Raw genomic sequence first — 121,896 nt, forward strand, 5'->3', positions numbered from 1 at the left:
TGGACTAAGCGCTTGGGAAGTCCAAGTTGGCAACATATAGAGACGGTCCCTACCCAACAACAGGCTTACAGTCTAGAAGTCTACAGTCAAGGCCCTGCTGAGAGCTCACCTCCTCCAGGAGGCCTTCCCAGACTGAGCCCCTCCCTTCCTCTCCCCCTCTCCATCCCCCCCATCTTACCTCCTTCCCTTCCCCACAGCACCTGTATATATGTATATATGTTTGTACATATTTTTTACTCTATTTATTTATTTATTTATTTATTTTATTTGTACATATCTATTCTATTTATTTTATTTTGTTAGTATGTTTGGTTTTGTTCTCTGTCTCCCCCTTTTAGACTGTGAGCCCACTGTTGGGTAGGGACTGTCTCTATATGTTGCCAATTTGTACTTCCCAAGCGCTTAGTACAGTGCTCTGCACATAGTAAGCGCTCAATAAATATGAAAAAAAAAAAGGGGGGGGGGACAACAAACAAAACGTGGACAGGTGTCAAAATCATAGACCAGGAAACAGCTATCCTGGACCAGGAGGACAGGCAAGAAATAGATTCTTCAGTCAGGATTTGAGTTAGGAGGGAGCCTGGAAAGACTGGAGAGGCAGAGATTTCCCAGCCCTGACTAAATTGATCTGTGCCCCCATTGTAAATGGATCAGCATCGCCTGGAAACAGAGGAAACAACTAATTTTCAGCGTTACTGGAAGACGCACTATTGGAAAAAAATTCATATGCCCCCTCGGAAAAAGGTTCACTTCTCATTGGGAAAGCAACACATAATACTGTGGAGACACAACCAGCTAGCAGTGGACAATGGAAACACAACGAACAACAGAAGGATTTGTAATTTGAGATGTGCCATGGCCTAGAGGAAGGACCCTGGGGCTGGAAGTCAGAGGACAGTGTTTCGCACACCTGCTGTATGACTTTGGGCAAGTCACTTAACTTCTCTGTGCCTCAGTTACCTCAACTGCAAAATGGGGATTCATTGTTCTCCTTCCTACTTAGCTGGCGAGCCCAATGTGGGACCTGATTATGTTGTATGTACCCCAATGCTTAACAATGCTTGGCACATAGTAAGCACTTAACCAATACCACAATTATTATTATTTATTATGAAATCCAACAAGCCAGGAATAATAATAATTCAAGCCACTGGGATCCCAGCTACCAACCCAAATTGACTGACATCTGCTGCATTCATCTAGGAGCTGTTACTTTCCAATAAAGCAGAAGGACTGAAGCCTGGGAAGGCTTTATAACAATAATAATAATAATAATGACATTTATTAAGTACTTACTATGTGCAAAGCACAGTTCTAAGCGCTGGGGAGGTTACAAGGTGATCAGGTTGTCCCACGGGGGGCTCACAGTCTTAATCCCCATTTTACAGATAAGGGAACTGAGGCCTAGAGAAGTTAACTGACTTGCCCAAAGCTGACAATTGGCGGAGCTGGGATTTGAACCCATGACCTCTGACTCCAAAGCCCATGCTCTTTCCATTGAGCCACAATGCTTCTCTCTTTATGCTGCCTTGAGCAGGTGTTCATAGAAGGCACTCTCCTTTGGAAAAGGCAAATGTGTGCATGAGTTAGAACTTTAATTATTTAAGAGATTACAAAAAAATCCTGTTTTCCCCACCTCTCTCACAAGGTAGCCAAAGAGAGTGCTATCCAGCCCACCTCCTGTGAACTCCTGCAAAGCGATAGGATTACTATGGTGATGGCAGCGTTACTACGGGTTACAAGCAGCTTAAAAAAGGATAGGCATAGAAGAGCATTATGGAATATCACACCAGGGCGAGGAAGATCGTTGAACGAGGAAACTAAAGCCTCTTATATTTTAGGCTAACCTTTCCTTTCCCAACAGAGTCAGAGAGCTCTATTAAAAAGTCACAGATTTTCAATATTGGGAGGGATTCACATTTTTTAAAATGTGGGAAACATAAATGGACCGTTCCTGATTGTTGACAAACATTATTTAAAAACAACTTTTAAAGCTAAAAGAAATAAACATTATAGTCTGACCCTAAAAAAGTCAATATCCAAATTCACTGAGAACAGCCCCTGACCCTTCTTGACTTCCAATTGGGATTTTTGGGATTGAGGAAATTAACAGATGCTATAAATTAACTCTTCTTCAAACTTCTTTAGTCGTTCCCATTTTTATAGCGTTGGACTGCCTTCCTATACCATTTAAAATAATTAAAGGAGGAAAGTAGCTCCTAAAATCTCTGGTTGCCACTTAAAAGAAAGTAAATTCTTGTAAGCACTAATAAAAGGTTAGAGAGGACCCAGAGAGCTCATGGAGGGGTGGGGCTCAATTTAAAATCCGGGTCCCTCGGGAGTGCTGGTTTAAGACTTTGGTGGAGCCTGAGGAGTGGACATTTCGCCTTCAATTTATCCTCCTGCTTCACACAGCCTGCCCTGGAGCTAATTTGAGGCCAACGAAGCAGAGTTAAAAGCCTGGTGAGTTGCTATTCGTTCTGCTATACTGGTATTTGTTAAGCACTTATTCTGTGCCAGACAATAAGCGCTGGGGTGGAGACAAGCAAATTGGGTTGGACACAGTCCTTGTCCCATGTGGGGCTCACAGTCTCAATCCGTATTTTATAGATGAGGTAACTGAGGCCCCGAGAAGTGAAGTGACTTGTCCAAGATCACAAAAAGCAGCCAGTGGTGGAGCTGGAATTAGAATCCATGACCTTCCGACTCCCAGTCCCGTGCTCTATCGGCTTCGCCAATGCTGCTTCTATGCATGAGCTCCCTCCACGGCTGCACCAACATGAAGCCAGTGGTTCTAGGGAAATGCTCCATTTTTCCAACAATTTCAAAAAAAAAAGACCTTCTCTGAGCATGCTGTAAGAGGATCCTCCCACGAACTGAGAAGCAGCATGGCCTAATGGACAGAGCACAGGCTTGGGAGTCAGAAGGATCTGGGTTCTAATCCCAGCTCCCCCGCTGTCTGCTGTGTGACCTTGGGCAAGTTGCTTCACTTCTCTGGGCCTCTGTTACCTCATCTGAAAAATGGGAACAGTAAGCCCCATGTGGGGCAGGGCCTGTGTCCAACCCGATTTGCTTGTATCCATCCCAGTGCTTAGAACAGTGCTCAGCACATAATAAGCACTTAACAAGTCCCATAGTTATTTTTATAAGCTTGCATCTACCCAGTGCAGGGCACGGAGCATAGTAGGTCCTTAACAAATACTATTAAAAAAAAATGGCCATAGGGAAGAGAAATGAAGCAATGCCAAGAATGAATTCTGTCACTATACCAGTCTCCCCTTCCCTGACCGTTCTGGGTTTCAGCATCCTACGGTAAGTGCCTGAAAGAAAGAGACATGTACAAAACCATCAAATGCGCATGGGGCAGTAGAGAAATGAAAATGCTACTGGAGGACTGTTGTCTTTGAGTCTCTTCATTCTACTCCCCACACCGAACTCTTAACTACATAAATTTATCAATTTATGTCTGCTGTCTCACCCATTAGATTGTAAACTTCTTGAAGGCAGAGATTGGAGAAGCATCATGGCTTAGTGGATAGAGCATAGGCCTGCGAGTCAAAAGGACCTGGGTTCCAATTCCAGCTCTGCCACATGTCTGCCGTTTGACCTTGGGGAACTCACTTCACTACTCTGGGCCTCAGTTACCTCATTTGTAAAATGGCAATTCAGAGCGTGAGCCCCATGTGGGACAAGGACTCTTGGTCCAACCAGATTAACTTGTATCTCCCCCAGCACTTAAAACAGTGCTTGGCACAGAGAAAGTGCTTAATAAGTACCATACCTATTATTATCTAATAAAAATAAGAATGGTATTTGTTAAGTGTTTACTATGTGCAGAGCACTGTTTTAAGCACTGGGGAGGTTACAAGGTGATCAGGTTGTCCCACGGGGGGCTCACAGTCTTAATCCCCATTTTACAGGTTACTGAGGCACAGAGAAGTTAAGTGACTTGCCCAAAGTCATACAGCTGACAACTGGCGGAACTGGGATTTGAACCCATGACCTCTGACTCCAAAGCCCGTGCTCTTTCCACTGAGCCATGCTGCTTCTCCAATGCTAACCCTAACCCTACTGTACCACACTATGCCCTGGTGTCCTAAATGAAAAAAAAAAATTACAATACTACTAATGTTATTAATGGGCCAAGCACTATTTTAAAGGCTGGAGTAGATACCGAGTTAATCAGGTTAAATACAGTCCTTCCCTCACATGGGGCTTACAGTCTAAGTAGGAGGGACAGCAGATACTGAATCCCTATTTTCAGATGAGAAAACTGAGGTACAGAAAAGTCAAGTGGCAAATGACAGAACCAGGATTAGAATCCAGGTCCTTTGACACCCAAACCCAGACTCCTTCCACTAGGCCACACTGCTTCTCATGAGAACCAAACCCTCAGAGATATATACTGGAGATTTGAAAAAAGAGTTCTGGGAGCAAAAGGCGGCCGCATCACTCCCTAAGTGGAGGGTGGCAGAACCTGTTCTATCAGGGGTGTGACAGAAGTAAGAATTCAGATGCCTGGCTAGAAAATGGATATCTTGCTTATTCTCTCAGCGTGTTCTCAGCCTACAAACCTAGGGCAACTTTAGCGGGAATAAGAACCAGAGGTATATCTCGAAGATTCCTTCTAGGATACAGAGAGTTCATTTTCTAATCTTCCAGACTCCAGAAGGAGTCAATCTACCAATTGACCAGCAGATGTCTCCGCATTTCCTAAAATAATAATAATAATAATATTAATGGCATTTATTAAGCGCTTACTATGTACAAAGCACTGTTCTAAGCACTGGGGAGGTTACAAGGTGATCAGGTTGTCCCACGGGGGGCTCACAGTCTTAATCCTCATTTTACAGATGAGGTAACTGAGGCACAGAGGAGTTAAGTGACTAGCCCAAAGTCACCCAGCTGACAATTGGCAGGGCCGGGATTTGAACCCCTGACCTCTGACTCCAAAGCCCGTGCTCTTTCCACTAAGAATGGCACGGTTTGCAGCCACACTGGGACAGTGCTTCCAAACCAAAATCTCCTTCGGTCCTTCCAAACGTAGACATGGTCTCTCACCTCTCCCTTCCTTCCCTTCACAATACCCCCACCACAGAAACCAATTTATGGAGCGATATTGGAGGCCAGGTGATTTTTGGCTACTGAAATCCTGATGAACCACATTTTACTCTAAATCCAGACACCGAGTAATACAAATTAACCCGCTCTTCCCTCTGCAGTAGGCCGTAGTGGGTGCTTTAACACGCTTAGTTTATGAGTATTACCACTGGTAATGCATGTAGGATATATTCACCTCTTGATCTACATTGGCTGTTTACTTCTGGGCAGCAAACATGTCTACCAACTCTGTTACACTGTATTCATTCAATCATATTTACTGGGCACTTACTGTGTGCTGAGCACTGTACTAAGCATTTGGTACAGTATAATACAACAACAGACAGTCCCTGCCCACAACACGCTTGCAGTCTACAGTTCTCTCCCAAGCAATTAGTATAGTGTTCTGCACACAGTAAGTGCTCAATAAATACGATTGATTCCTGCCAGGACCCTTCTCTTGAAGATTCAGCTAGAGATAGGGATGAACTAGGAACCTGCCACGTGTTGGGAAATCTCCTAGCCACTGAAGGTTGTTTCCAGTTCCTGTCTTCTCTGCATCTCTGTGTCCGACCTGATGAACTTGCATCTAACCCAGCGTTTAGAACAGTGCTTGACACCTAGTAAGCGCTAAACAGATTTTTTTTATTATCATCTCTCTCCTACAGGAGATTCCATCAGCCCCCTGCAACTCAACTGAAAGGAGGGATAATAAACAATAAGGAGGAAGACAGGAAATACAAGCCCCATGCAAGTCTCTGACGGTCAAGTTGGCCAATGCCAAAGCAACAGACTTTTTCCATCCTGATGAACAAGCAAAGACTTTTTGACATCTTTCCTATTAAAGGAAGAATTGCTTTCCTGAATAAAATCTCTAGCCACAGAAATAAGGGGAATGGGAATTTTAAAAATTCAAGGATCTTGATGTTCCTTGGGGGAATTTTAATTCAGTAGAATTTCATCAGCTACATGGAGGAAAAATTAAACACAGAAAAATTAAGACCAGTCACCCAGTTTTTCTACTGACCAGGAAGACTCTTTTTCCTTTGGAAAGGGGAGCAGAAGACTTTCATTCCTTACCTTTCCAGTGGGTGGAAAAAGGTGTCTTCCTTTGATGCCGCACTGAGACAATTATCCCATGTTATGAGTTACTAGGCTGCACTATTCGTTGTATGTAATTTTCTTTTGCAGTCACCCAGGACGCTGCCGATGGCGTTATTTCCCCTTGACACTAATGAGGCTGAGCGCTTAGAACAGTGCATTGCACATAGTAAGTGCTTAACAAATGCCATCATTATTATTATTATTATGACAAGATTAAGTGACCAGCAATCTCTACCATGTTGGGGGCAAGTCGAGCGGGTGCTTGGGTAGTCCTTAATGCTGCAAAGGTGGCAGGGGGAAGATAACACTCAGCTGGTATCTCGCCTCCAATGACATCTTGCTATAACCTCCCCCTTTTTTTGGTATTTTTAGCTGGAACTTGACAGGTGAATGCCATCCATCTACTTCAAGTGATGCTTCCTGTCTTAAAGCTTTTATGTGATTTTAGTTTAGCAGAAGGTGCTTGAGGGTGAGGCGATCCACCCACTTAATTAACCATATATGGTAGAATTGCCAGAGAAATTAGAGGCGAGGCAATGGAAACCGAATGGCTCCTCATCTGCAGATGGGATGCTCGGAACACGTAATCTAGTCCTTTTTTCCTCTCTTGAAAAAAGGAACGGTGCTTTCTCCAGGGTCTGAAAAGGCAGACAGAGAAAGTCTGGAGGCCGTTCTGTCTTCCAGAAACTCCCAGATGCTCTCTGGGAGCTATTGTTCCACCCTGTAATGGAGTAATTCACCTCATTGAGATCCTAAGAGCCCCCTTCCACCTCTCCAGGACCTCCCCCTACCCCACAGCTTCTGAGCTGTCTCTTGGAGTGTGACGGGATTCGGGGGTGGAAGGGGTCTGTTGTTAATCAGAACGATTGCCTTTGCTAATCATTCTTTTAGGGAAAGAAACCAGAGAGACCCTGAGAAAGGGAAGCTGGGAAGAGAGGCTCCTTTCAAATCTGGAAGGTGAGGAGCGAGACAGTGAATGAATTTACAGGATCACAGAGTTGAAAGGAGTGTCGGAAAGTCCTTCAGTCTATCCAGCTGTCTACAGGTTGGTGAGCAATTAAACAATCCCAGGGGTTTTGTGGCGGGCAAGGGATGTCTACCCACTAGCGTGGCTCAGTGGAAAAGAGCCCGAGCTTTGGAGTCAGAGGTCATGGGTTCAAATCCCAGCTCTGCCGATTGTCAGCTGTGTGACTTTGGGCAAGTTACTTCACTTCTCTGGGCCTCACTTCCCTCATCTTTAAAATGGGATGAAGACTGTGAGCCTCCCGTGGGACAACCTGATCACCTTGTAACCTCCCCAGCACTTAGAACAGTGCTTTGCACATAGTAAGTGCTTAATAAATGCCATTATTATTATTATTATTTATTATTAGAGAAGCAGACTGGCTTAGTGGAAAGAGCACGAACTTGGGAGTCAGAGGCCGTGGGTCCCAATCCCGGCTCCGCCACTTGTCTGCTGTGTGATCTAGGGCAAGCTACTTAACTCCTCTGTGCCTCTGTGACCTCATCTGTAAAAACGGGGATTAAGACTGTGAGCCCCACGTGGGACAACCTGATCACCTTGTATCTTCCCCAGTGCTTAGAACAGTTCTTGGCACATAGTAAGTACTTAACAAATACCATCATCATTATTATTATGATTAAAGTGACTGAAACTGGAAATGGGACTCAAGTAATGATGCAGAGGAGCAGGGTGGCCTAGTGGAAAGAGCACAGGCCTGGGAGTTAGAAGACCAGGGTTCTAATCCCAGCTCCATTGCTTATCTGCTCTGTAACCTTGGGCAAGTCACTTAACTTCTCTGTGCCTCAGTTCCCTCATCTGCAAAATGAGAATTCAATACCTGTTCTCTCTCTTATTTAGACAGCGAGCCCCAAGTGGGATCTGATCATCTTATATTTACTCCAGCACTTAGTTCAGTCCTTGGCAAATAGTAAGAGCTTAAAAAGATGATTATTATTATAGGCCTAGTGTGGACTGGAGCAGAAGGTTTGTTTCTCCATTATTCTAGGTCATACTCCTGTTGAGAGACATCCCAGGACCACAGGGTCTTTTATAATAGCAGAATTTCCTTGCTGATTCATCATCTGGTTAACGATGCACTATGGACCATTTTGTGCTTAAAAACTAATTTTGCCTACGATGCAGGAGTTGTGTTCTTGCAGATCCCTACATTGAGGACACTTGATTTGTAATACTCTGTGTCTAGCACTGATTGCATGCATGCAATGATTTCTCCTGTATCCGTACAGATCAGCATTATTGGAAGAATGTGCCTTAATTCTGCCATCTAATTCATTCATTCAATCGTATTTATTGAGCACTTACTGTGTGTGTGCAGAGCACTATGCTAAGTGCTTGGAAAGTACAATTCGTCACCAGATAGAGATAATCCCTACTCAAAAATGGGTTCACAATCTAGAAGGGGGAGATAGACAACAAAACAAAACAAGTAGACTGGCATCAATAGCATCAAAATAAATAGAATCATAGATATAACCTTCTAGACTGTGAGCCCACTGTTGGGTAGGGACCGTCTCTATGTGTTGCCAACTTGTACTTCCCAAGCACTTAGTACAGTGCTCTGCACACAGTAAGCACTCAATAAATACGACTGAATGAATATAGACAGATCATTAATAAAATAAATAGAATAGTAAGTATGTACAAATGTACGCAAGTGCTGTAGGGTGGGGAAAGCACCTAGTACAAGCATGCATTAGGACATAACTTTCAAGCATGTGTGCCTAGTCTTTTCCAAGTCTGCATTTATGGTCCTTTTTCCACTTTCAAGCATACTAACTATGCTTCTTTAGGCTACTTTTTAATTTGCCCAAGTCACTCTATTCGTGCCTTCGAAAGCATTAGTAATTCCATCCAATTTAGTGTCATTTGAAAACCTGATGAGCCAAGAGCCAACTTGGCAAGAGCAGAGAGAGAAAATGGTCCATGACGATGATGGTGGCAATGGCAGCCACTGAGCAACAGGAAGGCAGAGGCTGCCCAGTGTCTTCTTTGTCCTCTTATTCAGTGGAAGAAGGAAACGAGTCATCAAGTAATAATAATAATAGTGATGATGGCATTCGTTGAACACTTTCTACGTACCAAGTACTGTACAAATCAATCAATCAATCATATTTATTGAGCACTTACTGTGTGCAGAGCACTGTACTAAGCGCTTGGGAAGTACAAGTTGGCAACATATAGAGATGGTCCCTACCCAACAGTGGGTACAAAGCTCTGAGTTAGATAAAGATAATCAGGTCAGACACAGTTCCTGTCCCATATAGGGCTCACAGTCTAAGGGGAGTTGGGGGCGGGGGGGGGGACAGGTATTGAATCCCCATTTTACAGGTAAGGAAACTGAGGAACAGAGAAGTTAAATGACACTCATCAGGCAAGGAACAGAGCTAGATTAGAACCCAGATCTTATGACTCCCAGGCTCAGTCCTGAGGGCCCCCAGAATAGCTTGGGAAAAGTTGTTCTGAGGGGACCACCAAATGTAGCAGCCCCCAGGAAACTAGGCTTATCCAGACCTTCTTTTTGGAAGGATTAATTCTGCTCAGTAGGGAAGGAGGGGAAGTTCTTTGCTTGCACTCAGTCACTCAATAAATGCCACTGATTGTTTCCCCTTCTTTCCTCTTCTGCCTCTTCTATTTTACTTTCTCCCTCTCCCTCTCCCTCTCCCTCTTCCTCTCCCTCCCTCCCTCTCCACCCCCTCCCACCCTCACTTTTTCCTTTTGGCCTCAATTATTCCTGAAAAACACATCCTCTTTCTGTCCTAGGCCCTAGAGAAATCTGAGCACTTCAACCAAGTCATTGACATTGAATTCTTTGGATTCAACCCTCAAGTGAGCTCTTGTCTTATGCTGTCAAGTCATTTCCGACGCATAGCGACACCAAGGACATATCTCTCCCAGGACACCCTGCTCTCCATCCGCAGTCGTTCTGGTAGTGTATCCATAGAGTTTTCTTGGTAAAAATACAGAAGTGGTTTACCACTGCCTCCTTCTGTGCAGCAAACTTGAGTCATCACCCTCCACTCTCTCCCATGCCTCTGCTGCCCAGTACAACTGAGTTTTGACTTGTAGCAGAATGTCTTCCGCTCGCTAGGCACTGCCCAAGCTAGGAATGGAATGGGTATGCCCCTGCTTGACTCTCCCTTCCATAGCCAAGACTGGTAAAGTACTAGGAATTCTCCAGATGTGACCCTGAGAGACAAGTGAGCTCTGCAGACCCGCAAACAGTGGTTTGGTGAAGATCCTACTTACCTGGATGGAGGCCAGTAGGAAGCTCGTCTTCTAGACTGTAAGCTCATTGTGGGCAGGAAATCTGTTTATTTTTATATTGTACTCTCCCAAGCATTTAGTACAATGCTCTGCACCAGCTTGAAAAATATGCTTGACTGACTGACTCGAGTTTAGGAGTCTGATCTCTTTCCCTTGCCTCTGTGGCCCGTCATTCTACCAGAAAAAAAGATTGGATGAAATTTGCCCTCATCAAACAATTGTAATTACTTCCTAATGTTCTAGGTACCTCTTCTGGGTGATGGCAAATTGTTTGATATTTCCGAATAGTATCTAATATCTTCCCAACAATTGATGTTAACTTGACCAGTCTGTAATGACTGCAATCTTCCTTTTTCTTTCCCTTTAAAAGGTGGACACAATGCTTTCATTTTTCTTCTTTTTTTAAGGTACTTGTTAAGAACTTTGTACTAAGCACTCTACTGAGCACTGGGATAGATACAAGATAATCAGTTTACGTCAGAGACAGCGGTCCAAGTCAATCATCATCAATCATATTTATTGAGTGCTTACTGTGTGCAGAGCACTGTACTAAGCACTTGGGAAGTACAAATTGGCAACATATAGAGACAGTCCCTACCCAACAATGGGCTCGCAGTCTAAAAGGGGGAGACAGAGAACAAAACCAAACATACTAACAAAATAAAATAAATAGAATAGATATGTACAAGTAAAATAAATAGAGTAATAAATATGTACAAACATATATACATATATACAGGTGCTGTGGGGAAGGGAAGGAGGTAAGATGGGGGGGATGGAGAGGGGTACGAGGGGGAGAGGAAGGAAGGGGCTCAGTCTGGGAAGGCCTCCTGGAGGAGGTGAGCTCTTGCTTATTGAGCAATCAATTGCATTCCAAGCAGTCAACTAATCAATCATATTTATTGAGTGCTTACTGTGTGCAGAGCACTGTACTAAGTGCTTGGGAGAGTACAATATATTCCCTTCCCACAGCTACTTTACAGTCTAGAGATCTTAAACAAATTCTAGGCAATGGCTCTGCAGTATCTATCGGTGTGCCCTAAGGAATGTCAGATTCCTTTGATTTAAAGACCTCCGGTGTGTAACAACAGCTTTTAATTGTCTCTTCCCTTATTCTACTTTAACTTTCCAAGTTTTCATCCCAAGAGCAGCTTGCCCTGATCACCTCTTCACTCATGACTTTTTTGGTAAAGGCAAAGAGTGAAAAATCAAAGTCTCTTCTTTTTTCACAGGCAAAACATTTTTCCCTGTCCTCCTCTCTGGCTTACTTTAATTGAACCATTTTTTTTAGCTATCATTTTTGTCTTGTGCTAGCTGAAGCTCCTATCTAGCTTTGATGTTTCTTTGTCCCTACTGGATTGTGCTATTTCTTTAGTTATGTGATCCAATTTCCACTCTTTGGAACCTTTTTTTTTTTTTCATTTGCTCCTAACGTGTCTCAAGAGCTCCTGGTTTAGCCAACTTGACATATTGTTCTGCCTTTCCTCTGCACTGGCATAATTTGTTCTTATGCCTATTTTTTTTTTTGAAGAACAAACAGCTTTCTTGGACTACTTTATCTTCTAGACTTTCACTCTATCACTCCTTGGTAGTGCCCCAGTCCCATTAAAAATTGTGTTTCTTTTATATATATATATATAATTTTTTTTCAAGTCAGTCCCCCTCTCTAGACTGTAAATTCCTTGCGGGCAGGGAACATGTGTACCCTATAATATTGTACTTATTGTAATAATGTGTACCTGTAATATTGTACTTTCCCAAGCAATTAGTACACAGTAATAGGATTCTGTTGGCGGCAGGGATTGTGGAAGTTGGCCAACCAGAGCACAAAAGAAAAGCAACTTGGCCTCGCGGAAAGAGCACGGGCCTCGTAGTCAGAAGATCTGGGTTCTAATCCCAGCTCTGCTGATTGCTTGCTGCGTGATCTTGGAGTGGAGTAGAAATCTCAAACCAGGCAAGATGTCCTAACTCCATTGCCTGGGACAGCCATTTCATACTAAAGAGCATCTAGCATTCAGGCCTCTATGACGGTCATTTTGAGGACCACCTCCAGGTCTCTTTTTTTGTTTAATGGTGTTTGTTAAGCACTTACTATGTGCCAGTCACTGCTCTAAACACTGTGGCAGATACAAGATCATCAGGTTAAACACGTCCCTGTCCCACGTGGAGCTCACAGTCTTCGTCCCCCATTTTGCGATTGAGATGACTAAGGCCCAGAGAAGTGAAGTATCTTGTCCAAGGTCACAGATCAGACAATGGTGGAGGCAGGATTAGAACACAGGTCCTTCTGACTCCTAGGCCCAAACTCTTTCCACTGGGTCATGCTACTTCTTGGGTTGTATTTGATTGGATGATTCATTTCCAAGTAAAAATATTGTTTCTGCTAATTTGAAAATTCATTCCCCACTTTTCTTCTCTATTCCTATTCTTCTCTATTCTCTGTTCTTCTCTATTTCCTCTCTCCCACAACTGCTGCCCCAGATTCCCACCCCCAGAACTACATGGCAGCTCCATGAATCCATGGGAAACACTGAAAGGAGAGGAGTCGGGACAGCAAAAACCAACAGATACTTTGGCTGGCCAGTAAGGGCTTCTGACCCACAGCTAGAAGAATGGTGGAAAAAAGAAATAAAGCAAGGTCTTACAATAAATTAGGAAGCAAAAGTCTGAGGAGAGAAGAGATCTGTGCTTTGGGGGCTAGTTGGAGTCAAGTAGATAGCTTAATACCCAGTTATTCAGAGAAAATGACTGGGTCTAGATATCGTGGCTCAATGGAAAGAGCCCGGGCTTGGGAGTCAGAGGTCATGGGTTCAAATCCCAGCTCCACCAATTGTCAGCTGTGTGACCTTGGGCAAGACACTTAACTTCTCTGCGCCTCAGTTACCTCATCTGTAAAATGGGGATGAAGACTGTGAGCCCCACCTGGGACAACCTGATCACCTTGTATCCCCCTCCAGCGCTTAGAACAGTGCTTTGCACATAGTAAGTGCTTAACAAATGCCATTATTATTATTATTATTATATAGCATTTGCTTTCTCCAAGTTGCTCAGATGTTCTGTAGAGGACTTCATTTAGGGTGAGCTCATCCCTAGATGATGGGGCAGGAGCAGGTAGGAATGACTCTTCTTTATAGAAAAGCAAACTGTAATGGGCTGACAGAGGGAGAAGGGACTTGCCCCTGTGAGGTCACTCAAGGACTCAGTCACTGAGATGAAACAAAGGCCCCACCTCTGCCTCACTGCCCAGCTTGTATAGCTCGAAACTCGTGCGTTTCAACCTGTTTTCTGAGAGGGGGCCTGTAGTACCACTGAAACACACCCTCGTCTTTCCAGCCCTCTCCCTCTCAGCTAAGAGACCTTCCTCAGTCAAGAGCAGAACACTGTATTCTCTCAGGGTTAGGAGGAGCAAAAAGTGCCTAGGCCCAAAATAGACAAGTAAAACAACAGTACAGGGATACCTCCTTCCCTTCCCCACAGCACCTGTATATATGTATATATGTTTGTACATATTTATTACTCTATTTATTTATTTATTTTACTTGTACATATCTATTCTATTTATTTTATTTTGTTAGTATGTTTGGTTTTGTTCTCTGTCTCCCCCTTTTAGACTGTGAGCCCACTGTTGGGTAGGGACTGTCTCTATATGTTGCCAATTTGTACTTCCCAAGCACTTAGTACAGTGCTCTGCACATAGTAAGCGCTCAATAAATACAATTGATGATGATGATGTTGATAAGGCAAACTTTTAAGAGACCAAAAAGCGCACAAGAAGATTTTCCTTGCCCTGTCCTAGTAAATCAAACAGTGCTTTTCCAAAAGGGATTGGGTGGAATACCACTCGGGAAGCAGCATGGCGTAGAGGGTAGAGCACGGGGCTGGGAGTCAGAAGGTCATGGGTTCTAATCCTGGCTCCGCCACTTGTCTGCTGTGTGGCTCTGGGCAAGTCACTTCACTTTTCTGTGCCTCAGTTACCTCATCTGTAAAATGGGGTTGGAGATGGTGAGCCAGGCTCATAGTAAGTACTGAACAAATACCACCGGTTGGGCTGGGAGCTGGGACAGCAATTTCTGGGAAGCTCTCTGCTCATCATTTTTCCTTCCCATTGACATCGTAGCAAACTGAGGAGCAATGTCCCTATCCTTCTGAAGCAGGTCCCTCCCAACCAGGTACTTCTAAGGCCAGGAAAAGAGGAAAATGCAAAGGGACAAAGTAATGCCAAGCAAGGCAATCATCACATGCTATTCCAAGCTCCTGCTGTAATGCTGGGATTAATCCACAGTTCTGCTCATGGTGGGCCACCAGTCAGACCCAGTAGCAGACGTCTTGATTGATGTTCCTAAGACTAATAAGCAGAGCTCACTATTTTCCATCTTGAGTAGGCAACATTTATTTTCCAAAGCCCCAGAGCAGATCAGGAATTACAATTTAGCACTTTGCCCCGTGACCTAAATATTGCCCCGTACTTAGCCATTAACTTTCTTTAATTGGCTCCTTTCCTACAGCTCTGCTGTGGGGCTTTGAGTTTCCGCATTTTTTTTCAATTTTATCCATATAGCAAAAATAAACCTGTAAAAAAACAGTGGAAGGGCATCGCTTCCTGCACAGTCCAGAGCTTTAAAGACTCATAAGTAGCATGTTTTAAAGCTGCAGGAGAGCACATTTATCAGTTGAGAAACCATTTATGTCGGAGGTTCGTCCCCAGTCTCTCTGTTTCTTCCTCTTCCAAATGGGCACCATCTATCTTGTTAAGAGTCTCCATTAATGTACTGATAAATGAACTCCGAGGGATCCAGCCCCTCATTTAGCTAATGGTGGAAGCCATTCCCAGCGTCAACTGCAGACATTTACTACCTGGGGTTTTAGGAAGAAGTCTTGATTTTCATGTCTGGGATGCTTTTGGTCTTATGAAATGAAGGTTGATTTGGCTCTGATTGGAACCACTGAGTTCCCATTCGGAAGCCCTGAGCACAGTGTGATGCACTCTGTGGCTATCCCAGGAAAGTGCAATGTGCCCACCCATGATGAAGATAACCCAATCTGACCGACACATGCCCCGCTTACCCTGCTTTTTTGGACACTAAAAACGTGGATCTGAATTAGGGGGGGCCCTTGGGGAGCAAGCAGAGATTGCCACAGAACAGACAGTCAATCAGTCAATCTTATTTATTGAGCATTTACTGTGTGCAGAGCACTGTTCTAACAACTTGGGCGAGTGCAATAGAACAATAGAAAGACATATTCCCTGCCCACAACCTAACTTACAGTCTAGAGGGGGAGACAGACATAAATAAATTGCAGATATTTCCATACGTGCTGAGGGGCTGGGTCGGGGGGATGAATAAAGGGAGCAAGTCAGGGTGACGCAGAAGGGAGTGGGAGAAGAGGGCTTAGTCAGGGAAGGTCTCTAGGAGGAGATGGGCCTTCAGTAAGGCTTCAAATGGGGGGAGAGGAATTGTCTGACGGATATGGGGGCGGGCAGAGGCAAGTGTGCGGACTCATTTGGAGTAGGAGAGTAACAAGGTGAGGTAGGAGGGGGCAAGATGATAGAGGATTTTAAAGCCGATGGTGAGAAGTTTCTGTTGATGAGAAGGTAGATGGGCACTGTTTTGGGACTGCAGGGGTGAAGTGCACACCTCTGGATCAGCCCACCCCCACTACCACAGACATCATCCTTCCCTTCCCCACAGCACCTATATATATGTATATATGTTTGTACATATTTATTACTCTATTTATTTATTTTACTTGTACATATCTATTCTATTTATTTTATTTTGTTAGTATGTTTGGTTTAGTTCTCTGTCTCCCCCTTCTAGACTGTGAGCCCACTGTTGGGTAGGGACTGTCTCTATATGTTGCCAACTTATACTTCCCAAGTGCTTAGTACAGTGCTCTGCACACAGTAAGTGCTCAATAAATACGATTGATTGATTGATTGATTGATTGATTCATCAGAGACAAATCCCACCCAAAGATGGTGAATTACCGTTCTTCCAGTCCCAAAAGGAACAAAATAAGGTAGGCCTTTTTTCTGCCCCTCCACCTCCCCACTGGTCCTATGTCTTACATTTACAATCAATCAGTCGTATTTACTGAGTGCTGTACTAAGCACTTGGGAGAGTATAATGTAACATTCATTCATTCAATTGTATTTATTGAGCACTTACTGTGTGCAAAGCAACGTGGCTCAGTGGAAAGAGCACAGGCTTGGGAGTCAGAGGTCAAGTGCTAGGCACACAGTAAGCGCTCAGTAAATACAAGTGAATGAATAAATGGGTTCTAATCCCTGCTCTGCCACTTGCCTGCTGTGTGACTTTGGACAAGTCACTTAACTTCTCTGGGCCTCAGTTACCTCATCTGCAAAATGGGGATTAAGACTGTGAGCCCCATGTGGGACAACCTGATTACCTTGTATCCCCCCAGCCCTTCAAACAGTGCTTGGCACATAGTAAACACTTAACAAATGCCATCATCATCATCACTGTACTACTACTACTGAAAACTTACCTCCTCCAGGAGGCCTTCCCAGACTAAGCCCCCTTTTCCTCCCTCCCCCCCGACAGCACTTATAAATATGTGCATATTTATAATTATAATTCCATGTGTTTTTATTAATGATGTGTATATATCTACAATTCTATTTATTTATAATGATGCTACTGATGCCTGTTTACTTGTTTTGATGTCTGTCTCCCTCCCCTCTTCAAGATTGTGAGCCCTTTGTGGGCAGGGATTGTCTCTGTTGCTGAATTAAACTTCCCAAGCGTTTAGTATGGTGCTTTGCACACAGTAAGTGCTCAATAAATAAGAATGAATGAATGAATGAATGAATACTAAGTGTTTGGGATAGTACATTACAGCAGCAAACAGACACATTCCCTGCCCACAACAAGCTCACAGTCTAGAGAGAGATGGAGGAAAACAGTTGGGTACAGGTGATGTGTGCCTGGATTATAGTCATCCTCCCTCATCTAGCAAGGTGTTCTACAATGAATCAATCAATCATATTTATTGAGCACTTACTGCATGCAGAGCATTCTACAGAATTGGGCTCTAGGGGAAAAGATGAGTGGAAAAGAATGCTTTGTACATTGCTTTGCCTACGGTAAGCATTCAATAAATATGATTGAATGAATGAGTGAAAGAGAAGTTTATTTGGAAGCGAAGGTCTAGAAGGATTGGGAGATTGAAAAGGAATTGAATTTGAGAATGACTGTCCATACACTACCTTCATTTCCCCTTTTCCCAAATTAAGAAAAAAATTGAGAAATCTATGATGGCTCTATCACCAGGATTTCATATGCTATAACTAGGTAACAAAGCAAAAACCCAACAAGATATTTTCCTTTTCCCAAACTGTTCTACATCTATGGAAGGATGGTAATAGTGATAATAATAATAATGACAGTATGTGCCAAACACTGTACTAAGCACCAGGATAGATACAAGATAATCAGTTCCCACATGGGGCTCACAGTCCAAGTAGGAGGGAGGACAGGTGTTGAGTCCCCGTTTTGCAGATGAGGAAAATGAGGCACAGAAACGTTAAGTGATTTGCCCAAAATCACAAAGCAGATGAGTGGCAGAGCCAAGACTGGATCCCAGGTCCTCGGCCCCCAAGGCCCGTGCTCTTTCCACTAGACCACACAGCTTCCCCTGCGGTGTGATTGAACATCAACTTTCCGAATCATGTTGCCGAATCACATCCCCATAAACCAAATTTCCTCTTTTTCCAGCCCTCTTCCCTGCTGGGACCCTTTGGTTAGAGTCTGTCCTAAATCTGAAACTGTTTCAACGATGCAAAGTCATCGGACTCCATTAGCGAGCATATTCCTTCTGCCAAAGCTGGCCCAAGAGCTTAATTAACAATAATAATAATGGCATTTATTAAGCGCTTACTATGTGCAAAGCACTGTTCTAGGCGCTGGGGAGGTTACAAGGTGATCAGGTTGTCCTACGTGGGGCTCACAGTCTTAATCCCCATTTTACAGATGAGGCAACTGAGGCACAGAGAAGTTAAGTGACTTGCCCAAAGTCACACAGCTGACGATTGGTGGAGTCAGGATTCGAACCCATGACCTCTGACTTCAAAGCCCGGGCTCTTTCCACTGAGCCACGCTGCTTCCAGTTTCACTTCATGAAAGTAATTTTTCATCTTTCTCCAGACCAAGGAAAGTGTGGTGAAGGTACAATATCAGGAGGGCAGGAGAGTTTATTGCGGATAAAGCTCCCCACACAGGCAGCGAGACAGGAACTCAACAGGAGTCTAGCCATTTAAAGGCACAAACTGTATCAGAGGCAGCCCGGCGTATTGGATAGAGCCTGGGTCTTAGAGTCAGAAGGTCATGGGTTCTAATCCTGGCTCCGCTGGGTGACCTGGGGTAAGTCACTTCACTTCTCTGTGCCTCAGCTACCTCGTCTGTTAAATGGGAATTTAGACTGTGAGCCCCACGGAGGATAGATACTGTGTCCAACCCCATTTGCTTGTATTCACCCCAGTGCTTAGCACAGTGCCTGGCACATACTAAGCACTTAACAAATGCCATAATAATATTATTATTCTATAAGTAGTGAAAAATCCATTAGGATAGCCAAAGGGCTTGTCAAAGCTTTATGAGGTGGTGGGGAGAGGTGGCAATTCAAACATCAGCCTCACACTGATTTATTTAAAAAAAAAGCTCATTTTATTTCATTCTGTTGTCGTTATGAATAAGAAGCTAGAATGTACATTTTCAGCATGAAGCTATTTTGAATGCCTGCCTGCGTTCTGACAACACATGGCTTTTTCCCCCTACAGTGGATTCAGGAAGGAACATCAGAACTGGCTAAAACAAAATCATAAAGGGAATCACCTTTTTTCTCTCTTTTAAATGGCATTTGTTAAGCACTTAATAAGTGCCGGGCACTGTACTAAGCATTGGGGTAGACACAAGCTGATCAGGTTGGACACAGTCCCTGTCCTACGTGGGGCTCACAGTTTTAATCCCCATTTTGTAGATGAGGTAACTGAGGCACAGGGAAGTTGCGATTTGCCCAAGGACAAACAGCAGACAAGTGATTCTATCCACCAGTCAGTCAGTCTATTGTATTTATTGAGAGCTTACTGTGTGCAGAGCGCTGTACGAAGCACTTGGGAGAGTATAATATAGCAAAGTAACAGACACATTCCCTGCCCACAATGAGCTTACAAGTGTCTCACACAATTATCTTGTCTCCTGTGTCTGATGAAGCTAAAGAATGATATTCCTCCTGAGAGTGGTCTGATTATGGTTGCCCATAATAAAAATTAGGGTATTAAGTGCTCTCTTTGTGCCAAGCACTGTGCCAACTTCGGGGGTAGGTACAGCAGGCCTGGCAGTCGGCGGACCCCAGTCTTAATCCTGGCTCGGCCATTTGCCTGTGGTGTGCCCTTAGGCAAGTCACTTTGTCTTAGTTTCCTTATCTGTAAAATCACCATCATCAATCGTATTTATTGAGCACTTACTATGTGCAGAGCACTGTACTAAGCGTTTGGGAAGTACAAATTGGCAACATATAGAGACAGTCCCTACCCAACAGTGGGCTCATGGGGATCAAATACTTGTTCTCCCTCCTGTCTAGACCGTGAGCCCTGTGTGGAACAGGCACTGTTTCTGACTTGGTTACCTCTGTGTGTAGAACAGTGTTAGGCACTAGTAAGTGCTTAACAAATGCTATTATTATTATTATTATTACTAATAATAATATCCAGCAAAGAGCCTATCCCATGTGAGGCTCACACTCTTTTAAATTCATGGTGTTTAGTAGTAGTAATAATAATAATGATGGTACTCGTTAAGTGCTTACTATGTGCCAAACACTGTTCTAAGCACTGGAGTAGACAATAATAATAATAGCACTTGTTAAGTGCTTACTATGTGCCAAGCACTGTTCTAAGCACTGGAGTAGATCATAATACTTTTAGACTGTGAGCCCACTGTTGGGTAGGGACTGTCTCTATATGTTGCCAACTTGTACTTCCCAAGCGCTTAGTACAGTGCTCTGCACACAGTAAGCGCTCAATAAATATGATTGATGATGATGATGATGATAATAATAATGGTATTTGTTAAGCCCTTACTATGTGCCAGGCACTGTACTAAGCGCTGGGTGGATACAAGCAAATTGGGTTGGACACAGTCCCTGTTCCAAGTGGGGCTCACAGTCTCAATCCCCGTTTTACAGACGAGGTAACTGAGGCACAGAGAGGTGAAGTGACTTGCCCAAGGTCACGCAGCAGACAAGTGGTGGAGCCGAGATTAGAACCCGCGACCTTCCAACTCCTCGGCCCGTGTTCTTTTCCACTAGACCATGCTGCTTCCTCGGTGGTCAGCTGCTGAGAATGTTTATGCACACATTATGAAAAAAGTAGTGCCCTTCTAACGTCTTTACTGACATGATTTTACATAATATAAGCTGAAAATTGGGCAGTAGTTTTGAAAATTGGGCAGCAGTTTTGGCATCTCCGTGATCCATACCTAGGTGATACCAAATTTCCAATCCAGGCCCGGAGGGTATGGGAAGCTGGGAGTAAATAGAAATTGTCTGGAAATGACAACTTCCCTCTCCCTTCCTCCCTGTCTGCCACTGAGCTCTCCAGCATCAGTCTCTTAGCCAAACCCGCCCATGGGCGGAAAAAAAAGGTACTAAGGAGAGTGGGGAAGGGAAGAGGGGTGATAGGAAGGAGGAGGAAAGAGGAATGGGGTGGAGAAGAAGGGTGACAGGAAGGAGGAAGAAAGAGGAGTGGGGTGGGGAAGAGAGGTGACAGGAAGGAGAAGGAAAGAGGAGTGGGGCAGGGGGAAGGGGAAAAGGACGCATAGAGGAAGGTAAGGAGAAAGTGTAAAAGATCTGCCTCATGTCCTTCCCTCTCTCCCCTCTCCCATTTTCCCTCCTCCCCCTGGCCCTGAAGGGGACAGGTGCACAGCCTCAGGGAAAACATCTGCCACAGCTTTTAGGTTGCAGAGTAGATGCCCTACGCAGCAGGAGCCCAGTGCATTTTAGGATGCCTGTGCCTTCCCCTCACTTGGCTCAAGGCCTTGGGCAGCAGCTTTAAAAGCCTCACCTTCCTTCCCTGACTTAAGAGCCCTATTTGGTTTCAAGAAGGGGTAGATTAGGTTGCAATCCCCTGATCTGAAGAAACGCTGGCGAAAGCAAAAAGTCTTCTGACTCTGACTCTCTCTCTCTCCTTTCTAGTCAAATTAGAAAACTTTTTGGAGTGGGCGGGAGAAGCTTTCATGGGAAGACAATATTAGCTCACTTCGTGGCCTGCTGCGGCCGTGAAAATCTGTGGTGATCAGGGGTCACTCTCAGGCTGCTGGGTGGAAAGAGGGAACTCTCAGCAGGCACAGGAAGAGCAGAGGGGAGTCTAAAAGTGTCCTCTGTGAAAAATTGCCCCACAGGCAGCTCTTGCTGAGTATGGAAATGCCTAGAAGAGCCAAGCACTCCTGGCTGCCACAGAATCTGACTGATTCTAGGCACTCTGCTCTAGCAAACTGATGATCATCATCATCAATCGTATTTATTGAGCGCTTACTATGTGCAGAGCACTGTACTAAGCGCTTGGGAAGTACAAATTGGCAACATATAGAGACAGTCCCTACCCAACAGTGGGCTCACAGTCTAAAAGGGGGGAGACAGAGAACAAAATCAAACATACTAACAAAATAAAATAAATAGAATAGATATGTACAAGTAAAATAAATAAATAAATAGAGTAATAAATATGTACAAACATATATACATATATACAGGTGCTGTGGGGAAGGGAAGAAGGTAAGATGGGGGGATGGAGAGGGGGACGAGGGGGAGAGGAAGGGAGGGGCTCAGTCTCCCAAGCATTAAATATACCGATGATGGTATCGGTTAAGCACTTACTATGTGTCAAGCGCTGTTCTGAGCACCAGCGTAGATACAGGTTAATCAGGTTGGACACAGTTCCAGTCCCACATGGGGCTCACACTCTTAATCCCCATTTTACCTATGAAGTAACCGAGGCACAGAGAAGTGAGAAGCAGCTTAGCTCAGTGAAAAGAGCACGGGCTTGGGAGTCAGAGGTCATGGGCTTTAATCCCTGCTCCGCCACATGTCCGCTGTGTGACCTTGGGCAAGTCACTTAACTTCTCTGAGCCTCAGTTCCCTCATCTGTAAAATGGGGAGTAAGACTGTGAGCCCCACGTGGGACAACCTGGTCACCTTGTAACCCCCCCAGCACTTAGAACAGTGCTTCGCACATAGTAAGCACTTAACAAATGCCATCATTATTAAATGAAGTGACTTCCCCAAGGTCACCCAGCAAACTGTGGCAGAGCCGGGATTAGAACCCAGGTCCTTCTGACTCCCCAGGCTTGTGCTCTATCCACTAGGCCATGCTGCTTCTAAAGCAAACGGCCAAGACAACGGTGGCCACAAGCCCACGACTCTCAGACTTGGCATCTGTTCCTGATAATGCTGGAGCAGCCCAGAGAGGCTTCAGAATTTCTCCCCAGAGTCTGGACGGGTCCTATCTGGACCCACTTGGCTCCTGCCATTTCCTCTGACACAACTCAGAGCCAGTTCAGCTATATCCAGTGGTTGCCCTTCCACCTCCACATCCAACAAAAACTCCTCACCATTGGCTTTCAAGCAGTCAATCACCTTGCCCCCTATGACCTCACCTCATTACTGTCCTACTATAGCCCAGTATGCGCACGTCATTCCTCTAATGCCAACCTTCTCACTGGGCCTTGCTCTCATCTCGCGGCCGACCCCTAACCCATGTCCTGCCTCTGGCCTGGAACCCCCTCCTTCCTCAAATCCGACAGACAATTACTCTCCGGTCCTTCAAAGCCTAATAATTGAAAGTACATCTCCTCCAAGAGGCCTTCCCTGACTAAGCCCCCCTTTCCTCTTCTCCCCCTCCCTTCTGCATCTCCCTGGCTTGCTCCCTTTATTTTTCCTCCCTCCAGCCCCACAGCATTTACATACAAATCTGTAATTTAATAATAATAATAATAATAATAATAATGATGGCATTTGTTCAGCGCTTACTTTGTCCAAAGCACTGTTCTAAGCACTGGAATAATTGCATTTATTAAGTGTTTACTATGTGCAAAGCACTGTTCTAAGCACCGGGGAGGTTACAAGGTGATCAGGTTGTGCCACATGGGGCTCACAGTCTTAACCCCCATTTTACAGATGAGGTAATTGAGGCCCAGAGAAGTGAAGTGACTTGCCCAAAGTCACACAGCTGACAATTGGCAGAGCCGGGATTTGAACCCACGAACTCTGACTCCAAAGCCCGGGCTCTTTCCACTGAGCCACGCTGCTTTTCCCACCCATTAATGACTATCTCTCCCCCCCACCCCAAGACTGTAAGTTCATTGTGGACAGGAAATGTGTCAGTTTGTCATATTGTACTCTCCCAAGCATTTAATATAGTGTTCTGCATACAGTAAGGGCTCAATAAATATGATTAAATAAAAGAGTTAGTGAATGAATGAATAGTTGTTCTTTTCCTCTTCTGGGAAGGGAGGACAGACGGCTTTGGGGCTGAAGAGTGGATCTGAGACTGTAACAGGTGGGATGGAACAAGTGGGCAGTTGGGAATGCTTTTGTCATCTGAAAGTGCCCACCCCCACCCCCCCGCCACAGCACCTGTATATATGTTTGTACAGATTTATTACTCTATTTATTTTACTTGTACATATTTACTATTCCATTGATTTTGTTAATGATGTGCATTTAGCTTTTGTGACTTTGGGACTTCTCTGTGCCTCAGTTACCTCATCTGTAAAATGGGGATGAAGTCTGTGAACCCCCCTTGGGACAACCTGATCACCCTGTAACCTCCCCAGTGCTTAGAACAGTGCTTTGCACATAGTAAGCACTTAATAAATGCCATCATTATTATTATTATTAGTTAGCTTTGTTCTGATGACTTGACACCTGTCCACATGGTTTGTTTTGTTGTCTGGCTCCCCCTTCTAGACTGTGAGCCCATTGTTGGGTAGGGACTGTCTCTGTATGTTGCCAACATGTACTTCCCAAGTGCTTAGTACAGTGCTCTGCACACAGTAAGCGCTCAATAGATAGGATTAAATGAATGAATGAATTCCCGGGCCTGGAATGCCCTCCCTCTGCCCATCCGCCAAGCTAGCTCTCTTCCTCCCTTCAAGGCCCTGCTGAGAGCTCACCTCCTCCAGGAGGCCTTCCCAGACTGAGCCCCTTCTTTCCTCTCCCCCTCGTCCCCCTCTCCATCCCCCCGTCTTACCTCCTTCCCTTCCCCACAGCACCTGTATATATGTATATATGGTTGTACATATTTATTACTCTATTTATTTATTTATTTATTTATTTTACTTGTACATTTCTATCCTACTTATTTTATTTTGTTGGTATGTTTGGTTCTGTTCTCTGTCTCCCCCTTTTAGACTGTGAGCCCACTGTTGGGTAGGGACTGTCTCTATGTGATGCCAATTTGTACTTCCCAAGCGCTTAGTACAGTGCTCTGCACATAGTAAGCGCTCAATAAATACGATTGATTGATTGATTGATTGATTGAATGAATGAAAGGATCTGGAATCCAGGACTTACCAGTTCGTGTCAGTCAGTCAATCATATTTATTGAGCGCTTTCTGTGTGCAGAGCACTGTACTGAGCACTTGGGAGAGTACGATATGCCAATAAACAGACACATTCCCTACCCTCAGTGACAGTGCTCTGGGGGGAATCCGGGAAGCCACCACCAGATAGGGAGGCAACACAATCCTGACCTCTTGGTTTCACATAGGTGGTAGCTCTTCTCCAAGGGTTGAGTTGCAGTTTTTCCTGTTTTTCTGGTCTTGTTGTTTTGTTTTGTCTTGATGTGTCACACAAACCAGTGGGCTGGAGATTAGGTGACCCAAGGCTTAGGGTGTAGTTTTCACGGTAATAATAATCACTGTAGTACTTGCTAAGTGCAAACTATGTTCCAAGCACTGTACTAAGCACTGGGCTAGATTCCAGTTAATCAAATTGGACACGGTCCCTGTCCCACATGAGGCTCAGAGTCTACGTAGGTGGGAGAACAGGTATTGGGACACAACAGGATGGGGACAGAAAGAGAGAGGGAGGGGAGGGAGAGGATGGGGGTGAAGGAGAGTGAAGGGGGGTGAAAAATACTCTATTTATTTATTTATTTATTTATTTTACTTGTACATTTCTAGCCTACTTATTTTATTTTGTTGGTATGTTTGGTTCTGTTCTCTGTCTCCCCCTTTTAGACTGTGAGCCCACTGTTGGGCAGGGACTGTCTCTATGTGATGCCAATTTGTACTTCCCAAGCGCTTAGTACAGTGCTCTGCACATAGTAAGCGCTCAATAAATACGATTGATTGATTGATTGATTGAGAGAGGAGCGAAAGAGAGGGACAGGGAGGAGGAAATAGACTTACCAAGCCTTACTTGAAAAGTTACAAGAAGCAGCATGACCTTGTGGATCAAGCGCAACCCTGGGAATCAGACGACCTGGGTTCTAATCCCGACTCTGTCGCTTATCATCATCATCATCATCATCAATAGTATTTATTGAGCACTTACTATGTGCAGAGCACTGTACTAAGCGCTTGGGAAGTACAAATTGGCAACATAACATAATTGGCAACATTATCTGCAGTGTAACCTCGGGGAAGTCACTTCACTTCTCTGCGCCTCAGTCATCTCATCTGTAAAATGATGATTGAACCCTACTCCCTCCTTTTTAGACTGTGAGCCCCATGTGGGAAAGGGACTGTGACCAAACTGATTTGCTTCTATCTACCCCATCGCTAAGTACAGTGCTTGGCACATAACAAATACCATTAACAAAAAATAAAGGACAGATATTGAGCCCCCATTTTACCCCAATTTTCTCCACTAAGCCATGCTGCTTCTCTAGACTATTACCTCATGTTTAGATCATTCCAAATTCTGTCACCAAGGAGGCCTGATTCCTGATAGGAAACCCTACAAGTGGCTGATGTTCAAGATTTACGCAGGGAGTTGTAAACTGAACTCTTTTGATATTCTCTGCTAGACCTTCAGCTCCTCGAAGACAGGGATTATTTCTGCCATCTGTATTGTACTCTCCCAAGTGCCTAGTACAGCACAGAGTAAGAGCTCAAAAAGCACCACTGACTGATTGCTTGATTGGTTCTGCAAAACAGCACTGGAGAAGAGTCCACAACAAACCACCGGCTAATTCTCCATCTCCTTAAAACCCCTGGCAACGGGATAAAGGTCGCAGAAGACCTGATAGATACCACATCTGCCTGAATGCCTGGATCCTTTCTGCTGAAGTCAACAGGTCTGGCACCCTGTCAGGCCTCAGACCACTTCATATGCCCTGTCACAGACGAATCCACAGAAGCATCTCCCCCTTCTAGACTGTGAGCCCGTTGTTGGGTAGGGATTGTCTCTATCTGTTGCCTAATTGGACTTTCTAAACGCTTAGTACAGTGCTCTGCACACAGTAAGCGCTTAATAAATATGATTGAATGAATGAATGAAACCCCATTAGAAATCTGCTGAATGAGGTTGACGTGTTTGCCTGGGCAAGTAAGCCTTGCAATCCCTCTTGGCGAACCTTGGTTAAATCAATGAGGATGGTTCAGACAATTTGAGCTCCTTTTAATGTTCGCACTGCAGTGGTCTTGCAACACAATCACATCAATAATTCATTTTTACTTACAGAATAGCTTATTTTGCTCTCCCGCCCGGCAATGTCAGTGCATCTCGGAGTAGCAACAATTGGACTTACGTCTTCTCTGCAGTGAACAAAGGGACCTCTGATCTTGAGTAGGGGATATCTGGCACCACATTTATTATAGTGATGATAATAATAATAATAATAATGGTATACGTTAAGCCCTTACTATGAGCCAAGCACTATTTTAAGCACTGGGGTAGAGACTCGTTAATCAGGTTGGACAAAGTCCCTGTCCCACATGGGGCTCACACACTTAATCCCCCTTTTACAGATGAAGTAACTGACGCTCAGAGAAGTGAAATGATTTGCCCGAGGTCATGCAGCAGATATGTGGCAGAGCCTGGATTAGAACTCGGGTCATTCCGACTCCCAAGCCTGTATCCTGACCACTAATAATAATAATAATGGCATTTGTTAAGCGCTTGCTATGTGCAAAGCACTGTTCTAAGCACTGGGGGGATACAAGGTGATCAAGTTGTCCCACGTGGGGCTCACAGTTTCAATCCCCATTTCACAGATGAGGGAACTGAGGCCCAGAGAAGCTAAGTGACCCACCCAAGATCACACAGCAGACATGTGGCAGAGGTGGGATTTGAACCCATGACCTCTGACTCCAAAGCCCGTGCTCTCTCCACTGAACCACGCTGCTTCTCTAGTAGAGAAGCAGCATCACACTGGGCACTACACAGTCAGTGAACCCGATCACATTTTGATCCTTTCTGCTGGTGTCAACAGGTCTGGCACCCTGTCAGGCCTCAGACCACTTCGTATGCCCTGTCACTGACGAATCCATGGAAACATCAAGTAATGACTTCATACACAGCTGTGGGGCCATCTGGCCTAGGTGTGTTTCCGGCTTTCATCATCCCACCTACTTTCTCAGTCTTTCACTGGGTGGGTGCCCGGCACATCTTTAAACGGGTTGCTTCATCGCTGATATTTACCGCTGGTGAGTTATGGACAGCTTATTCAAAGTCGGCCCTCCGTCTTTACAAGATAATGTCTTTGTTATGGAATCAGTTTCCCCTCAGAACACTTCTGTGGGGATTGCATTAGCATGTGATAGCATGCCCTGACTATAAATCTGTCTGAAGAACATTATAAAAGTGAGGTGTGGCATTCATTTTGCTTCTGTCAAAATCTCATCCCTGGTTTTTTCCCACCCATTAGCCTTCATGGCCCAGACTTTTAGATTCAGGGTAATACACAATAAGGAGTTGGGCTGACTGTTTCACCCTTAAAGAACTAAATGGAAAGTAACACCGGCAGATTTAGTACAGTACTCTGCACATAGTAAGCACTCAATAAATACGATTGATTGACTGATTGATTTACAAAGGATTTTGATCCAAAGGATCACAGAGGGTAAAGAGCACAACCGATCCTCGAAAACCTGCACTGCGTCCGGGTTGCACCAGAGGAATTCTGCCACACTCTACCTCATCCCACCCCTACAGCACTTTCTGCTTGTATTTCATTTTAAGACATTTCAAGTCACAACAACAAACGGCATTCGCGATTCTTAGTTTACACCCACCCTGTTTCAGCTTCACACAACATCGGTTTTCACTTTATAGCTCCAGGCCCATTTGAGGGGGGAAAGGGGATGTTGAGTGACACATGCAACCATGGAGAAAGGGGGAAATAATTTTTAAAGTCTCGATGGTGGGAAAAAGGGAATAAGGGTGAAGTTTAAAGAGGGAGGATGAGGGTTGGTTGGGAAAGGTCAGGGTGTGAGGGGAGAGGCTGCCCAAACACCAGGCAGAAGCTCAGGGAGGGTGGACAGTCAATTTGACACCCAACAATTATGGTGTTTATTAATCAATCAATCAATCAATTAATCAATTGTATTTATTGAGTGCTTACTGTGTGTGGTAAATAAGCAGATAGACCCAGTCCAGTCCCACAGGCAGCTCACAGTCTAAGGGGGAGGAGGAGCAAGTATCTTATCTCCATTTTACAGAGGAGGAAACTGAAGCACAGAGAGGTTAATAATAATAATAATAATAATGGTATTTGTTAAGCACTTACAATGTGCAAAGCACTGTTCTAAGCGCTGGGGGGGATGCAAGGTGATCAGATTGTCCCACATGGGGCTCACAGTCTTCATCCCCATTTTACAGATGAGGGAACTGAGGCCCAGAGAAGTTAAGTGACTTGCCCAAAGTCACACAGCTGACACTTGGTGGATCTGGGATTTGAACTCATGATCTCTGACTCCAAAGCCCGTGTTCTTTCCACTGAGCCACGCTTGCCCCTGGTCATGCAGCAAGCCAGGCAAAACTCGTCCTAACTGTCCTGATTCCAAGTCCCAAGCTCTTTCCACCTTTCAATCGGCTACCCTGTTGTGAAACGTCTCTGACACAATATAAATAGATTAACTCAGCTGTGTTGCTCATCTCTACATAGTCTTGGGTAATTTTGGTTAAAATAGAGCAGCCAATAACTCAGGAACCAATCCCCCATTCATAATGTTCCTGTGAGAAAATTGGTTCTGGCTTCAAACGTTTCAACTAGACACGGTTTTTGGGAACCAATTTTGTGATAGTGTAAGCTCTGTCTGTGTCAACCAGAGCTCTTCAAGATTGAAACCAGTTTCTAATAATAACAATAATGAATAATTATGGTATCTGCTAAGTGCATACTATGTATCGAGCACATTTCTAAGCCCTGGGATAGAGACAAATTAATCAGGTTCGACACAGTCCCTGTCCCACACGGGGCTCGCAGTCTAAACAGTTCTAGAAGAAGACGCTAACCAAAGTCAGACTTGTGGTTGACGTCAAACAAAACGTCCTGTCAGTTCAGAAAAATCCTGTCCTCTGTCTCCTTTCTCCCATTTCTACTGGCCAACACACTCCTTCTCTTTGCACCTTTGCAATCCTGAAGAACTGAGGTGTGAGAAAAAACTTCCACTGCTTCCAAATCCTGGCATGGGACAAAAGGGCTAGGCAAGTTCAAGGTGGATCATATAATAATTGTGGTTTTTGTGGTATCTGTTAAGCTCTTACTATGTGCCAAGCACTGTGCTAAGTACTGAGGTAGAGACAAGATTATCAATTAGGAGACAGTCCCTGTCTCACGTGGGATTCACAGTCTAAGTAGGAGGGAGAACTGTAGTAGTAGTAGTAGTACAGTGCTTTGCACATAGTAAGCGCTTAACAAATGCCAATTATTATTATAAGAGTATTTATTAAGTGACACCCTATTAGCACTGGGAAAGACTATTCTGTTGGAGAAGTAGTGTAGCCTAGTGGATAGAGCACAGGCCTAGAAGTCAGAAGGACCTGGGTTCTAATCCTGCCTCCGCCACTTGTCTGCTATGTGACCCTGGGCAAGTCACTTTACTTCTCTGTGCCTCAGTTACCTTGTCTGTAAAATGGGGATTAAGACAGTGAGTCCCAGGTGGGACAGGGAGAGCGTCCAACCTGATTAACTTGTATCAACCCCAGCACTTAGTACAGTGCTGGCACATAGTAGGCACTCAACAAATACCATTTAAAACAAATGAATTAGACACAGGGGCACACAATCTGTGAATGGGTATTGAATCACCATTTTACAGGTGAGGAAACTGAGTCATAAAGAAGTTAAGAAACTTGCCCACCATCAAACAGCAGGCAAGAGAAGCAGCACGGCATAATGGATAGGCCACGGGGCTGGGAGTCAGAAGGTCATGGGTTCTAATTCCGGTTCCTTCACTTGTCTGTTTCTTGACCTAAGGTAAGTCACTTCACTTCTCTGTGCCTAAGTTACCTCATCTGTATAATGGGGAATAAAGCCGTGAGCGCTAGGCGGGAAGGGACCGTATCCAACCCTATTTGCTTGTTTCCACCCCAGTACTTAGTACAGTGTCCGGCACATAGTAAGTGCTTAACAAATACTATTATTTATCATTATTATTATTATTATTAAGTGGCAGAGCCAAGATGAGAACCTCTGGGTCCTCTGAATCCCAGGCCTGGGCTCTTTCCACAAGGCTGCAACTGCTTTTCCATAGTTCTGCTTCAGTTCTTAATGGGCCTCAAGTTAGGGGAGTTACTGAACTGTCTACCAGCACTGTGGCTAGGGCTGTGTTATAGACTAGTGACGTTAAGTCAGCTGAATTGGTGCCAACCTTCCCAAAAGACATTGTCATTTAGGGATGACAAACACATCTGTGGAGGATGAACTGGGTTGGAAACAGACTTTGACACAACTTCATTTTTGAGTGACACACATCATCCACAATGGGTTTTTTTTTTATCCAGTTTCAGTAAGGATGTGATGAGTTTGCATAGGGTGCAGGTTGTTTGAAAATGTTCATTCTGTGAGTGAAGGACAGGACAATTCAAGAGCCTTTTGATGAATTGTGAGAGAACCTTATCAGTTGTGTCTGGGTGACAACCTGACATGGAATGAAAAATCCATCTTTTGGCTGCATGAAGCAGTCATACAGGGCTTTCAGGGACAAGGACAGATGGCAATGCAAGGAGGGGACCTAGCCTGGCTTTATTTCAACAAATATGGACCCTTTAGTAGAAAAACGTTCCACATTTTGATACTCTCTAACTCAGCTTGGCACCCCTGCCGGTTGAGTTCAAATTTAGTAGCGCTGGAAAACTGTAAATGCCACTGCATTTAAAGAGAAAAAGTGAGACTCTTTGCCAGCTGGAAATGGAAATATCATTGAGGGAAACGTTTAGGGCTTCGTGAGTCCTGTCAAATGAGATGTCTTGAAAGTCACTCTTAAGAAAATATGAAGGAACGAAATGGAAAATAGTTGTCCAAAAAGCATTTTCATGTAGCAGTTCACTCTGCCTCCTTCAGGGAAAAGTCAGGCCATTGCAAGAAAACACCCATGTCATTTGAATCTTCCTATTCAAATGATCCAAAAATATATATTCTCTAAAGCTCCCTAGAACTAATCAATAAGCAATAAACGAGCAAGTCTGCCAGCTTTGACTAGCAAAACCACCTCCCCACTCCCTAAAATCTGCTAGACCACAGTTCTCCACAACTTCAAAGCCCTCCTAAAATCTCAACTCCTCTGGGAAGCCTTCCCCGATTGATTCACCCATATCCTCTCCTGGTTCTCCTCTTACCTTTCTGGCCATTGATTCTCAGTCTCCTTTGCGGGCTCCTCCTCTGCCTCCCATCCCCTAACTGTGGGAGTCCCTCGAGGTTCAGATCTGGGTCCTCTTCTATATTCTCCATCTACACCCACTCTCTCGGAGAACTCATTCACTCCCATGGCTTCAATTACCACCTCTATGCAGGTGATGCCCAAATCTACAGCTCCAGCCCTGATCTCTCTCCCTCTCTGCAGTCTTGCATTTCCCCTTGCCTTCAAAACATCTCTACTTGGATGTCCTCCTGTCACCTCGACTTAACCATATCCGAAACAAAGCTCCTTATCTTCCCACCCAAACCCTGTCCTCCCCCAGGATAATAATAATGTTGGCATTTGTTAAGCGCTTACTATGTGCCGAGCACTGTTCTAAGCGCCGGGGTAGATATAGGGTAATCAGGCTGTCCCACTTGGGGCTCACAGTCTTAATTCCCATTTTACAGATGAGGTAACTGAGGCACCGAGAAGTGACTTGCCCAAAGTCACACAACTGAGAAATGGCGAAGGGGGGATTAGAACCCTTGACCTCTGACTCCTAAGCCTGTGCTCTTTCCACTGTCATGCTGCTTCTGTAGACAGCACCAAAATAATTTCCATCTCACAAGCCCACAACCCTGGCGTTATCCTTAATAATAATAATAACAATGGCATTTATTAAGCGCTTACTATGTGCAAAGTACTTGACTCCGCTCTCTCATTCAACCCATATATTCAATCCGTCACTAAATCCCATTGGTCGCACCTTCCCAACATCTCTAAAATCTGTCCTTTCCTCTCCATCCAAACCGCTTCCACGTCAATACTCAATGCTCATCCTGTCCCACCTGGATTACTGCCTCAGCCTCCTTGCTGACCTCCCAGCCTCCCGTCTCTCCCTACAGCAGTCCATACTTCACTCTGCTGCCCAGATCATTTTTCTTTAAAAACATTCAGGACATGTCACCTCACTCTTCAAAAGACTCCAGTGGTTGCCCATTCACCTCTGCAACAAATATATCTCCTCACCATTGGCTTTAAAGCACTCCATCACCTCGCCCCCTCCTACCTCACCTCACTACTCTTCCCTCTACAACCCAGTTCACACACGTCGCTCCTCTAACGCTAACCTTCTCACTGTGCCTCGATCTCATCTATCTCGCCTCCGACACCTCGCCCACATCCTGCCTCTGGCCTGGAACACCCTTCCTCCTCAAACCTGACAGACAACTACTCTTCCCCCCGCTCAAAGCCTTATTGAAAGCACATCTTCCCCATGAGACCTTCCCTGACTAAGCCCCCCTTTCCTCTTCTCCCACTTCCTTGTGCGTTGCCCTAAACTTGCTCCCTAACTCCCTTCTGGATTGCCCTGACTTGCTATTCCCCCATCCCGACGCCGCAGCACTTAAGTACAGATCTGTAATTTATTTAAAATTAATGTTCATTCAGTCGTATTTATTGAGCACTTACTGTGTGCAGAGCACTGTACTAAGCGCTTGGGAAGTACAAGTTGGCAACATATAGAGACGGTCTCTACCCAACAACAGGTTCACAGTCTAGAGGGGGGAGACAGACAACAAAACATGTGGACAGGTGTCAAATCATCAAAATAGAAAGAAAGCCAGGCGCACATCATAAATAAAACAGTAAATATGTACAATATTAATGTCTGTCTCACCCTCTAGACTGGAAAGCTCACTGTGGGCAGGGAATGCGTCTGTTCATTGTTGCATCGTACTCTTCCCAAGTGCTTAGTACAGTGCTCTGCACAGAATAAGCACTCAAAAAATGCATTTGAATGAATGAATGAAATACCACTGATTGATCTGAGGGAGGTAGAACAAGGAAAACAGCAAGGAAAAGTAGGACTCAGACATTAGAATAGCTAGTGGTGCAAAGAAGTTAAAGAAATATTACAGTTACTGTACACAAATGGGCTCAAAACTCGAAATGATTAAACAAATGAGGAAATTCAGGGAACAAGTTAATTGCCAGTTAAAGTCATAAGATCCATCTACTGTTTCATTAAATGATGGTAGCTTTATTGGCAGAAAAACAGCTTTTTCTTGCAGCAAAAGAGCCTAACAGCCCATGAGAGGAATTTGACTCACTACACTCCAGCTCACACGCTTCGTTTCTCTCAAGCCAAGCTACTCACTGTGCCGTACTCTGTCCTTCAACTCTTAGTCATGCTCTTCTCTTCTGCCTGGAACTCTCTCCCCCCTTTATAATAATAATAATGATACTTAGTAAACGCTCATAATGAGAAACAGCACGGTGTAGTAGAAAGAACATGGGCTTGGCAGTCGGAAGATCACGGGTTCTAATCCAGCTCCGCCGCTTGTCTGCTGTGTGACCTTGGGCAAGTCGTTTCACTTCTCTGGGCCTCAGTTTCCTCCTCTTCAAAATGGGGATTGAGAATGTGAGCCCCTCGTGGGACAGGGAGTGTGCCCAACCTCATTTGCTTGTATGTAACAGATATATTCAAGGCGGCATGGTTTAGTGGAAAGAGAACGAGTTTCATTCATTCATTCATTCAATCGTATTTATTGAGTGCTTACTGTGTGCAGAGCACTGTACTAAGCGCTTGGGAAGTACAAATTGGCAACATATAGAGACGGTCCCTACCCAACAGTGGGCTCACAGTCTAGAAGAGTGGGCTTACAGTCTGGAAGAGCTTGGGAGTCAGAGGACATGGGCTCTAATCTAACCACCGTCACTTGCCTTCTGCCTTCTAGACTGTGAGCCCGTTGTTGGGTAGGGGCCGTCTCTATATGTTGCCAACTTGTACTTCCCAAGCGCTTAGTACAGTGCTCTGCACACAGTAAGCGCTCAATAAATATGATTGGATGAATGAATGAATGCTGTGTGACCTTGGGCAAGCTGCTTAACTTCTCTGTGCCTCAGTGACCTCATCTGTCAAATGGGGATGAAGACTGTGGGCCAACCTGATGACCATGTATCTACCCCAGCGCTTAGAACGGTACTTGGCACATAGTAAGCGCTTAACAAATACCACTATTATTAAATATATACATAAGTGCTGTGGAGTTAATAGCAGTAATGGTATAGTTAAGTGCTTACGATAATAATAATGGCATTTATTAAGCGCTTGCTATGTGCAAAGCACTGTTCTAAGCGCTGGGGAGGTTACAAGGTGATCAGGTTGTCCCACGGGGTGCTCACAGTCTCAATCCCCATTTGACAGATGAGGGAACTGAGGCCCAGAGAAGTGAAGTGACTTGCCCAAAGTCACACAGATGACAATTGGTGGAGCCAGGATTTGAACCCATGACCTCTGACTCCAAAGCCCGGGCTCTTTCCACTGAGCCACGCTGCTTCTCTGTACTTGTTAAGCTGTCACTTGTTAAGCACTCACTCACCTCCTCCAGGAGGCCTTCCCAGACTGAGCCCCCTCCTTCCTCTCCCCCTCCCCCTCCATCCCCCCCACCTTACCTCCTTCCCCTCCCCACAGCACCTGTATATATGTATATATGTTTGGACGGATTTATTACTCTATTTATTTTACTTGTCCATGTTTATTCTATTTATTTTATTTTGTTAATATGTTCTGTTTTGTTCTCTGTCTCCCCCTTCTAGACTGTGAGCCCACTGTTGGGTAGGGATCGTCTCTATAGTACTTCCCAAGTGCTTAGTCCAGTGCTCTGCACACAGTAAGCACTCAATAAATACGATTGAATGAATGAATAAGCCACCCTCTCCTCTAGGCCACGTCCATAGAAGAAATGACACCACCCTGCCCCACATCTAAGTCACGCCTATATAAAACAGTGCCCCGCATCTAAATCACGCCACACCCTTCCTCTAAACCATGCCATCCTCCAATAATAATAATAATGTTAGTATTTGTTAAGCGCGTACTATGTGCAAAGCACTGTTCTAAGCGCTGGGGTAGATACAAGGTAATCAGGTTGTCCCACGGGGGGCTCACAGTCTCAATCCCCATTTTACGGATGAGGGAACTGAGGCCCAGAGAAGTTAAGTGACTTGCCCAAAGTCACCCAGCTGACAAGTGACGGAGTCGGGATTGGGGCGTGGCCTATCAGGAGGCGGGGAGGGTGGGAGTGGCCTATCAGGGGCGGAGTCGGGGTGGGGGCGTGGCCTGAACTGTGATACTGTGTCGGGGTTGGGGCGTGGCCAATCAGGAGGCGGGGCGGGTGGGAGTGGCCTATCAGGAGGCGGAGTCGGGTGGGGGCGTGGCGCGACCTGCGATACTGTGTCGGGGGTTGGGGCGTGGCCTATCAGGAGGCGGGGCGGGTGGGAGGGGCCTATCAGGAGCCGGGGCGGGTGGGAGCAGCCTATCAGGAGGCGGGGCGGGTGGGAGTGGCCTATCAGGGGAGGAGTCGGGGTTGGGGGCGTGGCCTGGCCTGCGATCATGTGTCGGGAGTTGGGGCGTGGTCTGTCAGGAGGCGGGGCGGGTGGGAGTGGCCTATCGGGGCGGAGTCGGGGTGGGGGCGTGGCCTGACCTGTGATGCTGTGTCGGGGGTTGGGGTGTGGCCTATCAGGAGGCGGGGCGGGTGGGTTGGCCTTTCAGGGGCGGAGTCGGGGTGGGTGCGTGGCCTAGCCTGCGATCATGTGTAGGGGGTTGGGGCGTAGCCTGGCAGGAGGCGGGGCGGGTGGGAGCTGCCTATCGGGGCGGAGTCGGGGTGGGGGCGTGGCCTGACCTGTGATGCTGTGCCAGGGTTGGGGCGTGGCCTATCGGGAGGCGGGGCGGGTGGGAGTGGCCTATAAGGAGGCGGGGCGGGTGGGAGTGGCCTATCAGGGGAGGAGTCGGGGTTGGGGGCGTGGCCTGGCCTGCGATCATGTGTCGGGAGTTGGGGCGTGGTCTGTCAGGAGGCGGGGCGGGTGGGAGTGGCCTATCGGGGCGGAGTCGGGGTGGGGGCGTGGCCTCACCTGTGATGCTGTGTCGGGGGTTGGGGTGTGGCCTATCAGGAGGCGGGGCGGGTGGGTTGGCCTATCAGGAGGCAGGGCGGGTGGGAGTGGCCTATCAGGGGCGGAGTCGGGGTGGGGCGTGACCTAACCTGTGATACCGTGCCGGGGGTTGGGGCGTGGCCTATCAGGAGGAGGGGCGGGTGGGAGTGGCCTATCAGGAGGAGGGGAGGGTGGGAGTGGCCTATTAGGGGCGGGGCGGGTGGGAGTGACCTATCAGGAGGCGGGACGGGTGGAAGTGGCCTATCAGGGACGGAGTCGGGGTGGGGGCGTGGCCTGACCTGCGATGCTGTGTCGGGGTTGGGGCGTGGCCAATCAGGAGGCGGGGCGGGTGGGAGTGGCCTATCAGGAGGCGGAGTCGGGTGGGGGCGTGGCGCGACCTGCGATACTGTGTCGGGGGTTGGGGAGTGGCCTATCAGGAGGCGGGGCGGGTGGGAGCGGCCTATCAGGAGGCGGGGCGGGTGGGAGTGGCCTATCAGGGGCGGAGTCGGGGTGGGGGCGTGGCCTGACCTGTGATGCTGGGTCGGGGGTTGGGGTGTGGCCTATCAGGAGGCGGGGCGGGTGGGAGTGGCCTATCAGGGGCGGAGTCGGGGTGGGGCGTGACCTGACCTGTGATACTGTGCCGGGGTTTGGGGCGTGGCCTATCAGGAGGCGGAGCGGATGGGAGTGGCCTATCAGGGGGAGGGGAGGGTGGGAGTGGCCTATCAGGGGCGGGGCGGGTGGGAGTGGCCTATCAGGGGCGGAGTCGGGTGGGGGCGTGGCCTGACCAGTGATACTGTGCCGGGGGTTGGGGAGTGGCCCATCAGGAGGCGGGGCGGGTTGGAGTGGCCTATCAGGGGCGGAGTCGGGGTGGGGGCGTGGCCTGACCTGCAATACTGTGTCGGGGGTTGGGGCGTGGCCTATCAGGAGGCGGGGAGGGTGGGAGTGGCCTATCAGGGGCGGGGCCGGTGTAGGGCGGGGCCTATCAGGGGGAGGGCTGTGTCGAGGCGGCGGCCTATCAGGGGGCGTGCCCGGGGCTGGGCGGGAGCCGGCTGCTCGGTGCTCGGTGCTCGGGCCCTCCGGGGAGCGGCGGCGGTGGCTTTCTCTCTCTCTCTCTCTCTTTCTTTCTCTGTCTTTCGGGGCCGGGACCGGGGCGGGGGATGAAGCCGGCCCAGCGGCGGGGCGAGGGCCCGCCGGGCGGGGCCGGGGCCGTTTGGGTCCTGCTGAGCGTGGCGGGTGTGTGCTCGGCGCTGGCCCCGGGCCCGGGCCCCGGCCTCCCCCTGGCCCCGTCCCTGCCGCCGTCCGAGGCCTGGGCGGTCCGGGGGCTGGGCCCCGGCTGGCCCCGGCCGGCCGCCAAGGGCCGGCCCGGCTGGGAGCGGCGGCTGCTGCGGGAGGTGCGTGCGCTGGGCGACCCGTTCGTCCCCCGCACCCGGGTGGACGCCTGGCTGCTGCTGCACGGGGCGGCGGCGGCGGCCGAGGGGCGGCGGCGCCCCGGACACCGGGACGAGGCCGGACACGGAGGCGCTAGCCACGGCAGCAGCAGCAGTAGCCACTGCCCTCCTAGTGGCAGCGGCAGCATCAGAAGCCATAGCAGCAGCAGCAGTCGCCAAGTCCCTCCTAGTGGCAGCGGCAGTAGCCCCAGCAGCAGCGGCAGTAGCCACGGCCCTCCAAGCGGCAACGGCATCAGTAGCCCCAGCAGCAGCGGCGGTAGCCACGGCCTTCCTAGTGGCAGCAGCAATAGCTCCAGCAGCAGTGGCAGTAGCCACAACAGCAGCGGCAGGAGCCACGGCCTTCCTAGTGGCAGCAGCAGTAGCCACAACAGCAGCGGCAGGAGCCACGGCCTTCCTAGTGGCAGCAGCAGTAGCCACAACAGCAGCGGCAGGAGCCACGGCCTTCCTAATGGCACCAGCAATAGCCTCAACAGCAGCGGCAGGAGCCACGGCCTTCCTACTGGCAGCAGCAGTAGCCACAACAGCAGCGGCAGGAGCCACGGCCTTCCTAATGGCACCAGCAATAGCCACAACAGCAGCGGCAGGAGCCACGGCCTTCCTACTGGCAGCAGCAGTAGCCACAACAGCAGCGGCAGGAGCCACGGCCTTCCTACTGGCAGCAGCAATAGCCACAACAGCAGCGGCAGGAGCCACGGCCTTCCTACTGGCAGCAGCAATAGCCACAACAGCAGCGGCAGTAGCCACGGCCTTCCTAGTGGCAGCAGCAATAGCCACAACAGCAGCGGCAGTAGCCACGGCCTTCCTAGTGGCAGCAGCAACAATAGCCACAACAGCAGCGGCAGGAGCCACGGCCTTCCTACTGGCAGCAGCAGTAGCCACAACAGCAGCGGCAGGAGCCACGGCCTTCCTACTGGCAGCAGCAATAGCCACAACAGCAGCGGCAGGAGCCACGGCCTTCCTAGTGGCAGCAGCAATAGCCACAACAGCAGCGGCAGGAGCCACGGCCTTCCTAGTGGCAGCAGCAGTAGCCACAACAGCAGTGGCAGTAGCCACGGCCCTCCCAACGGCAGCAGCAGTAGCCACAACAGCAGTGGCAGTAGCCACAACAGCAGTGGCAGTAGCCACGGCCCTCCCAACGGCAGCAGCAGTAGCCACAGCAGCAGCAGTAGTAGCCACGGCCCTCCCAGCGGCGGCAGCAGTGGCCGCAGCAGCAGTAGCCACAGCAGCAGCAGTAGTAGCCACGGCTCTCCCAGCGGCAGCAGCAGTAGCCACAGTAGCAGCAGCAGTGGCCACAGCAGCAGCAGTAGTAGCCACGGCCCTCCCAGCGACAGCAGCAGTAGCCACAGTAGCAGCAGCAGTGGCCACAGTAGCAGCAGTAGTAGCCACGACCCTCCCAGCAGCAGCAGCAGCAGTGGCAGTGGCAGCAGCAGTAGCCACAGCAGCAGCAGTAGTAGCCACGGCCCCCCCAGCAGCAGCAGCAGCAGCAGTAGCCAAAGCAACAGCAGCAGTAGCCACGGCCCCCCCCAGCGGCAGCAGCAGTAGCCACCAAGGCGGCGGCCTGGCCAGTGGCTGGGGCCTCGAGGTAAGGCGGGGGCCACATGGGACCGGAGAGGGGGATGCCCCGCTTCCATCATCCGCATCCCCGGACTAGGGTCCCAGTGGCCCACAGGGAGGAAGGGCGCAGGACCTGCAAACACAAAGCATCTCCCACCGGGCCACTCCTCTGCCGGGCACAGAACCTGCCAAAGGGGTCGGAAGTCACTCGTGGGCAGGGAACACAATCTACCAGAGAAGCAGCGTGGCTTAGTGACAAGAGCCCCAGCTTGGGAGTCTGGGGTCGTGGGATTAGCTGGGTGACTTTGGGCAAGTCATTCGCTTCTCTGTTACCTCACCTGTAAAATGGGGATTATTAATAACAATGATAGTTTTTGTTAGGCGCTTACTATGGACCAAGCACTGCCCTAGGCACTGGGGTAGAAATCAAGGTAACCAGGTTGTCCCACAGGGGAGCTCCCAGTCTTAATCCCCAGTTTTACAGATGAGGTAACTGAGGCACAGAGAAGTTAAGTGGCTTGCCCAAGGTCACACAGCAGACAAGTGGGAGAGCCGGGATTAGAACCCACATCCTCTGACTCCAAAGTCCGTGCTGTTTCCTCTAAACCACGCTGCTTCTTGATTAAGACTGTGAGCCCCACGTGAGACAACCCGTTTGCCTTGTATCTACTCCAACTCTTAAAATAGTGCTTGGCACATTGTAAACACTTAAATACCATCATTATTATTATTATTACCAACTGTTATAATGTACTCTCCTAAGCACTTAGTACAGTGCACTGCACCGTTAGCGCTCAACTAATACGATCGATGAATTGACTTCCCCGTCAGCCGCACTGGTTCTCCGGGAGTTCGGGGGGTTGGTCGGCTCATGTAACTCGGAGTTCTCTGCTGCTTCACTTGGAGCAATCGATTGTATTTATTGAGTGCTTAAGTGTGTGCAGAGCACTTTAATAATAATATTCATAATAATTGTGGTATTTGTTAAGCGCTTACTCTGGGCCAGGCACTGGACTAAGCACTGGGGTGGTTACAAGCAACTCGAGCTGCTGTCCCTGTCCCGCGTGAGGCTCGCAGTCTCAATCCCCATTTTGCAGGTGAGCTAACCGAACTACAGAGAAGTGAAGTGACTTGGCCAAGGTCACCCAGCAGACGAGTGGCGGAGCCGGGATTAGAACCCAGGTCCTCCTGGGTCCCAGACCCATGCTCTCTCCACTGCGCCGTGCCGCTTCTCAATAAATACCATCGATTGATTGACTTCCCCCTCCGCTGCACAGGTTCACGGGGGGGTGGTTCTGGTCCAGCAGCTCATGCAGCTCGAAGTCGTAGTATCTGCTGCTCCGCTTTGACCAATCGATAGTATTTCTTGAGCGCTTATTGTGTGCAGAGCACTGTACTAAGCGCTTGGGAGAGCTTTCATTCATTCAGTCATATTTATTGAGCATTGTACTAAGCACTTGGGAGGGTACACTAAAACAACAGACCTAGACATAGTGTTGTACAATAGAACAACAGACATATTCCTGCCCCTAACTCTCACAGTGTGGAGGGGGAGAACACTTATAAGAGAGTTGGTGGACATGTTCCCTGCCCACAGCGAGCTAGTTTACTGAATGAAGCCCCTTCCCTCTGGGAAGCCTTAGAGGAGAAGGGTGAAGAATTCAGTCATCCAGGGAGGTCTTTAACCTCACACCCCTCTCCCAGTCCCACTTGGGAGTAACAAAACGCTTGGCTTCTGATGCAGAACTCCAAGCTCTCACTGCGCCTTGCAGTGCTGCTGTTCACGCCCTACACCGGGATGCTCAGATTAGTAAATCTGTCCAAAAGGCTTGGGAGCAAACGAGGGGAAAGAAGCAGCACGTAATGGGCAGCTCAAGTTGTTTAAAGCGGGCTGAGTCTAAGGGCAGTTATAGATCAGCCTTGATTTTAGCATATTGCCTTATTTAATACAATTGATTCCGCCCCTTTCACATCAGCAAAGCAACAGTTGAGGTCGGTGTCGGTAGGATCCAGACTGGCTCGCTTGAAACTGCCTGGTTGTTCCACTGAGGTTGAAAGGCCTCAGACAGAAGCCTAGTAAAATGCTTCAGCTGCCCGGAGGTGTTGTAACTTCTCAGTGGCATAAGCAGAATAAGGGCGCATACAGCCAGAGAGAGTTAAACAGGTTTTTTTTCTGGGTTGCTAGTGCAGTCGTTACTGCAATTAGCTCCACTTCAAAATAAAGCTGTTTCAAAACGCCTCTTTAGACGGGTCTCTGGAATTATTTCCAAAACTAGGTATCACCGGAAGAACTGTTTGAAGAATAGAAATTCTGCCTTATTCCCCGAGTACTTAAAATGAGAATAAACCTAGAAGAGTAGGTTACCGTCCCTAGTGTCGCAGCTTAGCCTTTGTAGTCCTTGCAAAGAAAACTTGAACCTAATTACCCCGATCGGCCAACAGATATCGTTTTTGTTGAATGCAGTCTCTCTCGTCTGACTGTTCCCATTTTGCACAAGTTCTGGGCTGGTTTACCTCTGTGCTGTATTGCTCTGTGTAGGCAGTTGCAAGACAGGCTTCTCCACCCTAACCTAAAGCGTGCGCTGCGTGAAGTGGGTGATGATTCATTGTTATGCATTAATCTAGCCCCAACCCGCTCCGGAGCGACTCGATTACGGTCAAGTATGTACAGACCAAGATGAAACCACCAAGTACAACACTGAAAGGCCAGAAAGCGAGTTCTGGAAGAATGGAAACATTAGCCCCCGCGTTTCCTCATAGATCTCCAATTATGCTGCAGGTTGGGGTCAGTACTGTCCATCTTGATGGCTAGGGTGGATACAGAATGGTCTTGTTAAGAGGATATGGGGAAGCAGCGTGGCTCAGTGGCAAGAGCCCGGGCTTTGGAGTCAGAGGTCATGGGTTCAAATCCTGGCTCCGCCAGTAGTCAGCTGTGTGACCTTGGGCAAATCACTTAACTTCTCTGGGCCCCAGTTCCCTCATCTGTAAAATGGGGGTGAAGACTGTGAGCCCCACGTGGGACAATCTGACTACCTTGTATCTACCCCAGCGCTTAGAACAGTGCTTGGCACATAGTAAGCGCTTAACAAATACCAACATTATTATTATTATTATTATTATATGTTCCAGAGGACGATGATTTGCCCATCCCCATGGCCTCGTTGTCCCTGGGCCAATTCAGCGTAGGCGCAAAATTGCCCCTAAGGGAAATAGAGATGCCAACTGGGTTTTGAAGTGAAGTCCCCTATGCAGATGTGGCTTTTCAGAATACCATCTGTCACAGGTCATGGCCTGGCGAATGGTGTCCAGCTTTCCGTAACCCACCCCAGCGCCACATTATATGGACTGCCGAAGTAGGGTGCTGCTTCAGCCAGAATAATAATCAGTAAATCGATTTATTGAAAGCTTACTGTGTGCAGAGCGCTGTGCTAAGCTCTTGGGGAAAGTACACTGTAACAACAAAAAGACACATTCCCCGCCCACAAAGAGCTTACAGAGGATGGTGGTATTTATTAAGCACTTACTATAGAGTAGAAATTGTGGTATTTGTTAAGCGCTTACTATGTGCCAGACACCATACTAAACACCGGGGTAGGTCCAAGGTAATCAGGTAGGACACAGTCCCCGTCGCACACTGGGCTCACAGTCTTAATCTCCATTTTACAGATGAGATCACCGAGGCCTAGAGAAGTGAAGTGACTTGCCCAGGGTCACCCAGCAGGCAAGAGGCGGAGTCAGGATTAGAACCCGTGACCTTCTGATTCCCGGGCCCGTGCTCTACCCGTTAAGCCATGCTGCTGCTTGTAAGTGCTGCTTATAAGTGCTGCTTAGTACAGTGCTCAAGCACTTAGTACAGTGCTCTGCACACAGTAAGCGCTCAATAAATATGGTTGATGATGATGATAAGTGCTAGGCGCTGGGATAGATTGAAGATAATCAGTTCAGTTGCAGCCTCTGGCTCGCTCAGGACCCACAGAAGAGGGAGAGCAGAAACGGGGTCCAGAGAAGTGAAGTGGCTTGCCCCAGGTAGAGCTGTGGGCAGTGGCCAAGCCGGTCCTAAGTTCTTTTTCTCCCAGAGCATGGTTTATGTTATTTGTTTTAAGCATTTACTATGTGCCAAGCACTGTACTAAGCGCTGGAGTACCTACAGGATAATCAATCAATCAATCAATCATATTTATTGAGTGCTTACTGTGTGCAGAGCACTGTACTGAGAGCTTGGGAAGTACAGGGTCCCAACCCAACAGTGGGCTCACAGTCTAGAAGGGGGAGACAGAGAACAAAACCAAACATATTCACAAAATAAATAGAATAGATATGTACAAGTAAAATAAATAGAGTAATAAATATGTACAAACATATATACAAGTGAAATGTACTACAGATCAATCAATCGTATTTATTGAGCGCTTACTGTGTGCAGAGCACTGTACTAAGCGCTTGGGAAGTACAAGTTGGCAATATATAGAGACAGTCCCTACCCAACAGTGGGCTCACAGTCTAGAAGGGGGAGACAGAAAACAAAACATATTAACAAAATAAAATAAATAGAATAGATATGTACAAGTAAAATGAATAGAGTAATAAATATGTACAAACATATATACAGGTGCTGTGGGGAAGGGAAGGAGGCAAGATGGGGTGAGCCCCATGGGGGGCAGGGACCGTATCCAGCCTGATAAACCTATAGATTTGTGGGTGGAGGAAAGGCTGGAAGGTGAGAAGACTAATGCAGTCATCCAACTGCGGCAAGGTCAGAGCCTGTTCCAGGGTATTACTAGGCTGGAGAGGAAGGGCTTTGATCTGGAGTGTGGAAGCTTCTGGTGAATCTCCCTGCCCACCGCAGACAATGCTCTCGCCGAAATTCTTCTGATCAGGCTGCTGGGGAGCAGAATCAACTGCATTTCTGAAGTATAAAATGGCTTTCGCATCCTGGGCCCCTGTGGATTGTCAGCAACGAGTTCAACTGAAGCGTGTTGCCGGCTCCCAATTTCCTAGCTGGATAATCAGATTGGACACCATCCCTGTCCCACGTGGGGCTCCCAGTCTTAATTCCCATTTAACAGATGAGGCTCAGAGAAGTGATTTGCCCAGGGTCACACAGGAGACAAGTGGCAGAGTCGGCATTAGAACCCAGATCCTTCGGACTCCTAGGCCCGGGCTCTATCCACTAGGCCATGCTGCTTTTCTGCCCCGTTTGGGAGTCTCAGATTCTGTCGGAGAGTCGGAGGGAGGCTGGGAGCCTCACCCAAAAACCCATGGTGAAAACGTTGACTTTGCCCCACAGCTAGCTAGTTGGTGGCCGTGTTCAGAGACAAGAGGATGGCGTGCAATTGGCTTCATCTGGGCAGGAGGGCCCACTTCTAGAAAACCATAGTTTTTACTGAATCCGCAATGGTGGTAATATAATAGTTGTGATGTTTACGTGCTTACTGTATGCCAAGCATTGTGGTGAGCGTTGGGGTGGATGCAAGATAATCAGGTCAGACACAGTTCCTGTCCCACGTGAAACTCCCAGTCTCAGGGCGGGCGGGAACAGCTATTCCATCCTTATTTTACAAATGAAGGAACTGTGGCCCGGAGAAGTGAAGTGACTTCCCCCAAGGTCACACAGCAGGCATGTGGCAGAGGCGTGATTAGAACCCAGGTCCCCTGACTCCCAAGCCGGTTCACTCTCTACAAGGCCGTACCGCTGTTCTTGTGCCAGGGAGCTGTTTCTCCAGAGATCGTCAATCAGTAGCGTTTATTGAGCACCATCAACCCTTGAGAAAGTGCCCAGTGTTAGTAGACGGGATCCCCGTCCTCAGGGAGCGTGGAGTGGAGTGACCGACCACACCAGTGGCCCAGGCCTTTCTGGACATTTTCCCCCGGGGACCCTGTATATATGTTTGTACATATTTATTACTCTATTTATTTTACTTGTACCTATCTATTCTATTTATTTTATTTTGTTAGTATGTTTGGTTTTGTTCTCTGTCTCCCCCTTCTAGACTGTGAGCCCACTTGGGTAGGGACTGTCTCTATATGTTGCTAGCTTGTACTTCCCAAGTGCTTAGTACAGTGCTCTGCACACAGTAAGCGCTCAATAAATACGATTGATTGATTGATAACTGCTGTCTTTCCAACCTAGCAGCAGCCACAATGACTATTCCAGGATCGTGACTTCCTCTGGCAAGCCACGCCATTGTCCTTCCTTCTCTTCCCCACCCCCTTGTCCACTCTCCCCTCCTGCTCCCCGTCTGCCCCTCGGCTCCAGGCAGCTTGGCAGGACAACCGTGTTTAATAGTAGCTCCTTAGAGTGGGGGATTTTTCCAAGTCTTGAAAGGAGTTGAGCTTAGTTCTGCTTTTTCTTCAGTATGTAATGTATTTGATGACCAGGAATTCCCCAGAGGGACATGCTTCAGATCAATGACCATAAAAGCACAGCTGATGAGGCACAGAAGGGATGCTTTTAGTGGTACCCCTTCAAAGTCCTCTCTAAGGGCCGAAAGTGAGCTGGTTAACAATACTGCAAGTGAATGCATGAATAAAGTTACATTAAAGTCTGTCAGCAAACTTGATCTACGGCCGTACGGCTAGTTGGGCAGAGCAAATCTATGGCCTTGAATGAATTTATAGATGAGAAAACCCTTAGAAGCCACGTTAGTGGGAATCAACCTGGCATGTTTGAGAAAGTACTTAGACTTCAGATGAAAGGTGTAATAATTACTAATGGTTCATGCTTATTTTGGAAAACCATTCTATAATCCTTTCCTGTCTGGCTTAGCCGAAAACTGCAGTTTCCACAATCCCTCAGGAATTTGGGGCCTTCTGGGCGGGCTAGTCAAGTTCTGGGTTTTTCCATTTAAACAATCAGAGAGTGGGAAAAGTTAGCTAAGGGAGGTTGAGCCCGCTGTTGGGTAGGGACCATCTCTATATGTTGCCAACTTGTACCTCCCAAGCGCTTAGTACAGTGCTCTGCACACAGTAAGCGCTCAATAAATGCGATTGAATGAATGAAAGAGAAACAGGAAGAACTCTCTGGATGCAGAAACTTGGCCCAGATCACGCCCTGAGACCATACTGGGTTTGGGGGCTGGATTGCTGTCCTTTGGATAACTTAACGAATCAATCCAGGGGCCATAATACTAAGTGGAAGCAGGGGTTTTGTGCAAAAGATTGTTAATTGCCCAATTGAAATCAGAGCCCTGGGAAGATTTTTAACTCTCTAATTTTATTTATCTGGTGGAGTCATATAGGGTCACCCAGCTGGTTGGTGCAGAGCTGGGATTCGAACCCAAGTTTCCGAGCTCCCAATCCCATGGTCTCTGCATGCTGCCTTTCCGGGAAACCCCTGCTGTATAGGTCTGAACTGTAAGGAAAAAATTAATATTAATACAGTGCATTCACATTTTTAGGTGAGAACACAAGTTTCACCTTACTCCTCTTCCATTGCTAATGATTACCTAACTTTTCCAGAAGATTTTAGACAAATAGAGTTCTCTTCTGTGACCCAACTTCTTGCCTAAGCATGTGATGCCCTGATGGCAGTCTGATTAGATCTGTTTGCTAAATAATAATAATAATAATAGTAATAGTGGTATTTGTTATGCAGTTAGAATGTCAGTCACCCTACTAAGCCCTGGGGTAGATTCATTAATTCATTCAATCGTATTTATTGAGTGCTTACTGTGTGCAGAGCACTGTACTAAGCGCTTGGGAAAGTACAAGTTGGCAATATATAGAGATGGTCCCTACCCAATAGCGGGCTCAAGCTAGAGTCCCAGTCAATCAATCAATCGATCAATCAATCAATCGTATTGAGCGCTTACTGTGTGCAGCGCTGGTGTAGATCATAAAGCTAAACAGGTTGGACAGAGCCCCTGTCCCACGTGGAGCTCCAAGTAGTAACAGTAATAATAGTGTTGTGTTTACTGTGTAATAATAATGATGATGGTATTTGTTAAGCCCTTTCTGTATGTCAAGCATTGTTCTAAGCACTGAGATCATCAGGTTGGACACAGTCCTGGTCCCACGTGAGGCTCACAGTCTCAATGTCCATTTTACAGGTGAGCTAACCAAAGCACAGAGAAGTGAAGTGATTTGCCCAAGGTCACCCAGCAGACAAGTGGTGGAGCTGGGATTAGAACCCAGGTCCTTCTGATTCCCAGGCTTGTGCTGTATCCATTAGGCCATGCTGCTTCCCACTTGGCCCTACTGCTTTAGTACAGAACATGGTACTAAATCCTGCGGAAGAGTACACAAATGAGAATTAGGTCCGGATTCTGTGTCTTGAGGGCTCACAATCTGTGAATGTAGGGGGAGGAGAGGACCGGAGACAGACAGATTGGAAGCACATACGAGTACTGGATTACGGTAGGCTGAAGGAGAAAATTAAAATGGGTTTAAAACAATCAGTTGTGTTTATTGAGCACTTACTGTGTGCAGAGCACTATACTAAGCACTTGGGAGAGTACAGTATAACAGAGTTGGTTCCATGCTCACATGAGCTTACAGTCGAGGGGGGGAAGACAGAAATTAATATAAGCAAATGACGGATATGTACATAAGTGCTGTGAGGCTGAGGGAGGGGCATTGCAGAAGGGAGTGGGAGAAGAGGAAATAGGATCTTAGAAAAGTGTTGCTTCCTGTATAGAGACCTAATTTTAAGAAGATATTCCCTGTGTTCTTCGAGATCTCAGCCTAAACCTCCACTGACACAAACGAGAAGAACTGTGAGATAACCTGAAGCAACCCAACAGCCGGAGACAAACCCATAAATAAACACATCTTTACATTACGACAGAATAGAATCTCTCTCGCTTGAGCTATTCTGATTATTTTGTTAGCCTCCACCTCTTCCTGGAGCCTTTCCATACCAAAGAGGTGTTTACCCGTGTAAAATTGATAGTCCAACACTATCCAGTTGCTCTTTCCTGCTTTTGGACAGATATAGTGGGAAGCCAGGAATACATGTACACATACACACACACACGTTTATTTTTCTGACTGCCCACGTCTTTTTGCCTTTTATTATTAAGTGCCGTCGAGTAGTTTCCGATTCATAGCGACTCCATGGATGTACTTTCTCCAGAACGTCCTATCGTCTGCCTTAATCCGCAACCTTTCTAATGGTTCTTCCGTTATCATTGTTATGGTCTCTATCCATCTAGTTGCTGATCTGCCTCTTCCACGTCTTCCCAGGACTTTTCCTAGCATTAGCATCTTCTCCAGAGAATTAGTCCTCCTGATTATGTGCCCCAAATGTGCTAATCTAAGTCGAGTCATTTGGCCTTCCCAAGACCACTTTGGTTTAATTTGCTCCAAATCCATTTGTTTGTTTTTCGGGCAGTCGCAAAAGCCTTCTCCAACACCACATTTCAAAAGAACCGATGTTCTTTCTGTCCTGTTTTTTCACTGTCCAGCTTTAGTAGTGTGCAAAGTTTTTCGGGTAGTAGCAAAAGCCTTCTCCAACACCACATTTCAAAAGAACCGATGTTCTTTCTATCCTGTTTCTTCACTGTCCAGCTTTAGTAGTGTGCAAAGTTCTAAGTGATGATGGGCGGCAGCATATCCTAATGGAAAGAGCAGCAGAACTAGGATTCAGAAGACCTGGGTTCTATTACCGGCTCTGTCACTTGCCTATTACTGTGGACTGGGGCAAATCACATAACCTATTTATTACTCTATTTATTTATTTTACTTGTACATATCTATTCTATTTATTTTATTTTGTTAATATGTTTTGTTTTGTTCTCTGTCTCCCCATTCTAGACTGTGAGCCCACTGTTGGGTAGGAACCATCTCTGTTGCCAACTTGTGCTTCCCAAGCGCTTAGTACAGTGCTCTGCACACAGAAAGCGCTCAATAAATACGATTGATTGATTGATAACCTTTTCACCTCTTGTTTTCTCATATGTAAAAAGGGGATAGAATTCCTGCTCTCCCTTCATCTTAGATGGTGAGCCCCATGCAGGGCAGGGATTGTATCCCATCTGATTATCTTGGTATCTAGCGCTTAGCACAGTGCTTGGGACATCATCAGTGGTAGTTATTGAGCACTTCCTTCATGCAGAGCTCTTTACTAAGAGCTTGGGAGAGTACAGTATAACAGAATTAGTTGGTAGACATGTTCCCTGCCCACAGTGAGCTTACAGTCTAGAGGGATGTATAGATATCATCATTAGGTAACTGAGTCTCTCAGATTGAGCTGGGAAAGAGGCTCCTGGCTAGGTCCCTCTGACTGGTCCACTGTTGCAGGAATTTCAATATAACTATTAAGCCGGTGACCAAAAAAGGTCACCATGAATACCCAGGTGTCTTGGAGCCTTTTTAGCTAATAACAGTCCATGGGTGCAGAGGAACAGGGTTTCATCTAGTTCCTTTTATACAGGGCCCTTTATTTTCAGTTTCAGTCTTCCCCAGGAGTTTGTCCCAATGTGTATATGTATATATATATATATAGGTGTATGAAATGACAGTCTAGAAAGAAGTTCTGATAAATGGTATCCTGTGTAGTTCTCCATACAGACCAAAATAGAATGCTACTGCTGAAAGCAATCCATTTCCATCCCAAAGAAAAACTCTGTAGTTGATTATCCAGCTTTCTGCTTGAGGCTTGGGGTTATTAATTCAAATTCAGTATTTGCATTTAAGAAATGAAGTTAGTATTTTAAAATATTCGGCTCCCATTCCAACTTAAAAGCCTCTGCATTTGCCAAATACACTCTTTCACCCTCACTTTTTTTTAGCTTTAGATTATATCCTTGTTATCGGAAACAGTGAATTAGAAACCATTTTTTCCTTGCTGTTTGGCTTGATTTTTAAAGCCAGGAGCTACAGCTACTCAAACATTTTATGGTGCCGTGGGCTCTACACACAGTAAATGCTTAATAAATACTAGTACAACTAGTACTACTCTGTAGACTAGCCCAAGCTTCAGCATGTGACATCAAAGCGCAGTCTGCCTCAGATTTTTTGCCTAATTTTTTTTGGCCTAATTAGCTCACACAGTTGAGCTGTAGGCCAGGAAGAACGAGTCAGAATTGAGCTGGGCTCAATGCTCCTGCAGTTCTGTAGAATAGCTCAACCTGTTAGTGATCGGAGTAGTGGTATTTATTAAATGCTTACTCTGTGCAGAGCACTGTATGAATGCTGGGAGGGAAGGTGCAGGTGGGAATCATTCATGGCCCCTGTCCCTCAGGAGACTCACAGTTTAAGAGTATAAGGAGAAGGGACTAGAGACAGATAAATCAGAGATGATGAAACAATAAAACACAAACCCAGATTGGTATTGGCATTTATTATTAGTAAGTGTCGTCGAGTCGCTTCCCATTCATAACGACTCCATGGATATGCTTTCTACAGAACGTCCTGTCCTCGTTCATAATCCACAACCTTTCTAATGGTTCTTCCGTTATCGGTGTAATGGTCTCTATCAATCTAGCTGCTGGTCTGCCTCTTCCACGTTTTCCCTGGACTTTTCCTAGAATTAGTGCCTTCTCCAGAGAATTAACCCTCCTTATTATGTGCCCAAAATATGCTAATCCAAGTCGAGTCCGGCGGTGACGGGCTGGGCGCGCGAACATGCCTCTCGCCAAAGACCTCCTGCATCCCTCTCCCGAGGAGGAGAAGCGGAAACACAAGAAGAAGCGGCTGGTACAGAGCCGCAACTCCTACTTCATGGACGTCAAGTGTCCAGGTCCGACCCCCGGCCCCTCAGGGACTCCACTGTCTGCCGTGTGACCTTAGGCAAATCGTTTCAATCAATCAATCAATCAATCAATCGTATTTATTGAGCGCTTACTATGTGCAGAGCACTGTACTAAGCGCTTGGGAAGTACAAATTGGCATCACATAGAGACAGTCCCTACCCAACAGTGGGCTCACAGTCTAAAAGGGGGAGACAGAGAACAGAACCAAACATACCAACAAAATAAAATAAGTAGGATAGAAATGTACTAGTAAAATAAATAAATAAATAAATAGAGTAATAAATATGTACAACCATATATACATATATACAGGTGCTGTGGGGAAGGGAAGGAGGTAAGACGGGGGGATGGAGAGGGGGACGAGGGGGAGAGGAAAGAAGGGGCTCAGTCTGGGAAGGCCTCCTGGAGGAGGTGAGCTCTCAGCAGGGCCTTGAAGGGAGGAAGAGAGCTAGCTTGGCGGATGGGCAGAGGGAGGGCATTCCAGGCCCGGGGGATGACGTGGGCCGGGGGTCGATGGCGGGACAGGCGAGAACGAGGTACGGTGAGGAGATTAGCGGTGGAGGAGCGGAGGGTGCGGGCTGGGCTGGAGAAGGAGAGAAGGAGGAGAGAAGAGGAGGAGAGAAGGAGGGGGCGAGGTGATGGAGAGCCTTGAAGCCCAGGGTGAGGAGTTTCTGCTTGATGCGCAGATTGATCGGTAGCCATTGGAGGTTTTTGAGGAGGGGAGTAATATGTCCAGAGCGTTTCTGGACAAAGATAATCCGGGCAGCAGCATGAAGTATGGATTGAAGTGGAGAGAGACACGAGGATGGGAGATAAGAGAGAAGGCTAGTGCAGTAGTCCAGACGGGATAGGATGAGAGCTTGAATTAGCAGGGTAGCGGTTTGGATGGAGAGGAAAGGGCGGATCTTGGCAATGTTGCGGAGCTGAGACCGGCAGGTTTTGGTGACGGCTTGGATGTGAGGAGTGAATGAGAGAGCGGAGTCGAGGATGACACCAAGGTTTCACTTCTCTGTGCCTCGGTTACCTCATCTGTAAAATGGGGATTGAGGCCTTAAGCCCCATATGGGATGGGGGGTTTGTGCCCAACCTGATTTGCTTGTCTTCACCTCAGTGCTTAGAACAGTGCCTGGTACACACAGTAGCCACCCCCGATTATATATGTTTGTACATATTTATTACTCTATTTACTTTACTTGTACATATCTATTCTATTCTATTTATTTTATTCTGTTAGTATGTTTGGTTTTGTTCTCTGTCTCCCCCTTTTAGACTGTGAGCCCACTGTTGGGTAGGGACTGTCTCTATATGTTGCCAACTTGTACTTCCCAAGCGCTTAGTACAGTGCTCTGCACACAGTAAGCACTCAATAAATACGATTGATTAATTGATTGAGTAATTTGGCCTTCCCAAGACCACTTTGGTTTAATTTGCTCCAAAATCCATTTGTTTGATTTTCGGGCAGTTCATGCTATTCACAAAAGCCCCCTCCAACGCCACATTTCAAAACAATTGATGTTCTTTCTATCCTGTTTTTTCACTCCAGCTTTCAGATCCGTACATTCTAACTGGAAATACCATAGAGTTGACAATTTGTATTTTTACTTCATCAAAATCAGTCAATGACTAATAGTACACTTGCAACCATCCACTTTTATACTAGAATAAACTTGACTAAACAGTTTTTTAAACTGTATTACTGCTTTAAAAGGTTGTATTTTTGGAAAGCTGACAAGCTTAAGGGCAGGCATCATGTCTAGTAACTTGTAACAAGTTGACTAGTTCTAGTAATGAGAAGCAGCGTGGTGTAGTGGATAGAGCAGTCCTGAGAGTCAGAAGGTCATGGGTTCTAATCCTAACTCTGCCGCTTGTCTTCTGTTTAACCTTGGGCCAGTCACTTCACTTCTCTGTGCCTCAGTACCTCATCTGTAAAATGGGGATCGAGACTGGAGCCCCATGTTGAACGGGGACTGTGTCCAACCCGATTAGCTTGTATCCACCCCAGCGCTTAGTTGGGTGCCTGGCACACAGTAAGCACTTCACAAATACCATGATTATTATTAATACTTTTAGTAAGTCTGTTGGACCCATACGGAAGTTTAATACCGTTCCATAGAGAAAGCGCTCAATAAATGTCATTAATTGATTCACTGTTGTTAGAAGTAGCATGGCTTAGTGGAAAGAGCATGGGCTTGGGAGCCAGAGGTCGTGGGTTCTAATCCTGGCTCCGCCACTTGTGTGCTGTGTGACCTTGGGCAAGTGACTTCACTTCTCTGTGCCTCAGCTCATCTGTAAAATGGGGATTAAGACTGTGAGCCCCAAGTGGGACAACCTGATTACCTTGTATCTACTCCAGAGCTTGGAACAGTGCTTGGCACATAGTAAGTGCTTAACAAATACCATAATTATTATTATTATTGAGAATAGTTCCTGCCCTGCCCACACAAACGTGGATTTCTGGTCATGTGGCTCAGTATTGAAAAAACTTGGAAATATCCCTGTTTTAGAGCCTGTGTATACAAGAATAATAATAATAACTGTGGTACTTGTTAATGATACTATCAAGCGCTTACTATGTGCCAAGCACTGTTCTAAGCACATGGGTAGATGCAAGTCAGTCAGGTTGGACACAGTCCCTGTTCCACATGGGGTTTACACTCTTAATCCCCAATTTATAAATGAGGTAACTGAGACCCAGAGGGGTGAAGCAACTTGCCCAAAGTCACACAGCAAAGTTGGTGGAGCCAGGATTAGAACCCAGGTCCTTTTGATTCTCAGGCCCATGCTCTTACTATGTGTCAAGTACTGTACTGAGGTAGATGCAGTCTCTGTCCCTCACGGGGGCTCACAGTCTAAGTAGGAGGGCAAACCGATATTTATTCCTCATTTTGCAGGTGAGGAAACAGAGGCACGGAGAAGTTGTGACTTGCCCAAGCTCACATAGCAGGCGAGTGGCAGAACCAGGATTAGAACCCAGGTCCTCTGACCCCGAGGCCTATGCGCTAAACCCACTGCTTCTCATGTGACATCTCCTTCCGAGGCCCCTTTGGTATGAGATGAAGCTTAAGAGCTTGGGACTCAGCAGAAGGAGCCTGGCAGAGGGCAGGCCAGGTGTTTCTTTAAAAAAATACCAAATATAAAGGTATCAAATGCCCTATGATGATGATGGTATTTAAGTGCTTACTATCTGCCAAGCACTGTTCTAAGCGCTGATCTGTACCAGACAGGGCATAGACCAGCTGGAAACGGGATGAAGGGCCACCCGAAGTAGAACTCGGGGTCTAATTCCAGTTCTGCCATTTGTCTGCCAAGCTGTGTGAGCTTGGGCAAGTCACTTAACTTCTCTGGGTCTCAGTTACCTGATCTGTAAAATGGGGATTGAGGCTATGGAGCCCAATATGGAACAGGGACTGTGTCCAACCTGATTAGCTTGTATCTACCCCAGAGCTTAATATGGTGCCTGGCACATAGAAAGTGTTTAACAAATATCATTAAAAAAAAAACAACTCAGGACAGTCAATATTGTTCCCTCCCAGCAGACCCAATAAAAATGGAAGCAAGGTGGTGCCAAACCAATAATTAGGATTCTCTGAGATAATAATAATGGCATTTATTAAGCGCTTACTATGTGCAAAGCACTGTTCTAAGCGCTGGGGAGGTTAAGCCAGCTGCTCCGTAGTGTATTTATAAAGCGTCTTTCTCCCAAAAAACTGAAACCTCTCACTATCTCCCACTCTTATCAGTCAATCAGTGGTATTTATTGAGCACTTACTATGTTCAGAGCACTGTACTCCGCACTTGGGAAAGTACCATACAACAGAATTAACAGAAACATGTTCCAAGGCTATTATGTGTACGCTGCTTTCCCTTTACAGGGTGATATTTTGCCAGTTTTTCACCAGCCCTATGTAATGTCATACTGTTAGCAAGCTACTTCGTGTATTACAAGTAACATAATATGGAGAACTGAATGTGACAGGTAATTTGAGAGCTGAGGAATACTTGACCTTTTGGTGGCTTTCGGAGCTAGTTAACAAGTCTAAAGGCAATTGATTAGGAGCTAGACTCTACAGATGAAAATAAATTGATGGAAAGGAGCCGAGGATGGGGGTAAGGAATCATTTGAAAGAGCAACGCAAGGACTTAATGCCACATTTGGCTCTCGTTTGCATTTCAAGATATAATAATAATAATAACGGCATTTGTTAAGTGCTTACTATGTGCCAAGCACAAAATATCTGATTGTTGTGCTATCAAAGTCCCCCTGAAGGGAATTGTAGTTTAATCCAAATGTTGTTTAAATCCCTCTTAAATATTAGGTCTTTTGAACTGTACCAGAGTTTTGCCTATTGGGTAAATGTATTTAAAAGGACTAACTATTGGCACCCAACACACTAATTCACTGTTTCCTAAAGATGGATTTCCTCTGGACTGTAAGCTCCAAAAAGGCAAGGAACATATCTACCAACTCTGTTATGGTCTCCCCAGCACTAAATACAGTGCTCTGTACACAGTAAGTACTCAATAAGTACCATTGATTGATTGATAATGGCTATGCTTTTTTTTAAATCTTAAAATGGGTAATCCTACAGAGCTGTCCATCCACAGTAAGCGCTCAATAAATACGATTGAATGAATGAATGAAAGTGGTTGGGAAGGAAGTTTTCCCTAAGGCACTGTACTAAGTGCCTGGGAGAGTACAGTAGACACATTCCCTGCCTACAATGAGCTTACATTCTAGGGGGGAGATGGAAATGAATATAAATAGGTGATTTAAAATACATGATTTTGAGATCTATGCATAAGTACTGTGGGGTTGAGGGCTGGGGTGGATAACAAATGCTCAAAGGTTACAGATTCAAGTGGATAGGTGACAATGCAGAAGGGAGAGCCAGGGAAAAGAGAAGAGGACTTAATCACTGCCTCTCCTTAGGGTGTTTTGAGGAGAAAATGAAAACAGTTGAAGGAGACGTGACCTTAGTAAGGCTTCAAAGGTGGGGAAAGGGGTGGTCTGGCATATATGGAGGGAGAGGAAATTCCAGCCTAGGGGAAATCAATCATATTAACTGAGCGCTTACTGTGTGCAGAGCACTGTACTAAGCGCTTGGGAAGTACAAGTTGGCAACATATAGAGACAGTCCCTACCCAACAGTGGGCTCACAGTCTAAAAGGGGGAGACAGAGAACAAAACCAAACATACTAATAAAATAAATAGAATAGATATGTACAAGTAAAATAAATAAATAGAGTAATAAATATGTACAAACATATATACATATATACAGGTGCTGTGGGGAAGGGAGGGAGGTAAGATGGGGGAATGGAGAGGGGGACGAGGGGGAGAGGAAGGAAGGGGCTCAGTCTGGGAAGGCCTCCTGGAGGAGGTGAGCTCTCAGTAGGGCCTTGAAGGGAGGAAGAGAGCTAGCTTGGCAGATGAGCAGAGGGAGGGCATTCTTGGTGATGAGATTGGGGTCCAGTAAGCAAGCTGTAGTGTGTGTGCCAGTCTGTAGAATAGGAGATCAGTGAGGTGAGGTAGGAGTGGGGGGACTAGCAGACTGAGAGCTTTAAAATAGAGATATGGAGGTAGATGTATTCATTCAGTCTTCCTCCTCCCCCCCCATCACCACCCGCCCTCTGCCCTCCCCCCTTCCCCTCCCCACAGCACTTGTGTATATTTGTACTTATGTATCACTCTTTTATTAATGATGTGTATATAGCTATAATTCTATTTATTCTGATTCATTCATTCAATCGTATTTATTGAGCGCTTACTGTGTGCAGAGCACTGTACAAAGCGCTTGGGAAGTACAAGTTGGCAACATATAGAGACGGTCCCTACCCAACAGCGGGCTCACAAATGCCATAAAATATATTTTTAAAATCAAGATCTATGGGTATGGAGGTTCATAGGGAAACCCTTATTTTGACATCTGAGCCTGTCAAAATAACTTTCATTCCCACCAACTAGATAGGGTTTTTCCATTTGTTTAATCTGAAGATTGGAGAAGATCAGTCTTAAAGTGAAACAAAGACCTGAGAATCTCTCAGATTGCTTGCCGAGGGCAAGAATGAGTTTGGAATCAACCCAACATTATCCATGACCTCTTTTTTTCCCCACCAGTAAATTGTCAATATGCAGAATCATTAATAGAACTTCTTTAGAAGGAGGCTAAAGTGGTCTGGCTCCTTGTCTTAAACACTGAACAGCCTTTATTTGAAATGGCTTTTTTTAAACCCCCCACCCCAAACACACACCCACATAATTGCACATTAAGGTGACATTAGCAGTTAAAGCAAGCTGTTTGTCATTACAGTTAGAATTACAATCAGAAGCTACATTATAGCTAAAAGCAGCCTTTGGGAAAGTTGGCTATTTGATATTCGCCCCACCCTCCACCCCACAGCACTTATGTTCATATCTTTAAATTATTTATTATAAATTACTTATATTCATGTCAATCTCCAACTCTTGACCATAAGCTCTTGGGCAGGGAACATGTCTGCTAACTCTGTTGTATTAATAATAATAATTATGGTATTTGTTAAGAGCTTACTATGTGCTAAGCACTGCTCTAAGCGTTGGGGTAGATACAAGGTTGTCCCATGTGGGGCTCGCAGTCCTAATCCTTATTTTACAGATGAAGTAACTGAGGCACAAAGAAGTTAAGTGACTTGCCCAAAGTCACAGAGCTGACAAGTGGTGGAGCCGGGATTAGAACCCACAACCTCTGACTCCCAAGCCCAGACTCTTTCCACTAAGCCATGCTGCTTCTCTCCCAAGTGTTCAGTGCACGTAGTGCTCAATAAATGCCACTCACTGATTGATTTAAGGGTTATGTCTCGGCATATTAATAGTTATAATAATAAACGGTGGTATTTTAAGAGCTTCCTATGTGCCAAGCACTGCGCTGTGCCCTGGAAGAGATAACAGTACACTAAGATCAAACACAGTCCCTGACCCACATGAGGCGCCCAGGCTAAGGAGGAGGGAAAAGAGGCAATGAATCCCCATTTTACAGATGAGGAAGGTCAGGCAGGGAAAGAGATTGTGACTCATCCACGGTCTTGTACCTGGCTGCTGGCCGAGCTGGAATTAGAACCCAGATCTCCTGACTCCCAGTCCTGTTCTCCTTCTGCTAGGACAATGCTGATTCTTGTTGCATGTGGAAAGGGGTGAGGGGAAGGTTATTGAAGACACGAGGCACCTGCCAGTGAGCAACAGACTTCTAATCGACAAACTGACATTAGGAAATCAATGAAGACCAATGATCCAAAACCAAATTGGCCCTTCAGATTTCATGCTGAGATTAGAGAGATTTTTGAAGAGTTTGGGTTTTAGATATTAATGTGTCCTTTAGTGCTTTTTTAAAAAAAAAATATAGCAAATACATTACCCCTTACCTCCAGGAATGATCCTACACTGGCCAACAGTGTGGCTTAGTGGAAAGAGCACGGGGCTGGGAGTCAGGAGACCTGAGTTCTAATCCTAGCTTCACTGCTGTGTGACCCTGGACAGGTCTCTTCTCTGTCCCTCAGTTTCCTCCTCTGTAAAGTGGGGATGAAAAGACCTGTCCTCCCTCCCGCTTAGACCACGAGCCCCATGTGGGACAGGGACTGTGTTTGATCTGATTGTCTTTTATCTACTCCAGTGATTAGTATAGTAGTTGGCACATAATCACTTCATTATTATTATTGCTATTATTATTTATTACCATTTGAAATAGATTAATTTATGGTATTTGTTAAGCCCTTACTATGTGCGAGGCACTGTACTCAGCCCTGAAATTACTGTGTGCCAAGTATCGTTCCAAGCGCTGGGGGAGATACAAGCTAATCAGGTTCTCCCACGTGGGGCTCAAAGTCTTCATCCCCATTTTACAGATGAGGTAACTGAGGCACAGAGCAGTTAAGTGACTTGCCCAAAGTCACACAGCTGACAAGTTATGAAGCCGGGATTGGAACCCACGACCTCTGACTCCCAAGCCCATGCTGTTTCCACTGAGCCACGCTGCTTCTCTTCTGAAATAGATGTTCAGTCTTCATCATCATCATCATCATTAATCATATTTATTGAGCGCTTACTGTGTGCAGAGCACTGTACTAAGCGCTTGGGAAATACAAGTTGGCAACATATAGAGACAGTCCCTACCCAACAGTGGGTTCACAGTCTAAAAGGGGGAGACAGAGAACAAAACCAAACATACTAACAAAATAATATAAATAGAATAGATATGTACAAGTAAAATAAATAAATAGAGTAATAAATATGTACAAACATATATACATATATACAGGTGCTGTGGGGAAGGGAAGGAGGTAAGACGGGGGGATGGAGAGGGGGGCGAGGGGGAGAGGAAGGAAGGGGCTCAGTCTGGGAAGGCCTCCTAGCGGAGGTGAGCTCTCAGCAGGGCCTTGAAGGGAGGAAGAGAGCTAGCTTGGCGGAGGGGCAGAGGGAGGGCATTCCAGGCCAGGGGGAGGACGTGGACTGGGGGTCGACGGCGGGACAGGCGAGAACGAGGTACGGTGAGGAGATTAGCGGCAGAGGAGCGGAGGATGCGGGCTGGGCTGGAGAAGGAGAGAAGGGCAGTGAGGTAGGAGGGGGTGAGGGGATGGACAGCCTTGAAGCCCAGGGTGAGGAGTTTCTGCCTGATGCGCAGATTGATTGGTAGCTACTGGAGATTTTGAGGAGGGGAGTAATATGCCCAGAGCGTTTCTGGACAAAGATAACCCGGCAGCAGCATGAAGTATGGATTGAAGTGGGGAGGGACACGAGGATGGGAGATCAGAGAGAAGGCTGATGCAGTAGTCCAAACGGGATAGGATGAGAGCTTGAACGAGAAGGGTAGCGGTGTGGATGGAGAGGAAAGGGTGGATCTTGGCAATGTTGCGGAGCTGAGACCGGCAGGTTTTGGTGACAGCTTGGATGTGAGGGTGAACGAGAGAGCGGAGTCGAGGATGACACCAAGTTTGCGGGCTTGTGGGACGGGAAGGATGGTAGTGCCGTCAACAGAGATGGGAAAGTCAGGGAGAGGGCAGGGTTTGGGAGGGAAAACAAGGAGTTCAGTCTTGGACATGTTGAGTTTTAGGTGGAGGGCAGACATCCAGATGGAGATGTCCTGAAGGCAGGAGGAGATGCGAGCCTGGAGAGAGGGGGAGAGAGCAGGGGCAGAGATGTAGATCTGGGTGTCATCAGCGTAGGGATGATAGTTGAAGCCGTGGGAGCGAATGAGGTCACCAAGGGAGTGTGTGTAGATCGAGAACAGAAGGGGACAAGCACTGAACCTTGGGGAACCCCCACAGTAAGAGGATGGGAGGGGAAGGAGGAGCCTGCAAAAGAGACTGAGAATGAACAACCGGAGAGATAAGAGGAGAACCAGGAGAGGACGGAGTCTGTGAAGCTAAGGTCAGATAACGTGTTGAGGAGAAGGGGGTGGTCCACAGTGTCGAAGGCAGCTGAGAGGTCGAGGAGGATTAGGACAGAGTATGAGCCGTTGGATTTGGCAAGCAGGAGGTCATTGGTGACCTTTGAGAGGGCAGTTTCCGTGGAATGTAGGGGACGGAAGCCAGACTGGAGGGTATCGAGGAGAGAGTTGTTGTTGAGGAATTCTAGGCAGTGCATGTAGACAACTCATTCAAGGAGTTTGGAAAGGAATGGTAGGAGGGATATGGGGCGATAACTAGAAGGTGAGGTGGGGTCAAGAGAGGGTTTTTTAAGAATGGGAGAGACATGGGCATGTTTGAAGGCATAGGGGAAGGAACCAGTGGAAAGTGAACGGTTGAAGATGGAAGTTAAGGAGGGGAGAAGGGATGGAGCGAGAGATTTCATGAGATGAGAGGGAATGGGGTCAGAAGCACAGGTGGCCGGAGTAGCACTTGAGAGGAGGGAGGAGAGCTCCTCTGAGGAGCTGGGGAGGATGAGAGAGTAGCGGAGAGCGTTGAGAGCCGGGGGGTTGGAGAAGCGGGCGGAGTGACTTTGGGGAGGTCAGACCTGATGGATTGAATTTTGTTAATGAAGTAGGAGGCCAGATCGTTGGGGGTGAGGGAAGGAGGAGGGGGAGGAACCGGGGGCCTGAGAAGGGAGTTGAATGTACGGAAGAGCTGGCGGGGGTGATGGGCATGGGTGTCAGTAAGGGAGGAGAAATAGTTTTGTCTGGCAGAAGAGAGGGCTGAGTTAAGGCAGGAAAGGATAAACTTGAAGTGAACGAGGTTGGCATGGTGTTTAGACTTTCACCAGCAGCGTTCGGCAGCTCGAGCATAAGAGCGAAGGAGGCGGACAGTGGCAGTGATCCAGGGCTGTGGGTTAGTGATGCGAGAGCGGCAAAGGGAAAGGGGAGCAAGTGAGTCTAGCTGAGTAGAGAGGGTAGAGTTGAGAGCAGTAATCTGATCATCAAGACTGGGTAGAGAGGAGAGGGCAGCGAGGTGGGGTGTGAGGCGCTCCGAAAGATGGGTGGGGTCAAGAGAGCGGAGATCTCTGTGAGGGAGTAATATGGATTTACAGGGGAAAGGAGTGTGAGTGAGGAGGCAGGTGAGAAGATTATGATCAGAGAGAGGGATTTCAGAGTTGGTGAGGGTGGACACAGTGTAGCGATAGGAGATGATGAAGTCGAGGGTATGACCAAGTTGGTGAGTGGGTGAGGTGGGGTGGAGGAAGAGGTTGGCAGCGTCAAGGAGAGAAAGAAGGCGGGCGGCAGAGAAGTCGTCAGGGATATCCATGTGGATGTTGAAGTCTCCGAGGATCAGAGTGGGCATGGAGAAGGAGAGAAGGAAGGTGAGGAAGGGGTCAAAGTCGTTAAAGAAGTTGGAAGTCTTCCCTGCTTTCAGAGGCAGCTTCCTGTTGTTGAATAACTGTAGTTGTGCCAACTTCTCATGATGAAAGAAACGGCATTCCAAGGCCAGTTCCAACTGGTGAGGTGGTGAGAAGATGAACTGAGGAGCTGTTTCCCTTCTCCGCAGCTTGGGACCGAGCAATGGAGGGAACCTGTAGCCAAACCCCATCTTGGCGGCTTGGTTTCCTTGGGGGTGAAGAATTGATTGCCCCTCTGTCAGGAGAGTAATAAATTTCCCACCTCAGTAAAAACTGTGCCTCGACTACCCTCAAAGAACCCTGGTCTGAGGGGATTTAAAAGCAATGTATGCAGGCAGGTGCATAGCAGCCATAGGATGTGTTGGTTCTGACCTCTTTTGGAAGTTGGCTTCGAAGAATCCCCTGCAGAGGATGTCCCTGTGACTCAGCTAATAATGGCCTTGGGAAGGAATCAATCAATCAATTGTATTTATTGAGCGCTTACTGTGTGCAGAGCACTGTACTAAGCACTTGGGAAGTACAAGTTGGCAACATATAGAGACAGTCCCTACCCAACAGTGGGCTCACGTGAAGACATCCAGCCCCTTTTTCAGGAGCTAGGGAATTCAATGCACGTGTCCTATCGGAAAGCGCATGAGCCTAGGAGTCAAAGGACCTGGGTTCTAATCCCAGCTCTGCCACTTGTCTGCTCTGAGACCTTGGGTAAGCCACTAAACTCTGTGCCTCAGTCACCCCATCTGTAAAATAGGGATTAAGACTGTGAGCCCCACGTGGAACATGGACTGTGTCCAACCCGATTAGCTTGTATCTTCCCCAGTGCTTAGTAGTGTCTGCTGCTTAGGAAGTGCTTAATAATACTATTTAAAAAAAATGAAAATAAAATCCCCAAACTTTTCTTCATGAAGGTGAGGGAGCACTGTGGCCTTTCTCCTTTTGCTCTTCTTCTTCAGCACCAGGGCAGTTGCTTCAGGTTCACTGTTTAGCATGGCTGGTTATTTTCTGCTCCTTGAACTATTCAGGTCCGGAAGCATTAGGGTGGAAGTCAAAGAGGGCGGCCACCACGCAAAAGTGTCCAGTTGCCACAATCAGAAACAGCTCATTGTATTGGTCGGGTCAGTGGCCCAACCCAGGATTATCGCCGCTAACGTTCATCTGAGCCCCTCACAAAAATCCGTTTGAAGATTTTTCCCTTAGTCGCTGCTCACATTAAACAGATTCATTTTGTGATTTTTGTTTAGCTAGTGACTTAGAAACAAACCAAAAAGGCCCGCAACCTCAAGAAGAATTTCTCACAAGTAGCTGAGGACTGTAAAAATCCTTGGGAAGCAAGGGGCTAATTGAGTCTGGAAAAAAGTCAGTTTCCTGGGTACATACCTTATTGATTCATTCATTCATTCAATCGTATTTATTGAGCGCTTACTGTGTGCAGAGCACTGTACTAAGCGCTTGGGAAGTACAAGTTGGCAACATGTAGAGACGGTCCCTACCCAACAGCGGGCTCACAGTCTAGAAGGGGGAGACAGACAAAACAAAACATGTGAACAGGTGTCAAGTCGTCAGAACAAAAGCAGTCAGAAGTAGTCTCCTCCGCCCATATTGATTCCCATATTGATCCGCCCATATTCCGCCCATATTCCACATATTGATATGTGCCAGTAGTTACCATTTTGATCTGGATAATAATTGTGGTATTTGTTGAGCGCTTACTATGTGCCAAGCCCTGTTCTAAGCGCTGGGGTAGGTAATCAGGTTATCCTCATGTGAGGCTCACAGTCTTAATCCCCATTTTACAGGTGAGGTAACTTGAGGCACAGAGAAGTTAAGTGGCTTGCCCAAGGTCATACAGCAGACAAGTGACAGAGGTGGGCTTAGAACTCACGTCCTCTGACTCCCAGGGCTGTCGCAGAAAGCCTCTGATGAGGGAGTCGCTCCCTCCCACACCACGGCAGCTAGACTGGAGGGTCTCCAGAGAAGGATCATTTTCAAATGAACATTTGGTGTGTTTGTTTCCAGACCCATCGAAATGAGGCGGATGGCCCTCTCTCTTTGGAAGATGTGTTTCAGCTGTTCTCATCACCAACAGAAAATGCTCCAGAGGTAAGTGGGAACCCTCTGGATTCTAACCCTGACCGTAGAAAACAGAAATATATCACGTTTGATATTTAGTATACTCTCGGTGCCTCCGGAACACTAAGAGATGAGAGGACCATGTTATTGATGATAAAAATTACTGTGAGCGCAATGGGTAGAGCATGGGCCTGAGGGTTGGAAGGACCTTTCTGCTGTGTGACCTTGGGCAAGTTAATTCATGTCTCTGTTCCTCAGTTACCTCATCTGTAAAATGAGGATTAAGACTGTGAGCCCCATGTGAGGCATGGACTGTATCCAACCTGATTAGTTAGTGTCTACCCCGGCACTTAGTACAGTGCCTGGAACGTAGTAAGTGCTTAACAAATACCATAAAAAAGTGGCTGTTTATTTTCAGGTTTTCATATTCACGTTAACTGCCTGTAGGCAGTATTCCCTAGTGGAAAGAGTTTAGGACTGGAAATCCCAAGTTTTAGTCCCAGCTCCGTCTCTTGCCTGCTGTATGGCCATGGACAAGTCACTTAACCGCTCTTCGCCTCAGTTTCCCCATTTGTAAAGTGGGGATAAAATGCCCCTCTCCCTTCCTCTTAGACATTTAGACCCATTTGGGACCAGAACTGTGTCCATTCTGATTACCTTGTACCTCCCCCCCAGGGCTTAGTGCAATGCTTGGCACATAGGAAGCACTTAATAAATACCATGATTATGAGCTATTATTTTCCATTGGCTAGAGCAGAATAGTTGGTTTTCTGTAAACTCAAAAATACTTTTATGTTTCTTACAGCAACTTGGATGTCTTTACCTCAAGGGTTATGATGCTGAATTGCTGATAGAATGGGGCCATTTTGTTTCTGGCTTTTTTTCAGGGCCTAAGCAGAACCTGTGATTTTGCCCTGCAACCTACAACGGGGCCTATACAGGGTAATGCTGCGGGAGAGATATGGCCGGACTTCCTCTCATTGCCTGAGCTACAGGTAGCGGGATCATCTGATCATTCTCCCCCCTCCTCCCCTTCCCCATCCCTCTGCCCCCCAAAGGAGTTCCTTTATAACCAAACTGATCATTAGGGCTTTCCAGCCTCCCATTGCCTTGCCTTCTTCAAACTCATGTAAGATCACTTAAACTTCTGTCAGGGTCTCCTGCGCCTTTTGCAGCTTCCAAAGGGGCTCGCCGGCATCCCTGTGTCTTCCTCCTCTCACTTAGCGTCCGCTTCCTCTCCTCGACGGTTTTCTCTTCAGCACTTGAGGCCTAAAAAAGGATTTGTTCCTTTCCTTTCTAGACTGTGAGCCCACTGTTGGGTAGGGACTGTCTCTATATGTTGCAAACTTGTACTTCCCAAGCGCTTAGTACAGTGCTCTGCACACAGTAAGCACTCAATAAATATGATTGATTGATTGATTTGTTCCCTCTGTTCCAGTAGTACGCTGAGAAGAAACCTGCAGCCATTCATAGACTTTTCTCTTCATTCCGCTGTGCTCTATTTGCTTTCCAAACCTCTCAGGCTTCCTTGAATGCCTACATCTTTTCATATATTTCTTTAGGGTGCTTTAAAGGCCAAAGATGGGACTATTGCCCAATCCCTCTGTATCTTTACCCACTAGAAGGTAGCAGAGTCCTCCAGCCAACCTCCTAAAAAGGTTTTGCATCAAAGATCCTGTCTGATTTTAGTCCTGATTCTTTGCTTTTTCGCCTGTCATTGAGTGTATTCTTGATCCACCCGTTCTCATTGTCCCAGAAGCTCACAACCTTGGCTCTGATCTTCTCTTTGTCTCGATCTATATGTAAATCCTTCCGAATCTTCCTCTGCTAGTTCACGGATTCTACCTTTCCTCCCACCTTTCTTATCATCGCGCCTCTCTGGACTACTGTAGCCGTAACAAAGTAATAATAATAATTGTGTTGAAGGGCTTACTATGTGTCAAGCTGGAAGCTTCTCTAGACTATAAGCTCCTTGTGGGCAGGGGACGTGTCTACCAGATTCCCAAGCGCTTAGTACAGTGCTCTGCACACAGTAAGCGCTCAATAAATATGATTGAATGAATGAATGAATCTGTTCTGTCTTCCCCAGTGCTTAGTACAGTGCTCTGCACACAGTAAGTGCTGCTTGGAGAAGCAGCATGGCTTGGTGGAAAGAGCCCAGGCTTGGGAGTCAGAGGTCGTGGGTTCTAATCCCAGCTCTGCCACTTATCAGCTATGTGACTTTGGGCAAGTCACTTAACTTCTCTGTGCCTCAGTTACCTCATCTGTAAAATAGGCATTAAGACTGAGCCCCATGTGGGACAACCTGATTACCCTGTATCTACCCCAGCTCTTAGAACAGTGCTTGGCACATAGTAAGTGCTTAACAAATGCCATCATTATTATTATTAATAAATAGCACTGATGATAAAGTACTGAACTAAGCGTTGGGATAGATACAAGATAGTCAGGTCAAAGTCCCTATCCCTTATCAGGTGTACAGTCTAAGAAGGAGGGAGAACAGGTATTGAATCCCCATTTTTCAGATGAGGAAACTAAGCTGTGGAGAAGTTAAATGACTTGCCTAAGGTCACACATCAGGCAAATGGGAGAGACCAAATTAAAATCCAGGTCACTTGACTCTCATCCGCCGCCCCCCCCCACCCCCGGACCCCATCCCCCCCGCCTTACCTCCTTCCCCTCCCCACAGGACCTGTATATATGTATGTATGTTTGTACATATTTATTACTCTATTTTATTTGTACATATTTATTCTAATTATTTTATTGTTAATATGTTTTGTTTTGTTCTCTCTCTCCCCCTTCCAGACTGTGAGCCCACTGTTGGGTAGGGACCGTCTCTATATGTTGCCAACTTGTACTTCCCAAGCGCTTAGTACAGTGCTCTGCACACAGTAAGCGCTCAATAAATACCATTGAATGAATGAATGAATGCTCTTTCATTTGGTTCATGCTGCGTCCCTACTTGAGACGCAGCACAACGTAGTGGAAAGAGCACGGGCTCGGGAATCAGAGGTCGTGGGTTCTAAATCCCGGCTCCACCACTTCATCATCATCATCAATCGTATTTATTGAGTGCTTACTGTGTGCAGAGCACTGTACTAAGCGCTTGGGAAGTACAAGTTGGCAACATATAGAGACAGTCCCTACCCAACAGTGGGCTCACCACTTGTCAGCTGTGTGACTTTGGGCAAGTCACTTCACTTCTCTGGGCCTCAGTTACCTCGTCTGTTAAATGGAGATTAAAACCGTGAGCCCCATGTGGGGCAACCTGATAACCTTTTATCTACCCCAGCACTTAGAACAGTGCTTGGAACATAGCAAGCACTTAACAAATACCATTATTATTATTATCATTATTATTACTACTTCCCTCCTTATTGGTCTCTTTGTCTCGAATCTCTCTCCACTTCAATCTATCCGACATACCGCTGCATGAATCATCTAAATATTGTTCAGAATGTATCACCCACCCACACTCCTCCAAAGCTCCAGGACCTACCCTCTTCTTCTCACATAAAAAAAGAAACTCCTAACCATTGGCTTCAGTGGTCTCCCTTAGCTGACTCCTTTTTACCCTGTCCACTCCCTATAGCCAAGCTTGCGCTGTTCACACCTCTTAAAACATTTTAACTAAACCTTGCTCACAGCTCTCCCATCTCTGACCTATTGCTCACCTAAGCTGTGAAACTTCCTCCCGTCTCAAATCTGCCTATGCACAATGCTCCCCATATGTAAGCTCCTTGTAAGTAGAGTGCCTTGTACGTGTATCGGACTCTCTGAAGTGCTTAATACAGTGCTCTGCAGGTAGGAAGCACTCAATAAATGCCATTGATGGATCCATTTGAAAGTCTTCCTAAAAAAAAAATCCCACTCCAAGATACTTTTCCGGACTAATCAATCAATCAATGAATCAATCGTATTTACTGAGCACTTACTGTGTGCAGAGCACTGTACTAAGCGCTTGGGAAGCACAAGTTGGCAACATATAGAGACAGTCCCTACCCAACAGTGGGCTCACAGTCTTAAAGGGGGAGACAGAGAACAAAACCAAACATACTAACAAAATAAAATAAATAGAATAGATATGTACAAGTAAAATGAATAGAGTAATAAATATGTACAAACATATATACATATATACAGGTGCTGTGGGGAAGGGAAGGAGGTAAAATGGGGGACTAATCCACCCACATTTCCTGAAAAAGCCTTCCCAGTAGGCATGCTGAGTATATATATGGGTATCTTCATTTAATGGTTTACCTGTATTTTCTTATATTATTTGTATCCTCTTGGAAGAATTTGGCTGCTTTTCTCCCCCATTAGACTGTATGCATCTCAGGCAACCCTCTGTCTTTCATTTCTATTTTATATTCCCATTGTCTAATACAGTGGCCGCTGCTTAGTAAATGCTGTTGATGGTGATACTCTTGGTGCCTTTACTTGTCCTTCAGAACCAAAATTTTTCTTGCCCTGCTGCCTCACTGCAGCAATGTATCTTTATGATGCCCTCCTCACCCCCCACCCCCTCTGTTTAGGTTGTGTGGGCAATGTTCCATGGGTTTATATTGGAAATTCCTTTGACGTGAACTTATCTCCTCCTTTTGAAAAGTACCAAGGGCACTGTTGTGTGAAAACTCGATCAGTTCTAGAACTGAGGAAGCATTAAGCCAACCTGACTTATTTCTGTAAATCTTGTTTTTATAATCTTTGGAGAAGTCCAAATGTCCATGAGGCATTCTGTAGACCATTATGTGGATAGAATAAATATAATTCCTGGGATGAGTCCAGCAATCTGTCTCTGACGGGAGGATATTTGGAAGAGCAGTGTGGTGGTTACTTTTCTTCCAGGACTTACGTTCCATACATAGGAATCCCCCCCAAACTTTCCCTTTGGTGATCAATTATGCCCCACTTTTCTACAAATTTTTCCAAATTCCTCTAGACCCCACTGATGATAAATTCCGTGTTATCACCCACTGAATGATGAAGTTTCCTTTTTGCTTGTTTTGAACTTTCTACTTTCAAGCGTCAAAAAGTGCTCTTTCACCTTGTCTGTGGGATTGGCTGTTTGCCTTTCATGGTCTTGTAGACTTCAGCCGTGCCTCTTTTTAACTTTTACCTTTCCAGATGGGCAAGTCCTCATCTTCTTGGTCTATTCTCAGAAAGAAGTTGCACCCCAGCCCCACCTTATTATTTTGTTTGCTCTTCTGTACCTTCCAAACGATTCAAAAAGAAAACTTCCATTCTGAGGAAGTCTTTCATTAAGAGATCAAAACGTCCCCCGAACAAGAGACCTCACAATGTGCTTTTCGAGTAGAGCTAAGTCCCCAGCATTACAGATCAGAAACTGAATCGCAGCCAAGACCATAGCCTACTGATGGAGGAGGAGGGTGAAGGTGTGTAATATGGGCACTGGGTGATGGAAAACTGGTGCCAATATGAATCCGTCCTTGTGTCTGAATGGAATTTTTCTTTCTTTCTTTATTTGTTTTAAGGGAATCTCACTGGGGGATGTCCAGACAGCAACCAGCGAGAGTAGAGGTGGGAATTCTTTATCCTGTTACAGTGTAAATTTCACCCAGGCTATAAGCCACGATGTGAGTCTTCACGAGGCCATGCTGCTGCGTTCAGACGCATCCAGAAGAAATTCCGGGTCAAGGAATTGCCAGTCCCAGGAAACGTTTCTGCCGTTGAATTCCAGCAGCACTAACTCCACCCAGTCCCCCTCCGGCTCCAACCTCACAGCCCTGTTTCCTTTCATCGACACTTCCATTCGAAATGCGACGAGCCAAGATCTCCTCTCGGGCCTCGACGACAACATCTTCGACGAGATCAATTTGATGTCTCTAGCCCTGGAGGAGGGTTTCAATCCGCTGGCGGTTTCTCGGCTCTTTGAAGAACCCGACTCCGATTCCGGCCTCTCTTTAAATTCAAGCCGCAGCAGCGCCTCGGCGAGCAATTCGGATTCGTCTGCTTTGGCCGGCGACGGAGGAGGCGCCGTGGGCTACAGCAGTGACGTGGAATCCCCTCAGCACGATGGCTTGGAAGGAGCCGTAGGGGGTGAACTGCACCGCCTTGAATATCATCCGAACGATCCAGAGACCCCCGGGAAACCCGCATTTAAGCATGTTCTTCACAACCACACCTATCACTTGCTGCCAAATCCAGCCCTGTCCGCCCCCGAGTCACCGGACTCCTGGCCCGGGACGTCGCCCCAGGCGAGGGACCGAGACCTCGGTGGCGTGGAAAGAAGCCTGAGTCGGGACGAGCGACGGGCCAAAGCTCTCCGTATCCCGTTCTCCGTGGACGAGATCGTCAGCATGCCGGTCGAGGCCTTCAACCACGTGTTGGCCAGGTACTACCTGACCGATGCTCAAATGTCCCTCATCCGGGACATCAGGCGGAGAGGGAAGAACAAGGTCGCCGCCCAAAACTGCCGCAAACGCAAACTCGACGTGATCCTGAACCTGGAAGACGACGTCTACAACCTGAGGGCCCAGAAGGAGAGCTTGAAGAAGGAGAAGGCCCAGTGCGACAGGTCCATCAGCGCCCTGAAGAAGAAACTGAACGACCTGTCTCGGACCATATTCAGTCGGCTCCGAGACGAGCAGGGCCGACCCGTGAACCCAAGCCGCTTTGCTCTGCACTGCGGCCGCGACGGGACCGTGGTGATCGTTCCCAAGGAATTGGCGGCGCCGGATCAGAAAAAAGAAAACCAGAAAGGACGGAAGAAAAAGTGAGGTGGGAGGAAAGGCGATGGTATGACGGTGAGCTCTCGGAGAGGGGCGTGGGCGGAGGGAAGCGGAGGTCAACCGCCCCACCACCTACCTTCAGCCGGCGCTTAGAACAGTGCTTGGCACATGGTAAGCGCTTAACAAATACCATCATCGTTAACCTCCTGGCCAGTCCGGCTGGATCTGGATCGCACCCCTGCCCACCCTGCCCTGAGGCTGTTTAATCCCAGAGTTTTGCTCACCAGATGCGGTGTTCATGGGTCGCTGTGCGGACTAAGGGCTGACCCTGGGGCCAGTGCGGAAAAGCACACCTGGGTTAAAATGACAGCCAGTCCACACGAAGACACACCACAGTATTTAGTGCAACCTCTCTGCCCTTCACTGAGACCAGAGTAGATTCCTGTCCCCTCGCACCCCATCTCCCCACCCAAAGTCGGGCTGCTTAGAATCGAATGGGCCGAGGGTGGGACCGTGTGGAATCACTGTACTGCCCTGCCTTTCCGACATAGGAGCCATCTCCTGGGGAGAAACGATCACTTTAAAGCAAAAAAAAAGAAAAGAAAAGTCTTATCAAAGAGATTTCTTTTGACCATCCTCGCCCGAGGCTTTTAAATACGAAGTGACCTTAAACTTTGAGTCTGTTAGCACTGGAAGACCTTTTAGAGTAGAATTAAAACCGTTAGCCTTGAAAAAGAACTAGCTTTAGTTCAATTTTTGTGAATACTTAAATTATGTTTTCTTTTCAATGGAAGTTATGCATTTGTAGAAGACAACTTTTCATCTCTTTTCTGAAGAAGTCCTGGTGGCTATTCAGACACTCGGTTTATATATTTATAAAAACAAGTTAAGCAAACAGGGATTGCTGATTGATTTTAGAGTATGTGTTTTTTGTGACTTCCACGAAATCCTCCGTTGAAAAGATCATGTCTCTATAGATCTGCAATATGCTTTCTCCATGTGGCTTTTTTTGACCCTGTTTCTTTGTAAAAGAAAGAATAATAACTGTCAAGATAGAGTGTGTGTGTGTATGTGTGTGTGAGAGAGAGGGTGTGCACATAGAGGCTTTCCTTTTTTTAAAAGCTTTTTTTAAGCACTTTGAATTTTAAGTTGTAAAATTCAAACTCTTTACTTAAGAATTACCCAGCTGAAGAGATGACGTTGACACTTGCCTTATCCTCGAAATGGGGACTAGATTCATTCAGTAGCTGACTTAGCTTTGTTGTGGCTTTATCAGCAGCAGGAATACAAAGCCATCACCACTTTGTCGCTGACATTTTGAAAAAAGTGCCTGTTCTCTCAAACGGCTTTACCTGAAAGTCTTTTGAAGCAGTGAGTGATGGAAGAAGCATATTTAATAGTGAAAAGGGTTGAGATTGGGGGAGTTGAAAGCTTTGTTGTCCTTTGAGAGCATGTCATGTGGACCTACTCATGTGCCGACACATCCAAAGCAAATTTTTCAGAACAGTTCAACTTCATGTAGTGGCAAGGCATCTGGGATAACAGCTGTTCTAAAACATACCAAAGCCATGTAAGTTGGATTGCATTCCATCATATATAAAGAGAATTCTGGGACTCATTCATCCAGGAAACATGGGCTGTACACAAGTAATAATGGCATTGCTCCCCAGGAGTTTCCAGCTGCATGCCTGCCCAGATTTCCTGTCCTGTGAGAAATTGAAAGCAGTACGCTCCTCACAACACGAAACTCACCTTGATCGTGGCCATCATCTACCAAAAGTGACTCTGGGATCTTGGCTTTTAATAATGGTTGTTCTCCGTTGTGCTGGTGGGGTGTGTGTTTGTGTGGTTTTGTGGGGGTTTTTTGTTTTTTACAATAAAATTGTTTCCACTGTAATTTGGTTGTCCAAATCTGTCAGGAACCTCAGACTTTGGAGGCAGTTGTTTGAATTGGTGTGTTCCCTGGCCAGGTGACTCACACAGAGAATTCTGGGGCAGAATTCACCTTTTCTACCTCAACTTTAAAACTGAGGTGCGTTTTAAAGTGGGCTTTTAGGTTTGAACTCTTAGGGGAGTGTGCTCTAAGGTCAGGATTGCAGTCAGAATTACAGTGCTGAAACCAGACTTCTTTACCAACAGCCTAGAGTTGAGGAAAGTGTGGGTTTGGAAACTGAGTAAACAAAATTATTCTCTCAGGAATAATGGACTCCATCCAGATTTGGGGAAAACTGAAGTCGCGTGGCCTTGCTTGTTGGCTGATGAGTCAGAGGTGAGCATGAAAGTTTTCCTGAAGGAATAATAATAATAATAATAGCATTTGTTAAGCGCTTACTATGTGCAAAGCCAAAGTCAATTATTGTGTGCTTAGCACTGTACTAAGTGCTTGGGAGAGTCCACTATAACAGCTTCCCTGCCCACAAGCAGCGTATGATCTACCCAACCCCCAAAGTTTCGAGGTTGACACATCAGTGGGTCCAAGGGCTTTCTCTTGCCCATCTGCCAAATGCGCTCCCTCATTTTTCCCCAAAAGGAAAAGTGGCCCTTGAGACTTGGAGAACTCGCTGTTGTTGTTTTTTAACATGCCGACGACTCCCGGGCCTTAATCCCTTGCAAACTGGATCCGTTTTGAGAAAGGAATCCGTGCTGCGGTGCAGAGTGAATTCAGTTGAAATCCTGGGAGCGTCCTTGGTCTCTGGGGTCAGCCCAGTAAGCTTCTGGAACTGTAGAAGTGCTTTTTTTGTTCAGAGGGAGGTGTGGTTCACTCGTGGGTAACAGTACAGAAGACGACTCTTTATCATAAGAATTAGGCTTCTAACCTGAAGGATGGTAGAAGGCCAGTAACACACAGGGGATATCTATTCAATCAATCAATCAATCAGTCATATTTATTGAGCGCTTACTGTGTGCACAGCACTGTACTAAGCGCTTGGGAAGTACAAGTCGGCAACACATAGAGACAGTCCCTGCCCAACAGCGGGCTCACAGTCTAGAAGGGGGAGACAGAGAACAAAACCAAACATATTAACAAAATAAAATAAATAGAATAGATATGTACAAGTAAGATAAATAGAGTAATAAATATGTACAAAATATATACATATATAATATATAAATATATACCATATTATATATTATAATATATTATATATTATAATATATTATATATTATTATATATTATATTATATATTAATATATATTATTTTATATTATATATGATTATATATATTGCATCTCTTCATTATTAATGTGATTAGACTGGGCTATTCATTAGGGTGTTTGAACTGTGGACTAAATCCTGGGCGAGGATTGACGGTTGGATGGAGTCGAGGGCCGTGAACAGCTCACAGGATGCCTTCAGACTGGGCTTGGATGGCTGACCTTTCAGGTAATAATACTTGGCAAGGGCTATGTTCTGCCCATTTGTTCCGTGCTGAGCACTGTACTAAGCGCTGGAATAGATACAAGATAAATTAGGTCCCACATAAGGCTCACAGCCTAAATGGGGAGAACAGGTGTTGAATCCCCATTCTGCAGACGAGAGAACTGAAGCACAGAGAAGTCAAGTGACTTGTCCGAGGTCACACAGCAGGCAAGTAACCCAGGCAGGATTAGAACCCACGTCCTCTGACTCCCATTAGGCCACAGTGCTTCTCTACGCTGCCCCTGGTTTCCACAGGTATGGCTCTAGGTGTTTCCATTGTGTGTAGCCTACCCTGGTACCTTGAATCATCTCCATGCACCAGGGAGCACTTTCGGACCATCTCTGAAACAGACCCTGCACCTAGGCACCACCATCATCATCATCATCAATTGTATTTATTGAGCGCTTACTATGTGCAGAGCACTGTACTAAGCGCTTGGGAAGTACAAATTGGCAACATATAGAGACAGTCCCTACCCAACAGTGGGCTCACAGTCTAAAAGGGGGAGACAGAGAACAAAACCAAACATACTAACAAAATAAAATAAATAGAATAGATATGTACAAATAAAATAGAGTAATAAATATGTACAAACATATATACAGGTGCTGTGGGAAAGGGAAGGAGGTAAGATTGGGGGGGATGGAGAGGGGGACGAGGGGGAGAGGAAGGAAGGGGCTCAGTCTGGGAAGGCCTCCTGGAGGAGGTGAGCTCTCAGCAGGGCCTTGAAGGGAGGAAGAGAGCGAGCTTGGCGGAGGGGCAGAGGGAGGGCATTCCAGGCCCGGGGGATGACGTGGGCCGGGGGTCGATGGCGGGACAGGCGAGAGCGAGGTACGGTGAGGAGATTAGCGGCGGAGGAGCGGAGGGTGCGGGCTGCGCTGGAGAAGGAGAGAAGGGAGGTGAGGTAGGAGGGGGCGAGGTGGTGGACAGCCTGGAAGCCCAGGGTGAGGAGTTTCTGCCTGATGCGCAGATTGATTGGTAGCCACTGGAGATTTTTGAGGATCAAAAATCCTCAAAACCACCACCTGTTCTCTGGCTGAGTTAAAGGTTGAGAGGAGGGCGAGCTGGGGAAATTTGGTCGTACTCCATTTGGCCAACCGTCTTCCTCGCTCTTGAGCGGCTCTTACCCATGTCCACAGGAAGGAGGTACGTGGCTCAATGGAAAAAGCACGGGCTTGGGAAGTCGGCAGTCATAAGTTCAAATCCCGGCTCTGCCACTTGTCAGCTGTGTGACTTTGGGCAAGTCACTTAACTTCTTCGTGCCTCAGTTACCTCATCTGTAAAATGGGGATGAAGACTGTGAGCCCCACATGGGATAATCTGATCACCGCTTAGAACAGTGCTTTGCCCATAGTAAGCACTTAACAAATGCCATTATTATTATTATTATTGTGAAGGCACGGATTTGCATTAAGCCTCAAACCCTCCCTGCTTTGACCTCTACAGCCCACAGTAGCTCCCAGCTCAAGTTGTTGGATTTAGTGCTTCCTTTTTTTCCTTCTCGTTTGGCTTTATTTACTCTGCAATTTGTACGTGCCAACTGCTTTAAGCGCTTAGTACAGTGCTCTGCACACAGTAAGTGCTCAGTAAATACGATTGAATTTAGGGAAGCAGCGTGGCTCAGTGGAAAGAGCACGGGCTTTGGAGTCAGAGGTCAGGGGTTCAAATCCTGGCTCTGCCACTTGTCAGCTGTGTGACTTTGGGCAAGTCACTTAACTTCTCTGGGCCTCAGTTCCCTCATCTATAAAATGGGGCTTAAGACTGTGAGCCCCACGTGGGACAACCTGATTACCTTGTATCTACCCCAGCGCTTAGAACAGTGCTTGGCACATAGTAAGCGCTTAACAAATACCAACATCATTATTATTATTGAATGAAAGAATGAATGCTATTCTCTGAAACCACCTGTCTTGCCCAAGGAGGGTTTAAATGGACTTTGAAAGGGAGAAGCAGCATTTACTCCTTCAAGACACGTATAATGATGAATTTCTCAACCACAAATCATAGAAATTGAAGGGAATCATCTGGGCTTCCCTGCCAATATTCAATGTTACTTCAAGCTTTAATCAAGGCCTGCAAACTTATTTTTATCTTGAGGATGTGTATAGGGGAATCCATTGGGACATGGCTGCATTTAACATATTGCCACTGACTGAACCCCTTTGCTTGTGTATAACTTTTTATAAAATGAAAATCCCAGAAACAAGAAATGTGGGCCAGTGGAGGGAGAGGACCTTAGTTGTCTGTTCTGTGGCCCTGGTGAAATGCTTATCTTATCTGGTCCTCAGTTTCCTCCTCTCTAAAATGGGGGTTCAATACCCATTCTCCCGCCTACTTAGACTGAGTCCAGTAATGGACAGAAACTGTCTTGACTTTATTCTGAATAATCCAGTGCTTAAAACAGTGCCTGGCACACAACAAATGCTTAGCAAATACCCTAATTATTACTATTATTACAAAGCAGCTCTGAACCGTGTGTGGGTGTGTGGAAGTGGGGAACGAGTGAACAATGAAAGCCTTATTTTGGCCATGTTAACGCTTCCTTATCCAGCACCCTTTCATAAAAGCTGTAACTGATATTTAATAGGTAAACTATCCACAGCAGAGGTAAAAATGAGGTCATTCAAATTAAGTTCAAATGCTAAGTACTTGTGCTAAATACAGTCCCACTGAACAAAAAAAAGTACATAAAATATTTTGAAGTAGGCCAGTGTAAAATGTGTAACTAGAATCCTATTCATCATGGCAAAAATTTTAATGTTAGTGAAGTTTGAACACTAACTATGCCGCGAACTTTGCAACAGGCTAAGTGTACATCAAACAGAAATAATTTGGTCATTTACTATCAATCAATCAATCGTATTTATTGAGCGCTTACTGTGTGCAGAGCACTGTACTAAGCACTTGGGAAGTACAAGTTGGCAACATATAGAGATGGGCCCTACCCAACAGTGGGCTCACAGTCTAAAAGGGGGAGACAGAGAACAAAACCAAACATACTAACAAAATAAAATAAATAGAATGGATATGTACAAGTAAAATAGAGTAATAAATACGTACAAATATATATACATATATACAGGTGCTGTGGGAAAGGGAAGGAGGTAAGATGAGGGGGATGGAGAGAGGGAGAGGAAAGAAGGCAATGACTTTGTATTTCACACTGGTAGGTACAAGGTTATAAGATGGTCCAGTCTCTATCCCAATCAACCTTATCTCCCTTTTTCAGATGAGGAAACTGAGGCCCAAAGGTGTTAAATGATTTGCCAGCTACTACGTTCAAATGGACTATAGCAGGCTTCTTCCGGCACCTTCCTCCCTACTCCTCTCTTTGGGAGGCCTCAGGGGAGCATCTCAGGCAGGCAGCAGAGATCCTGAAGTATTAAGACACACAGTGTTATCCCACGTTGCATTTGTATCCTCCCCTCACCTGCCCATGGACGCAACAGATGAAATCCTGCTTCTATCACTCCCTCTCAAATGTAAGCTCACTGAGGTCAGGGAATGTGTCTACCGTTATACTGTAGTCTCCCAAGTGCTTGGTGCAGTGCTCTGTGCATAGTAGGTGTTCAATACGATTGGTTGATCTTTACTTCATCATTCGTGGCTTGTGACCCACATTGCAGCAATTTTTACCACATACCCCCAAAACTGAAATTTAGCAAATTGAGAAATGGTGGTGTAGACCATTCATTCATTCGTACTTACTGAGCGCTTACTGTGTGCAGAGCACTGTACTAAGTGCTTGGGAAGTGCAAGTTGGGCCACCAGTACTTGTATTAGAATCACACAGCTGTGATTTTTATCACCCATCCCAGAAACTGAAAAATGCTAGTGTAGAACATCAGGATTAGAACCAGGGGCATCCCAAGTAAGCTAATGGCAGGTTTGTAAGAGATGGTTCACCTTCACCTCCTCCAGGAGGCCTTCCCAGACTGAGCCCCTTCCTTCCTCTCCCCCTCGTTCCCCTCTCCATCCCCCCCATCTTACCTCCTTCCCTTCCCCACAGCACCTGTATATGTGTATATGTTTGTACATATTTTCTACTCTATATTTTATTTGTACATATCTATTCTATTTATTTTATTTTGTTAGTATGTTTGGTTTTGTTCTCTGTCTCCCCCTTTTAGACTGTGAGCCCACTGTTGGGTAGGGACTGTCTCTATATGTTGCCAATTTGTACTTCCCAAGCGCTTAGTACAGTGCTCTGCACATAGTAAGCGCTCAACAAATACGATTGATGATGATGATGATGGTTGGGTGTAGCAAGTTGCCCCATCTCAGCATTATGCTACCCACAGCAGACAGACATGGGTGAGTACAAGGACCTTAAGGACCTATATGTATGTATATATGTTTGTACATATTACTCTATTTTACTTGTACATATCTATTCATTTTATTTTATTAATATGTTTTGTTCTTTGTCTCCCCCTTCTAGACTGTGAGCCCACTGTTGGGTAGGGACCGTCTCTATATGTTGCCGACTTGTACTTCCCAAGCGCTTAGTACAGTGCTCTGCACACAGTAAGCACTCAATAAATACGATTGATTGATTAAGCATCACTACAGAAATGGGGTCCTAAACCCCTCCTATTTAGAACTTAGAGGCTCCCTGCCTCCTGTCTCTTCCCTACTTCAGTCCTTCACTCTGCTGCCCAGAAAAGCCATTCAGTTCATACCACTCCACTCCTCAAAAACCTCCAATTGTTGCCCATCCACCTCCCCATCAAACTCCTTCCCAACAGCTTTAGGGCACCCAAATTGTCCGATTCTCTTCTACTTTACCTCACTCATTCATTCATTCAATCGTATTTATTGAGCACTTACTGTGTGCAGAGCACTGTACTAAGCGCTTGGGAAGTACAAGTTGGCAACATATAGAGACGGTCCCTACCCAACAGCGGGTTTACAGTCTAGAAGGGGGAGACAGACAACAAAGCAAATTAAAATAAAATAGGATAAATACGTTCAAGTAAAATAGAGTAATAAATACATACAAATATACATATATACAGGTGCTGTGGGGACGGGAAGGAGGTAAGGCGGGGGGGGGGGGGATGGGCACTCATTTCCTATAACCCCCACATGCTCCTACAACACTAACCTACACATTGTGCCTTATCAGTCAGCCCCCTCACCCATTCCCTCTTGATATGAGACCACCTCTCCCCACCTTCAAAGCCTCAGTAAAAATCACATCCCTTCCAAGAGGCTTTTCCCGACTAAGCCTTCACGTCCCTACTCCTCCCTTCTGCATCACTCATGCAAGGACTTGTACCCTTTAATCACATGGCATTCACCCCTAAAACACTAATGTACATATTCATAATTTTGCCTCCCCCTCTAGAAAAATCAATGGCATGTGATTGCTTTACTATGTGCAGAACACTGTACTGAGCACTTGGGAGATTACAAGAGTCAGTGACACATTCCCTGCTCATGATAAACTTAAGCCTAAAAGGGAAGGCTGGCATTAATATAGACATGTACACATGAGGGCTGATGGGGTAAATGGCAAGATCCAAGCCTTAACTCCTGCTGTGTAAGGAATGTGTCTATCAACTCTTATATTTTCCCATGCACTTAGTACAGTCCTCTGCACACTGCAGGTGCTCAATAAACACCACTGATGGCTCAGTCATCCCTAAAAGATGCTGTGAAGATTAACTCTGCTCCCTAGAACGTGTAGAAGTATCAAGTGCAAAGCGTGGGGTGTTTGCAATCATTAAGGATTTAACGGGGAATAACCAAGGTACCCTAGAAAGCCCAGCCCATCTTCAAAGGACAAAGACACAAGTTGCCAATGCTGGATAAATGGAGGTGTTTGTGTGACCTTGGCCTTGGGAGTGCTCGGGGGTTACCTGAGTGGCATGCTGATGGCCTAAGGACACTGCTGAACAAGAAAAGTCCATTTAGGGGAGCAAAATACTGAACGCAACCTGACAACTGCCTGCTTGGTTGGGAAGGGCTCCAGGGGAATTGCCCTGGCTCTGCTGTTTGAAGTCATCTGTAGCAATCTGATTAAGTTTTCAAAGGGCTCTGCCTCCTACCTCAAGTACAGCTAACCCAAGTTTGTGGAAGCTTCCGCTGCAGAAAAGGACCCCCAAATCCCTCCTTCCATGGCTATGTCTCTCTCAGGTATTTTTGAACACTTTTTCCAAAGGGCATTTGCACTACTTTGCATTTTGTTCCCACGAAGCAAGGAGAGAGACATAACATTTTTCAGGGGGAGGAAACTGGTTCAGAAGAGATGAAGACACTGTCACAAGCTAAGGTGATTTAAATTAATGAGATTTTGTATTTCCATCTTAAGCAAAACCCACCAAGTACTAGAGAACCACACCGACTTAAATGTTTCCCTATCCAGGTCTAGCTGCATATTTCAATTCAGCACGGGCCTCCATAATTCCAGCAACTAGTACCCCTTTGCTTTGGATACACCATTAAATAAAATGTAGCTAACCCTTCACTGGAGAGGCCTAAAAGCATCCCCATGCATTTAACTAGCATTGCTCATTGAAAGTGCATTACAAGATGCCTAGATTTAGCCCTTAACCACCAATCCTCAAAATGATCATGTATATTCAAAATTTAACAGGGTGATTGAAATCATCTGTACCAGAATTGCCCATTGAAAATAAAGTGGAGACCTTTTTCAGAATTAGACCAAGAATATGGCAGGGTTTCATGCAAGTTGATGAAGATGTACACATTTTGTGTAATCACCGCAAACTACTTTGGTACAAAACTTTTTATTAAAAAACTAGTATGTCTGCTTGAAAGCCTAATTTTTAAACATTATAATACAATGGTCTAAGCCAGTTGGAAATTAGTTCACAAATTTACAAGCATTTATGGTCATGTTACTGAAATCCACACACAATCCTTCATTGAGGTTTTTTGGTCTTTATTATCAGGATACTTATTCCTTTCATCTAAATTAAACTGGTGTAGAGAGACCAGTAAGAACCTATTTCAGATGGGACAGAATTTCTGATTTCTTGAAGGTTTCTGTGGTTGACCACTTCTTCATTAGTTACCTGCAGCAAGACACCATCCTGCCAAAGGAAAAAAAAAAAAAAAGTGTATCTGAAGAGGCTTGTCATTTTTGTCTCTCAGTCCCTAGCCAACTTCAGTGGTGGTCTGAGAATTAACAGTAAGTGTGCAAGCATCAAAGAGAAACCACCAGAAAAACACTTGCTTGCTACAAATCCCTAATTCTTGCTGGGTGTTTTTATTCGGGCAATGAAGCCCTGGACATTCAACCCTAATAATATTGAGTCCATTGGTGATATTAAAGATGAAGAAGCTTGTGAAACCTAACTCTATTGAACAGAAACTTGTGTGACAGTCGTGCTGGAGCAGGAAAAGTACGGCAGCAAGGCTCAAGGACAGCCCTCTCGACACTTTCGTAGAACTCAGCAACTCACTTCACTGTCTACAGCCATCAACACGTACGGCAACCACCATTTCGACAAACCCGATGCTTTGCTCCAAGGACTATGTACGAAAACCCTGTGGAATGTGCGGGTGGGAAGTGCATGCACTTCATAATGTATCGACTGACTTGAGGTCTTTTACCTACCATTTTACTACCACCACCACTGAAGGAACCCAAGAAAAGCTTTATTAATGATCACTTGCTTGTCTCGGTTGTTGAAATGTAGCATTTTTAGTCTTTGTGGCAGCAGACTACGCTTGTCCAGGGTTCATATCAATGCTAAAATTCCAGCAGGGAAAAGAGACATGTTAAGCAGGTACATTTCTGCTAAGGGGGGGGGTGGGGGGGGGGGTGGAGAAAAAAAAAAAAGTAAACCGAACCGGAAAATTTTATAATGTCACTTTAACATATCAAAACATGATTGACAAAATTTACTTTCTCCAGTTGGTAGCGGTTAACTCAATTTATTGCTATGTTAAACTACACATAACAACCACTATACTGAAAGAATAGACTTGGCATTAGTTTATCTTGGTTTTTTTGGAACATTAAGAAAGGAAAAGTAAATAAGATCTTACCTAAAGAAGTTTAACTGAAGCTTAGAACTATTTTGCTCTACACCCTCAGCTTTCGATGGCATCCTTATAAAACTACTGTGGTTAAAGCTTTGCAGAAATACAGCACAGTTTTTTAAGACTGGCTGAATTTAGTAGGCGTTTTCAAGAGTTCTCTTGTACTAGACCTGTGTCCCTGAAGAGTACCTCGCTGGGGGGTATTTCCTTTCCTTGCATTGAAGAAGCAGCATCTAAAAGATCTAAAAAGGTGTTTCTCCTTGCAGAGATATCCCTTATGTTATCTAGGTACTTAATCCTGATAAATCGCAGACATAATAAAAAAAAAAAAAACACTTTTTCTGACCAGCATTAAACTTTGACATATGCAACAATTAGCTATGCAATGGACCTTAATTATACTGCCCGCTCCTTAACTTAGTTTAAAAAAAACTCTAAAATTACACAAAGTTCCTTTAGAATTATTTTATTAAATCATAAATGTACAACAGCTTCTTAACTCTACACACGCACTTAAATTTTTTGTAAAGGAAAACGTTATGTCTTATTACACCATGATCCTAGCTAGTAGCTTTTTCAAAACTTTGAGAAAAATCTTAAAAAAGGTTTCACATGTCACCTGAAACTTACAAATTTAACATTATCAAAGAAGGAATGCTTCTACACTCTTACAAAGACCACTAGAAAGAAACAACAATTAAAAAGCTAAGAAACTGTCTCAAAGGCATTTACAATCCTTCCTCCACAGTAAGGTAATGTTATTAAATAATCCAATCCATTCACAAAATGGCTCTCTGCATCTGCTCTGGTGTGTCTTCTGCCATATCACTGCATATTTATGCATGACTGAGATAAGAGTTTCCTTAACATTGTTATTTCGATAACCTGAAGCTGTTTCTGTTACCTCTGGGCTCTCATCCTCTCCTATTTATACAGTGAAGCCTGTTTCAACAGAAGTAAAGAGTAAAAAAAAAATAGGTTATGAAATTATTCATCTAACCAATTTTTAAAGGAAAGATAACATGATCCTAAAAAGCTTTAACTCCTGCAGCTATGTCTCCCAAGAAAAATAGTAGTTTAAGTACTCATATAAAGATATACTTACCCACTGCAAAATAGGAAAAGGCTTAATATCGGCTTCTCCCTCCATATCCCCCACTTCCTCCACTTCCTCCAGGACCATAATTCCCTAGTTTTAAGAGAGTAAAAGAAGATATATAATCACTAAAACATCTCAGTGTAAGAGTTAGCCTAAATTATTTCACGTGTGCTTTGAACTCTGTTGTGGGCGTAGCACCTTGACTTAATCTTTAAGGAGGATACTGTCAAGATGCTCTTCTGTTGCCAGAGCAAAGGCATTTGGGGAATATAGGAGGTTTATCTGTTTAGCTGGTGTAGCCGGGGAATATATTCTGCCTGGCTAAATCAAGAGCAAGTTGAGAAGCATTTCCCATTGCTCCAAAGGGGACACGCTTCACCAGCTACTGAATTAACCACAAAAAGATGAGGATCAAGACAAAGAAATGGAACTACCCATGACAACTGGGAGAGTGGGTCACATTTTTTTTTTTTTTGGTTGATACCGGCATCTAAAGATGTTCAACAGCAACATGATTTACAAACCCAAGAGTAAATAGTTTAGGATACAGAAAATAATTATTTTTTTCCTTTTCCATGTTTCTCTGCTGAAAATTTTCCTCCTTTCTCAGGGGTCAGAAATGACAGACGAGCTACACCACATAGGAAAAGCTGGATTCCTGGATGGCAGATTGGCTCTCTTGTTACCTAGGCTTCCTGTGCCTCTTCCAAATTAGAGGATGGCACAAGCCTACTACAAAAAAATCACTTTACAAGCAAAAGAAGCTTCGTAAATCACTTCGATTTTGTAACTAATGAGGTCTTTTCTGTATGATTGTGTAATTACGTTGATAGTTACACATTCAGATTTCCAAAATCATAACCATGACACCGCAGTTCCTGGCGACGGTACTCGAGTCACGGTGCTTCACGTCATAGCAAGACGATCTACATTAAGAATATCTGCCCCATCTCGTGGAGGCCTATTCTGTTAGCAGCACGTATCTCTTTCCTCTACCTACTGCACACATTTCTGTTACAGAAAAAATACACTACCGAAAAGGTTTATGGCACAAAAAACCCTATCGAAATCAAATTCACGTTTGCTTGGTCCCACTGTTATCCAACATTTATTTAATACCTCCACCATATGGTCCTCCCATGTTCCTGCTACCACCAAAGTTTCCACTCTTCATTGGACCGTAATTGGAAGGTTGTTGGTTGTAGTTTCCAAAATCATTATAGTTTCCACTTCCATAATTGCCTGAGAATTTAAGAAAAAGCACAGTGTGCCCAAGTCAACTGCTAATCCACCACACATTTGAATATTTGATTCTCACTACATACACAGAGTAAATAAGATGCAGAAAGACAGCAAGTGTAAGATATTAGCATTCTAGATACTGATCTACGCTATTAAAAAGAAAAAAGTGCACTGATTTTGTCAGTTTATAAAATTCCCCCAAATTCTCAAGTCAATAGCATGAATCCCAAATTCCCAGTTCAAGTTTTACACAAATGCATTACCTCCTCCATAGTTGTCATAACCACCTCCGTAGCCCCCACCCTGGTTGCCATAGCCAGGTCCTCCTCCTCCTCCACCACCATATCCTCCTCTTCCTCCTCCATAACCAGGACTACCTCCAAAATTGCCACCTATTATAAAATAAGCCTTAAATAATTACTTCACATCTTGAAAGACATTAGAGAACATCCCAATCTATACCACCTAAGCATTTCCTTCATAAATGGATCTAAGTATAGAGGCTGCATAATCCTCCTGAAAGTTTATTCAACTGCTCTGATGCTTGACTTCTACAGAATTCTGAAAGAAATGTATCCTGAAACTAAACCTTAAGACTTGTAGGTGTGAGCCCTTATCTTAAAGGAAAGGCATCTACCCACAATAAAAAAAACACCACGACTGGGATAACCCTCTCAATGTTTTATGTGCAAATTAGGAGACCAAGAATAACGTTAGGTCCAGGTAAAATCAAGGATGAGTGGATACATCCACTTGCAAAAGTTTTCATAACACCCGAGTTTTCTGTGAGAAATAGAATGCTAAGATTACCCAGCTATTTCTGAGAACCTTTCCTAAACTCGAGTAGTTTTATATCAAGTATGCCAAACTCAAATGTGAAGATGGATGAACTGCTGCCAGACAGGGAGATGGGGCTGGACTCTTCCCCTATTCACACTGCTCGCATCTTGTCTGGTTAACTCGACGCTTTTAAAAACATCGACAGTCAGGAAAAACCTTAGGGGGGTTATGCTTGGCCAATGAGCTGACTTTTCTATAGGCCCTATTACATCAACACAGGTATCCCTAGAGTACCGTACTTATCCCTAGAGAATCCTCTTGTTTTGCTAAATTTGAGTTAAGCCAGTCACAATTGTGACAAAGATGTTTATAAATTTACTGTTTACAAGAAAAAAAAGTCTGGCAGCAGTAACCTGCTGCCAAAGCAATCCCTCCCAAGTTCCAATTACACTGAAAGTGAACTATTAAATACACAAAGAAATTGGGGGGGGGGGGGGGGGGGGCACCTCAAACTTCTACAAATAGTAAAGGTAAGTACAATGACAAGCTTGGACTAGGTAGTTGAAGAGAGAAAGCATGGTAGGAAAGGCACGGTCCATCAGCACACACAGCAGGCTACCAGATGACAAGCCAGGGAACACCATATGGAATATAAACTAGAAGACCAACACTAACCTCCAGGTCCTCCGCCATACCCATTGTAACCATCCCCAAATCCACGACCACTTCCATATCCATCTGTGGAGGACAAGAAAGGAAAGAAAAAAGGGTTAAATGCTCATTACTTATTTTTTTCCATTCAAGAGCCTGCAGCCCGAGACCCAGTACAGCCTGTTCTACTTCACAATATCCCTAGGATCCACCCCTTCCTCTACAGCCCAACTGCTACAACACTAATCCAAGCACTCTCGTAACAGGGATCGTATCTACCCCCTCTGTTGTGTCGAGCTTTCCCAAGCACTCAAGTACAGTGCTCTGCACACAGCACATGCTCAATAAACTCCATTAATTGATAATGTTTTGTTCCTTACAGCTCAATGGATGAGTCTTTACTGGCAACATAGTTAATAAGTTTCCTCTTGACAAAACCGTTTTGGTTGTTAGCTCAGCTTTTAATATAAATTACTAACCTACATAAACACAGTTCTCCTGTAACCTTGGGGTTGCGTTTTTAGTAAAGCCCACCTTTACAAAAACACATACTACATTCACTTTGATCAAGGCCCGTGAACTGAGTCTAACGGTTTCTTTTGACCTTGCAGGTTTTCAGACTGCTCCTAAATTCCAGGAACAGCATTTTATCCAGAGTGTGTAAAAACACACATAATGGAGGAACTGAGTAAACACATACTGCAGGAAAAAAAGTTGACAGTTTCAGTTTGTAAACTACCTAAAGGCAAGGAGCTCACTTCATTTGGTTGGAGAGATACCAACTCAGATCTAATTTTCTGGGTCCAGGGTTTCAAAATTGGGCTTTGTAAGGTAAGCCGACCACCCCCCACCCCAAATCAAATAGCAATACACCCTCTTAAATTGGCCTTACCAGATCCACCTCTGAAATTGCTTCCAGGTCCTGGTCCAAAATTTCCACCACCACCACGTGAATCTCCAAAACCAAAGTTACCTAAAGTTATTGGCCGCCAATTAGTATTAGTTTCATCAAGTGAATTTATAGAGAACCGAGCCACGGCACCACATACCTCCTCTTCCACTCCTAGAACTTTGGACTTCCTGCATTTCTTGCCTAGATAACGCTTTTCTTACTTCTGCATTATGGCCATTGATGGTATGGTATTTCTGCACTGCAATTTTCAAATAGACCGGTCAGCACATTTTATAGGACTTGGGCATTGTTAAGAATAAGCAAGGTTTAGAGGGAGGAGTGGTAGGGAAAATGAGATAACCACATACATAAAACTTGTCTTCTTGATATTCTAAAATTGGCCAAAAAGCAGTGTATACTTACACACGATTTTATCCACAGGGTCATGGTCATCAAATGTAACAAAGCCAAAGCCCCGTTTTTTACCAGATTGTCTATCTGTAATTATTTCAATGGTATCAATTTTCCCGTATTCCTCAAAGTAGTCCCTAAGGTGATGTTCTTCAGTATCTTCTTTAATTCCACCAACAAACAGTTTCTTCACAGTAACATGAGCCCCGGGTTTTCCAGATTCCTTGAGGACACACACATACAAAATACAGATTAAGTCTGCACCTGCACAGGTTTTGATTCATGAAACCATCATACACGCTTACCATGAGGCAAAAATCACTTGCTAATTTTTAGCCCTGGCTCTCAACAGTGTAGCACCTCTCCATCAAAATCACTCCAAGACTCACACTGTGACCAGAGTCACAAAAAATCAAGTTTCTGCTCACCTCCCTGGCTACTGCTCTTTTGGGCTCAACCACTCTTCCATCAATTGAATGAGGTCTGGCGGACATTGCTGCATCAACTTCGGCCATCGATGAAAATGTCACAAAACCAAATCCCCTTGACCGTTTGCTTGCCGGATCCCTCATTACCTAGAAATATTCGAGACTTTCAATGTTCCGCCACAAAACTTTTAAACTACATCAGTAACAGAGGAAAAAAAATACCCTTAAAACAAAAAAGTAGAATGATTTTTTTGTAATTTTTACTAGCATCTAATTAAGGTACACTAAGTTACACTAGTGTAAATGTACAATGACAAATTTTATTGGATTTACACCAAAATCTCTAATTTTCTGCAGGTAATTGAACATTTCAAAATTTTTTTAAAAAAAAACCACAAAGCCATCAATTTATTAGCAGATAGGTTATTCTTCTCAGAAAGCTGAATAACTTACCACACAGTCTGTAAGTTTTCCCCATTGCTCATAGTAGTTTCTCAAACTTTCTTCTGTTGTTTCAAAGCTCAAGCCACCAATGAACAATTTACGAAACTGTTCCTTTTCTCTCTGAAGTCAAAAAATGAAACGGCATTGGAGATGATTCGCACCAGTACTTCCCCTTAAATAAAAACCTCCTATCTACGATTGCTTTTCCTGTACCTCCTAGACACCCATACGTCGAAACAGAGACTACTGCGTTCTTGCTTGATTCTTGGAAACCTGAGGCATGAATTATCCAATCCAAAAATAGGGGATGGACTACATGAGCGACAAAGATCTTTAGTTTGCACCCTCCCCATCCGCCAAAGCGATAGGCAGCCTGTCTAATCCTCACCTATGTATTATTTCCCAGTGCTCTGCCCAACACAGTAAGCTCTAAACACTATTACTCAGTAGACTTCAGAGTCAACACCTGAACTTGATTAATTTGAATGTCACTTCTCTTCCATGGCCCTGCCTGCCCTCTGGCAGAAGTTCCAAACAGTAAAGAATGACCCCAAAATGGGGGTCAAGAGGATGCCCCGACAAGAATTGGGAGTTAAGGGAAACCTAATATCTGCCTGAAAAGAGGCAACTAGAAGTGGAATCCACTAATGCACTATTAGTTTACATTTCTGAGTCACCAGACCTTTATAAACTAGTTAAACCCTAATTTTAGAGTAAGAACGATTCGAGTTTGGGATCCTGAAATTACACCTATTCAAAACCTAATTTAAAGGAGCAGAATGAACTTTAACAATATTTTTGGAAAGTAGAGTTCACAGACACCTGCAGAAGATTCCACCTGTGCACAAGAGAAAAGTTAACAAAAATGCTGCAGAAAATGTGAAAAACAAAGGAGGATTTCCTTTTAAGGGCAGGGGAGAAGCTAGTGGAGATTTATGAAATATTCTGATGAGTAAAAAAAAATACATTAAAATTAAGAGCAATGTGGTACAGTACTGGTCAATGTCAATGTGGGCTGCACATTTCAATTGTAAAAGTTTACATATTCAATGTTTTCCTGAAAAAAGTTTCTGATAAAGTACAGAAAGTTAACAAAAATGCTGCAGAAAATGTGAAAAAACAAGGGAGGATTTCCTTTTAAGGGCAGGGGAGAGGCTAGTGGAGATTTATGAAATATTCTGATCAGTAAAAAAAATACATTACAGTCAAGAGCAATGTGGTACAGTACTGGTCAATGTCAATGTGGGCTGCACATTTCAATTGTAAAAGTTTATATATTCAATGTTTTCCTGAAAAAAAGTGTTTCTGATAGAGTATGGAAAAGACGTGGGCACAATTGTGTTTGAGGTGTAAAAGTTATCTGACTGACAATCAGGAGGTTAATTTTCTTTTTAAAAAGAGTATTTCATGTTAATGGGTTGTTTTACCCTAGGCTTCAACAATTATACCAAAATCGAATAGAAAGGCATCCCCCCCCCCCACCGCAAAAGAAAGCCCCATACAAAAACTTTAGCCAAGGTATAACCCCCTCAATTGTTTTGCTATCATCCTCGACGGTATATTGGGCATTTATTATGTTCACAGAAAGAGGCCAATCACATGAAATCATTTTTGGGATGATGGATCAGATAAGGTATTTAAGCAGGAACCGCCTATTTCTCTAATCAAAACGCCTGATGTTGACCAGAGGCAAGCTTTGGCGCCAACAAATATTTAAGAATTTAAGAACACCTAAGATAGATTGTAGGCGAGTCGTCAATGAAGTCTTAATTCCAAGTTTCGCAATCCCAGAGAACAGCAGAGCCACCTTGCCTTGCGTGTCTGGGTTGCTATAAAAGGCCCAAGTCTGGTCCCTAACTGCACACCACCCTTTTAGTAATACTAATAATTTTAGTATCTGTTAAGCGCTTACTATGTGCAAAGCACTGTTCTAGGCGCTGGGGAGGATACACAGTGATCAGGTTGCCCCACGTGGGGCTCACAGTCTTCATCCCCATTTTACAGATGAGGGAACTGAGGCCCAGAGAAGTGACGCAGACGACAAGCTGTGAGTCGGCATTTGAACTCGTGACCTCTGACTCCCAAGCCCGGGCTCTTTCCACCGAGCCACGGTGCTTCTCTTAAGTGGACTTTACTTGCATTTACAAAATGCCACCGTATTTTAAAAAAACAAAAAAATCAGGCCTTGGTGATGACGGATAGGCCAGACTTCTACACAGCCTGGGCTTCTGAGCCAAGTCTTTTCTCAGCCAGTACGATGGCGAAAAACGTTCCCAACCCCCGCAGGACAGCTCCCGTTTTGAAGCTGTAATAATAATAATAATGATGGCATTTATTAAGTGCTTACTATGTGCAAAGCACTGTTCTAAGCGCTGGGGGGGGGGTACAAGGTAATCAGGTTGTCCCACGGGGGGCTCACAGGCTTCATCCCCATTCTACAGATGAGGGAACTGAGGCCCAAAGAAGTTAAGTGACTTGCCCAAAGTCACACAGCTTGTACGTCTTTCCTAAACGGCCAGGCTTTGGGGGAGCCGGCCTGGGCTGCTTTTAGACTGTGAGCCCACTGTTGGGTAGGGACCGTCTCTCTATGTTGCCCACTTGTACTTCCCAAGCGCTTAGTACAGTCCTCTGCACACAGTAAGAGCTCAATAAATACTATTGATTGACGGTGAACGGAGGGGCCGCTCGGCGGGGAAGAGACGCAGACTCCACCATTACAGGGGTGGGAGGAGGAGAGAAGGAGGTGGTTGAGGAGGACGTGGTTGAGGAGGAGGAGGTGGTTGAGGAGGAGGAGGTGGAGGAGGAGGTGGTTGAGGAGGAAGAGGTGGTTGAGGAGGAAGAGGTGGTTGAGGAGGTGGTGGTGGTTGAGGAGGTGGTGGTGGTTGAGGAGGTGGTGGTGGTTGAGGAGGTGGTGGTGGTTGAGGAGGTGGTGGTGGTTGAGGAGGTGGTGGTGGTTGAGGAGGTGGTGGTGGTTGAGGAGGTGGTGGTGGTTGAGGAGGAGGAGGTGGTGGTTGAGGAGGAGGAGGTGGTGGTTGTGGAGGAGGTGGTGGTGGTTGTGGAGGAGGTGGTGGTGGTTGTGGAGGAGGTGGTGGTGGTTGTGGAGGAGGTGGTGATGGTTGTGGAGGAGGTGATGGTTGTGGAGGAGGAGATGGTTGTGGAGGAGGTGATGGTTGTGGAGGAGGAGATGGTTGTGGAGGAGGAGGAGGAGGAAAAAGTGTTTTGGTTTTTTTGAACTTTTTATCCCGGTGTCCAGGTTCCCGCTGCGGGTATCCCTTACACCCACTGGTCCTTGCGAGCGGGGGGGAGGGGTGGGGACCCTCTTCGTCTTCATCACCATCACCTTCTTCTTCTTCTTGTTCTTCCTCGGGGCCTCCGCGGGGGCCCGGGCCCGGGCCGGGCCGCTCCGCGCCCTTTTCCCCTCACGAGGCGACGGCGCCATTTCGGCGGAGGCGAGGGGGAAGGGGAGGCCGCCGCCGCCGCCGCCTTTTCCTTTTCCTTTTCCTTCCGTTCTCGGTGTGCCCGGGGTCCCGCCCGGGCCGCCCTCCCCCTGCCCGGGGGGGTCGGCCGGCTTTGGGGGCCAAGGGGAGGCCGAAGGACACAGCGACGGACGGACGGAGGGAAGGAGAGGGAGGCGAAAATGGCGGCGGGCCCGGAGCAGAGGGGGAGGGGCGAGGAAGAGGGGCGGGGCGGGCCCTCGACGCCCGCCCAGCCGGGGGAGGAGACACGGGGAGAAACGGAGCGAAAAAAACAGGCCCCGGCCCTTCCCACTCCCTCCCTCCCTCCCTCCCCATCCTCGCCCCAAAGCAGCGGCTTTGGAGTCCGAGGCCGCGGGTTCAAATCCCGCCCCTGCCCATTGTCGGCCGGCTGCCTTCTCTGGAAAATGGAGGGAGGTTAAAACGACTAGGGGGCCCAACCTGATCACCTGCTCTCCTCCCCGCTGCTTAGGCCGGTGCTTTGCACATAAACGACGTCATTTGGATCCCGGCTCCGACAATCAATCAATCCTATTTATTGCGCGCTTACTGTGTGCAGCGCACTGTACTAAGCGCTTGGGAAGGACAAGTGGGCAACATACGGAGACAGTCCCTACCCAACTGGCAGCTGCGTGACTCTGGGCAAGTCACCTCCAAGCGCCTAGTACAGTGCTCTGCACACGGTAGGCGCTCAATAAATACGATTGAATGAGTGAGTGAATGAACGGGCCTCCGTTACCTCATCTGTAAAACGGCGGGGTTAAGACTGGGAGCCCCCCGGGGGACAACCCCATCACCTCGTATCCTCCCCACCGCTTAGAACAGTGCTTTGCGCATAGTAGGCGCTTAAACGCCGCCATTATCGCCCCGGCTCTGCCAATTGTCGGCTTTGGGCAAGCCCCTTGTCTGGGCCTCCGTTCCCTCATCTGGAAAATGGGGGGGGGGGGGGGGGTTTGAGACTGGAAGCCCCCGGAGGGCAGCCCGATCACCTCGTATCCTCCCCACCGCTTAGAACAGTGCTTTGCACATGGTAGGCGATTAAATGCCGCCATTATCGTCCCGGCTCTGCCAATTGTCGGCTTTGGGCAAGTCACTTCTCTGGGCCTCCGTTCCCTCATCTGGAAAATGGAGTGGGTTAAGACTGGAAGCCCCCCGGGGGACAACCCGATCACCTCGTACCCTCCCCGGCGCTTAGAACAGTGCTTTGCACATGGTAGGCGCTTAAACGCCGCCATTATCATCCCGCCTCTGCCAATTGTCGACTTTGGGCAAATCACTTCTCTGGGCCTCCGTTCCCTCATCTGGAAAATTGGGTGGGTTATGACTGGAAGCCCCCCGGGGGACAACCCGATCACCTCGTAGCCTCCCCACCGCTTAGAACAGTGCTTTGCACGTAGTAAGCGCTTAAACGCCAAACGCCGCCATTATCGTCCCGCCTCTGCCAATTGTCGGCTTTTGGCAAGCCTCTTCTCTGGGCCTCCGTTCCCTCATCTGGAAAATGGGGGGGGGGGGGGGGGTGTAAGACTAGAAGCCCCCCGGGGGACAACCCGATCACCTCGTATCCTCCCCGGCGCTTAGAACAGTGCTTTGCACATAGTAGGCGCTTAAACGCCGCCATTACCGTCCCGTCTCCGCCAATTGTCAGCTTTGGGCTAGCCCCTTCTCTGGGCCTCCGTTCCCTCATCTGGAAAATGGGGGGGGGGGGGGGGGGGGGGGGTTTAAGACTGGAAGCCCCCGGAAGGCAGCCCGATCACCTCGTATCCTCCCCGGCAATTAGAACAGTGCTTTGCACATAGTAGGCGCTTAAACGCCGCCATTATCGTCCCGCCTCAGCCAATTGTAGGCTTTGGGCAAGTCACTTCTCTGGGCCTCCGTTCCCTCATCTGGAAAATGGGGGGGGGGGGGGGGTTAAGACTGGAAGCCCCCGGAGGGCAGCCCGATCACCTCGTATCCTCCCCGGCGCTTAGAACAGTGCTTTGCACATAGTAGGCGCTTAAACGCCGCCATTACCGTCCCGTCTCCTCCAATTAGCTTTGGGCAAGCCCCTTCTCTGGGCCTCCGTTCCCTCATCTGGAAAATGGGGTGGGCTAAGACTGGAAGCCCCCCGGGGGGCAGCCCCATCACCTCGTATCCTCCCCAGTGCTTTGCACATAGTAGGCGCCGTCGTTATTATCCCATTTCTGCCAACCGTCGGCTTTGGGCAAGCCACTTCCCCGGGCCAACGGTCCTTTTGCACGTAGTAAGAGCCTAAGAAATGCCGTCATTGCTAAATGCGCCTCCCTCCCCGAATGGAGGAAAATGGCGCCCGGAGAGAAGCGAGAGGGGGAGGTGGGCCTCCCCCATTCGTTCGGCCGTATTTATTGGGCGCTTACTGCGTGCAGAGCAGTGCGCTAAGCGCGTTGGCAACGTATAGGGCCGGTCAACAGCGGGCTCACAGTCGTCGTCCCCACTCCGCCCCGTTATTATTTGGGTCGCCATGGCGCCCCCGGCCCGGGCCCGTTACCTCCATCGCGGCCTCAGTCGCCTCAGCCCGATTCCCCGCAGCCGAGCGAGATGAGAGAGATCTCCGCGGTCGAACTCGAACCGGACTCGTCCTGGCGCCGGGGTGGGGACTGGCTCTGCCCGAGAAATCGCACCGCTGCCGGCGGGGCTCCAACGCTGCTGCCGCTCGTGCTGCTGCTCCTGCTGCTGCTGCCGCTCCCGCCGCCGCCTTTCTAGAACCTTCCTTCCGAGCCCGGCGGCTTCCTCCCCGCTACGTCAACCCCGCCACGCAAAGCCACTAAGCCGCGCCGCCGGCGTCCACGGGCGGCGCGCGCCCGACGCCGGCGGCGTAAGGCTGCCTCCCTCTCGGCCAACGGGCGGCGCCCTACGCCGCCGGCGTAAGGCCCCCGCCCGGCCGATGGCGAATAGCGCCCGCGCTGCGGAGCCGCCGTGCGGAATCGGGCCCCGCCCCGCCCCGCCTTCGGGCCCGCTCGGAAACGGTCGCGCAGTTTGAAATTAAGGCCGTCGGGAGGGGCCCCGTGGGGCGCGCCCAGCGTGACTCACCCCCCCCCCCCTTCCCCACCGGCCGGGAAGAAAGGACCGCGGCCGCGAAATCGACACTTCGGGCGGACTCGGCCCCTTCCGGAAGCCCCCGAAGGCGGTTCACTGCCCCCCCCGCCCGCCCGGGGGGGAGGCGGCCCGATCCTCCTCCTCCTCCTCCTCTTCCTCCTCCCCCTCCTCCTCCTCCCCCGTCGACGCCCCCGATCCGGCGCGAGGAAGTGCTAAGGGGCCGGGTTTTGGCGCCAGAAAGCTTGGGCCCCGCCGGCCGTTTTCCCGCCCCCGCCCTCCCGTCCCTCCCCTGGTCCGGAGACCGCGCGGCCCCCGCCGGGGACGGTAAGCGCCTCCCGGCCGGCCTGGGCCCGGGGTCCCCCAGCCGTCGCCCCCCCCCCCCCCAGCCTCTGCCCTGCGCGTGGGCGGCGCCCCCTTCCCCCCCCCCCCCCCCCCCTTTCCCCGTCTCCGTCGGATGTGGCTGGCGGCGGCGGCGGCGGCGCGCAAGGTCCGGAGCCGCAGCCGACGGGGACGCGGAGCAGGTCGGAGCGGCGGCCAAGGCGGTGTCGTCGCCCGGGGCGGGCGGGGGGCCGGGGGGGGGGTCGCCCTCCAGTAGCCGCCCGCGGCTCCCCGGGGGTGGGGGGGGGGCCGGCGGCCCCACGTTGCGGGGCGGCTCGGGGGCGCGCGGCGCGGCGCGGCGCGGTCCCCTCCTCTTCCCCGCGGACAATGCGAACGGGCCCCAAAGGGGTCGGGGGGGGGGGGCGGGGGAGGAGAAGGGTCGGGACGGGCGGGCCCGGCGGCGTCGGTCGGTCGGTCCCGTTAGGTGTGTGTGTGTGTGTGTGTGTAGGGCGGCCTCTCGGGGCGCGCGCAGGCCTGAGGTGGCGCAGTCCCCTCCCGCCCGCCGGCCCGCCCGCCCATCGCGGGCCTTTGTCTTCTCCCTCGGCGGCCGGGGGAGCTGCCATGCGGCCGCCAAGGGACCCCGGGGCTCCCGCCGCCACAGCCCTCGGGCCCCTCAAATCCTCACAACCTCTATAGCCCTCGGCCCCCTCAAACCCTCTACTGCCCTCGGATCCCTCAAACCCTCACAGCCTCTACAGCCCTCGGATCCCTGAAACCCTCACAGCCTCTACAGCCCTCAGACCCTCAAACCCTCACAGCCTCTACAGCTCTCAGACCCCTCAAACCCTCACAGCGTCTACAGCCCTCAGACCCTCAAACCTTCATAGCCTCTACAGCCCTCGGACCCCTCAAACCCTCTACAGCCCTCAGACCCCTCAAACCCTCACAGCCTCTACAGCCCTCGGATCCCTCAAACCCTCACAGCCTCTACAGCCCTCGGATCCCTCAAACCCTCACAGCCTCTACAGCCCTCAGACCCCTCAAACCCTCACAGCCTCTACAGCCCTCAGACCCCTCAAACCCTCACAGCCTCTACAGCCCTCAGACCCTCAAACCCTCACAGCCTCTACAGCTCTCAGACCCCTCAAACCCTCACAGCGTCTACAGCCCTCAGACCCTCAAACCTTCATAGCCTCTACAGCCCTCGGACCCCTCAAACCCTCTACAGCCCTCAGACCCCTCAAACCCTCACAGCCTCTACAGCCCTCGGATCCCTCAAACCCTCACAGCCTCTACAGCCCTCGGATCCCTCAAACCCTCACAGCCTCTACAGCCCTCAGACCCCTCAAACCCTCACAGCCTCTACAGCCCTCAGACCCCTCAAACCCTCACAGCCTCTACAGCCCTCAAACCCTCACAGCCTCTACAGCCCTCAGACCCTCAAACCTTCACAGCCGCTACAACCCTCAGACCCTCAAACCTTCACAGCCTCTACAGCCCTCAGACCCTCAAACCCTCACAGCCTCTACAGCCCTCGGACCCTTCAAACCCTCACAGCCTCTACAACCCTCGGACCCTCAAACCTTCACAGCCTCTACAGCCCTCAGACCCCTCAAACCCTCACAGCCTCTACAGCTCTCAGACCCCTCAAACCCTCACAGCCTCTACAGCCCTCGGACCCTCAAACCTTCACAGCCTCTACAACCCTCAGACCCTCAAACCTTCACAGCCTGTAGAGCCCTCAGACCCTCAAACCCTCACAGCCTCTACAACCCTCAGACCCTCAAACCTTCACAGCCTCTACAACCCTCAGACCCTCAAACCTTCACAGCCTCTACAACCCTCAGACCCTCAAACCTTCACAGCCTCTACAGCCCTCAGACCCTCAAATCCTCACAGCCCCTACAGCCCTCGGACCTCTCAAACCCTCGCAGCCTCAGCAGTCCTCATACCCCTCAAGCCCTCAGACCCCTCAAACCCCCACAACCCACAGACCCCTCAAACCCCCATTGCCCCCATTGCCCTCATACCCCTCAAACCCCCACAGTCCTCAGACCCTTCAAATCCTCCCAGCCTCTACAGCCCCCAGACCCTTCAAACCCCCCAAATGACTCTCGAGGACATTCCCCCCACGATCCTGGGGTTTGCCGCTCGGGGTGTAAATCCGAATTGTAGGGCAGAGCCCGCCATTCCTCGCACCCCCAAATCCTGGCCACCTCCCAAAAGGCTTCGTCCTCCCTCCAGGGCCCCGGTGTAAACCAATTTATTCTTTTTTCCCACCCTGCCGCCGCTCCGTGAAGGGATGGGGTTGGTGCCAACCTCTCGGGGATGTGGTCCCGTGCGAGCCACGGTAGATGACACCGTAATAAGGGGGGCTTGGGAGGGGAGCTGGAGGCAGGACCTCTTCTTCGGGGATGTCTTCCGTGTCATGTTAACTGTCCTGCATTTTTCCAGTAAAAGCTCTTCACGTCTGCAATAAAAAAAAATGGCCTCCAATAAAACTACATTGGTAAGTTACTAAGCACCTAAAGTATGTAAGGCTCTAACCGGTTATTTTTCTGCCAGAATTACGACTTCGCAGCCCCGTGGCTCAAACAATACGTCCACACGGCCCATCACCATCCCAGGTCTGGTGAATAAGGGACAGCAGGCCTTACGGTAGCTTTCAAAAAAAAGATGACTTCATTCGGACATCGAAATGATTTATGTCATTTGAAGCCTTTGCAGGAAGGGAAACTGGACTTCTTAAATCTGGACTCGGTCGGTCGATCGTATTTATTGAGCGCTTACGGTGTGCAGAGCACTGTACCAAGCGCTTGGGAGAGTACAATATAACAGGCACGTTCCCTGCCCCCGGCGAGCTTTCGGTCCACAGGGGAGTCATTCATTCAACTCAGTCGTATTTATTGAGCGTTTACCAAGTGCAGAGCCCTGTACTAAGCGCTTGGGGAAGTGCAATAGTAAAGAGGGACGATCCCTGCCCGCAACGAGCTCACAGTCTAGAGGGATGTAGGCCGAGGGTCAGCATGATGTAATATTTTAGGGAAGGATTAGATTTTGGCATCATTTAATTCATGGAAAGCCAAAGCCATTGTTAAATTCAACTGTCTCCATCAGTTGCGTTGTAGTCCGGCCAAAGTATCTAAAGCATGTTTTAAAGGACTACAGTGTGCTCTTTAGCTTTTCTGGGCTGGGAGAGAGTAAATCACCTAGATCTTGCCATAAAATTAGGATGATACTTTTGTGGATTGGGGGAAATGAAAAATGGATACGTGAAATCCACCAAATTATTAATTTTATTTGGAAGGACTATAGATAGGAGGGAGGGGGGATATCATCTCCCACTTTACACTGTAGAATAAGCAAGGTAGCTTTAAACTTGTTCCAAACTTCTGTTCCCTGTTGCGTATTTTTAAGATAAAATTAAGTCAGTATATAGACATGTTCCGCAACTTCCTGCCGCTCTGAGTTCTAGGAATAGTTCTCTCTCTTTCCATTAAATTGCTATACCTCAAACAATATCTGGGCAAAAAGTTAAACCTGATGAAAAATTGTGTCCACAAAAATCACAAAATTCAATCCTATGGTTCCCACAGTTCCAATTCTGCAACATTGCATTAGTAATCTAAGTGTAAAAGGTGAGTGTTTCCACATCTACATAGTCATACATTTTCTTTTCATCTTTTCTTCCTTTGAATTTCACAGTGAAAGAGAGAAATTTGGTGACACGGAGTTTTGACAATGAAAATGGGCCCTGAGGTATAAACCATCCTCACCTATACCTCTAACTTGGCACTGGAAATGAGTCACAAGACTAAGCTTTTTCATAACATGAAGTTCTAGAATCCAACTGGCGCAAAACTTGAATCGAATCTGAGGCCTAATTTAAAGTTTGCCAAAAAGCATGAATGGGAGAGGGATGGCTGTCCATGATGCAGGTGTTTGGGGAGGGGGGGGGGGTCAAGAGGATGAAAAGATGTGCAGAAAGGACTAGCTACTCTCAGTTGTTTCCTACTTAAATCGGCAAGCCAACCAGAAAAAAGGTTAGGCTCATACACTGAGTGCTGGCTTCAGATCATCATCTTTTAAGTCCCAAACATGGAACGAAAACTCCATCAAGGAGCCATGTGGCTCAGTTTGAACCGTCAGAACCCAGGTGATACCCAAATACCAAAAAAATCTAGACTTCTTAAAATTGGAGGTGTGCTCTCTGGTGTTTCATTGGAGCGTAGATGTCCAGCTGATTTGCCTTTTGAATGTTAAGAAATAGGTTCAAGTTATCATCTGTCCCCACCACCAAAAAATTTTCTTGGATTTGGGCTTAGTGCGTAATGTTCTTATGAAGAAAGTCCGGCCCTTGAAACCAGCTTGTGAAGTGTCATCATTGTGCCTGCAATATTTGTGTTTTTCCTTGACTTCATGTACTCTTTCTTGTTGCTGTTATGCATCTGTCGTGTTCATCCCCGTACCGCTCTTGCCCCCATCTCCCCCTTTAACTTCATGGATAGCAAGCAGCATCTTATATGCTCTCATTTGTTCCCAATTTCTCTCTTTGCTCTTCTCCACTCCATTTGCTTTCTGTCTCTGATGCTCACTCTGTTCAACATCAAGAAACAAATTTGAGTAACTTTTGTCTAAGCACTTTCCTTAGAAACATTTGTCCCTGAACGTGCAACTAGTAGAAATTTAAAGACCTCAGAAATTTGGTCCGGGAAAGTTAGAAAAATAAAAATGCATGCCATTTTTCACTGTAGAGACTGGATGCATTGAATGGACCCATGTGTTGGTCATTATTTTGAACATAGTCTTGCAGATTCTTGAAATACTCATCTGCCACTTTTCTCCTGCGTGGTATTATATTGACTTTTGTTGGGTGGTCTATAAATGAGTTTTGAACCCTCAGGTTTGCGATGGCACCTTTAAATGCAGGCATCGAATGGATGAATTTGAAGCTTCATTCCTAGAAGCCCATTTAAAATGCTAAAATTATTTGAAAAAGAAGCTGACCAAGTATGCTGCTAAAGTGCTCCTTCTGGATTTTCTTTTTTAAATGCACTAACCCCAAATCTGCCTCCTAAAAGGCCGTAATAATAATTGAATTGGTTCAATGCTTATTACATGCCAAGCTCCATATTGAGCGGCGGCGAAGATAGGATATCATCAAGTTGGACACAGTCCCTGTCCCACTAATAATAATAATGGAATTTATTAAGCGCTTACTACGTGCAAAGCACTGTTCTAAGCACTGGGCTCACAGTCGAAGCAGGAAGGAGAACAGGTGTTTACATCCTCATTTTATGGATGAGGAAACTGAGACACAGAAGTTAAATGACTTGCCCGTGGTCACATCAGAGACCATTGGCAGAGCTACTATAAAGCAATGTCCATTAATAAAGTGGTGACTACCACTTAAAATCAGTAACCCTTAAGAAAGGCAAAATGGCAATGATATTTTGTTTCCCTCCGCCTTGAATCTCAAAAATGACTTAATTTTTTTTTCTTAATTGGGAGCATCATAGATTTGTTTCAGACCTTCAGGGATAATGAAAAATTCTTCATGTTAAATTTTCTATCTCTCATTGAAGTCAGAATGCCATAGGGAGTCCTTAGGGTCATTTCTGTTTTTATGCCAAAGATGATTTTTAATGTAATGTATTGAATTTCATTTCTCATACCATTGTACCTTTTATACTGTTGTATTTTTTGTGTGTAATGATTTGGTTTTATAAATTGATGTTGGGGAATAATTTAAAGTGTCTGAGGGAGGTCATATCGCAGCTGCGAAAATATAAACGTGTTGCTGGGTTTGTTACTTGTCCTAACAGTCCTATGACGTCTTTCAGTGACAAGAATTTCACTGCAAATGGCTCTTTTTCCAAAAGAGAAGCACATCTCTTATTTGACTTGTGCTGTAGTGTCTTTTTGTTACATAAACTCATTTTTGTAGCTGCTACAGAAATAAAAAAGGATGTGTAAGGCATTCACGGTTGCCTGAATGGCATTGTGGGTATGACTCTGAATTCAAGAGATTTTATTTAGGTTGTCAGAATTGTGTATCCTCTTACTCCCAGTCTCCTCCTTTTAATCACAAAAGTACCTGCCCCAATGCAGTACAAATAGTTTTAATCTGAATATAAACTGTAGTTTGTGTCAGGTGAGCAATTCAGTGATATATACTGGGCACCTTCTACATGCAGAGCACTGTACTAAGCACTTGGGAGAGTACAGCACAACAGAATTAGCAGGCATGTTCCCTGCCCGTAACAAGTTTACAGTGTAGAGTGGGATACAGATGTGAATGTAAATAATTTATAATATACAGTTTAAAGATATGTACATAAATGCTGTGGGGTTGGGGTGGGGCGAATATCAACTATCCAAGGGTCACAGATCCAAGCTTGTAAGAGGACGCAGAAGGGAGAGCGGGCCAGGGAAAAACAGGGTTGATCAGGGAAGGCCACTTGGAGGAGATGGGACCTTAATAGTGCTTTGTGCTTGTGACGCTTGTCCATTAAAATGGGACTGTAAAGCAAAAAGAATAATTCTTAACTTCTTTTTTTAGCACAAAATGGGAAAGAAGCAGAATGGCAAGAGTAAAAAAGTTGAAGAGGCAGAGCCTGAAGAGTTTGTGGTGGAGAAAGTCTTGGACCGCCGTGTAGTCAACGGGAAAGTTGAATACTTCTTGAAATGGAAGGGATTTACAGAGTAAGAAAATATAGCATTCTATTAAATTGACACACCAACGGGTATCTTACTTAGAATCAGTGTAGGCTGGACCTCTTGACTACTGTTGCGGGTTTTAGAAGCCTCTTTGCTTAATGCCACTGAGATTGACCTTTTTCTGTTGCCCGGTGTTTGCGGGGGGTGATGGGTGGGCATTTTGTTTCTGTTCTGACGTGAAGAGAAAAATCTGTAGTATATTTATTCGTTTTAAACAATATCCAGCTGCAGCTCATTAAAAATTGTGGGCTACTGCTCCACCAGTGGAGCCAGGCGGGCTGTAGTGTTTTAGAGTAGTTTCATATACTTTGTGCCGGACACAAAGTAAATTCTCAAATATAGGAGGCTTTCCTAGCCATCTGACAATGTGACATTATTGACATCTTCCAGGTCCCAGGCTTAACCCAAGCAATGGACAAATTTGTTCCTGAATAAAAAGGACAGTAATACGTGATGACCGCACAGAATTTAATTACCACTCTATCTGAGGTCGGGGAATAGAGTTTGTAAGAGAGAGTTGTGTTTTCCCCTGTTTCCCAATACCAAACTTTTCACTTTGCCCGGGGATGCTCCTCATATATATTAATGATCTTGCTTCCTAGGAAACAGAAAATCTTTTCTTGTTCAAAATCTGGAGTTGGAATAGCTTTCACATCTACTTAGAGCTGCCCTTGATTGCAGTAGAGTTCCATTTACATACTCTCCACAGCAAGGGACTCTTAAAAATTTCACCAACTTTTCCCGGTCCTAGAGACATCCAGTACACTCAGCTCTGCCACAGTGCACATTTTTAATATCCGTTCAGGCTAGAACGTGATTAGGGAATTAGGAAACGTTCTGCCGGTAACGTGGGCTTGTTTGGGCTCGGCGTGCTTCAGGAATGAAGAAACTGCAGGCACGTAATGTCAGAAAAGGTGAGTACTACAGTGTATTTCTCTTAATGCAAGGTTTTGTGAGAACACAACTTTTGTGTTACCGTAGAACTGGGTGTGCCATCAACTGAACCTGCCTTTTTTAAGGCAGTTGGTTTTGACTTCTTTAATATGCAGTGCTGTAGGTGAGTAAGGGAGTTTCCCTTAGTCTCAATTTACTTTAGGGCCCCTGAAGTCACTGGTTTGACTGTCCTGCCAACAGAACCAAAGGTAGAAATGATTTCCTGAGTGTGAGCATTGTGTCATTTTCTGTTGCTGGTGAATCGTTCGATGAGAGGTGTGCATGAATAATACCACCAAGGGGTATTCAAATCAGTTAATAATAATTGTGGTATCTGTTAAGCGCTTACTCTGTGCCAGACACTGTACTCAGCGCTTGGGTAGATATAAGCAAATTGGGTTGGGCACAGTCCCCGTCCCATGTAGGGCACACAGCTTCAATCCCCATTTTACAGATGAGGGAATTGAGGCACAGAGAAGTGAAGTGACTTGCCCAAGATCGCACAGCAAACAAGCGGCAGAGCCAGAATTAGAACCCCTGACCTGAATCCCAGGCCTGTGCTCTGTTGATCTGGCCTTGGAGCGATATTGGATTATGGTGTAAGATATTAAGTGAAGTAAGAAATAATGGGCTAAAACAGGTAGAATTTTACAAGACGTAAATCCTCAACGATCCGAATTGGAGTGAAACTCTTTGGTGCTGTTCATGAGATCCTAGAGCTGGAAAGGACCTCAAAAATCATCTTCTCTAAGCCTCTCCTTCCTGAGTTGAGGTCTTTATTCCTTCCTAAAGATCTTCAGGGACTGAGCTGGAAGGCATTCCTAAGAAATCTATTCTAGTGTTTTCTGTCTTCAGTAGTCGCAATTTATCTTTATACCTAACTGAATTCTCTCCTGCTTTAATTTTAGCCCATTGCCTCGTAATCAGTCCTCAGTGGAAATGGAGATGATTTTGTTCGTATCTCTTCATTAGAAGCCCTTTACCCCTAAATCAACCCATAGCCTTCTTTTCACTAGGCCAAATAAGTGTAGTTACCAAAACTAGACAGGGTATCCCGACAAGGGTCAGGCTAGTGCAGAGCAGAGTGCAGTTAAGCGATTATTTTCAGATTCCAATAGCACTTTGGCTTTTTTCATTACGACCCACGACTGGATCGTAACTTCTGGTCAGCTCTGACTCCAGGTGTTTTTCTAGCTGTACTCCTGATTAGCAGTCTTTCTGTTTATATCGTTTTTCATCCCTAGGCTCGTTTCCTTGCACTTGTCCCTGTTAATCCATCCTTTTTTTTTTTTTTTTCAGGCCCGTTATTCCAATTTTCCTGTTACTTTAAATTCTGTCCCTATCTTCCAACGGGCTAGTAGACACACCCAATTTAAAGTTAAGCAAACTTAATGTGTATACTCCGTGGTTTCTTTTTATGGATCATCCGTAATGCTTTTGAAGAGTTCCAGTCCTTGGATGAATTCCTGTGGATAACACTCTATACCGACTCCTTGGGTTGCCCTTCAACCAGCTGTGATGCTACGTAAAAGTAGCTGGTGGAGACAGTAACTTTAATAATAATGATGGCATTTATTAAGCGCTTACTGGGTGCAAAGCGCTGTTCTAAGAGCTGGGGAGGTTACAAGGTGATCAGGTTGTCCCACGGGGGCTCATAGTCTTAATCCCCATTTTACAGATGAAGTAACTGAGGCACAGAGAAGTTAATCAATCGTATTTATTGAGCACTTACTGTGTGCAGAGCACTGTACTAAGCGCTTGGGAAGTACAAGCTGGCAACATATAGAGACAGTCCCTACCCAACAGTGGGCTCAGTCTAGAAGGGGGAGACAGAGAACAAAACCAAACATACTAACAAAATAAAATAGAATAGATAGGTAACAAGTAAAATAAATAGAGTAATAAATATGTACAAACATATACAGGTGCTGTGGGGAAAGGAAGGAGGTAAGATGATGGGGGTGGAGAGGGGGATGAGGGGGAGAGGAAGGAAGGGGCTCAGTCTGGGAAGGCCTCCAGTTAAGTGACTTGCCCAAAGTCACAGCTGACAATTCACAGAGCCGGAATTTGAACCCATGACCTCCGACTCCAAAGCCCGTGCTCAGTCCACTGAGCCACGCTGCTTCTTGTCGGTGGCTGCTATATAGGGAGGATTCAAGTCTGACTGAAGACTAGATAATATCTAGCGCTCTTCCTTGTCTAAATGTTCTGTTTCACTATAATAGAAAGAGGTTAACTATGTCAGGCACAGGTTGCGCTTCACAAAGCCACGTTGATTCATCCTGATGTCGTATGTTCTTCTAGGTGACCACACAGTGTTCAGTCGTTTGTTCTGGAATCTTTTCGTGTGTCATGTTAGAGCTGACTAGATCTGCATTTTCTAGAGGATTTCTTTTCTTCCTTTTCAAAATTGGGCACACTATTTACCCTTAGAGAATTACCCTGCCCTCTGTGAGTTCTCAAAAGTAATAGTGGCTCGGCAGTAATGCCTGTCAAACTACCCTAGGAGGAATGCGCTGGGCCTTGATTATTTTAAAATACTTCCAAGTGTTTTTTGTTTATTTTAGATATCCTTTCATTGTAGCCTCCCTTAGTCTAGTGTGACCTTCCTTTTCAAATTGGATTTGCCCAGATTATCCTTTTTTTTGGTAAATAATAGAAGGATTAAAAAAAGAAAAGCTCTCTCTTCATACCCAGTTGTCAACTTTGTCTTAGAGGAAGTAACATTCTCCTTATCCACTTCTTTTGCCAAGCAAAATATTCTGTCATTTACCACAAAATACTTAATGAATTATTTTTATCTCTGGTAGTAGGGGCAAATGAATAATTTCAGAGGTCTGAAAGTGGTTTGGCATAGAATAGATCATTGCATATTGAATTTTACTCCTCCACTTTCTTAAATGTAAACAGAGGTGCTCCATTGTATTGTAACTTATCTCCGCCCAGTGGGAAGTGATTATATTTCCCTTCTCTTTTCTTCCCTGTTTGTTCCCCCACTCTGTTTTCTAATTTGGGAACTTTGGTGTGCTTTCTGATTTGATTTCATATATGCTACTTTGTATGCTCCTAAAGCACATGTGTTTTAGAAGCAGCATGGCGTCATGGTTAGAGCACGGGCCTGGGAGACAGAAGGTCATGAGTTCTAATCCCAACTCTGCCACATGTCTGCTGTGTGACCTTGGGCAAGTCGCTTCACTTCTCTGTGCCTGTTATCTCATCTGTAAAATGGGGATTGAGACTGTGAGCCCCACATGGGACAGCCACCGTGTTCAACCCGATTTGCTTGTATTCACCCCATCGCACTTAGAATGGTGTTTGGCACATAGCGCTTAACAAATACCACAATTTTTTTTTTCTTTCCTGCTTTGGGAACCTGGCTATATGTAGTCCCACACATACTGTTCTCCACTGAATTGAATCCCCCGCTTCCTACTTCATATTCCTAGGAAATGGTCAAATCCATGATTGGGTGGGCAGAAGGGAAATGTCTTCTTGGGATTATGGCAAGGACAAAAGTTTCTTTTAAGAATCCCAAACTCAGCTCCAACCTCCAGAAAACATTAAAGAATTTTACTTTTTTGAACAAGTTTTTCAGGATGTAATTCCTGTTGAAGTGACTTACAAATCTCAAAGTGGAGACACTTGCATTAAGTGATATCCGTTCGTCCACCTAATTTATGGGTACATAATATGAGTGCAACAAGTGAAAATGGGAAGGGATAAAATAAGATAAATTAAGGCTGTTTTTCAGACCGTTTTCTAAAATTCTACTTTTCAGTGGCCGAGACGTCAGGCTTCGAAAATGTCCGTCTGTTGGAAGCTCTTTAAAGAAGTGTGAGCATTCTTTTGGAGCTCTGTTCTTGGGGTTAAAATTTGTGGAAATTGCGATGCAAGGGGAAATGGTCGATTTCCTAGGTCGATTACCTAGACCTGTGGTCTAGGTAAAAGCAGAAGTAGAAATGAATGTATGTTGTGACCTGAATCTGATTTGTACAAATATTTACTATACCACTTCCAAAAGCTGAATAAAAGCACATTCGAGTACTCTACATTTTAATTCTTGTGGGTACAGGTTCTTAGGAGGGACGAGTATTAGAAGGTGCTAGAAAGAAAGTGGGAGTTGAGGAATAATGTTTGGTGGTCTGGTGTCTACCAGAAATAGTGATTCTGTGTGTAGTGGGCATTTCTTTCGTGTTAGTGTGGGGAGAAGCCATGTTTGGTGTATTGTTTCACTGTTCATAAAGCACCATAAAAATTTGTTGTTGCCATTATTAATGTTCAGTTTAGTGATAGACTGGAGCTCTATCATTAATTTGAAATTTTGAAGAAAAAGTTGTTTCTTCTCTCCCAACTCCTTTGCGCCCCCCCCCCCCCCCCCCAGCCCCCTTTTCTTCTTCTTGTACGCAGCCCAAGGAATGTGATTTATACTTTTTGTCACTGTAGGGGTGTGTGTTTTTTGGGTTTTTTTCCCAGCCTTGACTTTATTCTTAGATTGTATTAGAGAACCTAGTGGATAAAGTAAGCAGAGCATACCAAGACTGTTTTCAATCCACAGACCACTTTGGAGCCCTCTTGTCCTGGAGAATTTTCCTTTAGGGAGCTGGCAAGATTGTAACAGTGGTTTTCATCTTCCGGAATGGCGGCTTGACCATAGTTTGAAAAAAGACTGGTCTGGAACACCGCAGTACACATTTGTGTGATGCAAAGTCTTCATTTTCATAATTCTGGATTGAGCAGTATTTGGAGATAGGAAATATCCTGATAACCTACCCGTTTGGAGTAGAACAAACTTGATTACAACTTAACTAATCTAGCAGTTGAGTATACCTCCTAAATATTGGAGCGTAGAGTTAAATGAAGGGGTTGACCAGTTGTTTTCCCCTTCCCAAATGAAATGCTTCATTGGGTCCAGGGTCGTTTTTAACAGTTGTCTCAAATAAAAACCTGGCTTAGCATCTCATAGAACTCTAAAATTGTAGATAATTTGGTCCATTATGTTGGTTGTTCTCTGTGGGGGAAGGCCTTCATGGCCTCCCCATGGTCACCTATTTCAAATAATTACCCTGAAAGTAAAAAAAAAAAAAAAAAAAATCTTACTGCAACTGAAATTTCTCACTTCAATTTAAGTCCATTTACTCTTGACTGTGCCATGGAGAAGAACTGATCAGCATTTTCCTTTGGGGGGAAAAAAGCAACCCTGGTGTACCTGAAGGGTTATTAAATCACCCCATAGTTTCTCTTCTCTAGGCTAGAACTGATCCCAGTTCTTCTAACCTTCCCCATTAGGGCCTTTTTTCCGTTCTTGTAGTTGCTTTTGTGGCTCTTTCAAAGTATTTCAAAATGTGGTGATCAAAATAAGTCTGATTCATTCAGACTTACTGTTCATATAAACCAGTTTCATGCTCTTTGATTATTGACTCCTGATTGATTCTGACCTATGAATCTTTTTTGGTTCTACTTGTTTTTCCTGAATTTATGATGATTGTTTTTCATCCATCGAGTGACCACTTTGCACTTATTCCCATTGGATTCCAACGTGGTTTTGTGGTCCCCATTAACCAGTTTTCCAAAGGCACCTTGAAAGTATTAGTGAATGATTGTCTACTGCACATAGTCGAGCTGTGTTCTTGATTTCTGGATCACAGTTACCAATAGTGAGAACATAATTTTCTTTGGTGCTGATTCAGGTGGGTCCTGAGTCCATTAGGTTTGTCCTTAAGCTACTCTGCATCTACTTAAAGGTTATTTCATAGTTTGAAGCAGGAGGGATTTGGGTTAGATCTAGAAATAATTCCACAATTTTACAAGTTATTGGACAGCCCAAAGGGTTACTGCTGTTTCAACCAGGAACTGAATTTTTCAGTTGAAGTTTCGATTTTTAAGACATTAGTCCCAACAGAAGCCCAATGCCAAAATAATGTGTATGTTGTTCGGGTGATATAGCTCATAATCCATAACAGAAGCAAGAATCAATAGTCCCCTTCTCTGGGTTTGTCGTAAGAAGCCTGAAGCCACGGCATCAAGCTCCTGCTTTCATGTCCTATAGCACATCTAAGTGACCAAGATTCTGTTCAGCCCTAAATCGAGGGTATTCCAATACCTATTTCCTAAGCTTTTTTCCCCCTCCCAAACTGCTAGGAGGTTTGCCTTTTAAAACTTACGATACCTGGGAGGTTGTAGAATTCCTTCCTGTAGAAATATTTAAGTAGAGTAGGCAAATGATCTAAAAGCCGTGTAAGAGCAATACCTGCAGGCAGAGGGGTGTACTAGATAAGACCTAGAGATCCTTCCAGCCCTTTTATTTAATAAGTCTTTCCGTTTCTCTACCCTTATCTCGTATTTTTCAGGTTCAGTCCCTGTTTTGAGTCTTATACTTTGTCCATTTTCTCCCTGTCTTCCCTTCCACCACTAAGGCGGAACCACTTTGAAACTGCCATAGCAGTCGAGCAAGGCATGCTCGATAGCCAGGGCAGGTAAGAGTTGCCTAGTCTATAGGAAACTTTTAGATTGTTAAGCAGTACACTGTAACACATAAGAACCATAAAGTTAATTTCCCTCTCCTATATTCTGCATTGGTCAGGTGTTGATTAGAGTATTGTGTTCAGTTTGTAGCCCCTTCGGTGAGATGACAAACCCTACAAGTAGAGTGGTAAAAATAAGGTGGAAAATTTATCAGTAAAAACGAAACGTTAATAAAACTAAACTAGAGAAGTGAAAGACTACGTATGATTTCAGAGTGTAAGAATATATGTTGAATAAATGGTAGGAAAACTGTTGAATGCTCACTCTTAGGGAGAATGTATTTAAAGCAACTCAGAGCCTAAAGTTTCTGACTGAGTGCAGAGGTGCAGATTGTCTAGAAATATACTTTATATTCATCCAGAGGTCATAAGTGAGTAAAATTTTGAGCTCAACTAAATAATTTGTGTATGGAAGCAGTGTCAAGTACATGAGTCAATTGGAATTGGAAAATATAGGACATTCTCAACTCAATGATTCTAAAACGAGAAGGTATTCTTTGGGATGTGATTTTTAAGTCTTACATGGAAGTAGGATCTTGCAAGATGGCCATGGTTTTTCATTTATTCATTCATAATTATTGAGGACTATGCAGAACACTGTTCTAGGTGCTTGGGAGAGGGTACACTCCAAGTAAGAGACCTTCAAAAGTCATTCTTCGAATAGGCCATTTCTGGGTAATGGAAGATGGTCAACTGTATTGTTACCAAGTAGTGGAGTTTATTGAGCATTTACTGTGTGTAGAGCACAGTAAGCACTTGGGAGAATACTGTACAAAAGAACAGGAATAGAAGACCCCTTCCCACAAGGAACTTCAGACTAGAGAGGGTTATGTGGTCACTCCCTAGGTTGTTTCCATGGGTCACAAATATCCTGCCTTCCACTCTCCCAGCTTCATAGGGGGTGTTCATTTTCTAGAATGCAAGGAATGTCTCTTAGGACTGTCTCAATATCTAGCACATGGTACCCAATGCATTTTAGTCACACTCTCATGCCTCCCCCCAAAAAAATAATCCAAAAGGATGCTGTGGAATGGTGGAACTGTACTTTTGCTACCATTGGATAGCTGAAGTGACAGATGAGGATGTGGAAGTGAGTGAGTTTCCAAGGATCCTAACTTACAGGGTGATGAGTCTTAATGAGTGGGTAGAATCAAGTTGCTCATGCTTCCTGCCTTGCTTAGTGGTAAAAGGTTACTTCACTAAATTAAACAAATATGAACATTTTTCCCTTTTAATTTTCATTGCAATTTCTTGGGACCAAAGAGAATGTGGAAAATCTGAAAAGGGCCTGCTCCCTTCCATTGATCTTTGTCACCCTCTGCCGCTCCATTGGTGTCAGGGAAGTGTGTCCTTTTTTTGCAATTGGAAGGAAGTAAGGTATTAAATCAACCAACATGGTTATACTTCGAGACATGCCAGAGTTGACTTATATGACAGGTAGTTCCATGCACCTCACCCTGTTTTGGCAGATGTTATTTGGACAGGTGGAAATATCAGCCAGGCCATTATGGAGGTAGAGCAGAGAACAATATGCTTTAATGAAATAATTAGATTTGTAGTTTTATGTACGGGCTTGGAATTGAGGTGTAGGCCAGTAAAAATATTGTTTGGCTTCATCTCAATTTTAGGCCTGAACCTTCATCATTGGCTCAGGTAAAGTTAGAAATGACTCCTGTTCCTTGAAGCAGCGTTGTTGCCACCAAAGTCCACCCTGGCCACTCTTCCTGACATCAGAGCTTTGGGGTCATTTTGGCTGCCTTTCTGGAAGTGGAAGAGGAACTCTTTTCCTCAGTTCCCAGTGTGCTATGGCTATGTCTTTTTGAAGGAGGAGATCCAGCAGAAATTGCAAAAGGCAATGGAGAATAGATAGTGACTGGGGAGATGGGATTTTGAGAGAAGGAATGGTTGCAAATGAGAAAGTGATGGCTGCGACTGGAGATCTTAGCATTTGAGTCCATTTACTTATACATAAATTCTTGGTTCTGCTTGCGAAGGGCTCTGGATCTCAAATTGAATCGTATCTGTACCCAGTCTCAAATAGGTCCCGTAATTAGACTCAGACCAGTAGTGATAATTCATGGTGGGGTGCGGGGGTTCAAAACTAAGTCTGCCTTCCCTGGAATTGGTGAGACAGTGATGCGCCTCTTTCTTTGAAAAACCAAAAATTTTCAACATTTCATCACCAACCCCACTCCCACCCTAGAATGAACCAGATGTTTGGAGGAGATGGCAAGGCAGAACTGGCTTAGGCTCCAGGGTATTTGGCGATCTGGGGGTGAGTTGGCACTGCTCAGACATTCCTCATCAAGAAAGGGCTGACAGGAAAGTGCACGGCAACACATATGTATGCGCATGTGTACACACACACACACCCCCCCCACACACAGACATAACCAGATCAACTTTGAGAAATGAAGTAAATCAACCAGTCATATATGACTCCCATCTTTCAGTTCTGTATTATTATGCAATTAGTGTCCAGAAGCAGTGGCAGCTATGTAGATGGTGCTCTTTCTGGACAAACTGGAGTTAGGGAGTGTACCAAAGAAAACCAAGGCCCTAAAAATTAAGCCAGGTTTGTTCCAGTCCCGAGGCACCATACCTTAAATACACACCATGCACCGGAAGAAGTAGATTATTTGGTGGCAGCACGTGCAAGTGAACTGATTTAAGCAGAGAAAAGACCAGAAAGTTAAATTATGAGTTGAGATCTTGAGTCTTTGAATTACTAAAGTCGAAAAGGAAAGTGGCATTTACTTTTTGTGACTCAACTAAATGTGGTACCAACTGCCTCAGGCAATTAATCAACCGTTCATTCTTCATATGTTCCTTTCCCCTTTCTAGATATAAGTTTTTCTCCGTGCCTTCAGAGTTGCTCTTGCACTATTTCCTAAATATGTTTGGAGTGTGATTGTTTCTCCTTCCCAAATATTCTTTCTTGCCACTCTGGCCAGTTTCTTACCCCAGGGACAGCTTTTTAAAGCACTCTTAAATACCCTTTGGAGAAAATCATAAAAATTGAGAACTTGCTCATTACGCTCTGGCTACTCCCATTGTATTGTTAAGATATTTTCCTTGTAGTTTTTACTCAATATGACGATGTATAGTAGCTAATGTCTGTGTAATGGTTTAATCTGTTAAGCAGAAAATACAGGTATTGGGAAGTGTCTTCCCATCCTTTTTGCACCTTATTTTAGTGCTGGCTGTCTTGTGTAAACAGTTTGCCCCTATGGACTTCCTCCCAAAACACCTTATTTCTGGTCTAGTTGAAAAGTAAGCATTATTATGATTATCTGACGGTAGTTAACTACTAGGTCACTTTCAGAGCTGATCTTGTCAGGTTAGGACCTTAAACTGAGTACCTAAATGTGGGTTTGCAAGGTTTAATCGACTGCTGGACTTTCTTAATCTCTTATGAATACAGTGCTGACAACACATGGGAGCCTGAAGAAAACTTGGATTGTCCAGAATTGATTGAAGCATTTCTTAATTCACAAAAAGCTGGTAAAGAAAAAACAGATGGTGCCAAAAGAAAGTCTTTATCTGACAGTGAGTCTGAGGACAGCAAGTCAAAGAAAAAAAGGGAATCTGTAAGTACAAGGCTTTTTGGTTTCATTGATTTGTCTTGCACAAGGAAAGAGTGAATTTGGTTTTACTCCAGTGTTAGATTTGTGGAGATTTGAGGGTAGGGAGTAGGCTAGGGCCATTCAATTACAGTTCCCTTAGAAAAATGCAGGTTTCTCTACAGATCAGGAAGAAAGTATATTTTAGCATAGTGAGAATGAAAAGCTTTAGTGTCGAAATGCTTGAATTCCTGTAGCATCTTATTAATTACCTGAAACTTCATGTACGTGTAACAATGGCATATTTCAAGCACATAACCATAGTAAGTAATGCTTTTTATGACATTGATTTGGGTGAAATGGACTTTAATTGCATTTAGAAGACCGTGTTTTTGCTCGGTTAACTTAACTTGGAATGGGTATACCTTATTTTTCAGACTTGCTACTCTTGACTTCATTCGTTCAGAGTGATGCTTTTAGTCACCAGTTTTATGGTTAAATTTAGTTGTTTTGGGTTTTTTTCCCCATGGATTTTTATCTCCAAGGAATTCTGCAGCCTATAAAATGGTCACTCAAGAGGTCACTACGAATTCCAATATCGACCCTGTGTCCCTGTAACTCCAACTTCCTGGGGCCTGTCGTGCTATCTGATGCTCTTGACCCTCTGGAGCGCACCTGACTTAGTTAGAAACCGCTTTTTCCTGGATCTACTACTTCCCCCTCCAGGTCCCTGTGAACTTCCCTGTAGGCATCCCCGGGCTCACATTCCTCTCCCCCCTTAGGGGTAGGAACCTCCCGCCTCCAGAGTCCCCTAGTACTGTCTGCTGTTTGGACTCAGCAATATGTGCCTCCCTGCTTTCAGCCAACCCTTTCCTTTGCAGAGCTGACCACGTGGGTCTTCTCAGCTCTCCTAGAGGCTCCCCTGCAAGGCAAGCCCTGTGGTGAGGTGCCCAAGGAATCAGAGATAGTGGCATAGGTCACATTCTGTGATGGCCCCAGTGTAACCCCAGTAGTTGTCACTGGCCCCCCTACAGCCAGGTCCGTGGTGTCAGCTGTCCCCTGGTAGATCATGCTATCAGGCTGCCCTCATTGTTACTCAGCGCTCCTTCAGTTGACATCCAACTGCTGCTGTGAAGTCCTGGAACTGTGGAAAAACTCTCAAGAATTTCTCCCAGTTAATCCTTTTTCTTTCTTCTACTCTCCATCATTGAGGGTGAGGGCACCTCTGCCGGAGTCTGGGTGAGAGGAGCCCGTCCCACCCGTGTTCACCTCCCTGGACATTGCCACCTCTGACTCCACGAAGTTTTATCCACTACCCAGGCAACACTGTCTTCTCGCTGCCCTGGGTTCATCAAGCCCATCATCTCTGGCTCCGCCAGCACGTCTGGCTCACCCAGATGTCTGCTGTGGTCATCTGATGCTCCGCCCCGTGGCATCCATTGGATACCTACAACCTTGCGAACATACGTGTCAGTGACCCTTCCCAGGACACCTTTCATCTCCCTAGTATGACTGTGAAAGATAGACCTTGCTTTGGGCATCCACGCAACCTAAAGGCCGTAACCATCATTTCCCTGAAGGAGGAAGTGCTGCCATTCTGAGAACAAAGCCTCTTCCCCTAGGGTGGCTTCCCTTTGGGATCGTGATACGTGTGGGGAAAATTTATCAATCTCTCTGTGCCCAGGGAAATGTCCCTTAGCCCACTCCTTGGGTCTCCAACTTGGAACAGATCCATCCTGGCTGTCCAGAGGCTTCTGCCTTCAACCTCCTGAATTTGCAAACACTTTTTTCCCCGTCTTTGAGCCGTGGGTAGACCTTGGCCAGCACCCCTGAGTTCATCTGGCTACTCTGAGGGGTTTGCATTCCTCAGATGCCAAAGGCTGAGTTTCCCCGGCAGTCTAATCGGGGCGTCTCTCTCCTCTGCCTGGGAGCTCAGGGCAGGTTGGGATGGGACAGTAGCCTTTGTAAATGCTACTTGCCCTCTGAGATGAACAGGGAGGACCACCATCCCCAGCCATGGCATGAAGACGGTGAGGTCTCAGCTACAGCTCTACTGCTCCTCCCTTCAGACGCATCTCGGGGCTCTTTTTCAGTACCTGGTGGAGGTAAATACCCCCAAGCCCCCTCTGATTGCTTTGTACAGACCTAATCGTCAGAAACAAATCATTCTTCACCCAGCCACAGACTACTCTCATTGGCCTCCTGTCTGGACCGCCACACATCCTATGCTCTTTCCAGCTGCCCGCCTGCAGCAGCTACTGTGGCCTTGCCTCTGGTCCATCTCTGAGAGTCAAAGTCTTTGACTGTCGCCAATTTATCCAACCTCTTATAAGCTGTACACACCTTCCTCGACCGAAATGCCAGGGACAGGTTCTTTGAGCCGTGTGACCACAAAGTCCAGCTTCTGCTTCCGAAGCTGCAACCGGGCTCGCTCTCGCTGTACAGTGGACTGCTGAGCTTCAGTGCAGACAAGAAGCTGTTTCATTTGGTCGACATCTTTTTCCTCTGTGGGGTTGCCTTTGCTCAAGCCGACGTCAGTAATATGGTCTCATACTGAGACCTGCTTCTAAATTAATCTGGGGATCAGCCATCCTGGCTGGCATGTTTGTCCCTTACCAAGCCCAAAATCAGACTTCAAAAAATATGCTACCCAATTAAGAAAAAAATTCTTCCCTTGAAAACTTGAGGTACAGCAGTAGAGAATTAAGTTCTTTCACAAAGGTAAAAATTTTGTCACAACGTCAGTTTTTCATTCAGGTTCTCTGTTTTCCCCCAATGGCCATTTGTGATACGGCCACTAAATCGGTGCCAAATGAGTCAATCCCGCCGTATTAGCTATTTCAGTATTAACGGGAAAAACCGATCATTGGCAATGAAAAGCTAGCCACAAAATGTTTCCCTGGTAGGGCTTGGTTTAATACTTGATTACACTGAAGATCAGGTCCTGTGATTTCCAATTGGTTTGTTTTATGTAAGAAGTATTTAGATCTTCTGTGGCTTTCTTGCTTGTTTAGTGATCAGCAGGCTCTTAGGTTCCTGGTATCTCTCCAGTGCTTAGCAATCCCCCTTCCACCCTAAGCCATCGTTCAGGTTCTCTGTTTTTCCCCAATTGCCATTTGTGATATGGCCACTAAATCGGTGCCAAATGAGTTAATCCCACTATATTAGCTATTTCAGTATTAATAGGAAAAACTGATCATTGGTGATGGAAAAACTAGCCACAAAATATTTCCCTATTAGGGCTTGGTTTAATACTTGACTACACTGAAGATTGAGTCCTGTGACTTCCAATTGGTTTGTTTTGTGTAAGCAATATTTAGATCTTTTGTGGCTTTCTTGCATGTTTAGTGATCAGCAGGCTCTTAGGTTCCTGGTATCTCTCCAGTGCTTAGCAATCCCTCTTCCACCCTAAGCCATCCATTGCTTAGGTTTCCAGGTTTCCATCCATTGCTGGCTTAATTTTGATTAAGATCATCATCTTTGTTGTTAATAGTACTATGGAGCGCCGAGTTAACCCTTAGTTCAGAAGAAGGGTAAAATACAATCCCTGCCTTGAGAGCTTCCAAGCTCGAATGGGAAGACCGTGAAGTGTTGATTGACCATAAAATACAGGATTAAGGCTTGGGGATATATCCAGCATTACTTGACTGGTGACTGAGTGGTACTTATCGAGTGCTTGCTATGTGCAAAGTATTGTACTTAAGCGCTTGGGAGAATACAGTAACAGCGTTAGCAAATGTGTTCCCTGCCCACAGCGAGTTTACTAGATGATTTACCCCAGCATATGTAGGCCCTGATTCCACTGTTACAGTCCAGTGATACAGATAAATCCGTCTTTCCCGCCATTCCCTGATCTCCTGCCCCTCTCTTGGGTACCATATTTTTTTTTCTTCATTTAAACTTTAGTGATAGCAACATCTATTGTGCGGTCACAGTCACGCCACCCCTTCCCTTCCAGCCTGCCACCCCATATTCTTGCCCCAGTAATGGGGGTGGGGACAGAACAAATTGGCAGGATGGGGGTCACGGTGATGATCTGGGGTTTTTATTGTTTCATCCTTCATACGTCTGTCGACCATCTACGATCCCTGCTTTTATTCTTAGAATGAGCCCCTAAGAATAGCTCGCTGTGGGCAGGGAATTTGTCTGTTCATTGTTATATTGTACTTTCCCAAACTCTTAGTACAGTACTTTGCACACAGCAAGCTCTCAGTAAATATGATTGAATGAATGAATGCTTAGTAGACACTTAATAAATACTGCTGCTGCAATTACCCTGTCAAAACTGTAGAAGGAACACTAACTTCATGTAAATAAATCCTTAGGAAGGTGTACCCCTCAATGTAACCACTCATGCTAGAACTATATGTTGGAGGAACATATCCTGACTCTATCATGAGACTCCTCTGTGTTTAAAAGAGCAGAAGAGTATGTATAAATTATCAACAGTTAATCTTACCTCAAAGGCAAATAATGGGGAATTTCAGCCCCAGTGTGAGCAAAGCACTATAATAATAATAATAATTGTGATATTTGTGCCAGGCAGGCACTGTACTAAGCGCTGGGGTGGATACAAGCAAATCGGGTTGGACAGAGTCCCTGCCCCACATGAAGTTCACATTCTTAATCCCCGTTTTACAGGCGAGAGAACAGAGGCATAGAGAAGTGAAGTGACTTGCCCAGGGTCACACAGCAGACAAGTGGTGGGGCCAGGATTAGGACCCAGGTCCTTCCACCACTCCAGCCTGAGCTCTATCCACTAGACCATGCTGCTTCTTGCTGCCAGTTGTGAAAGTGGGCAAACGCCCTTCTCAAAGTAAATCCAAGTCCTTTAGCTGCATTGAGTGGTGGCGGGGAAGGATCTCCTCCGGAAAGATTTGGGCTCTATAGAAGCCATACTGTCAGTCATGTCTTATCTTTGGGCTGTGACCATGTTCCTCAATTAACTGATGGGATGATGAAGATGCACTAGCCACCAAGTACTCACTTTTAGATTGTATGGCTTTTCTGTGTAGATCAAAGCTCTTCCAAATGTTGTCACTGATATTTATAATAATAATAATGATGCTGATATTTAAACGCTATGTGCCATTGTTCTCAGCACTGGTGTAGCTGCAAGGTAATCAGTTTTTCACACATGGGGCTCACAGTCTTAATCCCCGTTTTACAGATGAGGTAACTGAGGCTAAGAGAACTTAAGTGACTTGCCCAGAGTCACATTGCTGGCAAGTGGCGGAGCCAGGATTAGAACCCATCTTCAGATAGCCTCTTCTCGGCTTTTTAAGGAAGATGTAAAGTGTCGTGCGTAAATGTAATTTGGGGCCTTATTCCGGGGTGGTGTAAAACTTTTGAAAATAATTGTTTCCCCTTTTAAATAGGTTGACAAACCCAGAGGTTTTGCTCGAGGCCTCGATCCTGAGCGAATAATTGGTGCCACAGATAGCAGCGGGGAATTAATGTTTCTTATGAAGTGGTAAGTGTGGCAACTGTCACTTTTCACAAACATCCAAAGCAGTAAGAAGTGGAACTTTTAGGAAAAAAGAGAGACTGTCAGCCATTGTATTTTTATACACCCGCACACGTCCAGAATAGGATTGCCTCTGGGAATACAACGAAAGGCAGAAAACTGATTTATCCAGAGGCATTTGTCATTAAATAGAAAGTTGAGTTATTCAAATTCCGAAACACCAGAGGCTGACCAGGATTGAGTTGTTCAGAATCACACCGTTAATTAATATCATGGGATTGAAAACACTTTAATAATCGTGATAGTCTCCTTGTTAAGATTCTGTAACAAATGGAAATATCTTCAATAACCTTACCTGGTAAAGCCATAAACCCCAAATATTGTCAAATTATTAAGTTCATAACAAGTTTATATTTCTTCATGTTCTGTTGTCTGACTGATTTTTCCTATTGGGTGCTTCATTTTGTGGGAAATCAAAGTCCAGGGGAAATTTGTGTCAGAAGAGTAATAACCAAGGGGAAAGCCTCAAGAAACCAGTTACAGTTCGTTCTCTGGTAACCCAGAGGCTGTGTTCTTGGAGAATTCTGCATTAAGGCAAAATCACGTCAATACTGAAGGTTTGCCCCGTACCTCACCTGTGCCCAGCAGTTTCCTGTGACACCAAATTGTGTTCTGTAAACTCCTTTTTTTAAGAGGAAAAGAATCCCTTCATTTTTATATGTAGTCAGTTCTCTTACTAGGTAGCGGTGTGTTCTTTGGGAACCTCACAACGAGGTTGTCTTGGCGGGCCCAACGTCGCATACATGCCTACAGTCATTTCCTTCAACACCGATCACACTCTATCCTGGACAGAGATGCACCGTAGAAAGAAAGTTCCCAATCTTTCGGCGGCGTTCTAGCCAAATCTAATAGTAAAACGTATGAGTGAAAAACATGTTTGTGAGTCTTAAAGGATACTTCAAAATTCTTAGCGGCACTTGGACTTCAGAATGATTTAATTATTTCTCCTGATCTAAAATGTGTTTATGGTGAAAATGTTTCTGCTCTGTATTAAGATGAGACCTTGCCTCTCTGTTGACGAATTTTCTTTTGAGATCTTTAAAGCCCGTAATTCAAAGAAAGAGAAAACTAAGTAGCTCAAAACCAAGACCAGTTCAGAGCCACGCTTAGAATTTGAAGCCTCTACGTTCTCAGCGCGATGGATAGCCTCCCAGCTATTAGATACTCCCGAATGTAATAATAAGAATATAAATCATCCTCTCTGGTTTTAAGATAAAGAGTGGATAATTCGGTCTGATTGCTCACCCAACTCTTTTTCTACCACAGGAAAGATTCAGACGAGGCTGACTTGGTGCTGGCAAAAGAAGCAAACATGAAGTGTCCTCAGATAGTAATCGCTTTTTATGAAGAGAGACTAACTTGGCATTCGTGTCCAGAAGATGAAGCACAATAATTGTTTGCATTGCTTTTTTTTATATATATATATAAATCTGAACCTTGATATTATTCTTTGATTTATTAGCAATGTGAGAAACCTACATTCTAATGAGAGTTGAGTTTGATATGTTCGTTTCGAAGTAGTATGGTTTTTTTTTTCCATTTTTATTTTTTGCATCAACAGCACAGGTAACTTTGAGCAAGTAAATAAGAGCTTCTGCAGTTGCTTCATTTATCACGGAAGAGAGCATTTGATACTATGGAATTGTTACTTCCTCCACATTAGAGAAAGGCTTTTATAAACCTTGATTTAAAAAAACTTACATAGTCATTACTGAAACCTAACGAATGTTTAAACAAACTCACAGATGTTTTGTAGTCTTCTATACTATTGATGTGCATGTTTTTTCTTCTTTACCCCAACCCACCTCCTTAAACATGTAGAATCAGTCCTTTTAGTATTTGGGTTACTTGGTTCTGCAGGGGCCAGGCAGAAGCAACAACTTTGTAGTAATTGGAATGTTATACAACTGTATATTGTTTACTTTATTGTAAATACTGGTGAGCAGTGGTCAATAAATAGTTTTATATTCTTCCTTTATTTGGGTAGCCTGTTTTATGAGCTCTTGTTTAATATTGAGAATAGTTACCTAAAATGACGTTAGTAATAATAATGATGGTATTTATTAAGCGCTTATTATGTACAAAGCACTGTTCTGAGCATTGGGATAGATACAAGGTAATTATGGAGGTGTTCATCAAGCACTTACTGGTTTTCGAGCATCGGGTTAAGCGTTAAGGTCAGACACGGTTCTTGCCCCACGTGGGACTCCCAGACTGTAAGCTCGTTGAGGGCAGGGAGTGTGACTGTTTATTGTTGTATTGTACTCTCCCAAGCGCTTGGTACAGTGCTCTGCGTACAGTGAGTGCTCAATAAATACGATTGATGGAATGAATGGAGGAGAGGGAAAATAGGATCTAATCCCCATTTGGCAGATGAGAGAACGGAGGCACACGAGTAGCCCGGGGATTTCCTGGGTGTGGAGATAATCATACCAGAGTTGCACACGTACCAGTCAGTCAGTCGTATTTATCGAGCACAAAAGCATGGGTTTAGGAGTCAGAGGTCATGGGTTCTAATCCCGGCTCTGCTGCCTGTCAGCTGTGTGACTTTGGGCAAGTCACTTGACTTCTCTGTGCCTGAGTTCCTCATCTGTAAAATGGGGATTAAGACTGTGAGCCCCATGTGGGGCAACCTGATCACCTTGTTATCCTCCTTTGTACATATTCTATTTATTTTATTTGTTAATATGTTTTGTTTTGTTGTCAGTCTCCCCCTTCTAGCCTGTGAGCCCGCTGTTGGGTAGGGACCGTCTCTATGTGTTGCCGACTTTACTTCCCAAACGCTTAGTACAGTGCTCTGCACACAGTAAGTGCTCAATAAATATGATTGAATGAATGAATGCTTAGAACAGTGCTTTGCACAAAGTAAGTGCTTAACAAATGCCATCATTATTATTGTTACACACTGTACTA

The 121,896-nt window shown here is 45.9% G+C and overlaps 3 protein-coding genes and 1 non-coding gene across 10 annotated transcripts; 2 read left to right on the forward strand and 2 right to left on the reverse strand.

Moving 5' to 3' along the window:
• Nucleotides 1-10,286: 10,286 nt before the first annotated feature.
• Nucleotides 10,287-10,424, reverse strand: LOC119924502. Its single transcript, XR_005449213.1, has one exon. It is a non-coding gene; the product is annotated as a small nucleolar RNA SNORA7 (small nucleolar RNA).
• A 41,376-nt stretch (nt 10,425-51,800) lies between these two features.
• Nucleotides 51,801-73,388, forward strand: NFE2L3 (nuclear factor, erythroid 2 like 3). Its single transcript, XM_038761373.1, has 8 exons — nt 51,801-51,915; nt 55,852-55,873; nt 56,245-56,278; nt 62,777-62,838; nt 63,749-63,902; nt 64,743-64,826; nt 65,684-65,791; nt 70,295-73,388. The coding sequence occupies exons 1-8, from the start codon at nt 51,801-51,803 to the stop codon at nt 71,537-71,539; spliced, it is 1,824 nt and encodes a 607-aa protein (XP_038617301.1). The 3' UTR covers nt 71,540-73,388.
• Nucleotides 73,389-81,803: 8,415 nt separating this feature from the next.
• HNRNPA2B1 (heterogeneous nuclear ribonucleoprotein A2/B1) lies at nt 81,804-95,092 on the reverse strand. 5 transcript variants are annotated; one of them, XR_005454945.1, is made up of 13 exons: nt 94,854-95,069; nt 88,887-88,997; nt 88,434-88,580; nt 88,018-88,228; nt 87,752-87,853; nt 87,595-87,675; nt 86,727-86,789; nt 85,535-85,663; nt 85,149-85,271; nt 84,036-84,119; nt 82,937-83,172; nt 82,503-82,637; nt 81,804-81,975 (listed from the first exon to the last, which is right to left on the reverse strand). XR_005454945.1 is itself a non-coding variant. In XM_038760717.1 (11 exons), the coding sequence occupies exons 1-10, from the start codon at nt 94,857-94,859 to the stop codon at nt 84,058-84,060; spliced, it is 1,035 nt and encodes a 344-aa protein (XP_038616645.1). In that variant the 5' UTR covers nt 94,860-95,092; the 3' UTR covers nt 83,381-83,872; nt 84,036-84,057. The 5 variants fall into 5 exon arrangements, 3 of the variants coding, with proteins under 3 accessions (XP_038616645.1, XP_038616643.1, XP_038616644.1); XR_005454939.1 differs by lacking the exon at nt 82,937-83,172; XM_038760717.1 differs by lacking the exons at nt 81,804-81,975; nt 82,503-82,637; nt 82,937-83,172 and adding an exon at nt 83,381-83,872 and having other exon boundaries at nt 94,854-95,092.
• A 579-nt stretch (nt 95,093-95,671) lies between these two features.
• CBX3 (chromobox 3) lies at nt 95,672-120,961 on the forward strand. 3 transcript variants are annotated; one of them, XM_038760718.1, is made up of 6 exons: nt 95,672-95,725; nt 98,174-98,228; nt 102,282-102,424; nt 113,318-113,483; nt 118,835-118,929; nt 120,250-120,961. In XM_038760718.1, exons 2-6 carry the CDS (start codon nt 98,205-98,207, stop codon nt 120,374-120,376), a joined length of 555 nt encoding a protein of 184 aa, XP_038616646.1. In that variant the 5' UTR covers nt 95,672-95,725; nt 98,174-98,204; the 3' UTR covers nt 120,377-120,961. The 3 variants fall into 3 exon arrangements, with proteins under 3 accessions (XP_038616646.1, XP_038616647.1, XP_038616648.1); XM_038760719.1 differs by lacking the exon at nt 95,672-95,725 and adding an exon at nt 95,879-95,922; XM_038760720.1 differs by lacking the exon at nt 95,672-95,725 and adding an exon at nt 99,425-99,478 and having other exon boundaries at nt 98,175-98,228.
• The last annotated feature ends 935 nt before the right edge of the window (nt 120,962-121,896 follow it).

Source organism: Tachyglossus aculeatus, chromosome 2, assembly GCF_015852505.1.
Source record: "Tachyglossus aculeatus isolate mTacAcu1 chromosome 2, mTacAcu1.pri, whole genome shotgun sequence".
NCBI lineage: Eukaryota > Metazoa > Chordata > Mammalia > Monotremata > Tachyglossidae > Tachyglossus > Tachyglossus aculeatus.

Excerpts from the sequence above, each read along its gene's own strand:
- NFE2L3 (XM_038761373.1), top strand. The coding sequence starts at position 51,801 with ATGCCTCTCGCCAAAGACCTCCTGCATCCCTCTCCCGAGGAGGAGAAG. Across the intron at positions 51,916-55,851 it reads CATGGACGTCAAGTGTCCAG|CAAGCTACTTCGTGTATTAC; the intron begins GTCCGACCCCCG and ends TCATACTGTTAG. Across the intron at positions 56,279-62,776 it reads ACCAGAGTTTTGCCTATTGG|TTGTGCCAACTTCTCATGAT; the intron begins GTAAATGTATTT and ends GAATAACTGTAG.
- HNRNPA2B1 (XM_038760717.1), bottom strand. Across the intron at positions 88,229-88,433 it reads AAAGAGCAGTAGCCAGGGAG|GAATCTGGAAAACCCGGGGC; the intron begins GTGAGCAGAAAC and ends TGTGTCCTCAAG. Across the intron at positions 85,272-85,534 it reads TTATGACAACTATGGAGGAG|GCAATTATGGAAGTGGAAAC; the intron begins GTAATGCATTTG and ends TTAAATTCTCAG.
- CBX3 (XM_038760718.1), top strand. The coding sequence starts at position 98,205 with ATGGCCTCCAATAAAACTACATTG. Across the intron at positions 98,229-102,281 it reads CCTCCAATAAAACTACATTG|CACAAAATGGGAAAGAAGCA; the intron begins GTAAGTTACTAA and ends TTCTTTTTTTAG. Across the intron at positions 113,484-118,834 it reads CAAAGAAAAAAAGGGAATCT|GTTGACAAACCCAGAGGTTT; the intron begins GTAAGTACAAGG and ends CCTTTTAAATAG.